At 34.2% G+C, this 130050-nt stretch overlaps 10 protein-coding genes, 1 long non-coding RNA gene, 1 other non-coding gene and 1 pseudogene across 16 annotated transcripts; 4 read left to right on the forward strand and 9 right to left on the reverse strand.

The window, feature by feature from the left end:
* The first annotated feature begins 1093 nt into the window (after positions 1–1093).
* On the forward strand, positions 1094–1167 carry TRNAV-AAC (transfer RNA valine (anticodon AAC)). Its single transcript has one exon. It is a non-coding gene; the product is annotated as a tRNA-Val (tRNA).
* Positions 1168–3880: 2713 nt separating this feature from the next.
* Positions 3881–6127, forward strand: LOC132604942 (uncharacterized). Its single transcript, XR_009568937.1, has 2 exons — positions 3881–4088; positions 5705–6127. It is a non-coding gene; the product is annotated as an uncharacterized LOC132604942 (long non-coding RNA).
* Positions 6128–10337: 4210 nt separating this feature from the next.
* On the reverse strand, positions 10338–13514 carry LOC132605703 (probable indole-3-pyruvate monooxygenase YUCCA8). The gene is made up of 3 exons (XM_060318886.1): positions 12487–13514; positions 11606–11977; positions 10338–11007 (listed from the first exon to the last, which is right to left on the reverse strand). The coding sequence occupies exons 1-3, from the start codon at positions 13135–13137 to the stop codon at positions 10792–10794; spliced, it is 1239 nt and encodes a 412-aa protein (XP_060174869.1). The 5' UTR covers positions 13138–13514; the 3' UTR covers positions 10338–10791.
* A 17922-nt stretch (positions 13515–31436) lies between these two features.
* On the reverse strand, positions 31437–36947 carry LOC132605704 (cullin-1-like). Of its 2 annotated transcripts, none has more exons than XM_060318888.1 (13): positions 36822–36947; positions 35433–35596; positions 34717–34816; positions 34200–34388; positions 34064–34111; positions 33762–33965; positions 33584–33661; positions 32849–32938; positions 32661–32741; positions 32489–32548; positions 32171–32197; positions 31998–32084; positions 31437–31906 (listed from the first exon to the last, which is right to left on the reverse strand). In XM_060318888.1, exons 2-13 carry the CDS (start codon positions 35561–35563, stop codon positions 31778–31780), a joined length of 1224 nt encoding a protein of 407 aa, XP_060174871.1. In that variant the 5' UTR covers positions 35564–35596; positions 36822–36947; the 3' UTR covers positions 31437–31777. The 2 variants fall into 2 exon arrangements, with proteins under 2 accessions (XP_060174871.1, XP_060174870.1); XM_060318887.1 differs by lacking the exon at positions 36822–36947 and adding an exon at positions 36103–36473.
* Positions 36948–44276: 7329 nt separating this feature from the next.
* Positions 44277–46306, forward strand: LOC132606080 (E3 ubiquitin-protein ligase CCNB1IP1 homolog). The gene is made up of 6 exons (XM_060319412.1): positions 44277–44457; positions 44810–44855; positions 44982–45012; positions 45253–45502; positions 45618–45778; positions 46026–46306. The coding sequence occupies exons 1-6, from the start codon at positions 44333–44335 to the stop codon at positions 46304–46306; spliced, it is 894 nt and encodes a 297-aa protein (XP_060175395.1). The 5' UTR covers positions 44277–44332.
* A 906-nt stretch (positions 46307–47212) lies between these two features.
* Positions 47213–49087, reverse strand: LOC132605705 (OVARIAN TUMOR DOMAIN-containing deubiquitinating enzyme 9-like). The gene has a single exon (XM_060318889.1). The coding sequence runs from the start codon at positions 48581–48583 to the stop codon at positions 47441–47443; it is 1143 nt and encodes a 380-aa protein (XP_060174872.1). The 5' UTR covers positions 48584–49087; the 3' UTR covers positions 47213–47440.
* A 3228-nt stretch (positions 49088–52315) lies between these two features.
* LOC132605708 (cullin-1-like) lies at positions 52316–56728 on the reverse strand. 2 transcript variants are annotated; one of them, XM_060318891.1, is made up of 7 exons: positions 56666–56719; positions 54178–54267; positions 53726–53806; positions 53565–53624; positions 53013–53039; positions 52837–52923; positions 52316–52662 (listed from the first exon to the last, which is right to left on the reverse strand). In XM_060318891.1, exons 3-7 carry the CDS (start codon positions 53786–53788, stop codon positions 52525–52527), a joined length of 375 nt encoding a protein of 124 aa, XP_060174874.1. In that variant the 5' UTR covers positions 53789–53806; positions 54178–54267; positions 56666–56719; the 3' UTR covers positions 52316–52524. The 2 variants fall into 2 exon arrangements, with proteins under 2 accessions (XP_060174874.1, XP_060174873.1); XM_060318890.1 differs by lacking the exon at positions 54178–54267 and having other exon boundaries at positions 56666–56728.
* LOC132605706 (cullin-1-like) lies at positions 56437–62456 on the reverse strand (annotated as a pseudogene).
* Positions 62457–63984: 1528 nt separating this feature from the next.
* On the reverse strand, positions 63985–85157 carry LOC132605709 (myosin-6-like). Of its 3 annotated transcripts, XM_060318892.1 has the most exons (38): positions 84847–85157; positions 82319–82447; positions 81971–82114; positions 81723–81868; positions 81095–81251; positions 80708–80766; positions 80464–80623; positions 79035–79184; positions 78796–78932; positions 78358–78504; positions 78106–78207; positions 77151–77208; positions 76959–77060; positions 76196–76233; positions 75914–76040; positions 75412–75819; positions 75219–75328; positions 75086–75146; positions 74096–74273; positions 73811–74016; positions 73517–73636; positions 72573–72671; positions 71719–71931; positions 71472–71611; positions 71264–71372; positions 71124–71168; positions 70497–70577; positions 70230–70400; positions 68908–69063; positions 68289–68468; positions 66897–67025; positions 66714–66784; positions 66535–66634; positions 66387–66443; positions 65435–65491; positions 65255–65335; positions 65079–65161; positions 63985–64483 (listed from the first exon to the last, which is right to left on the reverse strand). In XM_060318892.1, exons 1-38 carry the CDS (start codon positions 84847–84849, stop codon positions 64369–64371), a joined length of 4629 nt encoding a protein of 1542 aa, XP_060174875.1. In that variant the 5' UTR covers positions 84850–85157; the 3' UTR covers positions 63985–64368. The 3 variants fall into 3 exon arrangements, with proteins under 3 accessions (XP_060174875.1, XP_060174876.1, XP_060174878.1); XM_060318893.1 differs by lacking the exon at positions 71124–71168; XM_060318895.1 differs by lacking the exons at positions 82319–82447; positions 84847–85157 and having other exon boundaries at positions 81723–81881; positions 81971–82108.
* Positions 85158–98940: 13783 nt separating this feature from the next.
* Positions 98941–99657, reverse strand: LOC132606082 (uncharacterized mitochondrial protein AtMg00810-like). Its single transcript, XM_060319414.1, has one exon. The coding sequence runs from the start codon at positions 99655–99657 to the stop codon at positions 98941–98943; it is 717 nt and encodes a 238-aa protein (XP_060175397.1).
* A 106-nt stretch (positions 99658–99763) lies between these two features.
* LOC132606083 (uncharacterized) lies at positions 99764–107595 on the reverse strand. The gene is made up of 3 exons (XM_060319416.1): positions 106678–107595; positions 99874–99969; positions 99764–99772 (listed from the first exon to the last, which is right to left on the reverse strand). The coding sequence occupies exons 1-3, from the start codon at positions 107593–107595 to the stop codon at positions 99764–99766; spliced, it is 1023 nt and encodes a 340-aa protein (XP_060175399.1).
* Positions 107596–120166: 12571 nt separating this feature from the next.
* Positions 120167–120813, forward strand: LOC132606085 (uncharacterized mitochondrial protein AtMg00810-like). Its single transcript, XM_060319419.1, has 2 exons — positions 120167–120561; positions 120663–120813. The coding sequence occupies exons 1-2, from the start codon at positions 120167–120169 to the stop codon at positions 120811–120813; spliced, it is 546 nt and encodes a 181-aa protein (XP_060175402.1).
* A 1930-nt stretch (positions 120814–122743) lies between these two features.
* On the reverse strand, positions 122744–124138 carry LOC132605710 (uncharacterized). Its single transcript, XM_060318896.1, has 2 exons — positions 123819–124138; positions 122744–123117 (listed from the first exon to the last, which is right to left on the reverse strand). Exons 1-2 carry the CDS (start codon positions 123917–123919, stop codon positions 122901–122903), a joined length of 318 nt encoding a protein of 105 aa, XP_060174879.1. The 5' UTR covers positions 123920–124138; the 3' UTR covers positions 122744–122900.
* Positions 124139–130050: the final 5912 nt, after the last annotated feature.

Genomic DNA, 130050 nt, shown 5'->3' on the forward strand with positions numbered 1-130050 from the left:
GTAATACACTCTCCTAATTTTACTGATTATTGTGAAAAAGGTACCCAATAGGATCGAATTTGGACTTGTCTAGGTACTCAATAGGTACAACCCTCGGTTCAGGTATCTTAGAGGAAAATGTGGTAAAGTTTAGGGGGCTATCTATGACTTTTGCCATATATATAAGAAAATATCAATGATTGTCAATAGCGTTTTAAAAGGGCGGGGGCGTGAGGCGGAGCGTTTTACTCAGTACAGTATGAGGTGTAAGCCCTGTGGATCTTTAAATTTTTAATTAATAATGTAGTAAAATAGTACAATAATCCAAAATTATAAAATATACATTAATAGTTTTAAAAAATTAAAAACAGAAGAAACTCATAGAAAACAAAACTTCTCACATGATTTTATAGTATAAATGATGAAATGTTATAAAAACTATTCTGAGATGCAAATCAACTCTAACATCTTAACTTTCAAACAATAAAAGAATCACAATTTCTTAAAATATATTACTATCATACTATGCATGCAATTTACCTCCCTAAAGGAAAATAATCAATAAACTTTATCAGTGTATAATTAAAACATCAATCTTTCATGAATAAAAACAAAATTACTTTCAAATAGCAAAATAATAAAGTATGATAATTTTGAGACATGGGACAAAAACATGAAGCCAATGACAAGTGAAGATGTAAAATTCGGTGTGAAGATGTAAAATTCGGCTATGTATTTGAAAATAAATGTTAAGTGCTATTTACCCTCTATTTACCCTAGTTCTATCAAATAGTGAATATGCAATACCACAGCTTGTTGTTTGAGTTATTTCTCAATCTTCTAATTTCTACAGATGATAAAACTACTAAGCATAATTCATTTAATAAAGAATTACGAGGATCAAAGCTGTTAATTAAGAAATTTGACACATTATTTTGTGTAAGAACTGTTAGGCGACCCCGAGCGTTGGGCGTGTTTAGGATGTATTGTCAGGCACTTAGGGCATAAGCCTCATAAAACAAGCCCCACATGTAGGCCTCGAGGCGTTTACTAGTGCCCCGCCCCAGGTCGAGTCTTAAAACTACCTTTTAAAATACTGATCAATTAGCAAGTAGGTGTTGTGGTGTAGTTGGTTATCACGTCAGTCTAACACACTGAAGGTCTCCGGTTCGAGTCCGGGCGACGGCACATTATTCTGTACTTGTGACTTTTTAACAACAATTTGAGTGATTGTTATGTTTCATATTATATGTTGTACTTGTTATCTACATAAATGTTTGTTGTTTTCTGATGTGATGTAAAGAGAGAATTAAACGGTAAAATGTTACTTATTGTTTCATACCATATTGTGTATCTGTTCTTTTTAGTTAATTATTCAAGAAGATTACTTGCTTCAAAATACTATACTCGTAACAACTTGTTTGGATGATTGTTACATATTATATTGTACTATATTATTTTGATGAATATAACGTGTGGATAAGTTGTATCAGATGAATATAACGTGTGGTTAGATGTATAATTTTTCGTTGTTTTGATTTAGCGATACGATATGGTAATAAAATTAAAGTAACAATGAAATAATCAAACATTATATTTAAAGTAACAATACCATACAATATAATAGGTAACAGCCATTCAAACAAGCTGTAAGTGTATATATCTACCGGAATATATATTGTTCTTGTAAAATGTTTCTAAATTAATTAAAACACCAAGGATATGGTAGGTAGGTTGGGGGAGCTCTTTTCTGTTAACTAGTTATCATGGATTTGAGTTCTAGGAGTGAAGAACTTCTTGTATAATTGGGATTCCTTCTCTGTCAATTGGAGACTACGAGTTCGAGTTCCGGGAACGAAAGACTTCTTGTTAGGAGCTTTTTACCTCCAACATGAATTTAAATTAGTTGAGCTAGTAAGTTGCGGAACCGATACTTAAATATATGTGCGACAAAACTAAGAGTCAGATCCTATTTTATTAGTATTAGTATATGTTTTAAGTCAAAATCTAGTAAATGATATTGTGATCATGCTTCTCTCTCATCTGGAATTGTCAAATGGAAATGACTAACAATAATGTTTATAGCAGCAAAATAAAAATAGTAGCTTTGAAATGTTAGATAAACGATGAGTTTCATGAAGAAACCCTATCCACTTATTTTCAAATACATTTTTATTGTATTTTTCATAATATATACTGGCAAGTTGGTTTACCAATCAATATTCTTGGACCACTTACTTTCAATTATTCTTAGCAAAGAACGAATTGATGAGTTCATCTTCAAAGGTCTTTATCTTGATTGCTTTATTGGCATGCCACTCTCTAGTCATAACTATTTCGGCTACAGGTACAATTCGAGAGAATTGGAGAAATTTGATGAGTTTACTCTTTTCTTTTTGAAGTAACTCTGATCAACTACCTCCATAGTTGTAAGTTCTTGTCACGATTTCGTTACATCATTTTGGATATGCCGTGATTCATTCGGAAGTAACTTTTGAAAAGAAAAAAAATACAATTACACCAACAAACCCGTGTAATTCCATGAGTAGGGTCTGACAGAGTAGTGTGTACGCAGATCTTATCACTATCTTGTGAAAGTAGTGAGGTTGTTTTCGATAGACTCTCGGCTCAAATAAAGAAAGGGAATTTTTGAAAAAAATTATATATCCATTCATGTTGTAGAAAACATGATCGTGTCACTTAATAACTTTTGATGTATTATTTGTTTCATCATCTTACATCGATGCCATTGTTCTTGGTTCATAACTATTTCGACTATAAGTACAATTCGATTGATGTGGAGAATTTGATGAGTTTACTCTTTTCTTTTCGAAGTAACTCCGATCAGCTAGCTGCTTATAAGTTTGTTCTTGTCACGATTTTGTCATATCATTTTGATATATATGTCATGATCCATACAGAAGTAATTTTAAAAAGAGATTAGTATACTGAGTTTTATTTATTGATGATGTAGAAAACAAGATCGCCTCACTTAACAACTTTTGATTTATTCATTGTCATTTTCTTACAATTCAACAACATATTACGACGACACCATTGCTTTTGGTTCAAAGATAAATATTTCAATTATGGGTACAATTCGATATAATTAGAGCAATTTGATGATGACTTTACTCTTTTCTTTTCAAAGTAGCTCTTATAAGCTATCCCTTTATAAGTTATTTTCATGATTTCAGCATATCATTTTGGATATGCCATGATCCATGAGGAAGTTATTTTCGAAAAACGTATTAAGTATTATCCATTGATGATGTAGAAAATATCGTGTCACTTAATAATCAATTGCAGACAAGTGTTTAAACTAGATATGTGTTAAATTGAGAAAAAGATAGGTAACTTATCAGAACCAATAAAATTAAATTGAGCATATAAATGTTTTTGCACCGTCATTTGTTAAATTAACTCATACGAAAATTTTCTAATCTATATATAATATAAAGCTAGGAATAGAAAATGTGATGTGACACCTCTCTATGGCCTAGAAACCCATTTATCTTTTTTTCTCCTTTTTTTGAATTTTTCTTCATTTAAAATTACTATGTTGTATATTAAAAAGTCAAAAAAATCACTCTCTTAATGATAATCCATTAATTACACATCTTAATTCTCTTAATATCTAATACTAATCAAATGACAATTCATTGTATATGTTACAATATTTTGATTGCAACATTTTGGTAACTCAAGAGCCACGAGTAAGCAGTATGGGCTTTTTCCATGATAGTTGGAGATGTGATGATTCATTTCCGTTATACAATTATTTTTCCTCCTATTTTTTTTTAGTTTTTCCTTCATTCTTTTCATTCATTAATTTGTTTTATATAATTTTTTAAATCATATTTATGGAGTACATCTAATTATATCTCATGAGTTACAAAAAACCTCCATATATTTGCATTCTCTACTGAAATAAGATGTCTCCTCAACTCCCTTCTACCTAATTCTTATGGTTTAACCAATCTATAAATAACAATCACATATGGAGTTGTTGGACGCTCATTTTCGTTTTCTCCTCCTTCGTTTTTACCTTAGTTGAAAATTTTGTTTGAGGCTTTCTGCAATGTCTAAACACAGTGAATGAATTTTTGGTAAGTGATGTTGCTAATCTCCGTTGTTTTGTTCTTTTATTCTTTCATATATATATATATATATATGTTAATCTCTATTATTTTGTTCCATAAGAATTCTAAATATATTTTTCTCCTTTTTTGGTTTTTTTTTCCTTCGTTTAATTCATTGACCGATTTATTTAATAACTAACATTATTACTTCTATCCTGTTTATTGCATCTAATTACGTCTAAGTTATAAAAAAACCTTCATCTATTAGCATTTCACTTAAATAATATGTTTCATCAACTTCCTTATTGTACCTAAATTTTCATGGCTTAACCAATTTGTAAATTAACAATCATAAATGGAGTTGTTGATGCTCTTTTAGATTTTTTTCCAATTTTCTTTGACCTTAGTTGATTGTTTTTTTTTTTTTTTTTTTTTAAGGTTGTTCACCTTCAATTTCGTAGTTATTTTTACTTTTTGTGTTGTAGTTTTTCACATTTTATTAATTTTGTTGTTGTCTTCTCCTCTAGCATCTTATTTACTTGAAATCCGTCACTTTAATTATCTTCCGTTCTCAACAAGTAATTAGAGATGTCTATACTTGAAAAATGTAGCAGACAATAATTAAATTAAACAAAGCAAGACTATACTTCTTACTATTTCTTTTACACGTATTCGATGTTTTTCACTTTTATTATTTACAAGCTATTTATAATTATTTTGTAAAAATACCTAGGAAAAAAACGTAAGATGTTAAACTTTTAGTTTTAAACACCTTACATATCCAAGAATGGATTATTATAACAGGTATTTTTAGTTATTTTATCTTTCCATTTAAGTTTTGTACTCAATAAGGGTCAGCATTAATTGAGAGGTGCGTCAAACATTTCACAACCACCCATAACCATTATCCTCAAAACGTCAACTTAAAAGATAGCGATAAGCCAATAAGGTGAATAATGGTCACTTACTTTTTTTTCTCGATTTATTCTCCTCATACTTAGTGGTTCAGCTTTCCATAATTGATAGTTTTCTCAACATTCATATCTATGTATAATGCTAAATAATTATATGCATTGGCTATTTACACCAAATCTGTTATTATAGTTAAGTGTTTTAATAGTGTGAATATTCATTAACTAACATTATCATATACTATAATTTATTTTAATGACCGCGCGAAGCGCAGATAAATTTTCTAGTCTATATATAATATAAAGCTAGGCATAGACAAGGTGATGCGACACCTCTCTATGGCCTAGAATTGCATTTATCGTTTTTGTGATTTTTCTGCCTTTTTATCCTAATTTTCTGTTCAACAATTTTTCTTAAAAATATATAAATGGCTAAATAAATATTTAATTAATGAGAAAGACGTTTTAAAGGTGACAAATGAAAGAATTTAGTCCTTTAGGTTTCTTCCCATAAATTGTAACAGTATACTTCATGAAATAATTTGCAATAATGATCTCATCAATTACTTAAGTAACTGAAGTGACGTTTAGAAAATGCAAGATGATAAGATTTTAGTCCTCTCCATTCTCTTTCCCGAAATTGTAATGGCAGAAAGCTATTATTTATATCATGATATACTTTTCCAAAAATATCTCATCATATCCAATGACTTGATGAAGCAATTGTTTTAGGGGAATAAGGCGTTGTCAACCCAAGATCATGCTTATGGCAGTGGAAAAAGACAAGATAGGATCTAAGGAATTTCATTCTACTTGGTATGCATTTGGGCTCTCTATCATTTTCATGTGCTTGCCAATTGCCACTCATATCTATCGATTCTTTTAGCTCACTGATTTTGTTGTTTAAGCTTCATTATTTACATTGTTATTCTAGACTCTATTGAAAAGATTGTCTACAATTTAACTCACCAACGGGTAGCTCTCTATTGTAGACAAAAGAGTACGTATTTCATGAAGGTTGTAGACAAATGACGGACCGGAAGTATTAGGGATATGATAATAGCGTGCAAATATTTAATGGTTTTTGATGCCGCTCAGCCAAAAGCATGTTATGAACCGATGAAAATCTATCTATAATATAAAGTTAGGCATTAAGGAAGTGATGTGGAACCTATTTTTGGCTAAGGATCCTATTTATCTTTATTTTTTTTCATTGTTTTGGCTTTTTCCTTTTTTTGTTTTATTAGTCTCTAAACATTTTTGTTAAAACTTTCTCCTTTCCCAATAATAAAGGTGGTTTATTTGTATTAAATTTATTAGTAATAGCGAATAAGTTTTCCTCACGTCTAAGATCAGTAGATCACTAACTCTTCTTTTGTCCTTCTCTTTTAATGTGATTAATTTCTAGTAAATTTATGAGCAAAAGTAAATAACACTCCCTCTCCCCCACGACTTTATCAATAAAAGCAAAGATCACTACTCATTCTTTTCATTAATTAAAAAAAATGAAAACTCAAAATTCATTATTAAAGGGAAACAATTCGCATACTGAAATACTACAACTATTACTGCAATTCATGATTAAACGATAAATCATAATGATTTAATAACATGGGTTTTCAGTTACTAAACTCTTTGAAAGAATCAAACTTACTTTGTGCATTTTCACATCTATATAAAGGTTTTCACATTATCATCAACCGATTAACAAGACTCGGTTTGAAATTTTTGTTGAGCTAAAACGGCCCAAAGATACTCTTAACATGATGTGATATTGTCTGCTTTGGGCCAAGCCCGCACGGTTTTTCCCAAAAAGGCCTCACATCATTAAGAGTATCCAACTCCTTATAAATAGCTCATTTTTCTTTTCAGCTACCAATGTAGTACTTTGTTCGCACACCCAACAATCTCCCCCTCGAACTAAGTTTCACGTGGCTCATTATCATACGACGGGTTAGAGATTCAACATATCTGTGTGCCATCCACATTGTCAGAGTATTTACGGTCACCCAAGCCCAAAGGTTGTGAATGCGTCTTCAAAGCTACGGGTAAAGGTCGTAAACCGGCCCATAGGGCACTAAGTCGGGCCCCACGCCACACTCTACCATCTTCATACTCGTCCCGCTAAACCATTGGCTCTAATACCAGTTGTTGAGCTAAAACGGTTCAAAGATACTCTTAACATGATGTGATATTGTCCGCTTTGTGCCAAGCCCGCACGGTTTTCCCCAAAAAGGCCTCACATCATTAAGAGTATCCAACTCCTTATAAATAGCTCCTTTTTCTTTTCAGCTACCAATGTGGTACTTTGTTCGCACACTCAACAATTTTTTGGCAGAAAAATGATTGATAATGGAATAAAAAGAAAGTTTTGCAAGGTTTGATGAAATGAAACATGAAATAAAGAAGGTTACAAAGGCGTTGGGCGATGGTGGAGAGGACTTTGGACAACTGAGGTGACGAAGAGCCATTAGTTTGAATCTATTGAGGTTTTTATAATTGAAGAAAAAACTATTCAAGAAAGAATGGAAACTGCAAAAAAAAGTAAATAGAGAATCGAAATCAGATGAGGAATAAATAATGAAAAAGTGAAACCCGGATCAGAATCGAAGTGGAGTATCTGAAGAAATTTTCAAAAATGAATAGTATGTATTGAGGCTCGGACAAAGTTTTTCCTTCCTTATCAAAGTTTGTTACTTTTTTTTACAAAGAAGTGATTCACTTTTTATAATATTCAAAATCATAGCAATAATTTTAAAAGTTATAAGTCGACTGATATTTCATGCTAACTTGGATGTGCTTAATCTGCTCATACAAATATTATATGTACAAGACTACTTAATTCCCAAAAAAATGGTTTTGTGTGGCTTATAACTTTTACTTTCAAATAACTATAAAAAGACAAAAAAAAAAAAAAAAAAAAAAAAAGAAAGGAAAAGGCGTACCAAGTCGCTAAAACACATGATTAAAGAGGGAAAAATAGAAAACCAAAAAACTAAAGAAACTAAGGGCTTGTTTGGAAAGCCACCTGGTAATTGGAATTGGTGTAATTACTAGGGTAGTAATTACACAGCCTAATAATTACACAGTAGTGTAATTACAACGACCTGTTTGTTTGTCATAACGTACTTACAGTGTAATTACAAGCGTGTTGTTTGGTTGCACAAGTGTAATTACACAGTCAGTTTAATTTAAAAATAAAATTTAATTATAAAAAATTTAAAATTAATATTTAAAAAATATTGTGTTTATAAATGATATTAAATTAGTTATTTAATAACACATTGTTTCTTGAAAATATATTAATTAATAATCATATATTTGTAACTAATATTGTAACAAAAATAATTGATATATATTTTTCAAATTAATATTTAATTTTAATTAATTATAAAACTTAAAAGAAGACTTTTTTTTGTGAGAACGTCATGGATTGGATGTTTGACAAAAAAATAATATTAATAAATATAATATCATAACATTATTCAAATGTTTGACATAAAAAATCCATCAAATGTAAGTGAAAAATAAACAACATGCAATGTGAAAGCAAATAACTTAAAATTGAAAATATAACCTAAATTCAAAATCCAAAAGAAAAAGTTCAACATAATACTCTTATGTCAAATTCCAACATTACATAAGTAAGTTCCAACGTAACTTAAGTAAATAATTCAAAAGAAAGGAAAAATATAAGTCTATAACCCCATTCACAATGAAATTCTACTTTAATAACGTCACCCGTTATATGTCAAGTTTGTTAATAACTCATTCTTTCCAATATTAAGAGGTGTAGTTTCAAATATTAGAATAATAACACGGTTATGCTAAATGAATAAAATAAAAACATAAAAAAATACGAGCAATTATATGGAATCACAAGAAGTAAAGGTTGGGAATGAAAAGAAAGAAAATGAAAAATAAATAATATAAAAAGAAAAATACATTTTAAAAAATAAAAATAAAAATAAAAGTAAAAATAAAAAATAAATTAAAATAATAGAAATAAAAAAATATTAAAAATCAAAAAAATTAAAATAATAGAAATAAAATAAATTAAAAATAAAAATAAATTAAAGTAAAAAAATAAACAAACTAAAAAGTAACCCTGTAATTACACCCAATTCTCAGCCCCCCTTGAGAATTGGAGAGTGTAATTACACCCAATTCCCACCTAACTGTGTAATTAATTGGTCAAACAAACAGGCCAAACTGTGTAATTACACCCAATTCCAATTACCTGGGTGGCTTTCCAAACAGGCCCTAAAGAAAACCAAAAAAAAAAAAAAACAAGGAAAAGGCGTACCAAGTCGCTAAAACACATGATTAAAGAGGGAAAAATAGAAAGGAAAAAAATGAAAAATATACTTAAAAAAGTAAAATGCAAATATGCATATATAATTTTTATAGATACATATAAAAAGATGTAGTTTATCTTTCCTATTTGCAAAATCTTTTCTATCTAAAGATTTTTCTTATAACTGCATGAAGCGTGAACAAGTTTACTAGTTCGAAATAAAGAAATGAAAATCTCAAGAGCACCAAAGAAAATAATGAAAGTTAAGGAAGTCATTTACATGATTCATTAGAATAAGGGGCTGATATTGCACATTATGTGCAGATAGTGTACCTCCTACTTTCTACTTGAACTATATATAGGTAAAACTGTAAAATAGACGTTAAATTTATGTATACTTATTTAATATATAAACTCCGCACTTATTTATTTCAAATGAGTAGTGTATTCGTGTTTTTTTTTTTGGCTGACCGACTTAAAATTCTAAATCTTCTTTTATAAATGCGTATATGTGTACACTGTGTTGAAATGATGACTAGTTGCTATCACAACATCATAACTGTACTGATTATTACTAATTGAAAAGAACTTGAAATAAGACATTCCTTTTGTAATACTTCATGTTCTATTTATTGCCTTGAAAAAATGCATAGAAAGGTGAGCAAGAAGTCATTTTCTCATTCAATTTTTTTTCTCATTTTCATTCAAAGCTTCACCAGTATTACTCGAAAATGGTTTGTTTTTGTATTTATTTGAAGTTTATCTAGTATATCTCCCCATCTTTGTGGTCTACGTTAGTGTTTACTTAATTTTTTTTTTTTTTAATCAAGAAATTCCCAAGGATCAGTGCCACATATTTTGACACTCGTGGATGGTTATAAGCTCTTCCCTTCCACTTTTCTTAACTATAATACCAGAATTTTGTTTGCAATAGAGTTCAGACATATGGCATACGATCTAATCCATATATCATGTGGTACACTCCTATCATTAGATCAAAGCTTTGGGGCCATTGCTTAATCAAAGATAAACATGAAGTTTGGAACAATCAAATCATACCAAGGCTGCTTTTAACAGTAAACGAATATCTTTGTCACTTTCATTAATTCAGTAGATATTGTACAAATATGTACAAAAAGATCAATATCAGTAAACACTAAAGTCAAAGTTGGAAAGTGGTAAAGGGAAAAAAAAACGCCTCGTCATCATTAGGAAACTTGACATGAACAACGTGTTCCCAGTAGATCTTTTTTTCTTTTTGAAGGATCTGACAACTTATGCTGATACTTTCCAATTAACTTTTTTTGAGGATCCGACAACTCATGCAAGAACTTTTCTAACGGACTGGATGCTGCTTCAACTAAAAAAATTCCCAAAACTGTAGCAAAACTTGGCCTTTCGGAGAGGGCTAATCTCTATGTTATCTTGTGCTTTCCTTTTTGTACATATCTATATTTTTTCACAAAATTAATTTACACCTGTTTTTTTTTTTTTTTGGGGTCTTCTATATGATTCTATTGAATCAAAAGGTTGAGATGCATCTTATATGTGTAGAATTTTTTTGCTTAAGATCTTCTTGGTAAATTTTGCCAATATCTTGTGCAATTTTAATAGCATCAGCAGAAGCACCAGATAGCCCTCTCCTTGCGAAACCAACTGCATATAACCCAGATTTTCCTTTCCAGCTATTTGGCAATGGTGCTTTTGGGAACCCTTCGTTGGAAAAGAATTCACTTTCCTGTATAAAAAATAACAAAACAAAATTAGGCCACTATTCAAGAATCTTCAATAAATCTTTTACATTAGTCAATTTGATCCTCGTACTTGCACAACTTTCTAGTGCTGACCCCTCAACTCGACGGGTTCTCAAACAGACACCATAACTCGGTCTTACCGAGGAAAATGTGTGTTTTGACCAAGCTAAGTGTTTGAGAATCCATCGAGTTAAGAGGTTAGCATCCCTGCAAGTACGGTGTTAATTTAGGTACTAATAGCATGTTTGACTAAGTTTTTGGAGTCTAAAAGTGCTCTTTTTTAAGTTTTTATTTTATAAAGTTGAGGCGTTTGACCAAACTTTTAGGAAAAACATAAAAAAAATTCCCAGAAATACTTTTGGAACCATGAACAACCACAAATTGCTGCTCTAATATTGACAAAAGTGATTTTCAATTTGATTAGTCAAACTCAAATTGTTATTCTTCAAAAGATTTTTTGAAAAGCACTTCTGACAAAAACACTTTTCAAGATAAACAGATAATTGAAAGCTTGGCCAAAGAAGCTTTTAGCCTAAATAAAAGAAGTTATAACAATTTGACAAGAATAGAACATTTTCTCACCTGTAGCCAATAAGGGACATTGCTGCAATAACCAGTAGCAAGAACAACAGAATCAATTTCAAGTTTTTCACCATCGACAAGTTCAACAGTGCCACATGAAAATTTCTTGATTCCAGGGACAACATTAATTTTTCTTGATCTAATTTTTTCCAATGCACCAATGTCCAAAACAGGAGTTTTCCCTTGTGTGTTCTTGAGTTCCAATGGTCCAAGTTTTGGCCTTTTTAGTCCATATTTCTCAATGTTACCAAGAATGAACCATGTCAAAATGAGTAGAATTTTGTCAACTAGCCAAAGTGGTAGCCATTTCATCATAAACATAGCCAACTCGAATATTGATTTTCCAAAGATTTCTCTGGGCAGTACATGAACCTGAAGAAGAAAAACAGAACAAGACACTATCAGAATCCAAATTTCATCGTTTCTTTTTCAGGGAAGTTACACAGTTAGCCGCTCGACCAAAAATATTAACAACCCTAGCGTGTATATATCCACACACACACTAATTATACACCGCTGCACACATATTATATATCTGCCGTATTCTGTGCAAAAGCTGCCCCCCCCCCCCCCCCCTCCCTCTCCCCCAACACCAAAACTTACTACTTTCACTTTTTATGAACAGTTATTTGTAGCTACTATCGTTTATATGACCTAATAGTGTACAAATTCTTTTACATTGTCGGTTAGAAGAGTTTGACTTACACATATCGACACTGTAAATAAATTTTTACACTATTAAGGTACCAAAAGATAACTACAAATAAATCATCCACAATAAGTGAGATTACTACTCTGAAGAGTATGAGAGGTAACCTGCTACAACAGGTTAAAGTACCGTAATATATTGTAAATTTACGTTGTCAGTGCATATAACTTACCGAGCTACGACAAACCAATGATGGTTGAGCATTATGATTGCAAAGATCAAGAGATATTTCCATGCCGGAATTCCTACAACCAACAACAAGAACTTTCTTCCCACTAAACTTTTCACCAGACTTGTAATCACAAGCATGAATAACTTCACCTCCAAATTCTTTTAATCCTTCAATATTAGGCACAACTTTCTCAGCATTTTCACCTGTAGCCACAACAAGCCACTGGCAAATATATTCAACTTCTGAGCCACTTGGAGAAATAGTTTTCACCCTCCACAACTTGCAAGATTGGTCATATTTTGCAAATTGGACACGCTCATTGAACATTGGGTTGATGTCAAATTTTCTAGCATATGATTCAAGATAATCAATGAATTGTTTCTTTGTGGGGTACTCAGGGTAGAGTTGTGGAAATGGGAAATTGGGTAATTGGCAGAATTGTTTAGGGAGGTGTAATTTTAATCTATCATAAGTGTTTTTCTGCCATAATGATGCAATGCAATCTGATTTTTCCAAGATTACAAATGAGACTCCTTGTTCTTTTAAGCAAGCTCCCACAGCTAGTCCTGATGGACCTGCACCTACAATAACAGGGCCATTTACCCATACACATCTACTAGAAAAGAAATCTTGATCGTTGAAGCTAACCATATTTTCTTTCTTGTGAAAAAGTCGACTACTTACTTTGGAAGTAGAACACAAACCTAATTCCGCTATTCTGAATTTTTATTGAGCAGAATGGTGGTGTTTGAAGACTTGAAAGTAGAGGAAATTGGTTTAAGTTCGTCTTTGAAGTGGTTTTTTTTTTAGTGAAAAAGTTGATGACTGACTTTGAAAACAGAACACGAGCCTATTTATGCTATTCGAGATTTTTCCTGAGCAATTGTAGTGTCTGAATACTTGAATATGAAGTAATAAATAGTTGAATCTCAGTGAATTGTGGCAGCAAAAACACTCCGTGGATGTGTACTTAAAGGTGTGAATGTTATAAAGAGAGAGAGAGTTGAAGATGTGTTTTGAAGGGAATTGGAGGAGGTGGAAGGTGTTTAAATAGATACAAGTGAGATGAATCCGCGACTTAAGTAGCACAAAAAAAAAAAGTTGAACCAAACTAGTACAAAAAAAAAACACATTAATAGGTTTCACACACGAATTTCGTGCGTGAAAAGACCAAGCTGCAAAAATGCATTTTGGGCCTTTCACGCACGAAATTCGTGCGTGAAGCAGGTGACCATAAAACCGACCCCTCCTTCCCCACCACAGATCCCGACTGTTCACCCCCACCACACCCCCACCCGCCATCAACGACCATTTCAGGTGGTCCCTAACCCCCAAAACGCTATTTTGTTGCTATTTTTCAATCCAAAACTCAATATTCTTGGTATATTGAAGTGTAAGAACAGGTTTCTAAGGTTAGATTTTGGAATATAGCGGTGCAGAGCTCATTTTGAAAACTCAAAAAACACCTTCATTCTAGGTATTTTACTACGAATTTTTTATTACATTGCTAAATATATTATTACCTTAGGACGGATCTGTGGTGGATTGCGCTTTTTTTTTGCGCGTTGTTGGGCAATGGGCGCGGGAACTGCCCAGTGGGTGCGGACTGCCCCCTTTAAATTTTTTATTTTTTTAATTTGTTTATCTATTATTATTTAGTTAATTATTTATTGCTTGTTTATTTAGTATTTGTTAATTGTTCGATTAGCGACTTAAATATTATTAATTGTTAGACTAGCTATTTCAATTGTTAGATTGGCTAATTATTTATTTAGTTTTTGCTAAGGCAATTGTTTATTTGTTAATAATTTCTTAATTGTTTCATTAGTTAATTAATTGTTTATTTGTTAAATATATGATAATAATTTATTAATTTTTTGATTAGTTACTTAATTGTTTATTTATTAAATATATGATAATAACTTGTTAATTATTTGATTAGTTAGTTAATTGTTTATTTATTAATTATTTATACTAATTGTATGCTAACTAATTGTTAATTATTTGACTTATTAATTTTTAATCTTTATATTTTAGGATTGAAAACCCTTAGTTTAGGATTCATAACCCGTAGCTTAGGATTGAAAACCCTTAATATAATTTTCGATAAAATATTACATAACTAATATTACTTGTTAATGATTTATTTAAAATACGTAAAATAGATGGGTCACCACAATCCTTAATAAAATTTTCCATAAAAGATTACATAACTAATATTACTTGTTAATGATTGATTTAAAATACGTAAAACAGATGGGTCACCACAATCCCTAATAAATTTTTTGATAAATTACATAACTAATACTACTTGTTAATGATTGATTTAAAATGCATAAAACAGATGGATCACCACCCTCTCGATCCGGGGCCCTTCGACCGAGAGTTATTGTATCTTCAGCCCGAGCATAGGTCGCAACATATATGGACATCTGACCTGCAGCCTGAGTCTCAGGTCCGTACCCGGTTAGGGGACTCAACATGGGAGATCTTAGTTGCTCGCCCCCCCCCCCCCCCCCCCCCACATCCTCGTGTCATATACTACGTCGGGGCGGTATTTACCGGTGCGTCGAAGTTGGTCGGGTACAGCACGATAGGTCGCTAGTGACGACATTGATTGAGAGGTGGTAGGGCTGGCAGAGGTGACGGGGCTTCGTTGACTTCAGAGATCCCGCCGAGTTCTTACCAGCCTGCGACTACAGATATCCCATCGACTTCTCATTCCAGGCCGTCGACTTCACAGACGCCTCTGTATACGCCGGACCCTTTTTCAGATTATGTGACCTGGCCTTCATTTTCACATCCAGTAGTTCGTGATCCACAGGGTGAGCGGCCGGTTTGTGATCTACAGGGTGGCCTACATCTGCACTTCGATGACTCCATGTTGAGGACTTCGTGTTTTCAATTTCTGCCAAGGTATATGGCAGCTCTACAACATTTTAATAATGGTACTGTGGTAGAGTGGCGGCTTATAGAGGGTAAAATCTTCAACTTCGTATTTTGGACATTCAAACCATGCATTGATGGTTTTGCTCACTGCCGACCAGTGATATCCATAGATGGTACGCATGTATATGGTGCCTACGACATCAAGTACCAAATTACAATAGGAATGGATGCCAATGGGTCAATATTTCCTCTTGCTTTCGCAATTGCCGCTAACGAGAGCAACGACACATGGGGGATCTTTTTGACCCATTTGAAAACTCATGTTATTAAGGATCGTACAGGCATATGCGTGTTGTCTGATCGTCATAAAGGCATATTGCACAATATGGCTAATTTACCGGGGTGGCAGCCTCCCTTTGTTTACCGTCGCTATTATTTAAGGCACTTGAAGGCAAATTTGCAATCAACATTTCACAATGGCACTCTAAACAAATTGATGTGGGGGCTGCGATGGAGCATCAACAACGAAAATGGGCTGCAAAAATGGATCTGATCAGGGCAGTGAGTGAACCCACATATGTTTGGTTGATGAAGCTTGAAGTTGAAAAATGGACGCTTCATGTTGATGGAGGCAAAAGAAGGGGCATGCTCACAACAAACAGCTCAGAGTCTTTCAATGGCTTGCTGAAATCTGCTCGAGAACTACCTGTCACCGCAATGGTGATAATGACTTTCAAGCATGTTGTGGAGCGATTTGTTGTTAGGACAAGGCAGGCTAGAGCGATATTAGCCGATGGCGGGACATGGATGCCAAAACCCTTCAAAAATATGGAGCATTATAGAAAAAAATGTGAGCATCACCAAATGACCGAGTATGACCCAATTCAACATGTGTATGAAGTTAGGACGGGTTATCACAACAGTAAGGGTGGAAACGTGCATACTGTTTATGAGGCAACAAGAACATGCACTTGCGGTAAGTGGCAAACGTACCACATGCCGTGTTCTCATGCTGTCAAGTTCTTCGAGAGAATGAGAAAAACGGTAACAAGTTATGTGGCGGGGGAATACAAGGCCCACAGTTATCTTAGAGCATATTCCGGCCAATTCCACCCACTTGGTAATGAAGCTTATTGGCCAAACGAGCCGTTTTTTATGGTTGCTAACAAGGGTTACATCAGGAAATTGGGCATTAACTCACGGAGTCGTAGACCCAATCAAATGGATGTTAGTGAAAGAACTTATTCTCGCAAGTGCTGTACATGTAAGCAATATGGCCATGACAAGCGTTCGTGTGGGCAACAAGGCCGTGGTAGTACAAGCACGTCTCGAAGTAATAGAGCCTTTAGAACTTGAAGATTGTATTATTATTGTAATTTATTATTGTATTGCTTTGAATTAGTATTGTAATTAGATGGAATGAATTAATTTTTAATTAGTATAAACCTCTCGTATTGGATGAATTATTATTAAATCAAATATTTATATTTGTACATTCAAATATAATAAAACACTTAAATCAAAACCCTATAAATATGACAAGTTTCAAAACTTACTTCGGGGCACTTTAGAACCCCTAAAACGACGATCCAAACGTTTAGGTGGACTTGATGTAATGAGCCGACATTATTGTACGCAAAAAAAGATATTAAGTTTTATATAAAATATTGATATTTTGGGATTTTGAAACATGACTAATCTTTGCCCAAAGTATGGAAAAAAATGTGATTTGAAAGGTAACACCAAAAAAAAAAAAAAAAACAGAGGCGCTGCTTCACGCACGAATTTCGTGCGTGAAAGGCCCAAAGTGTATTTTTGCAGTTTGGTCCTTTCACGCACTAAATTCGTGCGTGAAATCTATTAATGTGTTTTGTTTTGTGATACTTAAGTCGCGGATTTCAAGTGAGATATATGAAAGGGGCATGTGATAGAAGGTGGGAAGTTTATGACTTTTAAAAGGGGTCATTCTCAAATCATAAGTTAAAAGTCTGCCAACTATTATTTTATTTAAAAAGTTAATTAAATTAATAAACTATTTGTATCATACTAAAATAGTGGACTAAAATAATACCGCGGTCCATTTTATATTCAAGGAAACTGGTAAGTCAATAGAAGGTGAAGTTGAGCTGGCATAGAAGGAAGACTGGGATATAGCAAGGATGTACACGTGTACAGGTGGGGGATTTCTAAGTCGGATTAACTTTGATGCACTTGTAAAAAAAAAAGACAGAGTTCGGTGTACGAAACATGTTCTATTGACACATAGTTTAGAAAAAGACGTACTCTAAAGGAGTGTCACCTCGATGCGTGAAACATATAGTATTCACACAATCTAGGAAAAATAGAATCCCTAAAGGATGTAATATAGGCAGCATACGCACAAACATCTTTGAATGTTCCATGACCGGAAGAGGTGACTTATAGATCATACAAATATAACTTTATCGCTACTCCCAATACTTCTGTCATGAGCTTATATTCGCGTAAGTAATTTACTTATATTTTATGTCCCACGTCTTATTTTCAAGATAACTAGTTCTGCTCATTAAATTGCCTCGATATGTAAAAGTTAGACTGTCTATTACCTAGTGGACACATCCTCACACTAGGACAGGGGCCTAAAGGGGTTAGTCATAACTTACTGCTGAGGCTGTTTTTAGCCACAAGTATGCCCATTCCTGCCAGCTGAAAACTCATGGCTTGCACCACCTTGATGCGATGTATATTGACCCCACTTTATTTCTTTATATCCATTCTACTTCCTTGCATTTTCTTTAAACAAACACCAAAAATCTCTTTACATTGATAAGTACAGTTTGTGGCTGATTTGTATGAAAGGGATATTATTGTCTTGGTATTTAAATTTTGTTCACCCTTTTGATATTTATGCGTTAATGGCTTTTTTAAGTTTAGTGAAAAATTTAGACTGCAATATTAATGTCGTACATGACAAACCCATAAGATCAAATTAGTTTCTACTTGATATGCATGACTTTATGCTTGTTCAATTGTTCATCAAATCTCGTCAGACTGACATGACTCTGTATTATCCCCATTTAACCTATCTTGTTAAACTGTTCAAAAGTCCTATCGGATTGACATGATTTGTTTTCTGTTATTTAACAAGGTATTCTTCGAAATTTCAATTAAACAACAAGTTGCTCAAAATGATCTCAAATTTGAAATAAAGAGTCCAAACACCAACTCAAACGGTCACTGATCGCCAATCTCGTCAAATAGCACCAAATCAAGAAATCCACTTTGTATTCATCAACACTTTCTGAGGACCAAGAATGAAGTTTTGAGATTTTAAAGCAAATTACTAAGTCAGTCTTTGAACCAAGAATGAAGTTTTGAGATTTTAAAGCAATTACTAAGTCAGTCTTTGAACTAAAAAGGCAGAAATAATCAACACTCAAACACAATTTTAACAATAATTAAATTCGAATTTTCATCCCTAAACAAGGAGTAGAGATTCAATTCCCTTCCTAGATTATATATACAATGTTAACACTTCCCTTCCTCGATTATGTATAGCAATATTATTTCCAAAATTATATAAATATATGTGTTGTACACCCAAAAGTTCTATATGATATCAATCTGGTATCCATACCTCTATAACTAGGTTTAGAGTTCAATTCTCACGACTATCTTGTATTTTATTTAAGTACTCTTTTTGTCTTTCTTTCTTTGTACATTGAAATTTCTATTCTCTTTTTGTAATCGTAATATTTTATGTAAACAAACCAATGTCTATATTAAATAGTAGCAGTAGATGATATTGTAGCATATCGCCAGTAGGTTTAACTCATTTCAATATTTTTGACATGGAGTATAAATACACATGTTAAAATCACCAAAATTTCAACAACAAAAAAAATAATCAAATGTGTAATGGGTTCAATTGTAAGAATCTAAAGCTAAGATTGAACATGTCAAAACTTTAAATCCTAAATCTACGTATTCATGACAGTGCAGGTTCAAGTTTAAATCCTAGAATTCGTCTATTCATAATAATACACCCATCTTCTTAAAATTTTGGATCCACCCCTCTCATGTACCCACCACGTACTAGTTGGCCCTCTCAAGTGCAAATTCATTGAAAAGAAGAAGGGGTTGCATGTGCATAAGCTTGGTTTTATGGAGCTTTCTCTGCTTTTCATGAAAGGATTTGGGAGCTAGCTTGGGTTTTGGCCTTTCTTATTAGGTTTTATTAAACATTACAAAATAACACTAATGGCTTTGGAATGAGCAAGTACCTTATCAAGTGGCCAGACCTTAATAGCCAAAAAAGTACATAAATAAAATAACATAGACATCCAAGGAATTATAGAAGATCGAAAAGAAGATTTGATATCAAAATCATACTGATATTTATGCAAGATTTGGTGGGGATGCATACAGGAAGATTCGGGATTGAAGCTCGGTAAATTTAACCATTAAGGTTCTTATCATTGAATTTTTAAAATTATCGACTCAAATATACTATTTATTACATACAATTTTAATGATTTTTTAAGCATAAATTGATACTTCGAATAAAAAATATTGAATCAGATAAATTCGATGCCACAACGTTACGTCTGCCTCTGGGGTTATGTGTTTTTGTTTATCCCTATTCTGGATCCCCACCCACCATCTTTGGCCAGCTTGTTGATCATTTGGAGGCCAGGGTTACTACTTTTAGCATTCTTATTTTCTTCTCTTTTGAAAAAAACAATTAAATAAAGAATTTATGATCTATTACCCTATAGTATGGAGATATTTTACAATATTAAGATATTTTTACAATTTTTTACTTTTGTATTTATCAGATTTGTGTTGAAATCACTTTTCTTAAGCTGAGGATCTATCAGAAACAACATCTCTACCTCGCAAAGATACGGGTAAAGTCTATGTATATTCACCCTCCTCAAATTCCACTTGTGGATAACACTGGATATGTTCACTTGCAGATAAAGTTATATATGTTATAATGTAATGATTTTTAACACTAGTTATGTAACTTAATCTATTATAAAAGGTTACTTATCATTTATTCTGGGTTACCCATCAATGCTATTAACTAGAGTTATTTTCAATTACTTTTTGAATGATATGATTATGCAAACCATTTTTATACAGTCGGTGTCAGGTCCACTTAAGTTGATGTAAATAACTCGTGGTAGCAAATTATTTCCTCTATTAATTCACTCATCATCCACGGTTATATATAGTTATCTTTTAAGCAATTGGTTTAAGTTATTGGCGACCCCTTAAAGTTATCCACATAATTAATTTACTTAGAGACCTCAACCTAAATTTGTACCTATTGAACACCTATAACATTTTAAACGTGTTCGTATTAGACACTTTTTATTGATTTGTCATAATGGTGTGATACACTTCAAGTAAGCGCTGGGAGGCATTAAATTAGCCTATTTTTTTTTTTAAAGGAGATATTTTCTTCGTCATCTCTCTTTGCTACCATCCGCCACCAACCCCCGTTGCCGGCCTGCAACCACTGCCATTCACCTATTTTCTCCAGCCGCTTCAATAGGTGGTACAAGTCTACGTTGAGGTGTCTCAGTGAATTATGTGGACAACTTTACGGGGCCGTCGATGACTTAAGCCTAAGTAATTTGATCGTAAAATGGTAACATAGTAGTAGCAAGTGCGTAGGAGCTTCGTTTTAATCCCATAATAATAAAATCTGTGGGTCGGCTGTATGAAGCAAGCGCGTACGTAATTGGGAAGAATATATTTAGTGGCCTTTTTTAGGTAACTTAAATAAATTAAGAAGCTAATAATATACTAATGAAAAAGGGATTAATAATTAAATAGGGAAAAAGTGTTGGTTTTGATGAAATATATAGGGTGCATTATGAGTTTGTTCACGCGTAGAGTAAAGTTGGAGAAAGATAAATTCACACTAATAAACAAATGACTAAACTAAAAATCTATTTGACCAAGATTCTATTTGACCAAGATTTTTAATTAGAAGTTACAAGTATTTATTTTTAAACCAGTGCTTTTGAGTACTAGGAGCAATTGTATTTTAATAGCCGAAAAAACCCATAAACAAGTTTAAACTCCTGGTCAAGCACAAAATTGCTTCTCGATTTGACAAAAGTATTTTTTTAATTGATTAACCAAATATAAATTGTTGCTTTTCAAAAGTATCTTAATTTAAAAAACACTTTTAACAAAAAAGTACTTTTTAAAAATAAATAAATTTTGAAAGTTTAACAAAACATGCTATAAGTCCAAAGGACTGATTGACTTATTCTTTTCTTTTAATGAATTTATATTTTGTGCATTAATAGTGTAAAATTCTTTTTTATCAAATTAAACCGATCGATAACAACAGACAACTTTTTATATCTAAGTCTCAAAAAGTAACTTTAACAAAACAATAAAATAGTAAGTAATAAACTTGCTATAATAAGTTAAATTGTATTCATAGTATAAAGGCTTTTATACTGTCAATTTATATTAAACTTTTTCTTTGTAATTTAGTACACTGTACTTCCTAGAAGCTTAGTTGCCAACTCTGACATTCTCCATTCCGCAGAAAGTTGAATTATTAATTAATCAAATACTATTTCCAGGTATCTAATAATTAGCTAAAACCAAAAAAACTTTTTAAAGTTCTACTTGATCATAGTACCATGTTCTATTTAAAGTACCACTTTTTTGGAATTTTGCACGACATACATTCCCTCACTAACTGCAAAAGAAATTCTATATAGGTGTATACTTCCTCTTGTAGTTTTGTTGGTGTGAAGGTTCTGAGTAAACGCTTATGGTGAAGATAAGATATGTATTTGTTATTTTTGTGTGTACAAAGCAGTAATTTAGTGTTAAACTAGTTTCTATTTTGAGAATTCAAATAACAAAAAAATAAAAAAATATTAAGGACAAAAATGTAGAAGAATCAGAATATTTCCAAGCCTCCCAGGATAGAACAGAAAACTATTCTACAATAACAGCAATGCAAATTGCAGAACTTCAGCGAACTCAAATGGCGACAATAAATCACATTAGACACTTACGTTTTGCATGCAGAATGCAAGAGTGAAAGGAGATTAAAATCGATAATTTTTCAGTGTCTAAAATCTGAGGCAAGACCTATTAATTTATAAGAAGTAAAAAAGTGAGATGAAGATGTTCAATCAAAAGGTGCCTGTTTCATTCACATTCACGCCTTTAAAATAAACCAACAATGTTGCCGTTAAAGTTATAGAGAAACAAGTGACAAATTTAACAATAGATCATGAATATCCCCATGAAACTCTTCTAGTCTGAAATACTAGTTGTTTAAAACATTAAGAAGTCATTTATTATTAAAAAATATACTCCTATATTTTACTGTTTAATTAGTGGAGTGTTAGTTAAATGACACATTTGAGAAGATATTTTAAAGAAATACTAGTTGTTTAAAACATTAAGAAGTCATTTATTATTAAAAAATATAATCCTATATTTTACTTTTTAACTAGTAGAGTGTTAGTTAAATGACACATTTGAGAAGATATAAATCATAGTTTAGGGGAATATTCTTATGATTAAGATTATTAAATGTTTTTCTTAAGGGATGTATAAATTTTTTAAAAGACAAATAATATGACGGGAGGCAGAGGCGAAAACAAAATTTGAAGTTCCTGCGTTCTGAATTTTAATTCTTTAAAGTTACTGGTTCTAAATTTATAATTTAATTTATACATATTAAATAAAAATTTTAAAAAATATTGGGTGAAGCTACAAATATTGACGAACTTGTACTGTAAATAGTACATTCGCCCCCGACAAATGTAGTACTTTCTTGCATAAACAATTATCTAGTTGAATGTTTGATCTAAATTTACGAAATTGTTCATTATATATACTATCAAGAAATTACTAATTTCCGGTGAACGTTCCATCAGAATTTAGCTCGTCGATATAGGATTTTTGACAAAAATATCCATCGGAAAAGTTACCAATGAGCCATCCGATGCATTCCTTTGACAATTAGCAGTTGTTTTTATTTTTTTTTTATTTTTTTATTTATAGTGATAGGAGTAGAAGAGAAAAGGGAAAGGAAAAGGAAAAGGAAAACGAATTACAAGACGAGAAATCAATAGGTGAAAATTTACATAATCAACTAACCGCATTACTGAAATTCAGTTCAGATAGCTAATCAACTATGTTACTAAGGTTTCCCCATACAAATTACTCATAATGTACTAAGGATCTATTTAGAATTTAAAACTGGTGGAAGGAATTGTTCAGCTTCCAAAAATGTGGTGCTACCCAGAAATGGGTCATACGCAGCGCGAATCCAGATATAGTCGAGCTCCAATGTAGGTACCGAACACCGAGTGGGAAACCAAAAAAAAAAAGGTGGTGCCACCTCTTAATAAGTAGAAGATCCACTTGCACAACAAAATTAATTGTCCTAAATAATTATTCATACAATCAATTTGTAGGTAAACCCTACAAATCAAGATCTTCTTTATTGGTCTTGCAACTTTTTTCTTGGTGTCAATATATCACAGGCTGAACATATCTCTCAAAAATAGAAATTTGCATTGCATATTTACTATGGAATTAGGTTAAGTTCATGGTTACAGATTCTCTCTCTCTCTCTCTCCAATTTAAATAAATAATTTTTGGTTGATGATTTCTAACTATAATTACAACTCATCATTGCCAACACAAATTCCAGAATCATCCAACCTTTGTATTTTAGAGGGAAAAAGTTTACAAAATTATCTTCTTCTTAAAAAAGACATTTAATAATCTTAATCATAAATTATTTATCTAAGCTATTCTTTATTTTTCAAAAACATCTTAATCAATATATACTCAATTAATTGGGGAAGTAAACTTGAGCTGAGAGTCTATTGAAAATAACCTCTCTACCTCCCAAAGTAGGGGTAAGTTCTGCATACACACTACTCTCTTTAGACCCCGATTGTGGGATATACTGAGCATGTTGTTGTTATCGTAACTAGGGAAGTAAGGGTAAATCTGGAGGAAAAAAATTAAAGCACCAATTTTTGATACAAAAATTACCAAAGCGATTACTCCCTCGGGTCCATATAAAGTGGTGGCTTATTATATATCTTCATATTTTGGTTCAAAATAAGAGGTGTTTCACATAATCTAGAAGATATTAATTATTTTATTTCAAATTTACCTCTATTCAGATAAGCGAGTTTTTATGTATCAAGAAACAATATTACATAGATACTATATATTCAATTAAGGTCGGTTAGTAAGTACACTTTTTACTTTTTACATTTTAGGAGTGAGTAGATTTTTTATAAGATGTGTGTCAAAGCTAAAAGCACCACTTATTATGGGCCGAAAGGATTAATATTTAGGACCATATTGAGTAAATTGAGATAATTAGATAAATATTTGGCTTAAATAATACATGGGAATTGAGAGCTCTTGAAAAATAATAAAAATTAGAAAGAAAAAAAAAAGAAATCTAGTATATCTAGATTATGGACACAATCATTATCAATCGTCCTGGATTTGCTATTATAGGATGGAATGTTTCTGCAGGCTAGTATTCTTTTCCTCCTAGTTTAAGACAGTTAAATCCATCATATTCGACCCACACTAAATCCATCTAATTAATGTATATATCTATCTTTTCGGCTAACTAATTGTTCTCTGGACCTGCAATAATCAACTGCCAATTATATCATAACTTACTAGAAGGTAAGGTTAAGTGTTGCAATCCCCTCGTAGTTAATGCAGTGGCCATCAATGGATCCATTTCTATTTCTTGGCTAAGCAAGAATGTAATGAATAGAGTATACTGCAATTTCTTCTGTTCTTAAAACAAATCTTCACTAATTTCCTCCCAACAAACAAACTAATAGACCACTGATATTGAGTACACGGTAACATAAGGCAATTTTGCTTTGGAAAGAGACCTGTCTTTTTTTCCCCCCACTTTTTTGAGTTTTTTTTTTTTTTAAATTTTATGCAATTTCTTTTGGTTTTTTATTTGTATTTTTCCTAATTTACCCTCCTGAAAATTTATAAAAGAGTGGTTTTATTGTTTTGCAAGGAAATAAGGAGGTTAGGGTGCAAATTATTAAACAAAAAAATAGGATAGGGTGCAAATCATACAAGAAGGTAGACGTTAAGGGTGCAAAACGCAACGGACTCTAAAATATGCTTATAAGTTATATCTATTGAGGATCGAGGACAGATTTGGTAAATATAATTTTTTTGGTACCGTATTTATGTTCTGAATAAATTAATTTTCTTCTTCTGCTTCAAAAGAGAAGTTACAAATTAATTTCAGCTTCTTCACTGTAACAACAAGTCTTCTTTTCTTTATTATTATTGTTCAAAAACACTTTTGTTCTCCTCAAAATGTTCGTAAGCCTCTATAATAAACACTTCTTCGAATTTTTTCCTTCTAGAAGTTTGGCTAAATATGTTATTAATATGATATCTGAATAGGGGACGATATACCTCCACGTTTTGATTGTAAAAAGAATCAATTAACTCGCACGTAAAATGACTTATAGAATTAAAAAATAAATAAATAAAAATATTAATCTTGACAATTTAAACTTTTAGATGAAGCAGTCATCCAGTTCTAATAAAATCTATTTCTATTCTAATTTCTTAGTATGATTTCTAAATAACTACAATCAAATCTCTTTATACCATCATTTGACTGTAATAGCAAGTAAAATAATATTATAGAGAACATATAATAAAGTTAACATGAAAATCGATTCTAACAAAAGTTTATAATAAAAGATTATTATAGAAAATGACTATTATAAAAAAGGTGTGAATACATTCCTGAGGAAATAGTTGTAAGAGATCATGATTCATGATTAGTCAAATGGTGATCCCATGTTAATTAGAAGCATGCTACTTGCCATAATATAAGCTGCCTTGCATGTAACACTAATGCTATACTTAATCCACTAAGTAATGGAGTAATATATGATTTTCATTTGAACTTTAGTTTGTTGATCTAATTATTGTTCTCTAAGACCTAGGTGCCGCCCTCCTCTACTCATTCCATGTTTTAGCACTTAAATCGTTGCATTAATTAATATTAGTTTTGGCTTCCCAAGTGGAAATTAATTAATGAAAGAGGGTTAAAACAAAACCAAAAAAGGAGGCATAGCATGTGGTAAACTGGTAATTCGAGAATATCTCTTTATCTCTGAAAAGAAAATCTTAATATTGGCAAGGAGAATTTCGCAATTTCGAGTACGTAGCACAAATGCCAACCAATTTTTATTATATTTCTCTATGTAGATTTTTTATTTCTTTATTTATTTATTTCCAAATGCATGATGTAATTCCAGAAGTAATTCAAATTATGAGCAAGTTTTGCATTGATAATGTAAAGGACAGAGCATAGACGTGAAAAATTACTAAAATTTTGACGAATACTGTATTCTGAATTCATAATTTTAAAAGTCATCCAATAAATTCAGTAGTAAGAACTTTAAAAGTCACACACATCAAATTTTAGTCTTTAGTGTGCCTCTGATTGGTAATCTCTACTTCATATTTTGATGTTTGTATTGCCCAACTTCAAACTTATTAGTGTTTGTATATTGCACTTTCCTTCACACTTCTAAATCTCCTTTCAATAGTAATAGGGCCATACATTATTCTTTTCCTCTGATTAATTAATTTAAATCAATTGATTAGCTCTTATTTTAACCAAAAAGTGCTGTTTGGACTGTTGCGCCGAATCGAATTCTGCAAAAAAAAAAAAAAGATAGAACATTTTAGTTTACACGTATTTTTGGCTGGCTGGCGGATTTGTTAAAGTCAACTAATTGAGTTTTTAATATAGACCTTTAAAAGACCATTGGAAATTTAGGCAACTTTTGACAATTATCAATTTTTACTCGTTTGAAATTGAGATTTAGTTAGTAACTCATATATAAAATTACGAACGAAGTGGTACTCTATGATAAATTCAAATCCTAAATTCCTTTCTGGACCATTTATACTAAGAAATAAAACCCAATCTTAATAAAATCAACATCCTCTAATCCAGCACATGTTTCGTGAACAAGGTAGCAGATAAGCTAGCAAGATACAAGAGTTCCCTAGATATTCAAACAACAACAAAGGCAGAAACAATTTTTTGGAATGTTCCTCCCCCGTTTATCATTCCCCTAGTAAACAATGACTCTTAGAGATAACATCGTTACGATCTATTTCAAACTTTGACAAAAAAGAAAAAACCACAGGTGGATGACTGGATGTAGTGCATTCAGGCTAACAGGCTTGATGTTATCGCATATATGAACTTAGCCTTAAAAAAAAATCTTTTTATTGTCAGTACACAGAATATAAATTCTTAGTTTAATCATGCAGTCGTGGTCAATCTTAATCGAACAGATAGGGTGAATCTTTCTCCTAAAATTATTGAGTTTTTGATGGTCCATTCCTTCATTGGCGGATCCAGGATTTTCACTCAGGGTGTTCGGAAAAATAACTGGACCTAAATATACATTGTAATATATGTTCAGGGTGTTCAAAAGTTAATATATGTACATGAACATAGAAAATTTACCCTAAATATATACTATAATTTTTTGCTGAACACCCTGGCCTCTTACAGCATCCGCCCCTGCATTCCTTAAGGAAAATGTCAAGTATTAGCCACATACATTGAGCGTGATAATTTTGCATGTATACAAACTGTCATACCATGTCTAAAAATAGATAGGTTTTATAGGTTTTTGGACATTTTGTGCAGCAGTCCAATGCCATAATTACTCATGGAAACCGACTAACTTAGGCTTCTATGTGATTTGAGTCTTATCATCTAAATTGTCATCCCTTAGCTACCAAAATCTAAGACTAATACTTTTCTTTAAAAAAAAAATATTATGCTTTGGAAGTATATGCAATAAATGTATATTGATGTAACATACTTGACTATGATGGGGCCAAATTTTTTGTTGTTTGCTAGTTGGGATTCTTGAAGATCAAATGACGACAAGCACGTGTCTACAACATTATAAATTCAAGTCGAGTTTAACTCATATATGGCCGACCGAGTGTACGGATATCCGATTTTGGGACTCCATTTAAGTCATATTTGTTGTGAGTAAAATTTCTAAATCTGCTCACTTTGGGCGATCTTATATATATTGTGTCTGAAATTTCATATGATTGAAGTTCAGACACATGTGGCTGAAGTTCACCACTTTTGCCTGAACTTTTATCATATGTGATCGAATTCAGTCATTTTTACCTGAAGTATATCTGAACTTCAGTTATTTTTAACTTAAGACATTTTTATCTAAGTTAGACACCACATGTCTTAAATTATTTCATATATACAAAAGAATTTAAAAAGTAACATGTTAAATAGCATCGTCAAAATAAGTTACCTTGTGAAATTTTTACCTGATATACATAAAGAAACTTTTACTATCTGATCCTATCAGGTCCACCGTGGGGGATAAGATACATATGTGTCCACTCTTGCATTTTTAATTATCTTTTTCTTGCTTCTTTGATTTATTCTTTCAAAATCCTTGAGCTTGAAAATTGAAATTCCAATTCTCCTTGTCACTGCCAAATTTTATATAATTAAACAAAATGTCTATATTATAACTCGTAGAAATTTAAAATGTAGCATATATTCAGCAGATTCAACTTAACTCGGTAATTTCAAAACGGTCTATAAATATATAGGTGAAAAGTTACTACAATTCTTAAAAAAAAAATAAAAAAAAATTGAACCCATAATTCAAAGTGCAATAGGTTCAATGGTAAAAATCTAAAAATTGAACCCGTCAAGTTTAAATTCAGAATTCACCTCTCATTAATAGTAAGTCCGTCTTCTCGAAATTCTGGATAGTACTCCTGCATGAAAAGAAAGTGAATGCAGTGTACTCACACAAAAATTTCACATTTGACTCGGAATGGCATATTGACAAAAATTCACTTAAAAAGTCAATGATGATGGGGGTGGAACTTGGTTTATGAAAGAACGTATGAATCTTCTATTGTCATCAAATGAAAACAATAAATACAAAACCTTGTGAAAATATGTATCTAGGAGATGGGAGGGGACCTTCTTCAAACTAAGAGCAGGACCAGTTACAGGGTGGTATAATGACTTTGTCAGGTGAAATTCACAAGCTTTAGCCCGTTTGGGACCATAAATAAGTGCCAAACCCTAGCCTCTTCTGGATTGGTTGATATTGTCCCCAACATGGCCACTAGCTAGCTATTTCCCTTCGATGCTGTAAATCTAAGTAAAGGTTGATTTACACTATATGTGTCAACAATAGCCTACTTAACTATATTTACCTATTTGGTTTACTTGTTATTTTTCTAATATGGACAAGGGAAGTTCCAAAACAAAAATAAATTGGCAAGTGGTGTGATTCATCAAATGAATATTGAACTCGACTAGTTTGGATTCACTGTTTATTTTTGTTAATTGGCATACATATATTATACATGTCTATACACATATTATGCATCAATTATACATATATTATACATCCGCTGGCTATTTTCAATCCGCCGGCTATTTTCAATCTAAGCAGTGTGGGGGTCCATTTCAGTTAATTCTTCAATAAAATAATTGTCTGGACAAGCTTGCATGCACGATGATTAATTCCATGGAATAGCCAAACATAGGGGAGTATTTAATTTGTACACTGGGCCAGTAATCCTAAAGTCCTGGTGTGAAATAGGGGAGTCTTTAGTGGTCCAGCAATGGACCAAATAGAAGGAATGATTGGTCCCAAAGTTTGTATGCGCATGAGAAGAGTTATGGCAAATTCATTGGTTATTCAAGCAAGCCATTTTTTCAAGGCTGGCATGTGAAATCCTCATGGGCTGGCTCAAATTGTGGCATCTGCAAGACTGCAACAATTACATTTTTTCAAAGATTACAGCTTACAACTATGGAGTAGCAAAATATCGATTACAACTTGATATATATGTCTAGCATGACTTCTTTTTCCTTTTTTGTCTTTATACCAAGTTGTCCTGTGAATTTTGGGGCTGACATTCAGGCAGTTCAGATTGAATATTACAAAATCGGTTAGAATTTCGATCTTTATATTGAAGAAATTACAATTCAAATCCAATTCAGCTAAGCTTGGATTGGATTTATAAGTTAATATTCAAATTTATTGGCCTGGATGTTTTGGATTTTCTATTCTAAGACTATAACTTGAGCTTAATTACAGTCAAATGTCTTAGTAGTTCCTCACTACCACCACAATCATCCAAATGAAGTATTCGAGTTAGACATGCAAGCAATGATACCATATTATCAAGGAAATGCAACAAAAAAAGCATTAATAAAGCGTTAAAAAAATAATTAGTACAACATAGTAAAATCATGTCGAATTGAAAGTATTCTGACAGCGACTTAGTAATTAATATTGAATATATTAGGCTAAAGAGAGTAAAGTTCACTGAAATTTTTGGCAACTGTGAAATAAAATCTTTCAAAAGTTTGCATACATTTCCCTAGTTTAGTATTTTGGTTTGCTTCTAGCCCTTCGATGGAAAAAGCAGTAATTCAACCATGATTATGTGATCAACTTATACTAATCTGACCTCTCATTTTGAGCGTTTGAGTTCCAAATTACGTTTTGAACACGTAGATAAGTTGTTTTCACTATTTATGACTAATTGGTATAGTTGAGATTGAAACTTGAGGTCTTCAATAATAACAACGAAGGAAATAAATTTTAAAAACCTTGATCCACATCTAAACAGTTTGCTAAAATGGATAACAAAAGAGATCTTAATGAATAATTAACCTAAATAGCCGTTCACTTAACCGCTTAAACTAAAAATAGTTGACGGATGTATAATATATTATAATCCATGTATAATACGTATGTAACTATGTATAATCAATGTACAATATATGTACACCGGCTAGTAGTATAGATATCCCTAAAAGAATTAATTAATCAGATGCATTATATAATCAACCAGTTTATCATTGTATATTTATGAACTACAAATATCTACCGAAAAAATTGAATTGGAGAACCAGTGGTTTGGACAACAACAAGACTATCAGAATTTCAATAGGAAATGTAAAACTGGGCAGACTTAAGTAAATTTTACCATGTCAATGTTACTGTTGAAGAAAATAACAAAGGGAGTAAAATGCAGAATCTGCCTGTGTTATGCGTCTATTTAGTTTTAAACCCTACAGACAAATGACACTTTTTGGGCTGCTATAGCGAACTATTATTATAGAAAAATATATAACATAATGAAAAGTCAGTTCCAAAGAACATTCGGCCATCATAGTGGAATGTTGATATAGAGCATGGCGGTTATAAAGAGTTCTGATTGTATTATGGTATCATCTGACTTTCCAAAGAGTGCAGTTCATGCTATAGCTTATCCAATCTCCTCAATAGCGTCACGAGTCACGACTGATCTTTTCACTCTCACCTTTCTTAAGAATATTATCACAACCATAAAGGAGCTCTGCACTTGAATTTCCGGATACAATCTTACTGCGGAAGATTTCAAATGCCGCGACAAGAGCCTATAATAGTCAAAGCATTAGATATAAGAAACATTGACAAATGATTAAAGGTAAAAGGGATCAGCAGACAACTGTTAACTGTCGAACATACCTTATGAAAGAGAGAGTTATTAGCAAAACAGCCTGTAACATGAGCCATATACTTGTCGTGGAGCTCAATCAACTTCCTAACAAAGACCTGAGGAGAAGGACGAGTCCCCGGTTAATGAATAAGCACTTAATTTACATAAAAGTGAAATCAAAATGTAGGAACTATGCCTCTACCTGCTCCCCTGAGCCCGAACTTTCAGCCTGTGCAAGAACACACATATCAGCACTTTAACACTACTATAAAATTATTATTCGGTACAAAAAACTCTTGAAACCATAGGGACAACTTCATATAATTGTGCAAAAGAATTTGTTCTCGAAATGGTATTTCATGCATTCTACCTCCCTCTCGCTGTTTTTTCCTATTAATAATTTAATTAGAAGGACTTGGACTCGCTTACAATTAACAGACCCCTTGAATAATTAAGATAAATATCGTTCTTAAGTGTAAAACCACCTAAAAAATATGTAACAGGAACATGGATAATTCACCTTGGTACTTGCCGTATCTTCAGCCTGTTGCACCAAGTCCATGCCCTCAGCAGTTACATGCTGCGGAATATGTACAATCAGCATATGGTAAGCCAAAGCAATAAAACTAAATAACTAATCCTTTTGTCAGTTAGTAATTGGCATAGAAAACTGGCATAGAAAACAAACATACCTGTTTGAACATATTTGCAACAGGTTCCAGTCCATTAGAAATTCTGCTGAATAGCCTATACATTCGAGATAAATCCTCTACCTGCGTGAACAAAGAGAGTGGGGCAGTAAGGCCAGAAGAGAGAGCATCAAATAACAGTAAAATCAAAACTACCAGAAACTAATAGAAGCAAAAAAGGGAACCAATACCTTATCATCTCTAAGCAAAGCCCGGAATCCGGAACGCTCCTTCTCAAGTAACTGATTGGTATATACAACCAGTAATTCGTTTTGCACTTTCTGCATCACAAATTTGGTCTCGGCATTGAAAACAAATCCAACTAAAGGAAAATTTTCATCATGAAGAAGGTCTGAATTTTCAGCATTCTAAGTCTAGTATCTATCAGGCGAATACTTTAGAGCAAAGACATAAACAATAAGTGCGTTGTAGAACTTTTCATGATTTTATTTCCTTGAAAAAAATTAAAAATATCACTGACCGACCACCACCTCGCACCAACGAAGAAGATGTGCTTTAAGTAATATAACACCAAGTACGTTGTTTGGTTGCTGGTTAGAAAGTGAATTATTCATTAAAACCAGCATAACTAGTACTGTGTTTGGTAGCATTTTAGTTGCTATGTATAAAATCCAGCACACCAAGTATGTTGTTTGGTTACCAATTTATAATCCTGCATAACTAATACATACATAAGTTATGAGGGAATCTATGTATTATTTTATGCAGGGTAGAAGATGAAATAACTAATACATGAATAACTAAACTCTGCATAACTAAATCCTGCATTACTAATACCTGCATAACTCTAACTAACAACCAAACAACCCCTTTAGATTTGTCTCGAGCTGACATAATATCACAAAAACAAGAAGCACCATCTTCTCTGCTCCAAAATGAAAAGCAGGGTAAATTTCAATGCTGACCTCCAGAAGTTTTGTCTCAGTACTAACGTGGAGATAATGAGACACTCTATCCTTCTCTTTCTTCAAGCACTCCTCTGCCTGTGTTCGCAAAGCAAAGCACGGGTATCACAATTTACTCCGGCAACTTAAAGCAATAGCCAACCATTTTACAGAGAAAATTATAAATTATGAGTTGTACCTTCAACATATAATCCGGACAAGAATCTTCCACGATCCAGCATGAAGTTTTTCGAGAATAATAAGCTGCAGTATCTCTAAGCATCGCATCTTCAAAGTCATTCACATAATACTCCATTTTCTCCCTTCCAATTCCAACAAATATATCAAGCACGTTCTTCAATAAAGCTCTATCAATCTGCTCACCCTCACGTTCTTTTTCAATCTGATACAAGCAAATAGTATCAAAAGACTTGGGGTCAATGAGATTGTTGGGGGTGGGGGTGGGGGTAAGAGAAAAAGAACAAGAGATATGATACTTGCCAACACAATAACTCCATTTACAGCTTTACCGCTCAACTCCTGATAAACCTATTGTCAACAATAACAGAAATAAGTTGCCCACACAACAAAGATATGACAAATGCTTATCCAAAATTAGGAATGCCAAGAAGCAAACCAAATTGTGGAAGCACGTAAGACCAACTTCGTTCAGTGAAGGTAGCGACCTTATGGTAAGAAATTTCACGTCGAGACAATGGAAGAATCGTGAGAGCAACCTGACCATAAGCTTATGATCCACCCATCTCTTCACAAGTTCCCTCAACATAAACTCAGCATCTTGCTTCTCTCTTAAAGCAGGCAGAACCTAATCAAGAATACAAACACAAATTTGCAAAATTGAACAGCAATTAGCAAAGCAACTACAAGAGCACCAATATTGTCAGATCAAACTCAAGTCCTATTCGTTAATTGCCTAATTAAAAGTATAACTCGAACAAAAAGTCCGCTAATTTGCATGAATATGTTGGCCTAATTATCATAAGCTACGTTGCTCGGACTCTAGAAAAATACTGACGCACTCGTGTCGGATCCTCCAGAAATGCACTACTTTGGAGGATCCGACTTGCATCCGATGGAATTTTTGAAGAATCCGAGCAACATAGATTATAAGATAGAAAGTTGATGCTTCTTACAGTAGAATTGATGTATTTATCAAGTGCTTCCTTGTACTTATCATACAGCTGCTGAGAGTAATTGTGAGGAGCTCTCTGTGTACACATGTAATATACATATCTATGCTTCAAATTACGGAGAAGCTTCCTCCCATGGCAAGCGTACATGTTTGGCACATTGCAAATATAATACAATCTATATATACTAAAGAAATAATTATTCATATATAAACACAAGAGTGAGTAGGTTAAAAAAAACCGTTAGACTATTACCGTTTTGCAAGTTTCATACCTAAACTATTGGGTGTTCACAGAACCCCTAAACTACCATGAACTCGTATTTACATGTTATGTGAACATCACCCTCCAAAAGCTCCTCCAAATAGTTTCAAGTGGCAGTATATGTAGAAGAAAGATTGAGTGAATAAGTTAAAATCCCCCTAAACTATCACCGTTTTGCCAATTTCACACCTGAACTATTGGGTGTTCATAGAATCCCCCTGAACAACTCATTGTTCAATGTGAACTCATTCCTAAGACTTTTTTCATCTCCCACACGCCTCTCACCATGTTATCAGAAACATTGTGCCACCTATTCAACTTTAATCTAAAGGAAGTAGGGTAATAGGAACACCTAATAATTTTGGCATGAAACTCGCAAAAAAGTGATAGTTAGGGGTTTTGTAAATCTATCCACTCAAGAGACAAACTTCAAGAAGAAAGAATGTTAAGGATACGTGTATAACATCATGTATTCTTCACTGCTGAATGATTCTTGCTGTCCTTCCAGAATTCTCTTCAATTTTTTGATTCCCTCCTGTATAACATCCCATCCTTCCTCAAACTCAATTATGTGCACCAGGCTCATTTTCAATCTCAGAAGCACGCTATTTATCGTCACCTGAATATGACAAAGAGAAAACCACACATATAATCACAACACTACACCATATTACAAGCATCATAAGGTAAAAAAGCCAATCCCATGCCAACTAATAAACAATGCGAATTCAAAACTTTCAAGAAAAATATCATCAATGTACACAGGTGAAAGCAACTAATCAGCACCCAAGAGAGAGTGAGGCTTCATGATCCATAAAGTGGGTTGAGGATCAATGGGTCTCAGGTTCAAATTCCAACGAAGGCAAAAACACTAGGCAATTTCTTCCCTTCCGTCCAAGCCTTGGCGGAAAACACATTTACAAAAAAAACAAGCAGCAGCTTCTCAATTAATAATCATTTGAACATACAATGTCAATTTAACTCTCAACAATAAAGAGGAAAACAATTCACACAGTTGACGGCAACAAGCTGAAATATTTTATTACAATGTCAACTCCTGCATATACAAAAGAGTGAATTGGTTAAAAAAAACCCTAAACTATCGTTGTTTCGCGAGTTTCATACCTAAAATATCGGGTGTTCACAAAATCCCCTTGAACTACCATGAACTCATATGAAAATACACCCTGGAGAGTCTATCAGAAACAACCTCTCTACCCCACAAAAGTAGGGTAAGGTCTGCATAAATCTTATCCTCCCAAACCCTACTTGCGAGATTATACTGGGTATGTTATTATTTTGTTGTTCAGAAAACCCCCCAAACTACCAAGAACTCGTGGTGTCAGGTGAACTCATATTTAAGACTTTTTACATCTCTCACGCGCCTCTCAATTATCTCAAACATTTTGAAACATATTCCATCAAGGGCTTTTAATATAAAGGGATTGTAGTTCAGGGTAACAGGAACATAATAATTTAGGTATGAAACTCGCAAAATTGGTGATAGTTTAGGGGTTTTTTAACCTATTAACTCTAAACGAAAAGACCTAGAATCACATGCACTTTTTTTTTCTTTTAAGCCCCAGCTATCCGTTGCGAAAAATAGTTGTTCCCTTTTTTGCATTTGAACTGTATTTATTTTAATACATAGATGATGATAGTTAGAATTTTTTAACCTATTAACTCTATACAAAAAGACCAAGAATCACATACACTTTTCTTTCTCTTTTTGCAAAATTCCAATTCAATTCAATGTTACAAGAATTTTAGCACGATATTAAACCCTAGCAACAATATGAAGCATAAGAATCCACTAATCAAAGCTTAAATCCTAATTTACTAACCGAGATCTGTGGGAAATTTTGGCTCTCCTAAAGAATCGGGTAAGCACTCTCAAATTATCTCTCGTGTTTACACACCCTTTAAAGAAAAATTGGACTTCTTTCTATTCAAATATCCCTCAAACTTTACAATTTAAATTAAGTATACCTTATTATAAAATAGTGTGTGTATATATATATATATATATCGTTATAAAATTGTGTAAATATACTTATGTTGTTACAAAATGGTGCAATATACCCCTGCTATTATAAAATGATGCAAATATATTCTTTTCGCTGACGGTTTTTTTTTTTAAAAAATATTTAGGTTATTTTTTAATTAAAAAAATGTCAAGTTACTTTATAAAAAAGTTTTTGAGTAGACATACTTTTCTAAAGCTATATAGTAATTTTTTTCTGGTGGGTCGGGTCTAGTTCATTTAAAAAAATAAGTAGACTTATTTTTTTAAAGTCACGAAGATATTTTTTTAAACGAACCATACCCGACACACCAGAAAAAAAGTATCATGTGGCTTTAAAAAAATATGTCTACTAAAAAAATAGGTAGACTTTTTTTTTAAAGTCTCGTGACATTTTTCTAATTAAAAAATAAACTAAATGATTTAAAAAAAAAAACTTCATCAGCGAAAAGGGTATATTTGTATCATTTTGTACCGGCGGGGTATACATTTTGTAACGATAGAGGTATATATTCACCACTTCTAACGAGAGGTATATTTGCTCTAAATCGCAAAGTTGAGGGGTATACTTGCATCTTTTCCCTTTTACTTATTTATGTATAAAGATATATTCCCTCCGGTTTTGCCTTTTATACACCCTTTAAGAAAATATTAATTTCTAGAAAAAAATAGATTTTTTTGACTGAACTACATACCAGACAAAATGTAGTTTCTTAATTGCATAAAAACACACTTATCTAAATAGGGATAAATTTGAAAGAAAACAATTAATTACTTCTTGATTATGTAAAAGTGGATATTTCAAATTTTCAATTTTGAACCTATAAGTTGAGCTTAATTCAAGTCAGGTCTCATTTCCTCGTTTCGGGAGAAATGGTTTTTTAGTCCATTACAAACTATTTTTAGTTTTATGATTTTTTTACAAGAGATTTCACTTTTTATATATAAGAGATTTGAAAAAAATACATAAGAGATCTGAAAAGTCATTTTCTTCTATTCAAATTGTAAGGGGGCAAGAGATCTCATTCCTAATTTCTTATTCAAACCAGAATCATCTAAATAAATATTCATGCTACCGTACAAGCAACGAGATCTCTTGCCCTCTTACAATTTGGGTAGAAAAAAATGATCTTTTCATATCTCTTCTGTGTAAAAAATGAAGATCTCTTATAAAGAGAGGTCATAAAACTTTAAAAAAGTTTGTAATGAGCTAAAACGCCATTTCTCCCACATAATATCAAGGAAATGTAACAAAAAAGGGGACAAATGGTTTTTTATCCTTGTACAAACTTTTTTTTTTAAAATTTTATGACCTTCTCACAAGATATCTTCATTTTTTATACATAAGAGATCTGAAAATAACACAAAAGAGATCTCAAAAGTCTATTTTTTCTATTCAAATTGTAAGAGGGCAAGTGTCACGCCCCGAACCATGGCCTGGACGTAACACGGCACTCGGTGCCTGACTGCATGTGACCGAGCGAACCACATGGCTTGCTGAATCATCATGATACATAACATAAGCGGAATATAACGTAAATGCATGATGAGCCTTTACAAAACGTGATAAGTCATAATACTTAATAAAAATACTTGTTTAAACATGAGTGCGGAAATAACATGAATGAGCCAAAAATGGCTATACGACTCTGAATGTCTGACATAATATAACTGACTTGTCTAGTCTATGAAACCTCTATCATGATCTGACTAGAAAACATACTTACTGGGACAAGGCCCCCAGCATACCTTAGATGCATAACTAAGCATAAAACAAAAGTTGACTAAACCCCGAATGAGATGGGGCTCACCAATAAGCTGATACGAATGTTGTCTTACTGAGCAGATGTGTCGTCCTGTATATCAGTACCTGCATCGTGAAATGCAGGCCCCCAGGCAATAAAAAGGGGACGTCAGCACATTGAATGTACTGATATGTAAAACAACTAAAAGAAATAACATGAGACATGGAATAACATGATAAGAACTGAAACTGAAAACCTGGACATGAACATGAGCATGAGCATGAGTATATATATATATATATATATATATATATCATAAGTAAAACATGATAAGTAAGGAGAGTATTTCATAAACCGACATATGATATCACCACGTGGATACGTGGAGTCCGGTACCTCGCCGGACCAGCAGAGCCCCTATACCTTGCCAGGGTATAAGGTGGTAACGTGCCTGATGGATCCATTCAGTGTAAAATTAAGGTATCGTCCTAACTGGGCGGAGCAATCCTTGTCCTATGGTGGCTACATAGTTTCAGGCTATCTGAGCCTTCTCGGTAATTCATGCAACTCCCAAAAACATGAACATGATATAGTTGGCTAAGAAGCCCATGTTTTTCGTGAATTAACTTGTAATCATGATTCCACGAAATAACTTGTAACATGGTTTCGTGAATTAACTTGTACTTGTCTTGTAATCATGATTTCACGAAATAACTTGTAAACATGATTTCATGAAATAACTTGTAAACATGGTTTGATGAAATAACTTGTGAACATGGTTTCATGAAATAACTCGTAAAATAGTTTCATAAGATAACTTGTCATAGTCTTGCAAACATGTTCTTGATTCATGAGTACTAAGAATAGTTTGTAATCATATATATATATATATATATATATATATATATAATTGACTTGAAAACATGCTTGTAACTTACTAGATAAAATCATAAAGTTTCATATAAACATAATGAGAACACATGAGGAAGAATTCATGATTCATGGATTAAGCTGAGGTTCCTAATAACCGTAATGGAAGATTAGGAATAAAATAACGAATACATATACAAGATTCATGTACATAAATACATAAATACGGGCTACCAATATGTTGGGTTTAATGCCCTAGGATTTGAACTTCATGGATTTTAAGAAACGAATCATGGGGAAGAACGTAGAGATTCCCACATGTGAATGAAAGTTCTACATACCTTAATTGCTTCAAAACTTGAATTAAAGACTTGGATTTTGGAGAAGATTTCCTAAATCTTGATTCTTGAATCTTGAGATGGGTTTTCTTGAAAACCCTAGATTAGGAATGATGATTTCTTGTTTAGATTACAAGGATATATGTTAGAATTGAGTTGGAATAATTAGGATGGACTTACCTTGGTGTTCTTGATGTTGGAGGAGAGTAGGAGGTCGTTCTAGGGTTTGAAGGAATGAAAAATAATGAGTTGAATTGATATGGATGAATATATACTGTCCTGTGAAATTGAATTTACGACCTGAACAGTGCTGGTCGTATTTTCAGTTTACGGGTCGTAAACTGCAATAAGGGTCGTATTTTGCAATACGGACTGCACTGCGTCTCTTCAGTAAAATGACCATAACTCTTTGCACAGATGTCCGTTTGACCCCCGTAAGATACCATTGGAAAGGTATTTCAATGATCTACAACTTTCATCAAGTAAGTTTTTCGAAATTCCAAATACATTTTGAAATAAGGGCCATAAAGTAAATACGGTCCGTATTTAACCATATGACCTCAATGTCAAATTCCAGAATGTTCAAAAATTCTTGGTTTCAGTTTACGAGCACTGTTCATGGGCGTAAATTGAAATACGACCACTGTTCATGGGCGTAAACCACCATATCACGACTGAACAGGAAAATTTCAATTCCCACATTCTTTATCTGATTTTCTAAGTCTAGGATCGTGGTCAAAACTTTCGTTAAAGGTACGGGGTGTTACAGCAAGAGATCTCATTTCCTCAACAAAAAAGAAAAACATGAGTAAAGCGTTCACCAGCGTTTTGCCTTCAGGCATTCAGGGATTTTTTTTTTGTTGCTTAGTTGAAATTTTACAAACCTCTGTCTTAAAGCCTAACTTTTGTCCGAATAGGCCTAATTTTTTGCGAAAGTTAGGCCTATTAAGGCAAACTTCCGCCTGAATAGGCCTAACTTTGCTACAAACTTCCGCCTTGCGATTTTTTTTAAAAAAATACTTGATTGAGTGGGGAGTCAAATCCAGAACTGTCATTCCGCCAAAAAAAAAAAAAGATGATTTTGATTTTGCTTCTAGCCTTTGGCCCAAACAAAAAAGTAATTCAACTATGAATATGTGATTAATTGACAACAAGTCGGCATCTCGATATGAGCATTTGAGTTCCAAATTACGTTTTGAACAGATACACAAGTTGTTTTCACTATTTATGAGTTGTTAGTATGGTTGAGACCGGGGCATAAGGGCTTCAATAATAATAGTGAATGAAATAACTTTTAAAAAAGCCTTGATTGACATCTAAACATTGTTTCTCCAAAATGGATAACAAAAGAACTAGAATAAAAGAATGAACAACTAAGCTAAATATATATATATATATATATATATATATATATATCGGAAAAGACTCATAAATACCCTTCACCTATGGAAAAAGGCTCATAAATACCCTCCTTCCACCTTTGGATCTAAAAATATCCTTAAGGTTTGCTTTTGGCTCAAAAATACCCTTTAAACTAACAGAAAAAAATTGGCTGATTAAAAAGACACGAGTCATTTTTTAATTGGTGCCATATTTTAACTCAAAAATAATTAAAACCCACCCAAGTTTTTAAACCCAAACCCGTTTTCACCTCAACATTAAACAATATGTTCTTTTTCTCCATGGTTCTTCTTTTTCTCTTTCTTCTTCCTCTTCTTTCTTCCAAACTTGTTTATCAAAATCTACTGTTATCTTTGCATAAAGTTTGTTTCTTTTATGCGAAAATGTCTCTTTTCATTGTTTTTGTTGCTGCTTAAGTGATGTAATGGTGATTAGTAACCATTTTTTATGTAAAATTTCAGATTTGAAAGTAACCATTTTTTATGTAAAATTTCAGATTTGAAGTTATGCAGTTAGTATTTCAATGGTGATATGTTAAAATGGAGGTTGACTATATCCATTTGGTTTTTGAAATTGTAAAATTTGGTTTATATTGAAGGCTATTTTGTTGCTGCAAAATAAGACTTTACATAGTCATTTGATGTATAATGCTAATGAGTTATAAGGCTTGATGCAAAATAAGCTAGTACTGGCATATTCTCAAGCTAGTTTCTATACCGCCAATTGGGTTATAAAGGTTGATACTCAAGCTAATTTCTACCTGCTCTCATTTTTTTTAGCACCAGTTCTTTTTAGCCAATGCAGCTAGTGATTTTTTTTGCGGCCATTGTGTGGAGATTACCAAATATTATTGTGAGTCCAATCACCTCCATTTCAGGGGAATGAAGTGTCACAAATATTACTATTGCATCAGTGAATTGAAAAGCGCATCAAATTGAATGTTGAAGTACTCTTTCCAGAAGGTGGAAAATACATGGGACAAAATAACAATTGTAAAAGGACATTTGTGAACATGTCTAACCAAACTTCAGGAGAGCACCACAACATAAACTGATAATATTTATCAAACTTCAGGACAGCACCACAACATAAACCAAATAAAAACCAGAATAGTAATCAAAATCAACACCAGAACAGAAATTAAAACAGCACCAGTATAGTCATTCACCTCAAAAGTAGTAATTGCATAACTGATGCAACACAAAAACATCAAAAACATCAATTTACTTGTCTATTGACATTACATAACACCATAGTAACCCAAAAAAAAAAGTTTAAGTTTGAATTGCCCTAAAGTCTACCCCTTCTAGCCTTCATTTTGCCAAGTCTTTTTTCCTTTTCTTCTACCAGCTGCTTTGAGGAAGAAGAAAGAGAAAAAGAAGAACCATGGACAAAAAGAACATATTGTTTAATGTTGAGGTGAAAACGGGTTTGGGTTTAAAAACTTGGGTGGGTTTTAATTATTTTTGAGTTAAAATATGGCACCAATTAAAAAATGACACGTGTCTTTTTAATCAGCCAATTTTTTTCTATTAGTTTAAAGGGTATTTTTGAGCCAAAAACAAACCTTAAGGGTATTTTTAGACCCAAAGGTGGAAGGAGGGTATTTATGAGCCTTTTTCCATAGGTGAAGGGTATTTATGAGCCTTTTCCGTATATATATATATATATAAGCTAGAAAAGGTAAACAATGAATTCAACATTATAAACTGTCATAGCCTGTTTGGCCAAGCTTTTGGGAGGCCAAAAGTTCTTAGTATTTAAAAAAAAAAACGAGGTGTTTGACCAAACTTTTGGGAGAAAATAAGTGCTTCTGAGGAGTAGGAGTAGCATAAGCAGAAGTTGTTTTTCAGAAACTAAAAAAAAGTAATAATTTCCCCCCAAAGCAGTTTTTTGAAAAGCAGTTTTGAGGAAATATACTTAGAAACACTTTTTAAAAGCTTGGCCAAACATTAATTGCTGCTCAAAAGTGTTTTTCAAATTAATTGGCCAAATAGGCTATGAGTATTGTATACTATCAATGTAGTAGCTGATAGCTGGTTTGTTAAATTTGCTGATACTTCTGTTTACCTAAATTCTTAGTTATCTCGGTTCATGCATATGAATGATGTTTTTCTTTATAGAAAGTTGAGTATTCATCAACTTGTAAAACTCTGATTTTCGACACATAAGCAGCAAGCAATTTCACATGATAGTTAACTTTCTTTTCTAGGCTAGTTATCAAAACGTGTTTTGTGTGTTTCCAGTTAGTTTCCTTTAGCTATCCAAGTATGAACCCTGATATTTCAACATTTTGTAAGGAGCTAAAGGTTTCAGCTATGGATATTGATATTCTAGCTGCCATTAGGCATTTCTTTCACACCAAGCACGTTTGAAATTGGATTAGCCAGCTACAACTGGCTGTTAAGTGGATTGTCTCTGTGTAATTAGAGATGCAAACTTTGTTCGGAGATCTTGTCGACTGTTTTAGGGATAATTAGTCATTTCTTATTGACTATTCCTGTGTCGATGGCTATAGAGTGCATGGGATCAGAAACGTTATGCTCAGAACTTTGAATGATTCCACAACTTTGTATAACGTGCTATGAAATTGACAATCATCTTTGAAGGTTGAGATGAGATGCAATGATTGCTGGCGAGAACTGGAACGAAAGGCCATCACCACCACTTGTGGCCACGGCTTCTGTATCCTATTTTTGAATGTGTTCCATATAGACATGCATCTGTTTTGTGTGTTCCAGCCCCCAGGGAATGTCTTTAGTGGTCGAAAACTAGAATTACAATCTTGGGAATCAGGGTTTGAATCTAACAGAGGCTACACTAAGTCCCATCTGCCAAAGTCTTGGTGCAAAGAGTTATCCGCTATACTGGTGGCGGATAGCTGGTACTTGATGGCTCAATTGATGTGCATGGATACCACCATTATCCAAAAACAGATTACGTTCCCATAGAGACATGTATGTTTGCGCAGTTTTCTCATGGAGATGATTTTGGTGTACAACTGCTATGATTCCTTAACAATGTTAATAGGTCAGAATGATGCTAGCAAGATTCTCAGCAATGATGCCGCTTGTCCTATCTGTGATCAAGTTCTGTCTAAAAGGTTAGTTCTATCTAATATCGCTTTCATCTTTTTGGTCAAATGTTGTTAGTTCACCAAAAAATGATTTGATTTTGCAATAGATATATCTAAATTTGCACTTCCTATAACTTCTTGTCCCTTTCTCCTTTTGATTTGCTTTTCATTTTTTTTTTATATTTTGCTTTTTGTTTTTTTGGGGGTGGGGGGGGGGGGGGGGGGGGGTGATGACACTTCAGGAACAGAATTTTGTGTTTCATTGCTAAAGTTTATTAATTGGTCTTTTTCTTCTACTAGCATTAATTAAACATTCTAAGTAATGTTTGGCATCTTATTGAGTCTGTATGACCGAGCGTTTGAAATATTTGTTTCTCAGTCTCATGAAACCTGTGGACATCAATCCAGGCGATGAATGGATAAATGTAAGCATCCATTCATGAAAGGACTGCTCCCTTATCACCTTCTACATTTGATGTGATTTAATCATATTTGTTTCACTCATTTCTTAATCAGCGTCCTATTTAAAATTTGTTCACACCCTCATGCAGATGGTCATGGCTGGAATTACACCACAGATATGTATCCTTCATCGTCTGTCCTGTGTTGAAACATCTGTACTCTTCAGTTTTACTTTTAAAACACAGTAAAGGTGGCTTAGTTTAAACTAACGTATATTGAAGTTGGCTTAGTTTACATTAATGTATAGTGAAGTTGGCTTAGTTCAAATTAACGTACTACTTCCCAAATTTGATGTAGGCTAACAACATCCAGAAATGGTATTTACGTTAGCTTAAATACTTTCTCCTTAATCATATCCAGTAATGAAGAGTGCCTACAGAAGTGTGATGTTCTACATTGGGCAAAAGGAATTGGAAATGCAGTTCAAGATGAACAAGATAGTAGCTCAATGCCGTCAGAAATGTGAGATGATGCAGGAAAAATTCTCTGAAAAGTTGGAGCAAGTACATACTGCATACCAGAAGGCGGCTAAAAAGTGCCAAATGATGGAACAAGAGATTGAGAGCTTATCTAAAGACAAGCAGGAAGAAAAGTTTGCTGAAAAATCCAGGTTCTTCTTACCGTCTTTAACGCAGATTCTAGTTGCAAAGTGTGCTGTGATTTACTACTAAAATCTGCAATCTTTGGTACGTACTCTCAGAAATAACATAGGTTTCTACTGTCAGGCAAAAAAGAAAACTTGATGAAATGTTTGATCAGTTGAGAAATGAATATGATTCAGTAAAGCGCACAGCCATTCAGCCAAGTAATTTCTTTTCAAGACCAGAGCCTGATTTGTTCGCAGATCCTGCTAATATGATGGATAACAGAGATAATATGGGAAAAGGTAACTCATTTTGTACTTAGAATAATCACATGGCACATGTGAGGCTGGTGTAGTTTGAAAAATATGATTTGTTCGTCTCAGAGTATGAATACTCATGGTCAAAATTCTTTGCATTTAAATGATGAATTCTGCTTAGGTATTTGATTACTCATTGTCAAAATTCTTAGAATTCTTTGAAATTTGAGTATTTTGCTGTCAAAACTGCATTAACCTTTTAGCAAAACATTAGTCGACTCATTTGTCGCAGATTGGTCGGTTCTCACTCCTGAAACTCCAGGACCAAGAGAAGACGCATGGCCTCCAGCGAGACAGAATAATTCCAACTCTGGGCCTTTCAATGTCTCGAGTGGCTCCCCTGTAAGACAGTCAGCGATACCAGTGGATGCTGGAAATAGACGAGCAGGTGGACGTCCTATGCTTGGCGTTGCAACTGGAGCAAGCAATCCCTCAATGACCCTTAGGAATCTCATCCTATCACCAATTAAGAAACCTCAACTCTCCCGCAACAGACCACAGATGTTCACGTAAGATACAAAATTTATATCCAATAAGCTAAAATATGTGAAAGCTGAATTTGTACAAATATTTGGTTTTCCAGGGTTTAAGTGGGAGATCTGTCAATTGCAATAGTGTGGAGAAAAATATACTTGAGATGCAACGATGGATCAGGTTTCCTTGACATTTTCATTGGGAAATTTTTCTGTGAATTAAAGTGCCAGATGTGGTGAGAAAAGTAAAGATGATGTAAGTAATGTTTCATAGTTTACGTACAAATAGATGATGTGATATGCAGTTTAATACTTGCAACTTCTCTTGCACTACTTAAGTGTAGCATATGCCTCTTTCTTACTTGAGGATTCAGAAGTTAATAGTCTGGAAAATGGAAACACCACATTCCTTGTGCTGTAAATTACCATTACTCTTTAGATTACATGCTGCTAACCTACAAAAACATTTCTTTTGGTATTTATGTGATCTCATGATATCACGTGGGAAGACAAGACAACATTCGAAATTGGAGCTTTTGGGAGTGATTGGCAAAAACTTACCCATACCTGCACCAAATGTTTGCACCAAATTGTATTAATTTATCACAATTAAGTGATAAATTGAGGTCATAGTATGCATTGATTAATTACAATTTAGTGATGGTAGTGTATGTAAAATACATGTTATGTAGCATTCATTGGATTGGTGTAAATATCGGGTGTGGTTAAGTTTTCTCAGGACGAGATATTACCATGTTGAACAGAGTATATACAGTAAGAATCATCAAACCTCTTCAAGATACCTCACAATCTCAAATCCTCAAGTTTCATACATTCATGTATTTAGCTTCTGTTAACTCAAGGAAGCTAATTGCAAATCCTCTGATAAATTGGCATCTCAATTCTTTTTTTTTTTCTTTGGAAAATAAAAATAGCAACAAATACAAGCACAAAAGCATTGCATATAAATAAATCAATAATTGAAGAGCTAACTACAAAAATTAAATGAAAATGATATATACACAGAATGAAAGCCGTAAAATATGCAAAATTGTTGTATACTTCATAGAAAGATAAAGAGAATAATATATACAATGAGTTGTTATCACAAAGCCCCTAATTCTCGTGATAAGGTGCGCTGTTCCAAAAGAAGGTGGTAAGTGCTACTCAAGGCTCAACCTAGCCACCGCCATTTTTTTCTTTTTCTTGTTTCTCCAGCAGGATATTCTCCTTGTGGATAGATTGAATTGTAGTGCACTTCAGCCCAAAAGCTCAAAAATATGGTTCTGTTTGACTTCTGACATTGTGGAATAATCTCAATGTAGCAAGTGTCCTTAAATGATGTAATGACAAATATCTTAACACCATATGAATCTGCAGCAGCCTGCAAAGTTACATGATCACCCCATTCGCCAGCTTTACTCATTTTCTTCAAATATTCATCATAGACCATAGGAACATAACCCTCATACAACTCCCTATGGGAATTTAGCTGTTTAACAACTTGTTCCCTCACAAATTTGTGATGTTCAGTACTGCGATATATTTGGTCTGACAATGAGCGGAATAGACAGTTGCCATCTCCAGAAACTTTTAACTCAACTAGATCATATACTTCCAACCTGTCCATCAGCCTTTGATGATCTGATTTGGCTTCATCTACTGAGGGTATATCTCCATTAATCTTGGGAACATGAGGGATGGCAGCCAACTGATTCAAACGTTTCCCAACTTCACCATCAAGAAGAGACTCATCCTCTATCTCTGGCGAAATTTCTTGATGATCCCAATTGGATGATGTAACTGCAAGAGGGCAAAAAGTAATCATTCCATTACTATCTGTGTCTTCCTCTTTTTCCGCACTGTTTTGATATGCTTTTCCTTGAGCCGAAGATCTATACGAAATAAACTCTCTACCTCCCAAGATAGGGATAAGGTCTGTGTGTACACTACTCTTCCCAGACCCTACTTGTGAGACTACACTGGTTATGTTGTTGTTGTTACTATTTGTGTCTTCCTGATTGCCATCAAGAACTGACGCTTTCCGATGTTCTTGGTGAGTGTGTGAAGATCCTATGGATTCCTCGAATGAAAGGCTCGATAGTTCCTCCTGAAGAGCATGGGCAATTACCTCATCATTCTCCACGTTTGTATGTGTAGGCTCAGAATAACCTTCCATAACAACATACCCAAGTTGAGAAAAATCCCTGTCATACTGAGTAATAGTTCCGACAGAACCACCGTTGTTTATACCACAAACATCTATAAGGTGGAGATTCCACCTTACTACATCAGGATCTGGCTCATAAACAGTCATTTTATGTGTACAAGTTCCTTTGAATTCGAGAAAGAAAAAAGGCAAGATCAAAAACTTTAAACTTGGGAGAGAAATTTTTTAACGTAGAAAGGGAAAAAGTATTCTTAAAACAATCGAATCATAAAAAAATCAGCAGATGAACGGTGTATTTGGATATGCCGTGGTGGAGTAGTTAAAGAAAGATTGGATCAATCAGATGCCGTGGCGGAGTAGTTAAAGAAAGATTGTATCAAAAACATTCATTGAGTGGGAAAAGGAAAAAGGAACAAACGGCCGAATTTCCAGCATGAAATTGATCCCCCAGTCCTAAGTAAAGAGCGAAGGGGCTTGGTCTTACTTTTTTTTTTTTTTTTTTTTTTTTTTTTTGAAACCGACTTTTGGCAGAAATCGAAGACCGCCGCCAACCACATGTGGCCACGTCGGTGGCACGGGAAGATGCTCAAAATCCATCTGATGTTTTTTGTTTTTTAAAGAATAGTTAGTGCTGAGCAAGCAGCTATTGGGATGAGGTCTAAATCTTTTTGGCTTAATGCATATGCGGACCTCTAAATTTATCCCATTTTTTCATTTTGGCACCTCAACTAAGTGGTATTTCTATTGAACCCCTGAACTCGTCCTCAAGTGTATCTATCAAACACAATCAGACTTACATAATATTATTCCATCTTCAATGTAGCAACATGCTAATATGTGTGTGTGTGTGTCATTTTTTAGCTAAGATTAACAGCAATTGAGAGGAAAAAAAGAATAACGCTTAATTAAGATGTAAGTGGAAGAACAGAATCAATCGCCACATCTATGACCTAAAGAGTCTTCCCAATTTGATGTGTCAATAATCATAGTGAGTATAATAAATATATTAGTACAGTCTGTAATAATAGGACCAGGACCCTAACAATGTCATAAAATTAAATGCATAGGATAATTAGGGTACAGAGGACCACAAAATGGTTCTTTTTCCATTTTAAACCGAATTCCCACGCTAATTTGGGGCACTAATTATAGCAACCAGTGATATTTGAGCATATTGTACTAATTGTATACGGTAAAAATCGATATATGCTAAACCGGTAAGACCGGAGACCGAGGGAAGAAAGGAACAAGCACGAGCACGAAGACTTTCTTTCGGGACCAGAGGAGTGCTTCAACCAAAGAAAAAGCAAACATCGTTTGGTCCGGTTTTCACCATAGCCGAGTTGGCCGTGGCCATTGGCCCGATTGATCGTGGCCGTTGGCCCGGGTGATCGTGGCCGTTGGTCCGGGTGATCGTGGCCGTTGGTCCGGGTGATCCGGGCCGTTGGTCCGGGTGATCCGTTACACAATTGTCATGCGTCAAGACCGTTCTACCACATTGTACTGTCAATCGTATGGGTGTCAGATCGTACGACCAACTTTATCATTTTTAGTGTTTTTCTTTATTCAAAAGGGTTTTATGTTGTATGAGGCCCATAAGGCATAAACTATAAATAGGGGCTATTACCCTACTTTTAAGGGTTGGCTTCTTCAGATCTAAAACAGGCTATTGTTTCCTGGGGGGGAGGGGGGGGGGGGGGGGGGGGGGAGTCAGAGTTATACTGCTGGTTCGGTGAAGATTATGCCACAGTAGGCTTGAATCTCCTTAAAGAGAGCGAGATATCTGCACCTTAGCCTGAATATTTACTTATTCATTTTCTGTTCATTTTATTGTAAATTTCAACTGTAATTTATCGGTACATTCACCAACCATTCCTACAAACAACCATCTATATTACTCAATAATAAGCTTCAATGTAATATAATTATGTAATTTTTTAATATAACTTAAGTGCATTTCTAAGAGACAAAGAAATACTCCCTCCGTCTCAAATTATTTGTCTTTTTTTTTTTTTTTTTTTTTGTGTTGCTTTACACGTCCCTTAAGAAATATTAATTAGGAGGAGTATTTGACTAACTTAACCCTACAATCTTTCTCCATTAATGTTTACTCTATTTGTGTGTCATATCCATTAATGACCAAATTCTACTAAAGATAAAATGGAAAAAAATAATTAATTATATCTTGAATTTGTAAAACGATAAATAATTTAAGACAACTATTTTTAATAACCACAACAGATTTTGAACCATTAGTTGAGGTAAAAAGAGGATTTTTATGTCAATGAATGCTCTTCTCTTGTTTCATTAAACAGTAAAATGCGTTTTCTTTTCTCACACGGTAAATAATAAAACTAATAAAAGAAAGGGAAAAGGGTCAAAAATACCCCTCTACTTTGAAAAAAGAACTAAAAATATCCTCCGAACTTATTTTGGTTAAAAATACCCCTCCCATTCTTAAAGTTTTCAAATATATCCCTGTCTTGACGGAAATTATCCCCCAATATAAGCCGAAATCATTTTTTAAACCCGCTCCATCATTTAAACCCAACTCAGCTAAATAATAACCCATAAGATCTCCTTATTCTCTCAGTTCCCTCAAACTTCAAACCTACGTATTGGGGGAATAAGGGAATCTTATGGGTTATTATTTAGTTGGGTCAAATGATGGAGCGGGTTTAAAAAAAATGATTTCGGGTTATTTTGGAGGATGATTTCCGTCAAGATAGGGGTATATTTGAAAACTTTAAAGATGAGAGGGGTATTTTTGACCCAAAATAAGTTCGGACGATATTTTTATCTCTTTTTCCAAAGTAGAGAGGTATTTTTGACCCTTTTTCCTTTCTTTTATTAGTTTTATTATTTACCGTGTGAGAAAAGAAAACGCATTTTACTGTTTAATGAAACAAGAGAAGAGCATTCATTGACATAAAAATCCTCTTTTTACCTCAACTAATGGTTCAAAATCTGTCGTGGTTACTAAAAATAGTTGTCTTAAATTATTTATCGTTTTACAAATTCAAGATATAATTAATTATTTTTTTCCATTTTATCTTTAGTAGAATTTGGTCATTAATGGATATGGCACACAAATAGAGTAAACATTAATGGAGTAAACATTATAAGCCAATCCAAACGGGCTCTAATTCATATTCTCAAAAGAAATAAAATATAAAACTGATAAATTGAAATTAAAATCAAACAAACAGGATACACAAGAACAGAAAACTATAATCATGACATAGGATTACTAGGTGTTATATACATACGGTAAGAATAATTAAGAAAACACATAAAGGACATACATTAATCCTAAAGAGATATCCTAGTTACCTTTCTTTGTTAAGGATATTTGATTTTTTCAATTGAAGTGAAAAATTAGGGATACAAATGCAAAAGAGGACTTATTACAATTGAGTTTTTTTGCTTTAAACTTAATGGGCCTAGACTATTTTAATTTTTTTGGGTAATGTATTAAATTTCGGTGCGCGTTTGGTTTTTCAGTTCGGTTTTATCAAACTTCAATTCGGCTCTTTCGGTTTCGTTTTTTTGACGATGGACACCAAACACCGAACCAAACTAGTTCAGTTCGGTTCGGTTTGTTGAAGTTTCGGTTCGATTTTTTTATTTTCGGTATTTATGCCAGCCCTAATTCAACCAACTATTTGTATAAATATCCTTCAAAGAATTAATCGGGATTTGGAAGCATTATGTAATCAACCTGTTTATCATTCTTCATTTATGAACTACAAATATCTACCAAAGAAATATTGAAGTGGAGAGCCAGAGGTGTAGACAACAAGAACACTATCAGAATCTCAAAAGGAATGTAAAACTGGGAAGATTAATAACGAAGGGAATAACGCAGACATCGGCATGTGTTATGCGTCAAAAAAGTTTTAAACCCAAACAACAATTACTTAGTTGTTACAGCGAAATACTATTATAGAGAACATATAACATAGCATAACATGAAAAAAATTAGTTCCAAAGAGCATTTGGCCGGCGCCATAATTGCGAAATGTCATGGTGGTTATATAGAGAGGCCTGACTGTATTATAGTATCATCCGTTAATTCATTGTATAACTTATCCAATCTCCCCAATAGCGTCACAATGGAGCTTCACTCTCACCTTTCTTAGGAATATTATGACAACAAGGAGCTCCGCACTTGGATTTCCCGATACAATCTTGCTGCGGAAGACTTCAAATGCCACCACAAGAGCCTATAAAGATCAAAATTTTGGATATTAGAAACAACAACATACCCAGTGTAATCCCATGAATGGGGTCTGGGGAGGGTAGAGTGTACTCAGACCTTACCCCTACCTTGAGAGGTAGAGAGGCTGTTTCCGATATCAGAAACATTGACAAATAATTCAAGGTAAAAGTGAATATACCTTATGAAAGAGAGAGTTATTAGCAAAACAATACGTAACACGAGCCGTATTCTTATCGTGAAGCTCAATCAACTTTTGAACAAAGACCTGAGGAAAAGGATGAGTCCCTGGTTAATGAATAATTGTACTTTCCACTACATAAAAGTGAAATCAAAATATAGGAATTATTGTTCTACCTGCTCCCCTGAGCCCGAACTTTCAGCCTGTGCAAGAACACACACTTCAGCACCTCAACACTATAAACTTATTATAAGGAACCAAAATTTCTGGAAACCATAGGGACAACAAGACTACAAAGAAACTTCATATCATTGCACACTTCTTTTTACCAATGCTTTCAACTCCACGTTAAAAAATCTGTTCTCTAAATGGTGTTTCATGCATTCTACCTCCCTCCCGCTGTTTTTTCTTATTACTTCCTCTGTACCAATTTATGTGACACTTTTCGCTTTTCGAGATTCAAACTTTTTAATTTTGACCGTACATTTGGACATAGAATCTTTTAGTTTTTTCGAAATAAAATTTACATATTTGAAAAAATTGTGGTCATAGAATAAATCATCTGACTCTCAAATTCGAACATCAGCACATAAATGTGGGACGGAAGGAGTAATAATTTAGAAGGACTTGGACTCGCTTACAATTATCAGACCCTTGCAAAATTCAGGTGAACAACGTTATTAAGTGTAAAACCATTAAAATATGTAACGTGCACATGGAAAATTCACCATGTTACTTGCCGTATCTTCAGCCTGTTGCACCAGGTCCATGCCTTCAGCAATGACATGCTGCGGAATATGTACAGTCGGCATATGTTAAGACAGAAGCAACAACACAAAATAACCAATCCTTTTGTGCAGTTAATAATTGGCATAGAAAAGTAAAATACCTGTTTAAACATATTTGCAACAGGTTCCAATCCATTAGGAATTCCATGGAATAGCCTATACATTCAAGATAAATCCTCTACCTGAGCGAACAGAAGAGAATGGAGCCATAAGAGCAGAAGAGAGAGCATCAAATGACATTAAAATCAAAACTATCAGAAAACTAATACTCCCTCGGTCCCATTTTATCAGTCACTTTAGCTTAAAAAAATAGTCGAAATAACTGTCACTTTAGCAACTCAAGACTAAAGTAGGCTATTATTTCCAACAATACCCTTGATAAGAAGAATGCACGGTATTTAAGAGGAAACAATCAATCTACTTTAATTGAAAAGGATGGCTTAGTAAACTATACCTTGTGTCTATTATTTTCTTACTGAGCATGAAATGAGCTAAAGCGACAGTTAAAATGAAATGGAGGGAGTAGTGGAAAAGCAAAACAAGGAATCAATACTTTATCATCTCTAAGCAAAGCTCGAAATCCAGAATGCTCATTCTCAAGTAATTGATTGGTATATACAGCGAATAATACGTTTTGCACTTTCTACAACACAAATGTTGTCTCAGAATTGGAAGAAAATCCAACTAAAGGAAGATTTTCAACATAAAGAAGGTCTGAATTTTCAGCATTCAAAATCAAGTATCTATCAAGCGAATACTTTAAAGCTATGCTGCTCGGACTCTTCAAAAATGTCAACGGGTGCGTGTCGGATCCTCCAAAGTAGTGTATTTTTTGGAGGATCCGACACGGATGCGGCAACATTTTTGAAGAGTCCGAGCAACATAGACTTAAAGCAAAGTCATAAAAAATAAGTGCACTGTAGAAATATGAGATTGTTAACTTTGCTTTTCATGTTTTATTTCCTTGAACAAAATTAAAAATATCACCGATCTACCAACCACCACCTCGCACCAACGAAGAACATGAACCTATTTAATTGCCATTTTTTATACATATTACCTATTAATTACTTAAACTACCTATGGGACGCATGCATTGACTTCACCGTTTGTCGGTGCTTTGGTTATGTGTGGCTGCTGTTGCTCAGTTTAGCATTACATTTAGATCCAATCCAAATAAGCTTGAATTCGTTCGGATTCTTTCAATTCGATTTTGATTAATTGACTAGGATCTTTCAAATTTCCATTTGTCAGCCTATAAGTACAGCTTAATTCCACTCAAATGTCTTAATTGTTCCTCATTCCCACCACAATCATCCAAATAAAGTTTCTGGCTAGTCATGCAAGCAATGATACCATATTATCAAAGAAATCAACAGAAAAGCATTAACGAAGGGTTAAAAAATAATAGGTACAACATTCTAAAATCATGTCGAAATAGAATTGACAGCACGCAGTCATTAGTAGTATTGAATATATGAGTTAATGTCTAATGAGTAGGATATTGGACTTCTTAGTAAACGACATATGTATAATAGGCTAACGTTTAATGGGTAGAGCTATATATAAGGTATAAAAAAGATTCAGATTTTCAAATATAAATCTGAAACTCCAATCTGCAATCCGAAAATTCAAAGCAAAATTCCAAGAAATTTGAATTGCGGATTTGCCCAAACTATGCCAACCCCAACCTATGATATGCCTGATTTGTTTTTAAAATAAAGCTCACTTGGTCAACTGTAAGTAAACTTTCTTAAGAACCGGAGCTCTACACACACTGCTACTCTTTCAAAATAGGAAATCTCCAAAACATAATATGACACAGAATAAAGACCTAAACAACAGCACGAGTCACGACACCTAAATGAGTGTTCTAAGAAGAGTAAATAAATAAACATTAAGTAGCTTCTAAATTTTGGGCGATTGGGAAGTAAAACCTTTCAAAAGTTCGCATATATTTCCCAATTTATGTGATACAATTTCCTTTTTAGTTCGCCCTAAAAAGAATGATACATTTCCTTATTTGACAATAATTTAACTTTAAACTTTACATTTTACGCTCAACGAGATGATTTATAACCACACATACATTTGGTTTGTTTTAGACCACAAGATTCAAATGCTTTCCTTTATTTCTTAAACTCCGTGCCCCATTCAAACTATATCACATTAATTGGGACGGAGGGAGCATTTTGGTTTTGCATTTAGCCCTTTGACGAAAAAAAGAAGTAAATCAACCATGATTATGTGATTGATTTACAACAATCCTACCTCTCATTTGAGCGCTTGAGTTCCAAATTACGTTTTGAAGATGTACATAAGTTGTTTTCATTATTAATGACTTGTTGGTATGGTCGGGGCCAAGACACGAGGGCTTCAACAACAACATCAAAGAAAAAAAAAAAAAAAAAAAACGTTGATCCACATCTAAACATGGTTTATCCAAAACAGATAACGAAATAGACCTAATAATAAAAGAATGAAGAATTAACTTAAATACCCGTCCACCCAACCACTTAAATTAAAAATAGCCGATGAGTGTATGATATATGTATAGTCATTGTGAAATAAGTGTATAACTGTGTATAATCAGTGTATAATATATGCATATCAGCTAGAAAAAGTAATAAGGAATTCCACCAGCTATTTGAATATATATCCCTAAAAGAATTAATTGGATGCATTATGCAATCAACCTGTTTATCATTCTATATTTATGAACTACAGATATCTACCAAAAAAGTTGAATTGGAGAGCCAGAGGTTTAGCCAACAAGAAGACTATCAGACACTCAATAGGACATGTGAAAATGGGAAGATTGAGTAAATTTTAATAACAAAGGGAGTACTGCAGAGATCTCCCTGTGTTATGTGTCTAAAAAGTTTTAGACCCATTACAGTCAAACAACATTTTTTGGCTGCTATAGGGTAATGTTGTTATAAAGAACATATAACATAATATAACATGAAAAATCGGCTCCAAAGATGACCGTCATAGAGAAATGCTAATACAGGGGATGACAGTTATAGAGAGGTCTTTACTGTATTATGGTGGTTATCTGGCAGAAAGAGGGACTTTCCAGGAAGTAAACAGTGCAGTCCATGCTACAGCTTATCCAATCTCCTCAATAGCGTCATGCCTGAGCTTCACTCTCTCCTTTCTTAAGAATATTATCACAACCAGCAAGGAGCTCTGCACTTGAATTTCCAGATGCAATCTTGTTGAGGAAGATTTCAAATGCCACCTTAAGAGCCTATAAAGGTCAAAGCTTTAGACATCAGAAACATTGACAAATAATTCAAGGTTAAAGGGATCAACAGACAATTGTTAACCGTCGAACATACCTTATGAAAGAGAGAGTTATTAGCGAAACAGTTTGTAACATGAGCCATATACTTGTCGTGAAGCTCAATCAACTTCTGAACAAAGACCTAAGAAAAAAGATGAGTCCAGGTTAATGAATAAGTACTTTTATACTACATAAAAGTGAAACAAAATATAGGCACTATGGTTCTACCTGCTTCCTTGTGCCCGAACTTTCAGCCTGTGCAAGAACACGCATATGAGCACTTCAACACTGTAAAATTATTATACGGAACCAAAATTTCTCGAGACCATAGGGGCAGTAGTGCTGCAAAGAATCTTCATATAATTGCGCACTTATTTAACAAATGCTTTCCGCTCCACGAAAAAAGAAATTGTTCTCTAAATGGTGTTTCATGCATTCTACTTCCCTCCCGCTGTTTTTTCCTATTACACCCCCGTCCAAATTTATGCGTCACTTTCTGCTTCCCAAGAGTCAGTTTGACTAATATTTAAAGCAAAATTTGATTAGATCAACTCAATATTTTTAAACTTCAACTTAGGTATTCAAAAATTATTTGAAAAGTATATAAGATACAAATCTTCTCATATAAATATGATAAAAAATACATTTTAAAATGTTAGTCAAAGTTCATATAATTTGAATTTCAAGAAGCAAAAAGTGCCACCTAAATTGATACTGAGGGAGTAATGATTTAGGAGTTGGACTCGCTTACAATTACAGACCCTTGCATAATTAAGATAAACATCGCTCTTAAGTGTAAAACCATTAAAAATATGTAACAGGAACATGGATAATTCACCTTGTTACTTGCCTTATCTTCAGCCTGTTTCACCAATTCCATGCCTTCAGCAGTGACATGCTGCAGAATACGTATAGTCAGCATATGTTAAGCCAAAGCAACAAAACAAACTAACTAATCCTTTTGTCAGTTAGTAATTGGCATAGAAAACAAAATTACCTGTTCAAACATATTTGCAACAGGTTCCAATCCATTAGAAATTCCGCAGAATAGCCTATACATTAGAGATAAATCATCTACCTGAGCGAACAAAAGAGAGTGGGCCCGTAAGGGCAGAAGAGAGAGCATCAAATAACATGTAAATCGAAACTACTAAAAAACCAATAGTGAAAAAGCAAAACAAGGAATCAATACCTTATCATCTCTAAGCAAAGCTAGGAATCCAGAATGCTCCTTCTCAAGTAACTGATTGGTGTATACAGCCAGTAATTCCTTTTGCACTTTCTGCATCACAAATTTGGTCTCAGCATTGGGAAAAAAATCCAATGAAAGGAAGATTTTCAACATGAAGAAGGTCTGAATTTTCAGCCTTCCAAATCAGTATCTATCAAGCGAATACTTTAAAGCAAAGATATAAATATAAGTGCGCTGTAGAAATATGAGATTGTTAACTTTGCTTTTCACATTTTATTTCCTCAAACAAAATTAAAAAAATATCACCAACCAACCACCTCATATTAATTGGTGGTAGTTACTGTTCCTTTCTTCAGATTGCCTTATCATGCTTTTATAATATTTTGCCATGACTTTTTCTCTTCCATTATCTCTTTTTCATATTGCTTTGAATTGCTTGTCCTTGAGACGAGGGTCTGCCGGAAACATCCTCTCTACCTCCCAAGGTAGGGGTAAGGTCTGCGTACACTCTATCCTCCCCAGGCCCCACTTTGTGGGATTTCACTGTGTATGTTGTTGTTGTTGTATCACCAGCCAACCACCACCTCGCACAAACGAAGAACATGTGCTTTAAGTAATACTCCCTCCATTTCAACTTGTTTGCCTTAACTTTTTAGTTTGTTTAAAAAGGAATCTCACTTTCTATATTTAATAACTCTTTACACCCAACATCCTCCATGCATATTTAAGACCACAAGATTATATTCAACGGGCATTTCGGTACATACACGCATCTTTAGTTTAGGACCACAAGATTCATATGTCCTCTTTATTTTTTTAAACTTCATACCGAGTCAAACTATGACAAGCAAATTGAAATGGAGGGAGTATAACACTTAAGGTTTGGCTGGGGCTGACAAATATCACAAAACAAGAAAAGAGGAAAATTTCAATGCTGACCTCCAGAAGTTTTGGCTCAGTACTAACGTGGAGATAATGAGACACTCTATCCTTCTCTTTCTCCAAGCACTCCTCTGCCTGTGTTAGCGAAGCACAAGTATCACAATTTCCTCAAAGCAATAAACAACCATTTACCGAGAAAATTATATAAGCATGAATTGTACCTTCAACATATAATCCGGACAAGAATCTTCCACAATCCAACTTGAAGCTTTACGAGAATAATAAGTTGCTGTATCTCTGAGCATTGCATCTTCGAAGTCATTCACATAATACACCATTGTCCCACTTCCAATTTCAACAAATATATCAAGCACGTTCTTCAATAAAACTCTATCAATCTGCTCGCCCTCACGTTCTTTTTCAATCTGATACAAGCTAACTCTTAATCAGACCGTCATAACTAGCAAATAGTATCACAAGACTTGGGGTCAATGGGGGTGGGTAAACAAGAAACAAAAATAAGAGATATGATACTTGCCAACAAGATAACTGCATTTATAGCTATACCGCTCAACTCCTGATAAACCTATTGTCAGCAAAAACAGAAATAAGTTGTCCACACAACAAAGATACGACGAATGCATATGCTGCCCATAATTAAATAGGATTGGCAAGAAACAAACCAAATCGTGGAAGCACGTCAGACCAACTTCGTTTAGTGAAGGTAGCTCCCTTCGGGTAAGAAAACACACGTCGAGAAAATTGAAGAACCGTGAGAGCCACTTGACCATAACTTTATGATTGTCCCATCTCTGTACAAGTTCCATTAACATAAACTCAGCATCATGCTTCTCCCTTAAAGCAGGCAGAACCTGGTAAAAAATACAAATTGAACAGCAATCAGCAAAGCAGGGCAGCCCGGTGCACAAAGCATCGCGTGTTAGCAGGGTCTGGGGAAGGGCCGCACCCTAAGGGGTGTAATATAGACTAGAATAAATTCATAATGTGGCATGTATCCTTTTCAAATTAGATGAAGTAATGTTGACTAGCACATGTGTCAGTTATACCAATACAATAGCACCAAAATTGTCCAGACCAAACTAAGTTCTTCGATAGTTGCCTAAATAAAAGTACAACTCGACCAAAGTGTCTGCTAATTTGAATGAATATGTTGGCCTATATTATAAGCTATGTTGCTCGGACTCTCTGAAAATACTGTCGAACTCGTGTCGGATCATCCAGAAATGCATTTTTTTTTAAGGATCTTACACATACCCGATGGTAATTTTTGAAGAACCCGAGCAAAATAGATCATAAGAGAGAAAATTAACGCTTCTTACAGTAGAATTGATGTACTCATCAAGTGCTTCCTTGTACTTATCATACAGCTGTTGTGAGTAACTGTGAGGAGGCTTTTGTGTACACATGTTATATATAGTTCTACGCTTCAAATTAAGGAGAAGCTTCCTCCCATGGCAAGAGTACAGGTTTACCACAAAAGATTACAAATATAATACAGTGTATATATACTAACTTGTTTTGATGGTCATCACATATCATTTCATAACATATCTTATTTGCACTGTGTTGTATTGTTTTGATGAATATAACATTCAGATAGCTTGTATCATTTCTTATTGTTTCATAATGTCACACATCACCAATCCGAAGAATATACTTACAATATTATAAAGAAAAGTAAGGTACAAGGTAGAGTTGTAATAAAAAAGAGTAGGGTAAATTATAAAATATGATTATTTAACAATAAGCATAGGCAAAATGAGAAAGAAAAAAAAGGGTAAAGACGCGATGACACCAAACAGGTCGTTACATAAAATGGGATGAAATGGACTTTACATAATGATGGGTTTAACGATACATACAATAAAGTTCAAGTAACAACCAAAACAAACATTGTATTTAAAGTAACAATACAATAGGTAACAACCATCCAAACAAGCTGTTAGTGTATATATATATATATATATATATACACACACAGTATTATGCCAAAAATATTTCATGTATAAAGACAAACTTCAAGAACAAAAAATGTTAAGGATACGTGTATAACATCATTAGTTCTTCACTGCTGAATGATTCTTGCCGTTCTTCCACAATTCTCTTCACTTTTTTGATCCCCTTCTGTATAAAGTTCCATCCTTCCTCCAACTCAATTATGCACGGGAACGCTTGCCTCATTTCAAACTTAGAAGCACACGTTTTATCGCCACCTGAATATGCCAAATAGAAAACCACACATATAATCACAACACTACACCATATTAGAAGCATTATAAGGGGAAAAAAAAAAACCAATCACATGCAAACTAATAAACAATCAATTCAACTTCCAAGAAAAAGATCATCTATGACAGCAACAAGCAACAACTTCCTAGCACCCAGTGTTATCAAAAGCGAAAAGCGCAAAAAAAAAAAAAAAACTCTCTAATGTTCATTAGGGCTTTAAGCGTAAAGCTCAAATAAAGCGTGGACTTTAAGTAAAAGAATGTGCAAAAGGAGAAAAAAATATAATATTGATATGTTTAGTCCGAGATTAATAATTATAAGCATGAATAACAAATTGAAATTCTTTTACTAAAGTGAAATATCAATTGTTTAGTATCGCCTCTTCAAGAGAGGCTCATTGGTAAGGAAAAGTATGTCATATGGCCTTAATGTTAACACTGAAGCGCACATTAAGCAAGACGTAACACTCCAACAGGTTTTGAGCCTCGCTTCAGGGATTAAATGCACCTTTAACAACACTGCCAGCCCCCAAGAGTGTAGCCTCATGGTCAATAAAGTGGGTTGAGGTCTCAAGTTCAAATCCCAACGAATGAAAAAAAAAAAAAAAAAAAAAAAAAAACCTAGGTGATTTCGTCGATTTAGTTTTTTTTTTTTTTTTTTTGGGGGGGGGCTAGGTGATTTCTTCGATTATGCAAAAAAAATAAAAAAAATCTAGGTGATTTCTTCGATTTATGCAACAACCAAAAAAAAAAAAAAAAAAAACCTTAAGTGATTTCTTCGATTTATGCAAAATAAAAAACTAGGTGATTTCTTCGATTTATGCAACAACAAAAAAAAACCCTTAAGTGATTTCTTCGATTTATGCAAAAAAAAAAAAGGTGATTTCTTCGATTATGCCCAAGCCTGGGTGGATAGAGTTACAGATAGTCTGTGCAAGTCGAGTCTTGGTGGACAGAGTTATTCGGTAATTCTAAGAGATAGCAACAACTTCTCAATTAATAATTCTAGTTCAATTCAGTGTTAAAGAATTATAGCAAGATATTAAACCCTAGCAACATTAAAAAGCACAAAAATTTACTCACCGAGATCTTTGGATATTTTTGGCTCTCTTCCAAGTTTTTTTTTTTAGTTGTTTTACCAAGGGAAAACTACACAAGCTAACAATTTGAACCTATTTAATTATCATTTCTTACATATACCTATTAACTAGTTAGGTGTATATGCGCTTTGCGCGTGACAAAAGCGCGTCTTTTGATAACAAACCCTACAGAAAAGAATTAAACTAAACTACGAACTTAGTCGTCAATCCGTCTGTAAACAGAATCTGCGACGAATATTCTAAATAATAACAATTCATTTAGAATATATATTTTATTTTCTACTACATCTATCCGTCTGTAATAGAATCAGCAACGAATATTCTAAATAATAACAATTCATATAGAAAATATATTTTATTTTCTACTTTTTGAACATTGTTATTATTAATTTTCATTTTACCAATTTGACATTTAATATTATACTATAATCAATTTTGCTTTATTTTTTACTTTCTTTCACCACTAATTTTTTTTTCTTATTTAAAAAATTTATATACTTAAGAATTTTGCCAATTTGTACGATAAATTTAGTAATATTTAATTTAAAATAGTCATATCAACTAAAACTTTAAAATTTAATACTAAATATATATTTATTCAATAAAGAGAATTGAAGTGCTAACAGTTGCTTTTTCGTCCAATTATGTGACAATGTTCAGAATGGAAGCGCCAAATTTCTTAATTTTGTTTCGTGTGAATTGAGATATAAAATTTTAATTGGTTACGTAAAATAATATTGTGTGTGATGGTAGATAACTTAAGTATGGAAATAATTAATCTTAGTTGGGTTTAAGTACCTAAAAATTAGACTTTCCTACGTAATTTAAATAAGAAAGGATTTAATAACCAAAATTTTAGTTAGATTTTAAAGTCTTGAATATTAGAAATATTATTAAATAATACCTCATTTGACAACAAATACTACAGAAAAAAATGAATTTAGCTACGAATTTCGTCGTTAATCTGTGGCTAAATTGCTCGTTGCTAAGATATTTGTTACTAATCCATCGCTAAATAGAATTGATTATTAAATAAAAGTAATAACAAGGTATTAGAGCATCAATTAGTGTTTTGTCGAGGTTCCAAAAGTGCTTGTCCAAAATGAAACTATGTTTTCGGTTTTTGAAGTCACAACAAAAGTAAAAATACAAAAAATTATGATAACTTAGCAAAGCAAAGACTACTTTGATTAATCAATAAGATAGATAATATTAGCAGCAAGAACGAAGAATTCATTACATAATGAATTTTCTTGCTTTATGACATCAAGATTGTTGTGTCTTACCAGTAACTTTTAATTTAAATTGTACAAAATGGCACATTAAGTTATTTTAAAATGACTCATAATGTGACGCCTTAAATTCGTGAGAAAATTCACTACAATTTATCCAAATTGCTTCATAAATGCAACTTCATAGGTTGTTACATAAATGCAGTTAGAAACTAATTAAGTTGGACCAAATATGCCCTTAAAGTATGCGTTTAGGTCCAAATATGCCCTTATTAGTCTTTTGTTAATGTTTTATGTGAAATAAGGGCATTTTTGGCTCAATTAGGTAACGACAGGGGCATTTTCGACTAAACTATTAACGGGGAAAAAGGGGGGAGGGGGGGGGGGGGGGGGGGGTGTATGTAGGCTTCCAAAAAAACCACAAAGTTTTTCAAAAATCTTGAAAACACTACCCTATTTCAGGCTACTCTTTCATTACAAGGTAAATTGGATAGGATACAAAACGTTTACACCATTCAATATAATCAATATGCTTTGCTCCCAATTTTTTTAAAAAAAAATAAAAAATTGTGTTGTTCTTTGGCCCACCAAAAGAAATACAAAGCTCAACTGCTCACACACTGCACCTTTTGCTATGAACAATTACAACTATAAACCAAAAAAGTACTACATTAAATCAAGCTATATTGGGGGAAAGATCGAACAAGGAAAATTGAATTTACAAGAAATCGAGGATGTCTGTCGAGGATGGTACAATAAACTATCGCGCAAACACGAGAGAATCTTGGTGTTCCTAGGCCTCACTCATGTAAAAATTGGAAGGCTTGATTCTCAAGAAGTTCAGTAGCAGGTTTGACATCTGCGAAATCCTTGAGTTGAAGTGAATCTGAAACCTCATCAATTGAGAATGGGATGCTGCACTTGCAAATATGCATTGGTTAGCACTAGCTTCTCAAATTAAAATTTTTGATCGCCAGTTTAACAGAAGTTTGAACAGAAGTTTAGTAGGTGGAAGAGATGGTAGTTGTTAAACTGAGAAATTAGCTTTCAAAAATATCCATGCCGTCTAAGCATAAACACATACTTTGTGTCCTTGTTTTGTATCACTACAGCAAGGGGGGGCAAAGGGGTACCCCCTTGGTCGAAAAGTTACATTGTATGTACAAGGTTAAAGTTATTTTTGATGTACACATAATAGATGTTGAATCCCCTTGAGGATGTCTCAAGGCAATAGAAAAGAATTAAGGAAAATGAAGAGTTCCTTTTCCTTTCGCTTATGCTTTTAGTGTAAAGAAATTAAGGAAAACAAGAACACAGTTTTGTAAGATAGATAGGTTGGCTTATTTAGAAGAATAGCCTAGTACTCATCCACATTGTACATAAAGAAAGCTTCCTGGATCAATTTATAATGGCACACTTCCTAAGGACATGTCATTAGAAGCATCCAGGACCAATTTGTTCTGCCAAATTTGCAGAGGATTTGCTTTTCTAAACACTGATAGTTTCTTACCTCGAGTTATCATCCAATAGAAAAGAGTTCGTCTCGTCGTTGTTTGATTCCTCTGTCATAAGTACCCTCATGCTAGATATAACCTGTCAGGAAGAAAGGGAAACTCCCTCATTCAACTATTACTGATATGAACATGCACTTTAATCGCAAAACACCATCGGCAACTCATAACTTACATCTGGGGACACACTTCGTGTATTGTATTTGTCATCCCAATAAAGAGTACAGATTCTGTAAAGTTGCTGGACACTGAGAACCTGTAACACCCGAATTTCACATTTTTAAGTCTTCTACATATGCATTACATAACAATGGGCTCGCAGGAAAGCTAATTTTGATAGAGAAAAAGGACTTACAGGACACAAATCATTAGTGATATCATCATACGAAATTCTGTACTTCTGATGTATAACCTGCAAAAGAGTAACAGTAAACAGAAAGCTCCATATCAACGGTGGATTGCGTTGCATAAGTAAAATTCTAGACATAAGCAAATTCTCGTAATTAGGAAAAAAAAAGGAAAAGCAACAATTATCTTGCAACAGCCTAGTCATAATAGCCACAATTCTACGCTGAAGCATACGAAGTTAGTGAGTAACCAAAATACCTCAAGGAAAACTTCAGCTATTTAGCTGACCACAAATTCATTTCCAGACACGATGTCTCATAACTTTTTCCTTACACAGTAAATAATATCTACTTGCTCAAACACTTTCATCTGGATTAAATGAAGTACTTCACAATAATAAAAAGGGATAAGAGGAAATACAGATGTCACATTTAAATAGATAGATGGAACCAGAGGAGCTTAGACTACCAAAATCAAATAACAGTATTAAAGATAAATTAATAAGTGAAAGTTTCTTAAAATCTGGCATTAAATAACCTTGCAGCGCGGATATGCAAATTAAGCCCACGTCTGACTCTTTCAACACACTATTATAAACAGGGGCTTTTCCCACCGAAAATCAGTGGGAAATTTGAGTTATAAAACATGATTTTCCCACCTCATTCTCACCGAACTAGCTCATTGGGAAAACGCATGGTGGGAAACCGGTTCCCATTGAAACGCTGGGAAACTCTTAATTTTTCCGTGTGAAAACACTACTATTTTTTCTTCTCTCACTGATTCAATCAATATATATGTGGGAATAGCCACTGAAATTTAGTGGGAAAATAGCGATTTTTTGGTGGTGACATAGGCCTAGCCTTAAAAACTTGACTTATGCTAAGTTAATTACTACAACTAACCAATGATACAAGAAGAAAAATGTTAAAAAGGAAAAATTGAAATATATATTAACGTACCAAGAATCCAACAGCTTGTCTTATATGTCTGAGTTCATCCCAGGATGAGCCAGCATACTGCAAGCCAGGAATACACGAAACAAAAAGGGAATTAGATTTTTTTTTTTAAAATAAATCATTTAGGTGATAATAGTGAACCATAAATTACCTCTTCCTTTGCTTGGCAGCACCACAACTCTAGCTCAGCCAAACCAGATTTAACATATTCCGCGTTACTGAACGTACAACACTCCCGACGAAGAAGAAAACTACAATTGCATAATTTATCTGAGATTAGTTAAGTTGACAAATAACTAAAGACAACTTAGGCAAGAAAACCCCGGTCACCTGTTAAAAAGCTGTACATTAATGTACGAAAAGGCTTGACTAAATATCTTCTGAACAAGAATTGGAGGCATCTGAGAATGAAAGGCAGCAAACATTAGCTTTCCTTATGACTAAAAAAGATAGAGAAAGACGTAAAGGTCTGAAAAAAGATAGAGAAAGAGATAAAGGTCTGTGAGTCCATACAAAGTTTTCTTTCATTGTACAGAGAAGAGAATCGAGACATTCAATTATTCCCCGCCAGTGATTTATTGAATAATCTTTGCCAAAGGATCGACCAGACTTTAGCACACTTCCTTTGGAGGTCCTGGGTGCCTGAAATTCAACATATCACACATCATGCGGAAAATTGAAGGGTTTAATAGACAAAATAATGTTCACCTTCGCTCCACAATACAAATAATTGACAAGGAAAATAAATTACGGTGATAAATTTGAATATATCCGAGACAAGGTTGGGGTAGCCTCAGTGGAAGACAAGATGCGGGAAGCGAGGCTGAGATGGTTTGGGCATGTGATGCGGAGAGATGCAAATGCCCCAGTGTGGAGGTGCGAGAGGTTGGCCAGTGACGGTTTCAGAAGAGGTAGAGGTAGGCCGAAGAAGTATTGGAGGAAGTGATTAGACAGGACATGACGCATTTCCTGCTTACTGAGGACATGACCTTAGATAGGAGGGTATGGAGGACTCATATTAGGGTAGAAGGCTAGTAAGTAGTCGCGTTTATCCTTTCTTACGAGTAGCTATGTTGCTCTATAGTTTCTTGTCTCTTGATTTCTGCGAGTATCTGTTGGTTTATAATGGCTTATTTACTTTCCTTGTTTTCATTTTCATAACTGCTTTGATTTGTTTGCCCGTATCTGACCTTTCTTATGCTTTCTCTTGAGCCGAGGGTCTTCCAGAAACAGCCTCCCTACTTAAGGTGGGGGTAAGGTCTGCGTACACTCTACCCTCCCCAGACCCCACGTTGTGGGATTCACTGGGTATGTTGTTGTTGTTGTTGTTGTTGATAAATTTGAATATATCACAAGAAAACATTTGAAAACAGGTGAAAGAAAGATAGAAGTGAAGAAAAATTACAGAAATGTCAACAAATGTTTGTCACCATCCCATTTTAATATAACTTTCATAATTTTCACAATTTCAAATTCATTATATTATTCAAATTTTACACTTCTATGCTTTGTCCTATCGGAATTTATGTGGACTTAGTGAAAAATAGAACAAAATGGAAACAAACATCCATATAGGTGATACCAAACATGTTATTATGCGAATAAACTAAATGATAAAATTGAAGATGTATCTCTTCCTTCGAAGAGTGCATATATTTTACTTCATGTAATAATTGTTAAATTACCATGGTTCTGCTTACAGGATAACACTGATGATCGTCTAAAAAGAATTTAATTAAGAAGTAAAATCATTAAGTCGAAAATATTTACAGATTTCTATTGTGCAGTATCATCTTAGAAGCATCCTGAAGATTTGGAAGCATAAGGCAAAAAGGAACATGCATAAATAGAGAAAGACTATTTTAATTGAAGACCGTGGATTGCAGTTTGTAAGATTCAACATACCTGGATGCATAAGGAAAGAAGGGACCCTAACTCCTTCTTCAAGTTATCACGAATAATTCCATAAATTTTCTCTACATATGCTGTAAGCTGCTGCTTGAAAAGCAGAGCTGGGTATTTGGCTTCAACCTGGTGCACTGCACCACCAGCAAGATTGACATCAGAAGTGGACGAGCGAAATCCCTGAAAACAAGAACAGCACAATCAGTTAATACATACATGGGAGCATAACTGCTACAGCTAAGCTCTTAGTACCTAATAGCTTGTTTGGCCAAGCTTCTAAAATCAGCTTATTTCGAAAAGTTCTTTTCAGAAAAGTACTTTTGGTGAAAGGCAGTTTGTGTTTGACTAATCAATTTGAAAAGCACTTTTGAGCAGCAATTATTGTTTGACCAAAAGTGCTTCTAAGTGTATATTCTGGAAAAAAGAAAAACCTTTCAGGAGGAACTACTTTTTTTTGGCTACTACTCAAAAGCACTTTTTTTTTCTCCTAAAAGCTTGGCCAAACACCTCAACTTTGAAAGAAAAAAAAAAGGCACTTTTGGCCTTGGAGAAGCTTGGCCAAACAGGCCATAAATCAGTTTCAAAGCAAGAATTAACTCAAAATGGAAAGTTTTCGTACCATTGTCATTCTCCCAAACAGGGATGTTGCAGGCTGTAGTTTACGGGTAGGAGTTGCACCAACTGCACTGTCTGGCTTCAAGCTTTTTTGGATTAACAATAACAATGTCGAGGTATTCGACAGCCAGTATGCCATGTGGTCATTGCTATCTTGATTCTGCAATTAGTAGAGACTTTTCATCATGTTTCTGGTTTGCATTAAGTCTACTGAAACATGAACCTCCAAAATTTAAGAAATTAATCGCCTTCCTGTCTTCTTATCGCCTTAGGAGTCATTTTTGAAGATTATAAGAATTCATCACAATGCAGCAGAGTGACACAGATAACAGTCCTTATACATGCTTCAATAATAATGCAAGTTATAATGGTATTCACGGGGATTAACGTAAGAGCTGAAATACTCACACTCTTAATTATTTTAATGTAGGCAGCATAATTCTGTCAAATCAAACTTCACCTTCATTCTTCCTATGGGGGGCTACAATTGCAGCGAGATATACTTTGTTTTAGTTCTACTTATCCTAAACCCTTACTAAGTAATTCTCCATAATTCTAACTTCTGGTTGACTTTCTCGCTGGTTTTGCCAGTTAACAGCTTATCAATAGCAATTAGTATGCATCAAGGTCCTTGGTGTAAACCCATTTTTATTGGAATACTCCTCTATATCACCCACTATTTAGACTCTGGCGAATGCTCCTTTGTACATATCCTTCATATAGTTGATATGAATTTTTTGCTTCTCGAGCACCCACCAAATGATTTTTCTTGACACGTTATCATATGATTTTCCATCACACAAATAAATATCCACACCAATGAAATATCCATTACATCAAAAAATTTATCGGAATGCTCTATTTAACTAAAACTAAACCAAATGTTTTGGTGCAAATAATATGACTCATGAGATTACAACACTGATAAACATTTTTTCTTCGGAATAAGTTATGATGCTACTAGCCTTGTTGATGAATATCATAGTCACACTCTCCCAATGATGATTTAAATAAACGCTATGCGACAACCAACGGTGGAAGTAGGTTGATTATTTGACTTTTTATCAAACGCTGCTAAGGACAGCAGGTAGTTGCGTGAAATCAGGAGTAGCTTATAATGAAATCCTGTTGAAGCTTTGCGCTATTTTCCAACTTAGTGTCAATAAAACCAGGTAAAAACATTTTACTGTATTGTTTCTATCGTTGTTTTACCCCAATATCCAGGAGACGTGATATTAAAGTCAAATGCTCGCAATTCTCCATCTAGTTACCTCAATGGCAAAAAAAAAAAATAATAATAATAATAATAATTAAAACTAAATTTACCTCAATGGCAGAACCAATCATCTGCACCAAACGATCAAACACGCTAGTCTTTTCTGCTTCAAAAGATTTCCAGTGAAGAAGGCATTTGTAGATGGTAAAAGCTGCAACAGGTTTGCTTTGACTGAATCCGACATCCTTCATCACACATTCAATGAGTGCACCAATGTCTTCCTGCAGCATGGTCCACCAACATATCAGTTAACAAAAAAATTCTTTGCCAAAACTTTAAAAAATATGACATGAAAGGTTCCCCAGGGGAGTACATACACGTTGTCGGTCAATAGGAGGTCTCCTTAACTTGCTATTAGGGGTTTCAACTTTTTTAGCAGGTGTTGAACTTGGTGGGTCCTGCAAAAGTCAATCCTCTCATTAGCATGGAGCACAAATTGGAGTTTGACAGCTTTCTGGTCGTTAGTGTGATCAATCCATTTTTTAGTAATCCACTCAACCCACCCTATTGCAAACGTGTTGGATTATGATCCCTTTTTTTATTTGAGCCAACAGGTTGAATCCGAAATGATCCTTCGAACTATTGGGTCAAATGGGTCAAAATGCAATACAAACCCAAACATACAAAATCAAGTGTGGAGATTGGGAATTAACAATTAAGTAAATTTGGAAGACATGAGCTAATAATTTAAGAAAAACATATTAGATTTCACATATTTTTCCCGAAAGCCAAAATATAAAGGAGGGAAGGTTTGGTCATGTTCGGATGGATGGATTATGACTCATTATTTGACCCATCTTGACCCAACCAACTTTCGGGTTGGTTGGATCATGATCTATTTATTGATTTGAACCGTTTTGACTCACCCAAGTTTGACAAAACCTGCCTATTTTTTACCTGTACTTGATATGATGTTGCAGGGTGACAAGAAAAGAGTATCTTACAGTGGTTCTATTTTCTTCTTTGAGATGGTAGCCATTTTCTACTATCTGCATTTACATATTGTCAACGTAATCGGTGGTATTTGTCAAAGGGAAAGAGTGAAGGGAAGGAAAGGAAACTAATGAATTTTAAAGGCAAATACCTTGGAAGCCAAACTAGGCGAATGATCTGACACCTGCTTGGCAGGGGTTAACAAGGCTTGCTGAAGAATCTGGTTCTCGGATTCCAAGTCAAAATTCTTTTCCTGGAACCTATAAGCAGAAAACGCAATGACGAATAGAAAAAAAAATTACATTGAGTTGTATTCACGAGCCTGTCGGTATAAAAAACTTGACAGAAGTTCATTAAACCTTTGCATAGTAGTCTTCAACTGAACAATTGTAGATTCTGCATCCATCACCTGCCTCAACCTCTCCTCACTAAGTTTGCTTGTCTCTTCATATTTTTTTTCTGTCTCATCAATCTTCTTTTCTAGAGAGCTTACCAAAGCCTAATATCGGAAAAAAAGGGAAGGGATTATCAAAATCTGGATGCAAGTAGCTCCAGTGAATACAAGCAAGTCGTTTACACTTAACTCCCTAGTTTCAACAAACCTACCTTTAGCTTCTCATTCTCAACACTAAGTTTATCGATCATTTCATGGTCAACAACTGGAACTTCCTGCATAATAGGGGTTTTCTCTGCCGCCTTTTTTGCAGTCTCACGTTCTTTGACAAGCATTTCTTTTGTTTCCTTGAACTGAAGTTGGACTTCTTCCAAAACAGATTGCAGTTTCGCATTTTGCTGTGTTTTTGCTTCTTCCATGTCAGCCTACAAGAACATAATTAAAATGTTTAAACCAGAAGGCAGACACTTAAAAGCATATAGCGGTAGAGATGGAATCAGCTTATTTTCTTATTACCAGTGTCTTATATTCCTATTCCACTTTGACAGAAGCAAATACTTCTAGTCAACTAAGCCCATCTATAATTATGGTCCATTTTTCTTCATACTTTAACCAGTTCGACTAAATAGGGAGTCTGTATGTGCTTCCAATCTCACAGAGGTCGTGTTGACAATGATGCAGCTTGTGAGACACAAACCAGAAGAAAGTCACCCTATTCCTCAATCAGCAGTGGTTTTGTTTGTGTTTCCTTCATCAAATACGGTTATACAATTGCATGTATGATGTAACTATTCCTGCTCTAAGATACATCGTGAAAAACTTTACCCTAGTTAACAAGTTTGTTTTTCCTTCCACAGCTTAACAGATCAACATGGATACATATGAGGATTTACAGTACTAGACTTACACTCTACCAATTAAAAAGCTTTCAACAAGTCCATCATACAGCATTATTTCAAGATCGAGTTCCTCTAGGACAGTATGTGCTCTAGCTGATTGAATATAAAAATTGGTTGAAGAATAGCGCACAGTAGCATCTTAAGATAAATAATTTTGATCTACTCACCCTCATGCGTTTCTCCAGCTGTAGTCTCCAAGTTAATTCTTCAACTTGCTTCTCTAATTTGTTCTTTGCAGCTTGGAGTGCACCAGTCTCCCGTGCAGCCTATGCAGAAATAAGTTAGAATCAAACTCCGAATATAAATGAAACTGTTTAAGAGCAAAAATAGATATTAAATCAACAGAACAGTAATAGGAAAAGAATGACTTTTGCACGCAGGCCAACTATCATGTTGCTTGTTTAAACAGAGCACGACGTATGAAATGCAAAAACTTGCCTTTGTTTTGATAAATTTAACATGGGGGATTTCCCTAGAAGATATTAACTATTGAATGTTAAATGAGTTGGCACTGAAATGTGAAATAAATCAAATCTGGATGAATATATAAAAATATCGTCGAAAACTGTCTCGCACAACAATTAGTGGATCTGAAAAAGCAAAGCTGACTTGGCCGTAGGGGAACTCAACAAGATGCAACCCTCCGAGCATGGCATGATGACTTCTGAACTCCAAGACTAATGGCTGCAAAAATAAGTCCCTAATTTTTATTAAGAGCCGCATCTCCAGTTGTGTACTATAGCTTGCAAGTTCTTGAAGGTAGTCCAGTTATCTTAAATGCTTATTTTAGAAGTTAATGCCGATTCCCTTCAAAGTATTCCCTCCAAGTCCGAATGGCCAAAAGCAGAAAAGAAAATTTAGAGCTCTAAATTTGATGCAAGCATGAAGTGAGAAGCATAACTGCAGTTAGTTTCCACAGGATTTAAGCATACAGTAATCTAACACTTATTTATTTTTGAAACCGAGCATACAGTAATCTAATATATTAACATATCCGAGAAATTTAAGCTGTGTATAAACTCAGAATACAGACTCTAACAGATGGCTGCAGCAGTTAAAAACCTTGGGATCGACAAAGAAGATAAAGAGGAGATGAAGAATGAGATATCACCATCTTAAGTTTCCGTAATTCCCCACGCGCCACTCTAGCTCTCCAAGCACATTGAGTGGTAATAGCAGCTTTCTTGAGCTTCTTGTACTTCAACCTGGCCATGAATGCGCGAGAATGACTCTGCACATATAGCATGAGGACCATTACGAATTGAGTCACAGCTTCCAGGGCATTGAGTTAATACATAGGTAGAGCAATAGCAGCAAGGAGAACTATACCAAATAGTCTATTGATTCTTAATTAGAAATTTATCTCAAAATTTCCAAAGGATTATTCTTCATTACTAAAAGTCACCTGAATGATAATGGCAGCTTTTGTCTGCCTTCTGAATCGTACTTCATTGCGTGCAGCCATCCCACGCATTCCAGTCTGAATCGAAATGGCAGCAGAGCACAATTCTTTGTAACCCTTCCTAGCAAGATGCATGCGCACGTCTGTCTGGATCTTCAGACAAGCTGCTTCTCTCCGCAAGCTCTCGTATACACGCCGAGTAAGTTCTCCTGTAACAACGAGAGATAAAAACATTGACGGATTTATAATCTAGTAACCAGAAAACCAAGCATTTAGCAAATGAACTACCTCTGCACATCGATTGTATCCTTATTGCCAACTGACGTAAAAACGTAAAACTTTTTCGAGCCATGTGCGAACGAACTTTCCTCTGAATGATGCTCGCAGATCTCCCCAACACCTCTGTCCTGCGAGTGTCTAGCTCTGCCATCTGACCAGCCCTTAGAAACACTTTTGTTTTACCAATCTGCAAAGGCAAAACGGACCAATGATTGGCTTTCCTGAAGCCTTTATTTTTCGTCCTTTTTAGATCAATAAAAGAATGAAATATGCTACACATGATCTAAGTAAAAAGACAAAAAAAAAAGGTATTAAATATGTGCCAGACATTAAGTTAATGCTTGTGGCTATAAAAGTCAACGATCTTCTGCAAATGCATATGATTATAAAACAAGAACCAAAAGAACTCTGGGAAGAAGATGATGAACAAAATACTAGACTTATGAAAAGAGATATGCACTTATCATGATCAGTAAAGACTCAAAACTAGAAAATTTCAAAAACTAAAGAAGGTCACAGTGCATCCATGAGGAATTTACAAGAAAAAACAAGAAAGAGGAGCGTATAATACAACTGAACAATCTGACCAACTAAGAATACCTAAAATAAGGAACTGCTACAAAGGAAGAAAGCACGAGGCCACCAGAAAGGCAAAAGAATTTACAGATTTATTATTCACCAAACATCTGCATTCTACTTTCTTTTAACCTACCAAAAGCCTGATAGGATTCAGGTGTGCAACAAATGCAAAATGGAACGACTGAAATTCTTTAAACATTACTTTTTATCCAAAAAAAAAATGTTTAAAGAATTTCAGTCGTTCCATTTTAAACATTTTACCGGATGAAGAATGTGCTAAAATGTGCTAGGTAGATGTCAGTTAATAGAATAAAAGCACACTTTCTGTCCATTGATGCTACAGCCTGAAATTAATAAGAGACTCCAAAATTACGGAAATGAACTGGGAAAATTATAACTTTAAATAAAGTGATGTATTACCTGATAACCTTGAAGACCGACTTTCTCTAAAAGGCGTGTGCATGCAGTGACCTCGTCCGTACTGTCATGAGTTAGTCAGACAAAATCAGAACCCATGGTCAATCTGATCAAATATTACAAGGTAAATTGGTACCTTCCGTCTAAAACTTCAGGTGAAAGGATGCCAAATCGATCTAAAAATTCATAAAAGGGTCTCCGAGTAGGATATCCAGCACAGCTTATTCTTATTGCTTCCATCACTCCCTACGGAAGAAAAAAACAGTGAGCAGAAACATTCGATTCACAGTTATGACACCAATGTGAAAAGATTCAACACATTTCCTTACCCCACAGCACAGCTGTTGCAGAACATTGTGATTCTCGAAGATAGATGGCTTTAGAAGATTATTTGGCTTCACACATCGAATATAATGGGGTTCAGTTGCATTCAGAGTTTCAAGCAAAGACTGCAGTTGTTGCTGCAAAGTATATAATAGAACAAATGATGATTCAATATGCTCTCTGTAATTGCATAGATGAAAAAGAAAAGAGAAAAATTCGTTAGAAAAAAGATGCAAACATGCCTTGAAGCTAGAGCCAATAGAAGAGAACTTCGACTGTTTTGAGGATTCTTCCACTGATTTTGGAAACAAACGAGATGCAAAAGAACACTTTGAAGCTCTCAGGAGTGCCTGGTGTTCAGCAACAACATAATCTTTGTTTTTATCCAGAAACAATTCCGTTTGATATGTGACCTGTAAGAAAAGAGCATGTATAGTTATCCACGGCTTCAGAATAAAAATTGAAGATCTAAGCACGAAACTTTTTACGGTATATGAAAAGACTTACATCACCAGCGTAATGGCAAACAGTGAAGTCAGTACGAGCCAACTTGGGCTTGCTGAATCGTTTATTGTCTTTGAAAGTCTGATAGAGCTTCTGAGCAAATGTTTCATGAGTTGATCTTGGAAACATACTGCAAAAACAAAACAACAGCAGTCTGAATATACTACGCCCAAAGAAATGAGCATAAATAGGGACAAAAAGAAGGGATGTGGATCATCGAAACAATGAGAATGAAGAATAAGAAAAGCTACTGAAAAAAAAATAGTTCTTCATTCATCAGCTTACCAAGCTTCATCAAGGAGTGCTATGATACCTCCTGGTTTCTGAGCAAGAAAAAAAAACTGTTAAAATATGTTACTGGAGAAACAAAGGAAAGAATTAAATCTTGGTCCATCAATGAAAAATTATGCAAAATAAGAGAATGAAATCAACATCATCACAAAAGGGAGATTTATATGGAATATCTGTTGCAGATATTTTTGTCAAAAACAAGATTTCAGGCACTTAGCTCCCTTGAGTCGAGCCAACTTACAGAAAAGCGTGATTTCAGCCTTCAATGCTAAAACAAAGTTTCTGGCTTTTCTTGCTGAAATCGAAACATTTGCATATCTCAGCATGTTTTAACCTCTCTTTTATATGTTCTCTTCTTTGATTGCTAAGTCTTGCGGTAACTATTATTACTGTTATCAACAGAAAACACATCTATAAGCGAATCTCATCTAAACTTTATCAGCTGCAACTTCCAACTTTTTTGTTTAAATAGAGCTGCAACCTTCAACTTATAGTCAAGATCAAGCATATATAACTGAAATATAATTCTTGGAGAAGACAACATATTCTTAAGGAACCAATCTGATGTATGTAAATGTAAAGGATTTTACAAATGGAAATGGAGGAGAGTAAGGAAAGGATTGAGACTGGACATATTGCATCAAAGTGCACAAGGAACAGATTTTTTTTAATTGGGTCAGATACACTGAAAATAGATAATGTGAAGTCATTACAAGCAAACAAATGTAAGAAATAAGAACCAATCTTAACCACAAACCTTTTCTATGAGATCCAGAATATCTTGATTATCAATGAACTCAATGTAGCTCCAGTCAATTTCTTCTTTTGTATACTCTTCTTGTTCCATTTTGAAAACATGCTGACAAACCACATGCAGGTATGATAAAGATGCGTACAGTAGTAATGGTATCTCATTCAACAAACTCAAAGATGAGGAAATAACCAGAACCTGATTGAAGTGCTGCTGAAGTTTCTCATTTGTCAAATTGATACAGAATTGTTCAAAGCTGCATAAACAAAGAGCATCAGAAGTATGATTAATAGCTGCAGAAATAAACAGCATCATAAATATGAAACAATCTACAAAGCCAGGTCCATGACTAGTCATCTTTCGGAATAAAAAACTGATATTGTAGTCTGTTTTTGAAGCAAATAGTACAAAAAATTAGAAAGTGCATGCCATGAAGATGTCCAAAAATTTCAATATTGTTTCCCTCCAGAAAGAAAGCCACATTATTACCTAAACAGCATGACCCTAAGTCCCAATACAACATAGTTTGATTGATTTTATATCAGACTTAAAAGCAACTCCTAATGTGATTCAAAGCACTTTGACACTTGAAGGTCTGATGATAGAGCAACCCTAAACTCATTTGTCTAGTTTAACATTAAATTAAAATAGACGGAGCTCAAGAACCTTCAAAACAACACGAAAGAAATATTTTTCATTCAGCATGAAGTTAATAACAGCTTCCTATTTAAGATTATAGGAGCAATTTCATCCCTTTGAGCCCGGCCTATGGGTTGCATGCCTATCTAATTCAATGACAGAAAAAGAGAACCTCTGTGACAATATTTTATGAATTTGAAACTTCTCTTTAGGCGACAAGTAAACAAAGAGGCAGTAGGATGCATCAAACTGACTCATAACTCATGTATCAGGCACCAGAAAGCAAAGACTAGGTCATAGCAAATAAAGGGTTGTGAAATTGGCAATGTGGTGCTCATGGAAATTTTACTACGAGTCCTGTTTAGTGTGCTAAAGATGATAAAGACAAGACACCAAATAAGTCAAAGCTTAATAAAAATGGACTGCATGTGGATATGCTAAGGCAATTTACATAGTTCATTCGAGAAGAACACATGTCATACAATCCAAACAGACAGGCATACCAGTCAAGCACCTGTTAGTCTTGAAACTCTCAAATCCATAAATATCCAGCACGCCAATCAAAGACTTCGAATTTGGATCTTGACCGATTGAACTATTAATCTTATCCACCAGCCTGAAATTGAAATTAAAGAGCACAGGTTAAAAATTGGAGTCATTATTGAATATGCTTGATAAATTTTGTAAAAAAGTAGTAAATGCATCGGGTACATAGCAGATAACTGATGATCTGATTCACTGACTGCCCAGTAAAGTTAAAGCTAACCAATCAAACAATCTTGAGTATACTATTTTTGCCAAAGCATCTCTACTGATGGCTGCTGCTTCCGGATCCAGCCATTTGGTGATGGTTTCACCACGAGTTACAATAACACGTTTGCAAAGTGAATCCTCAAGAGCCTTCATGTCACACCTAGGAAATATTAAAGGGATAATTACAGTTTTTGAACCGCTCTAAAACATACTAGCCGGTAAATGTATATGTTTTGCATATTAAGTATAAATATACATATAATATACATAATCAGTGTATAGGTTTTGTATATTTGGCTAGTGCCTGTAATTAATTTTGCCCGACAGGCCAAAAATGAAAACATCCCAATATTAAAAGTTCAAAAGGGCTGCACTTTTTCTCTTTGAGAAAAGCTTCCAGCTAGTAATTCAGAATGCTAATTGACTTCGATGAGCCACTTTCATCGCTTACATGAACAGTTCAGCAGCAGTTCTTAGATGAAACCACGATTTTTCGTCTTTGGGAGCTGAGGAGTCCATCTCCTCCCCCTTTGTAAATTCAATGTTTCCAAGATGGAGAATTGCAGCCACTACTCGAAATATTGCGTCCTGGGGAATCGCAAGAGATAGTTAAGTTAAGTAACCACTTACGGTAATTCTACCCTTGAATATATTTTTCCGTCTCTGCAACTTTTCAAACGTACGGCATACCTGCTCTTCCGAACTTATTCCGACAACATCCATTGCCCTTCTTGTAGCTAGGTATTCTTTGGATTCATCAACCCCATCTAACTGATAGCAATTTGATTGATTTAGATAATGAAATGACCGAGGGTTATCCAACTTGTACCTTTGAGTATCCTGAGAGTTGAGAATAGAATAAGACTGGTAAAAATTTTAAGTCTATGTAACAGATCAGTACTAATTTTTAATTAAGGTATAGAACAACAAAAGGCTGGGAATGAGAACGCCCCACCCTTTGTACTGGTTGTTACAAGATGCTCCCTGGACCAATTTATTGTATTATATGTGAAGCTTCTCATACAGCTATTCTAATTGTTGAAATGTGACTATCTCATCTAAAAGCTTAAGCTGTTAGAGAGAGCACACTTGTTATTTACTTAATTATATTCTCAATACACCCCCTCACGTGCGGGCTTTATTTTTTTATTTTTTTATTTTAATGAGCCAAGCACGTGAAATTATTTTTGATAATGGGTGGCAGCGAGACTTGATCCTAGGACTTGTCTGCTCTGACACCATGTTGAAGTGTGTGACCATCTCATCTAAAAGCTTAAACTGTTAGAGAGAGTGAGGTGCATGTCCCAAATGAGCTAACAAAAACTAAAGCATGTTATTCCAGCAAGAGTTATTGTATTATCCTGTTACGGGCAACATGGATTTCCGATGGATTAAAGTATCCCGATGATGCTTGGATACGTTTTGTTCATTTTGGGGTTCTCATGGCTGCAGAAGGTGCATTGCAACATTGGATTGTGAGGTTTCTACATAGGTTTTCCTCGAGGTGCAGTAACCTCTATGCATTTCCACAATCAGAATTCTGTCAGTTGCATGAAATAGGAGCAGAAAGAATAATTGGCAGATTCAACCAGACTTGTGCTTGCAGATAACACAGATGATGGGTTCTCTATCGCAAAAAAATGAGCTCAAAGCGTCCGTTGCAACTTCCGGAACTTCTTCATAGTGGCTCCCTTGAAATCAATGAGATTGTTCTCCCAAGTCATTCAAGAGTTGACTCTAGTGGACCCCCTCCCCCTCCCTTTTCATGGAGACAGATTCCTATAGTCAAGGGATGAGAGACGAGTCTCGTATTGAATCAAGTGTATAGAATGAAGCATTTAGGTGTACAAGGCAGAGAATGTTGCCTAAAGTTTTTTTCTGATCTCAAACTTACCTTTGTGAGAGTTTCACTTGCAAAAGATAGATTTGGTTTCAACAATGATAAAAATCCACTTCTTACTGTATTCAGTTTTATTAGATAGTAGCATGAATTTTTTTCACTTTGAGAAACATATGTGCGTAGAAATGAATTTCCGATGGAGAAACAAAGATACACCGTGGTTTCAGAAGGCTCATCTTCAGCAAAAGCAATTTATTTAAGTAGATACTGCCGCATTACCTTTGGTGGTGCAGCACAAAGCATGTAGAAACAGTGATAATTTCTTTCTGGATCAGAAACTTGGCAAACACGAGATCTTTCCAGTAAATATGTTCTGATAGCAGCTCCTGAAATCCTTCCTTTCTGGTCAAACTGGATCTCCACAAACTTACCAAAGCGACTGCAATCTCGGTGTAAGATATATTACAACCATGTGTGATAATACAAGATGCTCTAAAAATGTTAGCTAATTACATCTGTCCACCTTGAGTTATTGTTTCTGACAGTCTTCGCATTACCAAATGCTTCCAGAACAGGATTTGACTGCAAAATGCACAAATATAGCTAAACGTTAAGCCTGAAACCTAGCATCAAATTGTGCAAGACACCCAACTGTCAGAGTTGCAAATCTTTTTTGCAAAAACCAACAAGGGATGTGGTGGGATGGATAGGATTGCTCCACCCTTAACAAGAGGTCTCAGGTTCGAGTCCTGGGTATGGGAAAATCCTGTTAGGGAGCGCTTCCCCCTTAATGGACCTTACACAGCGCGAACCCAGATTAGTCGGGGCCCCAATGCGGGTACCGACACCAGATGGGAAACCCAAAAAAGAAAAAGAACAAAACCTATGGTAAAAGATCTCGACATGTTACCTCCAGGACTTGCTGCTCAACTGTTCTACCCTCAACTGCAGCTCTGCCTCCCATGTAAGCAAGATAGCGCATTAATTGCTTTGTGCTTTCTGTTTTACCAGCTCCACTCTCCCCGCTAACCAATATTGATTGACTTACTCCTTCATTGATCATAAGTCTGCATCCATGGGGGATATTAGGAGTGGCAAACGTGGGGGTCGGATCGGATATGAGCTGGTCGAAAACGATTAAAAACGGATAAAACATCCGACCCGCCCATATTTAACACATAAAGAATGGGTTAACCAATGGATAATATGGACATCCATATTATCAATGGTTTCAGAGTGAGAACACAAGTTAAAAAGCCAAAATAAGCTTAGACTCCCAGAAAGCAAGAACTCGTGAGAAATAACAAGCAGATGAATGAGTATTGATAATATGAATATCCATATTATCCATCTCGATATCCATTTTTTAGTGGATAACATGGCTAATATCCATATTTCATCCATTTTTAAAAAGCCAGTCCTCCAACCCATGTCTAATGGGTCGGATTGGGAGGTTACTTTTTTTGTTAATCATTTTCCCAGCCCTACTGAAAATGCAAAATCAAGGGCTTGATCCATAAACATGGGGTAGCACAGACCTGTATGCTGCATCTGCAACAGCAAAAGGGTGAGGGCTCAGCTCACCAAACGCGGCACCTTTATATTGGGCCATCATATGGCTATCATATAGGTGAGGTAATCTTCTGAAAGGGTTGACAGCAATTAGTATATTGCCCGTATACGTCTGAAACAACCATCTACAAGGTTAGTTCAGTGAACATTAAGCTTCTCCAAATATTAAAAGGTAAATGAAAAGATAATAACGAAGTGACACCACATAACTCACATATATTTCATTAATATCATATCTAGTCTTTAAATTGTGCAGGACTCCTGGTTCGTGCAAATAAGCCAACTTTGTCATATCATCAACACCACTCGGCGGAGCTTCGGCATCTTTAGGGTAGACATTAGAAGACTTAACAACCACCTGAACAATAGATTAACAAGAAACAAGAGGAACGAGATTCAGTCCATCCCTAAATCTGCTTAGTTGATAACATTACAAAAATATGGAGGGATCAATACAATACAGGTCCTTGTCTAATTTCGAGCATCACTTAAAATAAGAAGCAAGTTATCATTTACTGACTACTTAGTGCAATCTGATGCCATAAGCGATGTAGAAGCGTACCGTTTTCCCGGAAGTACAAGAAACCTTGATGTCTCCACCATTGACCTCTAAAACCTCCCCATCTATCCAGGCTACATCAGGATCTTCCACCCAAACAAGTGATCCAACTGCTAAGCTAACGGAAACAGCCTGCAAATCCAACAATGTAATATTCTCCATTAAGTAATATGTGATCATGTCCATAATAGATACACCCTCAGCTCCAATTTATGTCAAGGTGTTTGACTTGGCATGGAGTTTAAGAATGAAACCAAAACTTTTAAAACTTGTGGTCTAAAATAAGCCATATATATACGTGTGGCTATAAATCATCTCATTAAGGGTAAAATGGGAAATTTAAAGTTAAATTGTCACTAAATATAGAAACGTGTCATTTTTTTTGGAAAAAATGAAAGAATGTTACGTATATTGGGACAAAACAGTGGGAGTACTTTGTATTCCTTTATTCTGGCCTTATGTATAAGCAAAATGGTTAAGAATTCAATTTGATGCTGCCAGACAGCTTCAAAAAAATAAGGCCTATCTGATATCAACAACCCAAGCAATAAGAATAAAATAAAGTCTTCCAAAGTATAGGCATAATGCTACATGACACTGAACTTATTGAAGACATGAAGAATGCAGAAAGTGCCAGCTACTTGAACTAGAAAATAGCCATGATTGCAAAGGCGGAGCTAGATTATTAGCTATGGGTTCGGACGAATCCAGTGACTTTTGCTTAGACCCTGTGTTTGAATAAGATATCCGTTAAATATGTATAGATATTTAGTTGCGAACCCAGTAACTAAGACAGGTTATGGGTTCAATAGCAAGTTCAGAAGCCATAAACTTGAAATTCTGGAACCCGCAAGGGTGGCTCAGTTGGTTGAGCATGGGGCTTCCATAATGGAGGTCTCAGGTTCGAAACCCCCTGCCTACGACAGCAGGGGATTTGCCTTCTGGATCAAACTATCAAAACTTTTAAGCTTTGCTATGATATTTTTCATATCAAACTAAATTTACAGCTAGTACTCTAATATTTTCTTTCACTATTAGTAATAAACTAACATATAGTTCAAAGTTAACATCTTATAAGCTCTATGACCAGTGAAAAACTATCACATAGAATTGGACGGACAGAGTACTTATACCAATTACTGTTTTTTAAAACAAAAGCTTGGATCCTGGAATAGTAACTTAGCAAAAGAACATATATTTGCCGCTACCCTTCGGGTGCGCACAGGGTAAACCCAGCTCCTGTGCAATAGCTCGCAAGGCAAGCCCCGTGCGACGAGCTCGACCCAGAAGGCAAATCCCCTGTTGTTGTAGGCAGGGGGTTTCGAACCTGAGACCTCCATTATGAAAGCCCCATGCTCAACCAACTGAGCCACCCTTGCGGGTACAAAAGAACATATATTTAACATTCCCAAATCAGTTACTAAAGCAAATGAGACCAGAATAATCAAAAAGTTAGGATTAAAAAAAATATCCATGATTAACAGACCAAATGACAATGTGAAAATGAAATACACACTAAATGAAACTCAACAAGACAATCTCTTAAATATATGAAAATCAACCAAATGTTGTATATCAATATGTTAAGGAGAAAATACGATTAATAGACAATAAGTAAGGACAAAATGAGAAAAATAAAATAAGGTAACTACGCGATAACACCAAATCGGTCGTTACGTAAAATGGGACTTTTGGTCGTTACGTAATGATGGATTTAACGATACGATACACTAAAATTAAAGTAACAATCAAAACAAACATTGTATCTAAACAAACAACACAACACAATACAATAGGTAACAACCATCCAAACAAGCTGTAAATGATAACAAAAAAAAATCAACCGAATACAGAACAAATAAACAATCAATTTCTTTCAAAAATTCAACCCAATTTCTGTTCAACTTCAAACTTTACTCTTAAGACAATGTGAAAATGAAACTCTAACAAGACAATAACCTTAAAGACATGAAAATCAACAAAATGCTTTATATCAATAACCAAAAACTAAAAAAATTATACTAATCAAATACCATTTTCTAAATAACTCAAATCAATTAAAATTCAACTCAGTTTCTTCTTGAAATAAACATTAAAATTAAACTCAATAACAATATTTTAAACACATGAAAAGCAACCAAATGCTGTATATCAATAACCAAACCAAAAAACAATAACAAAAAAACATTATAATCAAATACCATTTTCTAAATAATTCAATTCAATTTCATTCAAAAATTCAACCAAGTTTCTTCTTGAAATTCACATTAAAATTAAACTCAATAACAATATTTTAATGACATGATAATCAACCAAATGCTGTTTATCAATAACCAAAACAAAATATATATATATATATATATATATATATATATATACTAATCAAATACCATTTTCTAAATAACTCAAATCAATTAAAATTCAACTCCTTTTCTGCTTAAAATACACATTAAAATTAAACTCAATAACAATATTTTAAAGAAATGAAACAAATAACCAAAAAAATAAAGAAAAAGATGATAATTGAATACCATTATTGAAGCAGCTTCTTAATCATATATAGAATAAATAAAATCAATCAATTTTCTTCAAAAATTCAACTCAATTTCTGATCAACTTCAAACTTTACTCTTTAACTTCAACTTTCTTCTATTTCTTCAACTTTCTATAAATCAATTAAAAAAAATAAAGATTTGTGAGCTGTACTTCTTTCAATTTGGTTATATTTTAAACTTTTGGGGGTAAAAAGGAAAGATGTTTAAAGTTTAAGGTTTAAAGTTTGCTCTATTAAGAGCTGGAAAAAAATGGAGGCTTTTCGTTTTATTTGTTTTTTTTTTTGGTTTCCTTTGTTGGGGGGTTAGTGATCTAAGTTCATTAATTAATATTTTTTAATGTCCAAATTGTAATTAAAGAGTAGTAACTGAAGTATTGAAATACCAAGTCCCTAAAAGTCAATGGGGAAAAAAGATAATGGAATACCAAGTCCGCCATGGTAGCTACTCAAATTGTCATCTTAAAATCTTAATCTTATTTACTTTTATTAAGGTTAAAACGTCTTAATCTTAATACATGTTTAAATATTAAGATGTCTGAATTTAAATGATATTTGAATATTAATATATAGTAGAATTTAAAATATTAAATAATTAAAAGTATTTGTATTTTTAACATTTGAATTGTATAAAACTTATTTTTATTTAAAATTTAATAAGTATAATTTTCAAATAAAATACTAATGAAGCTAATACTATATCAACATGATATTTTTTGTAGTTGGCAATAGTGGTTAATGTTTATAGTTGCTGGTGGTCGTTGGTGATGACAGCTAATAAATTGCGGTGGGATGATAATGATAGCTAGTAGTGTTTGTGACTGGTAGCGATGACTGATGATATATAGCAGTGGTTGGTGATGGTAATCGTCTGCAGTGATTGATGGTTGTGTGACAGTGACAAATGTAAATGATGACTAGCGATGGTGACTGCAGATTGTAGTGATTAACGTGGTTGTGATTGTAATTGAGTATGGTGGGTTGTGAGTGGTGAATGGTGGTAATCCAAGTATTTGAAAAACCAAGTCAATGGGCAAAAAGTAATGGAATACCCAAGTTATTAAAGGCGAAGTATTTGAAAAACCAAGTCTTTCTTTTGTTTGCCTTTATTCTACTTGAATTGTAATTTTGGCCCCCAAAAGGAATTGTTATTTTGGATTGTTAGGAAATCTCTTTCTCAGTGTTAATTGATTATGACCCCAAAATCAAATTAAGTGAATAGTGAGTCCATCAAAATCATGAATGTAAACTCTGCATATAAATGTCTATGTTTCAAATCATCTTTGCAAGTGTAATACATGCTACGTTAGGGAAGCTTTATATGGAGGCAACATTCTGACTTTTTTACTTTGTGCTTTTGGAGTCAATATCTTTTTGCTTTATTAGATTTTCATGAGTCATGATGAAGTCAAGATAACAACTTTACCCTCCAAAAAAAAACAAGGATAGCAACTTTTTTAGTTTGTTTTTTGATGTTTCCTTTCTCTTGTGATTTGGATTTAGTGAAAAAGTATGTAAGCAAAATTCAAGCAGGACTTTTCTCGTGGGGAGCACCGTTTCACAGTATTATTGAAGATCACATGGATAAAATTTCGTATTTTTTCTCCCTTTTCTTTTTTTCCTTTTCCCCCTGTTTTCTACTTATTTTATTGTAAGATGAAAAATTATTCTAGTTTTTCCTTTTAGTTATAGTGAGAAGTTTAATAGTCTACTCCAATTTTTCATATTCCAAATTTGGTTGTTCAAGTACTGACCTTCTAATCAATAGTTATGTTATTCCCTTTGCCACATTTTTCCTCATTATTTTCATTCAACTTATGTTTAAAGTGTTCACGATTCTGGTAGAAGGTTAGTAGGTAGTTGAATGTTGTCCCGCTTATTCTTTTATACTAGTAGTCATATTACTCTTGTAGTTTCTTGTCCTTCGATTTTTGCTACTATCTATTGTTGCTTGTACTTCGTTTATCGTATAATTTGTGGTAGTTATTGTTCGTTTTTCAGACTGTTTTACCATGCTTTTATAGTATTTTGCCACGGCTTATTATTCAGTATCATTATCTTTTTTTTTTCTTCATACTGCTTTGCATTACTTGTCCTTGTGTCGAGGGTCTACCGGAAAAAATTTCTCTACCTTTCAAGATAGGAGTAAGGTCTGCGTACACTCTACCTTTCTCAAATCTCACTTTGTGGGATTTCACTAGTTATGTTGTTGTTATGTTTAAAGAGTTCAAAAATCACTATCAAAGAAACATAATTTCCGGGAGAATCCCTCGGAATCTCCTAGACCAAAGTATGAGCCCGTTTGGATAGGTCTATGGCTTTTGACTTATAAGCCAAAAGCTATAAGTTAGGAATTCTAACTTATGACTTTTGACTTATTTTTGTTAGTTTGGCTTAAAAATGAGTGCTTAAAAACACTCTTTTATTTTACCCAAACACTATAAAAATGCTTTAAAATAATTTTGGCTTAAAAGCACCTAAAATAAGCCAATGCAAATAGGCTTTATGTGTTGAAAGTAAATTATTTTCATTAAACTCTATTCTATATTTATTGTCTTTTGATAAAGAATGTTATTAGTGTAATTTGCATTAATTGTTGAAAATGGGAGCATTCGGGGTTATGGCTAATGGGCTATGCTAGGAAAGATCGATCAAATGTTGCTATCCCCTCAAGAAAGAAGTGCAAAATACTCTTTCAATAAGTAAATTCAATAAGGTTTTTCGCAGCAACTCTATGAGCAACATAAATATAAAAATATATTTGGAGTTGCGTGTTTTAAGTAATTGTTCAAATCTCACTAATTTTTAAACAAATTTCTTTAGAAAAATACAACTATCTTAATAAGTCAAAAGTTGAAACATGTCAGCCAAGAGCACAAAATGGCGCGGATGCAACCAGCCGAGGATTTAGGATTTTGAGAAAATGATAAAGATGGTCCTTTATGTTTGGTTTAGGTTCAAAATGGTCCCTTAAATATGTTGTTCAACAATTTTGATTTTTTAAATTTGTCAAAGTTGACCCTTTTTTTTGTTTACGTAATATTTAACAACTTTGGTTAATTGATTTAACGTGAACTGTGAAGGAAATGGATTTGACATGAACTCACATCGAGAAGTGTAGTTTTTGCAGTTCTGCTATTTATATTTATTTTTGGAGTCTAATGTAGCTATTTGAGGTGCGATTTCTGCTATTTTTCATCTAAGTCTGATGTCTAGTACCGTTTTTCATATTGTGATTTTCGGGAATTCACGGAATTTTCCTAATAGTTCTGGTCAAATATTGTTCTTGCAGTTTTCGTTATATCTAATAAATAGAATTTATTAGATATTTAACAGAGATCAAAAGTGTTCATTTTCGTCAAATTTAAAGAACCAAACGATTCATAGATCATTTCCTCGAACCCTTGTGTGGTACATCGTACTTCAAATATTTACCTATTATCTTATATAACACTGAATAACTTTATTTATCAATTAAAATTTAGGTAGATAACAGAGATAACGAATAATTATGTCCATGAGAATTAGTTGTGTGTTATCGGGGCAGCAATTCTAATTATAAAAAACGAGAAATGGTAGATTAGATTTTGGTCCTGTGCTGCTCTTGCTGATGTATCACAGACTTCTTGACTAAAAATAAAACTTTTCATAGGGGAATTGGTTAAGGTGGAAGCTTTCAGTTTTACAACAAACTCAAAAAGTATGTGCTTTTAGTTTCCAAGTTTGGTACTACTACTATTCTTATATCCTAAACAAAAATTTCTACAACTCATTACATTATGTTGATATTGTTCATGATTGCAAGCAGGGCGGCTCAACAAATTTAGTGGCCTAAAGCCAAACTACAATACGAGGCCTTAATTTATTTTGTGTCATTTAGTCCAATGATAAATGTAGATGACCCAAAAGCTTTATATTCAGAGGTAATGTAAAAATCTAAATGAGTTTTTTCTTCAACTAATATCAATCATATTTTTTTTATTTTTTATTTTTTTTTATACTCGTTCCATCCCAACATACTTGTGATATTTCGTTTTCTAAAGAGTCAAATAGTACACATTTTGATCAACATTTTAAAGATGCTCTTTTCATCATATTGATATGAGAAAAATTTCAACTTACAGTACTTTTTGTATAGTTTTTTAATATCTAACTTATAATATATTGAATTAATCAAATCTAATTTAGTTTCGAATATTAATTAAATTGACTCTCGAGAAGTGAAAGATGTCAATTATTTTCAAATGGAGGGAGTAAATATTTCATAGTTTCTACACTATACTTTTTAATAATTTTTTTCTTAAAAAATAATATATACACATAGTATAATTAGAAAATGGGCCCCCCAAAAGGCAATGGCCTTATCCTCTGGCCGGCCCTGGGCGTACGGAGGATTTTTCAGAAACGGTGTCACCATTTAAAGAATTGTGCCCACTACTACTTTAAGAGAAAAAAATGAGGCTGAGCAAGCTAGTTTGAACCACAACCTTTCTCTCAAGGCCGGAGAGCCTAACCACCAAGCCAATGTGCATCTTTGTTCACAAGCAGTGTCCTTTTATTGTTTTTAACTTCTATTTTCGTTTTATATATTATTTATATATGTATATCTAGTAAAAAAAATTGACGAAACAATGTCACGTGACACCCCTCGGATCAAGGTAAATCCGCCCCTGATTGCAGGTAGTTGATCACACAGCTAGGTGAATCACAAGTGACTAATACTTATAGGAAGAAAAAACAGCTAGCTGGCTTTCTTGTTAAACATGGTTGCAATACTTTCTGGACCAGCCTTGCAAATTTTTGTAAATCCACCCTCTTTTGCTGTTGTTATTTTGAATACCTATAAGGTTGGGACTACATACATGATACATGGTTGGAATACCTCTGGACCGGCCTTGCAAATATGAGGGCTTGGGCCCTTTTGGAATAAAAAGGATGGACCGAGTCAAGTAGTGGGTTGAATTTTAAATTGTTCTAGATTCGAAATTACTGTTTTAACTATTTAAAAAAAAAAAACATCAGTTTTTCACAACATTAATTCTCTCCAAATAATACAAATTCTAGCTAAGATAATCATTGAAGTAAATTAAGTAAAGTAAGATGACTTTTGGAAGAAAAAACAAAGATAGATAATTTTAATGTTTAATTATCACAAATTGAGTAACCATTCGGGTAATCGACTCCGAAATGAGACCTACAACAACAATAATAGAACTAATGTAATCGTAAAAGTGAGTTCTGGGGAGGGTAGGATGTACACATACCTTATCCTGTCTTTGTGGGGTAGAAAAGTTGTTTCCGATAGATCCTTGGCTCAAAGGAAATGTAATCAAAGCATGGTAGAAAGGAAAATAACGATAGTAAAATGGCAAGATAAACAAAGCAAATTAATAAAGCAACATGTAGTAATAAGAATTAAAGCATAAGATACTACGCAAATACTAAAGAGTACTACTAAAGAAGGAGGAGATGAGAAGTGTTACATCTCGAAAATTTCGAGTTGTTGCGTTATGAGTGGACTAACGTAAGCCTAAGGTGGACATGAAGTCCTTGTGATATTAAGGAGAGTATTTGATAACTTCAAGCGGGCACCATAAGATTTTGAAGTCATATGAATCGGTGGAATTAAGTTCGTCGAAGGAAGTAGAATGTGAGTCATGTTCGGGAAGATTTCGCAACAATTGAGTTATAATTTGTTTAGTAATGACTTGAGGAGGAGCTATAGGTCCCCTTAGATGGTCAATGAAGTATTACACAAGTGCTAAGAAGGTTCCATAAGGATTGAGAGTCAAACAAATCGAAGGGAGCAATTTATCGGAAAGGGGTAGTTTGACGGACCATTTGACGGACCGTTGGGTGTTTGACGGCTCATCAAATGGTGGATCCACCACCATGAAACCATCACAGTGAGGCATTGGCTGGGCTGATTGGCGGTCCATTTGACAGACCGTAGGAAGTTTGACGGTGTTACACCTTGGAAAATTTCGCGCTACCAAGGTCGTAGCCAGCTTAGTATGGGCCTGAGGAATAGCAAAGTTATGCGAGGATTAAGGAGAAAGGTTATATTATAAGAGTGTAATAATGGTATACATATGACATTTGGAGACCATATGGGTTGAATTGGTTCATATGTCACTTGCCGAAAAGCCCTCGTTGTTGTAAGCTAAGTGGGGCCCACACGCTGGAGTTTTATAAAGAACATATGAAGAGATATATGAGTAGTACATGGAAAGTTGAGAAAGTCCTAAGAAGGACCCATAAGCCAAATATGGGCATAAGCCATCCAAAAGGACGATTTAAGGAAACATTTTCAGATGATCTGAATTGGAGGGGCCAAAACGTCATTATAATTTTGGAATTTGGAAAAAAACTAAGAACGAAAGTTGTAGATAATTGAAAGAGCTTTCTAACCATAGGTTGTGGTCCCTCACACGATATCGGGATCAAGAGTTGTGACCTTTTTACTGAACGAAACGACGAGAACAACTTCGGAAGAAGCTGTGAGTTCCACGACCATGTTTCAAGGTCCGTGAAACTTTCCACGGGCCGTGTACTGGTCCGTGGAATACCCAGCAGAGTTGATGGTATTCTGGTGGTGAACCACGACCTGTTCCACGGACCGTGGAAGTATCCGTGGAAGTCCCGACGAGTTGAATAAGTTCTGATTCTATAAATGTGATCTCACTTCATTTATTTCATTTCCCACACACTTCTTCATCTCTCAAGACCTCTAGAAGGTTCCACAAACATCATATACAAGAAATCAAAGGAAATCCATGATCAATTACATCAAACCAAGTGAATCAAATGTAAGAAACTCATTAAAGTTCATCCAAGACAAGGAATCTAAGTGAAGGTGAAATTAGGGTTTTGCTCAAGTGAAGTGTTTGCACTCAAGATTCATTCCTACACTATCTAAGGTATGTTTTATGATCTTTCCATGATGATTAAGGAAATGAGAAGTTGAAACACTTGGATTGTAGAAGGGGTATAGGAAATGGGTCACAAAGATTAAAGCAATGAAGTTCTTGAGTTGTAGTTGAAATGAATCATGACTATTGAGATGTTGTAGTTATAAGTATGTTATAAATGACATGTAGAACATGGGTTAAGCATTAAACGTGAGAGAACATAATAGTGAACTATGACTATGATTATGGGGACATCTAAGTGAAATTGTGAAATATGGATAAGGCGGATGAATGATGATTGTTGCTTATAATATGGTGAATGTGATTATAGATGTTTGGGAATTGATATAGAGTATGGGAAAAGTTGTATAAACAAAGGAAATGCTGCCCAACTTTCATTAGCTTTAGTAAGCACGTTTAAGTAATCGATTAGCTAATGATAATGTGAACTCCATTGAAGGTAAGGACGCGAGCATTGAAGGAGAACGATCAAGCGGTAGAATAGCTAAAGAAAAAGGTATGTAAGGCTAGCCCTTTCTTTCCAAGGCATGAATCCTATGATATGATATCCCTTCCTTCTTCATGATTTTTCCTACATATCAATGACTATGAGTCGACGACTATAAAAAGCTTCATACAAGATAAAGAAAAGAGACACACTACGAGCATGATGATATTGATGACAAATCTAAGTCTAGGAGTCCTAAAGCTCATGAACGACATTCCTACGAAGATGGCAATCCTTATACGATTCCTATGATATTATTCCCCTACCTCTCCATGACTTTCTTACATTCCGGGAACTATGAGTCAACATTGATAGGAATTCTTCTTATAAGATGAAGATGAGGAATATGTCATGAATGAGATAATAATGATGGTAAGCTGAAGCATAGAGATTCTAAAGCAAGGAGCGATGTCTATGAAGCTAATGATCCTTACGTAACTTCTAGGATATTATGTTCCCTACATTTCCATGGCTTTCTTATATTCCGGAACTAAGAGCCTATGTTCATAAATAGCCACGTGAGATAAGGATAAGAGACATGTTATGAGCATGATAATGAAGATGATAAGCTTAAGTCTAAAGATTCTAGAGTTCATGGTATAATGTTTATACAAAGCTAACGACATTAACTACGACCTATTGATGTTGCTTGTTGTATACACTCACCTTATATGCTAATTCCTTCAAGGTGAGGCGGAATACCTATGAATGCTCCATAATGTAATCGGGGGTTCTCGACCTTATGTCACCCCGACATTGTTATAAATTGTCCATGAGCCTTAATGCATGTCCTATGACCAATGTTCCGCAAAGTTGCGAGTCTATGTTCATAGAGGATTTCATATGAGATAAAGGTAAGAGATATGCTATATAAACGATAGTGGTAATGTTGAGCTTAAGCCTAGAGATTATGAAGCCTATCCTACGATATTTATACGAAGTCCATGCTACCAATATGATGTGATTTTCATAGATTGTCTTTAAATTTAAATGTATGCATTAATGAAAAGTTACGATACGCTTATAAGATGTATGTGATGACAATGATGATGATGAGATATACTGATCCTTGTTATGATGTATGTGATATGGTCGAGCCACTACGTGGCCGAATACGGATACTGTCGAGCCACTACGTGGCCGAATACGGATATTTTCAAGCCCTTACGTGGCCGAATACGAATAATGTTTTATGTGTATGAGCAGATACGGTACTACGACGATGAATTATATGACATAATGATGTATACGCTATGATGATTCATGTACGACGATTATGTATATATGATATATGTATGAGATGTATTCATCCTTAAAGGTCGCGCAGGTTTTGCCTTCACCTTATGACTTATGATTTCTCTATCATGTTTACTTCATTCATGCCTTATATACTCAGTACAATATTCGTACTGACGTCCGTTTTCTTTGGACGTTGTGTTCATGCCCACAGTTAGACAGGGAGACGGCGCAGACCTTGAGGAGCTATCCACAGATTTGCAGGAGCACTCAATTATTCCGGAGGTGCTAATCGGGTTTATACTTTTGTGTATATATATATGTATATGTATTTTGGGCACGACGGGGTCTTGTCCCGTCCATATGTCTAGAACTCTAGTAGAGGCTCGTAGATACGTATGTGTGGGTAGTATGGTCTCACGATGCTACTATGGTGTATATGTTATTATTTTGATAGCTGAAGGGCGTATGTATATAAAATCAATTATGTTTTCAAAATGAAAAATGATTGTCTTATGATTATGAGTTTATGAATGGTAAAGAAGTGTATAATGACCATGACGAGTAAGGAAATGAGTGGTGCTCGGTGGGTAACCCCGGGTACCCGTCACGGCCCCTAGCTGGGTCGTGACAAACGGTCCGTCAAAATGGGCGTCAAAATGTCCTAAGGGATTTTAAGTGACGCTTTATATATTTTGTTTTACCTCATTTGGATTCATTATTTCCCCAAATCAGATCCTAGAGCTCTCCAAAACCCTCTCTCCAAGTCTATAAACTAATCCAAGCTAAATCCAAGAGAATCAAGAGATTCAAGTGCTAAAAACCTTTCTAGGGTTTGTGAAACTCAAGATTTCCTTTGGTGTTGATGTTGGAGACTTCACTTTAGTGGAGTAAGTTGATCCAAGGCTTGTTCTTGTGTGATTAAGGTAAGTTTTTACATCTCTTTCATATGGTTAAGGTTGCTTGATTGTTGTACCATAAATCAATTAAAAAAAAGATTTGTGAGCTGAACTTCTTTCAATTTGGTTTTATTTTAAACTTTTGGGGGTAAAAAGGAAAGAAGTTTAAAGTTTGCTCTATGAAGAGCTGGAAAAAAAAATGGAGACTTTACGGTGTTCTTTGTTTTTTGGTTTCCTTTGTTTGGGGGTTATGACCTAAGTTCATTAATTAATATTTTTTAATTTTCAAATTGTAATTAAAGAGTAGTAACTGAAGTATTGAAATACCAAGTCACCAAAAGTCAATGGGAAAAAAGATAATTGAATACCAAGTCAACCATGGCAGATTTGCTTTATTACATCAATTGGCTAGCTAACTGTCGACTTAAACATCTTAATCTTATTTATTTTTATTAAGATTAAAACGTCTTAATCTTAATACATATTTAAATATTAAGATGTCTGAATTTAAATGACATCTGAATATTAATATATATTAAAATTTAAATATTAAATAAAGTATTTGTATTTTTAACACTTGAATTAAAATACTAATAAATCTAATACTATATCAACATAATATTTTTTGTAGTTGGCGATAGTGGTTAATGTTTGTAGTCGTTGGTGATGACACCTAATAAATTGCGGTGGATGATAATGATAGCCAATGGTGCTTGTTACCAGTAGCGATGATTGATGATATATAGCAGTGGTTGATGATGGTGATCATCTGCAGTGATTGATGGTTGTGTGACAGTGATAAATGTAAATGATGACTAGTGATGGTGACTGCAGATCGTAGTGATTAACGTGGTTGTGATTGTGGTTGAGGATGGTGGTTGTGGGTGGTGAACGGTGGTAATCGAAGTATTTGAAAAACCAAGTCAATGGGCAAAAAGTAATGGAATGCCCAAGTAATTGAGGAGCAGTAATTGAAGTATTTGAAAACCAAGTCAATGGGCAAAAAGTAAAGGAATACCAAGTCTTATTTTTATTTGCCTTCATTCTAATTCTACTTGAATTATAATTTTGGCCCCCAAAAGGAATTGGTATTTTGGATTGTTAGGAAATCTCTTTCTCAGTGTTAACTGATTATGACCTCAAAACCAAATTGAATGAATAGCGAGTCAATCAAAATCATATTTATTATTGGATAATACGATCAATCCACTTTACTTGACAATTTTTCATCAAAATCAAACTAAAGAACGATTTTTTTTCCTAACTAATTTCTTTTTTAATAATTACTTTTAATTAACTAGTGTGTAAACTCATAAATAATGCATAGGAGCCTAATGCATATAAATGTCTACGTTTCATCATCTTTGCAAGTGTAATACATGCTACGTTAGGGAAGCTTAATATGGAGGCAGCATTCTGATCTATTTTACTTTGTTATTTTGGAGTCAATAATCTTTTTTATTTAGCTTTATAAGATTTTCATGAGTCATGATGAAGTCAAGAGAGCAACTTTATTTTGTTTTTTGGATGTTTCCTTTTTCTTTTGATTTGAATTTAGTGAAAAAGTATGTAAGCAAAATTAATTCAAGTAGGATTTTTCTCGTGGGGTGCACCGTTTCTTTCACTGCATGCATTATTGATTATTGAAGATCACATGGATAAAATTTCTCATTTTTTTTTGTCCTTTTTCTCTAGTTTTCTACTTATTTTTTATTGTAAGATTAAAAGTCATTACTCTAATTTTTCCTTTTAATTATAGTGAGAAGTTTAACATTCTACTCCAATTTTTCATATTCCAAATTTGGCTGTTCAAGTACTGGTCTTTTCCTCATTATTTTCATTCAATTTATGTTTAAAATTTTCAAAAGCCACTATTAAAGAATCATAATTCCCGCCGAAAACCTTCGAAATCTCCTAGAACAAAGTATGTGTTGAAAGTAAATTATTGTCATTATACTTTAAACTCTATTTGAAGTTATTGTCTTTTGATAAAGGATGTTATTAGCGTAATTTGCATTAATTGTTGAAAATGGGAGCATCTGGGGTTATGGCTAATTGTCTATACTAGGAAATATTGACCAAATGTTGTTATCCGCTGATGAAGGAAGTGTAAAGTACTATTAAAAATAACCTAATTGCAACAAGTTTATTCTTTTATTTACAGATTTTCATCAATTGGTCTTATTTAAGGATGCCCAACTTTGATTGCAAGTACAGATTATGATAATTTCTAATGGTATTTAAATATTATGTTCATGTGTATGGTCGTTAATAATGTCTTTGCATTCACTTCGAAATAGATGGTAATTCTTCTGTAAATTTCAATTGAGTTTCTTTTGAAGGTTGTTGTTTTTATTATTGTTGTCTCTCCTTTGTTTTAATGATAATATATTTTAATATTTGAGTATTAAAAAAAAAGATTAATATGTAAATTCAATAAGGTTTTTCGTAGCAATTCTACAAGCAAAATAAATATAAAAATATTTACAAATGTTCTTGGAGTTGTGTGTTTTAAGTAATTGTTCAAATCTCACTATTTTTTAAACAAATTTCTTATTTAGAAAAATACAACTGTCTTAATAAGTCAAACGTTGAAACATGTTAGCCAAGAGGACAAAATGGTGCGGATGCAACGAACCGAGGATTTAGGATTTTGAGAAAATGATAAAGATGGTCCTTCATGTTTGGAATAGGTTCAAAATGCTCCCTTTGTATAACAATTTTGATTTTTAAAATTTGTCAAAGTAGAGCATTTTTTGTTTGCGTAAAATGTTTAACAAACTTTGGTTAATTAATTAAACGTGAACAGTAAAGAAAAGGGATTTAACATGAACTCACATCTAGAAGTGTGATTTTTTTGCAGTTTCTACTATTTTTTATTTTAGTTTGGTGTCCAATGCAGTTTTTGATATTGCGATTTCCGGGAATTGTCGGAACTTTCCTACTGTTTCTGGTTAAAACATTTATTGCAGTTTTCGTTAGATAGAATTTATTCGGTATTTGACAGAGATCAAAATTGTTCACTTTCGTCAAACTTAATGAACCAAACGATTCAGAGATCATTTCCTTGAACCCTTGTGTGGTACATCGCACTTCAAATATTTACCTCTTATCTTATATCAGCTTAAATGCCGAATAACTTTGTCGATTAAAATTTAGGTAGATAACAGAGACAAATAATTATGTCCATGAAAATTAGTTGTGTGTTATCGGGGCAGCGATTCTAGTTATAAAAACGAGAAATGGCAGATTTAGATTTTAGTCCTGTGCTGCTCTTGCTGATGTAACGCAGACTTTTCTGAACTAAAAATAGAACTTATCATAGGGAAATTGGTTAAAGATGGAAGCTTTCAGTTTTTTGACAAACTCAAAAAGGTATTTGCATTTTGGTTCCTAGTTTGGTACTATACTCCTATTCTTATATCCTAAACAAAAAAAATCTAAAAACTCCTCTTGTTATAGGCATTGATGCCAAGAAGATTTTGTCCCTCCTATCCTCCCCAACTTTACATTATGCTGATATTGTTCATGATTGCAGGCAAGGGCGTGCGCAGGATTTTTCATAAGCGGTGTCACCATTTAAAGAATTGTGCCCACTACCACTGTAAGAGAAAAAAAATGAGGCTGAGCAAGCTAGTTTGAAACCACAACCTTTCTCTCAAGTCCGGAGGGCCTAACCACCTGGCCAATGCGCATCTTTATTTACAAGCAGTGTCCTTATATTGTTTTTAACTTCTATTTTCATTTTATATATTATTTATATATGTATATCTAGTAAAAAAAGTCGACGAAACAGTGTCACGTGACACCCCTCGGGCCAAGGTAAATCCGCCCCTGATTGCAAGTAATTGATCACACAGCTAGGTGAATCACAGGTGACTAATACGTATAGGAAGAAAAAATAGCTAGCTGACTTTATTGCTAAACATGGTTGCAATACTTTCTGGACCAGCCTTGCAATTTTTTGTAAATCCACCCTCTTTTGTTGTTGTTATTTTGAATACCTATAAGGTTGGGACTACGTACATGGTTGCATGCCTCTGGACCGGCCTTGCAAATATGAGTGCTTGGGCCCTTTTGGAATAAAAAGGATAGATCGAGTCGGGTAGTGAGTTGAATTTTAAATTGGTCTAGATTCTAAATTACTGTTTTTGTAGGAAATATTTTCCGTGTCCCCTTTCATTCCTTGACTTGGTTAATATACAAACTATACAACCGTAATGTTAGGCTAGAATTAAGGAGCTAACCTAAAATAGGAGATTACAAAATATTCTAACCTAAAATAGGAGATTACAAAATATTCTAACTAATATTTACATAATCTATCACACCCCCGCAGTCGAAACGGGAGGTTTACGAACGCTGAAACTGTCCCGAAAATCTTCAAATAAGACTTGTGGTAGTCCCTTGGTGAAAATATCGGCAATCTGATAACGGGATGGAACATGAAGGACACGAACCTGTCCTCGCGCAACCTTCTCACGAACAAAGTGGATGTCCATTTCAATGTGCTTGGTGCGCTAATGTTGCACTGGATTTCCCGAAAGATAAATGGTACTTACATTGTCACAATACACCATAGTAGCCTTATGAATAGGACAATGTAATTCCAACAGAAGATTGTGAATCCAGCATGACTCGGAGACAACAATAGCAACCCCCCTATACTCCGCCTCAGCACTCGAACGATAGAGGGTAGGTTGGCATTTCGAAGACCAAGATATCAAGTTATCTCCAAGGAAGACACAATAACCAGACGTCGATCGACGTGTGTCAGGGCAGCCCCCCCAATCCGCATCAGTGTAGGAAAGGAGGTCATTAACTGAGGATGGATAAAGATGCAAACCATAATCAAGTGTACCCTGAATGTAACGGATGATGCGCTTAAGAGCATGCATATGAACCTCTCGCGGAGCATGCATGTGTAAGCATACCTGTTGAACAGCATAAGAAATATCCGGCCTCATGAAAGTAAGATACTGAAGTGCACCTGCGAGACTGCGATGGTGAGTCGGGTCATCATATGGAGCACCCGATGTGCTGCTCACCCTCGGTTTAGTATCAACCGAAGTAGAAGTAGCCTTACAAGAAGACATTCCAGCTCGATCAATGATTTCTTCAGCATACTTACGTTGCGAAAGAAACATGCCATCCTTATGGCGAGTGACATGAATGCCAAGGAAATAATTCAAAGGACCCAGATCCTTCATAGCAAATTCCGAGGCAAGGAGAGCCATAATGGAGCACCGGAGAGAATATGAGGAAGCAGTAAGAATAATATCATCAACATAAAGTAAAATGTATGCCATATCGGACCCCTTTTTGTAGATGAACAAAGAATTGTCAGATCTGCTGTTGGAAAAACCAAGAGAAGAGACATAATCTGCAAAATGCTTATACCATGCCCTCGGGGCCTGCTTAAGCCCATATAAGGACTTACGGAGTAAACATACATAATCCGGATGAGTGGGATCTCTGAAACCCATAGGTTGATACATATACACTGTTTCCTTGAGCTCACCGTGTAAGAAAGCATTCTTGACATCTAGCTGATGAATGGGCCACTTCTTTGATAATGAAAAGCTGAGAACGGTACGGATCATAGCCGGCTTGACCACCAGACTGAAGGTCTCACCACAATCAATGCCAACCTGTTGAGTTTTTCCATCACCTACAAGACGGGCTTTATGCCTCTCAAAATCACCATTAGATTTTTCTTTATGAGTGAAAATCCACATAGAACGAATAACATTCATATTAGGTGGACGGGGCACCAACTCTCACGTCTTATTTTTAATAAGAGCATCAAATTCATCATCCATAGCCATTTTCCAATTCGGGTCACGAAGGGCGGTCACAGGGTTACGAGGGAGAGGGGATTTCGTAACCATGGTATTCAATTTAAACGTACGTTTTGGCTTAAAAATACCATTTTGACTCCGGGTCACCATTCGGGGCGGATTGGTAGATTGGGGCAGCTGGGGTGATGTTTGTGTGGGTGTGGGAGACGGAGCAGATGGTTGTTGGCCCAAGGCAGAGGTGAGAGGGGTAGGTGGGTTTGTTTGTGGAGTTATCAACGGAGGGGGTAGGGCGGTAGGGGAGGCGGCTGGCCCATACGCTGCCAATGGAGGGGAGGCGGCAGGACGAGCCACGGTGGGAGGGGGGATAGTCGACTGGGTCACAGGTGCAGCGTGGGGTGGTCTGGGCCGATTATCCAGATCAATAGCCATATGATGCAACCAAAATGGGGAAATCCCATCATCCAAAAAATCATAAGTAGTTGAAGTGGGAGAATGTAAATTGGAAAATGGGAAAACATTCTCATCAAAAATCACGTGACGAGAAATAATGATTTTGTTGGACGATAAATCATAACACTTATACCCTATATGATTCGTAGGATACCCCAAAAATACACACGGTGTAGACCGGGCTTGCAATTTGTGGATAGTCGTAGAAGGAAAGAGGGGATAGCATAAACACCCAAAAACCCGAAGATGAGAGTAAGATGGCTTTCTTTGGTATAGCACTTGAAGAGGAGAAACATGACCCAATAATTTGCTTGGTAAAATATTTAGAAGATATGTTGCCATTTGTAAGGCGTGATGCCAAAACGAAGGGGGAAGAGAAGCATGAGCAAGGAGAGTCCGAGTGATATTATTGATAGATCGGATTTTTCTTTCGGCTTTCCCATTTTGTGATGACGTATGTGGACAAGAAAGACGAAATGACATCCCATTAGACTCACAAAATTTCCCGAATTGACCATTATCATATTCCCTCCCAATATCACATTGGAGATTTTTAATATGATGTTCAAATTGGGTATGAATGTGGGCTTTTAAAGCTAAGAATTTCGCATAAACATCGGATTTCTTAGCTAAAGGAAAAGTCCATAAAAACTTTGAAAAATCATCCAAAAAAAGAACATAATATCGATAACCCAATGAACTTAACACGGGAGAGGTACACAAATCACTATGAATAATATCAAATGGCATCAAAGTTTCGGAAATAGAAGAATCAAACGGCAACTTAATGTGTTTACCAAGAACGCAAGAACGACAAATACTAGAATGACTAGATTTATTACATTCAATGCTTTTATTAAGCCTAAGACAATCCAAAATAGAATTTCCCGGATGACCCAAACGATCATGCCAAAAAGGAGAGGACAACGCTGCAAAGGTTGAAGGAGTGGTGGTTGGATATTATATGGTGGTGATTGGATAAAGATCTCCCCGACTATCACACTGCATTAGTGCCATCCCCGTCTGAAAATCCTTCACAGAAAACCCATATGGATCAAATTCAACAGTCACAGAATTATCAGTAGTAAACTTCCGTACTGAAATTAAATTCTTAATGAGTTTAGGAGCATGTAAGACATTCCGTAAGGATAAAGGGGGGTTTGGGGGAGGCAAACTAGTATGACCACAACCACGAATTGGAATCGAATGACCATTTCCCACAACAATACCATTATTTTGATTGGTCAAATTAAAATAAGACGAGAGATTACTGTCCGAGGATGTCATATGAGAAGTGGCTGTTGACACCCAATTTTGTCCCGCCTTTCTTCCAAAACATTTATTGACGCTTCTGATATTTTGATAGCTTAAGAATAGTCAATTATACTTTACCGCAATTTTAATTAGCTTTCTATTAATATCGCCATAGTCATGGCCTATTATTATTATTATTATTATTATTATTATTATTATTATTATTATTATTATTATTATTATTATTGTTATTATTATTATTATTATTATTATTATTATTATTATTATTATTTACCATTATTATGATTTGCATCACGATCACTTTTAACATTTTCTATTTACTGTCTTATACACACACGCATTGCATTTGTTTTACGCAATTAAGCAATAGTATTTACTTACCGTTAAACTTTAAAATATTATCGCACAGCTATTACGACGTCGTATAATTTTATAGTAAGTAATATTTTAGCACACATTAATATGTAATTAATTGAAAAGGTATTTTTATTTAAATTTAGAGGCCCAAAGCAATGTAAGAAAAAACAAGTATTTTTAGCCCAAGAAGGCCTTCCATCAGCCAAGTTTTTGGCCCATCCGTCCCAATCAATTTACAAGTGTTTCGGACCAATCCATTAATGATCATCCCACTACCCGTTGAATGACCCAGTCTGTTACCCTTTCAGTTGACCCGACTCGTATCTTTTTCTTTTCATTTCTAAACCTAATGACCCCGCCGCTTCCTCCTCTTTTCCCTTTCCCTTCCTCTTTCTCTCTCTACCCGACGCGAATGGAAATTCACAGAGCCTCTTTCGCGAACACAGGCCATGCATGGCCATTTCGGGGAAAGGAAATTAATGCTCGTCCTTTCCCCGTCAGTTTTCCACCGTGGTAAGTTGTCTTCTTCCTTCTTTTTCTGTTTTCAATCTGAAGCCATTTTAATGGTTTTCGTCCATTTGTGAGTTTGAATACTCACTCGCGATTGGTCGGTCAATATTGGAGGGATTTTTCCCTCCATTTCGGCTCGCCTCACAACTATAACGAAGAGGAAGTAGGGTTTTCGAGGTTCTATATAAAGAACCCCATCCTCAGTGTTGAGGGGTTTTGTTTTTTGGAATCGGGGTGCAGTATACTGAGTATCTCGATTAAAAGCTTTAAAAATCTAGCCTTATTTTAATTTAAAAATTCAGTTTCCAGTAGAATCGATACAGAGTCTGGTTTGATTTCCCTTCGTTTTAAATTCTCTTTTGTTTTCGTTGTGTTTGGGTGTTGAGGGTTGCACACGAAAAGGGTCCGAGTATCATTCGCGTTCAAGCGCAGACCTGAGATTTGAGCCCCTGTTCACTGCACCCAAGAAAGGTAATCTTTCTTCCTTTAAGCATTTTCAACATCTGTTTTGCTTTAGCAGTTTATTTGTTAGAAGTAGTATGATTTGTTTATGTCTTAAATGCTTCTAGTTGATTACGTGCTTAGCATAAGTAGTAAGTATTTGCTAATGGTGTTTAATATAGTATATGCTGTATTTGTTGATTAAAACCATGTGTTAGTTACAGTATTGTTAGTTTAAGTTAGGTTAGTATATGCTAATCGTTAATCTTGCTTAGTTTATTCTTTAGGTATCAGGTCTAATTATGCTTATAAATATTCAACTTCTGCTTGTATGTAGTGCAGTTCCCTGTTTGAGTTAGGATTATTGTTGGAATGAATGGTCAGTATTGTGCTTTGTTTAACACTTGTTTGGTCTGTTGTTAATTTTAGATCATGTTCAACTACATTTCTGTTGTGTTTCTAATGAATCAAGCCTCTATTATGCTGTTAAGTAAGATTAAAGCATCAGTTCATGTCTAGGCCATGTTTAGATCTTACTTGTCTTGCTTAAGCCCTGCTTATATTCTTAATCAATGTGTTGGTCTCTGTTATATGCCTATGTTCAAACCTATTAGTGCATTCCATGCAGACATGTTCATATAAGTAGGATAGGCAACTTGGTATTGAGTTTTGCAGTCTGTTTGTGACTAGTATAAGATCTGTCTGTGAATTGTTTGGTCTGATATGTTATAGTGTTGATTAATGGGAGATCTTTATTTAACTAATATTGGACTTAGGGCCTGCTAATTGATAGATGAGTATAGCATACCCACCTCATTGTTATTAGATTCATGTAAGGCTGTTCAAATATACCAGATTGCTTGCTATGGTGTGGTTAGCATCTTGTCATCCTATCATCTACAAGTTACATTAAATAAACATGTTTTTTTAATCCCTTAAGTCTGCATATGCTTGTGTATGGATTAGGAGCTGAGATTTAAATGTTAGGCCTATTGTAATGTCTTTGAATTTATCTCATATATGTGCTAAAGTGCATAATCACAATTAACTCATGGAAACCTTGCATCTTTGCTTCTCTATGGCTCTGTTGATGTCTATTTGAGCATCTATACTTAGTATGAATCAAGTTAAAGACCTGCATAGTGTAATACTTGAACAATGAGGTGATGTTGGGATTTACATGATATGTCGTCATTTGTTAGAATCGTATATATATTCCTCCATATAAATCTTATATCCTTCTTCCCGTTAAGATAGATAAGCATCCCTCTTTAGCATAAGGTTGAGTCTGATTCTGAATGATATGTGCAGGAACTGTTCAAGTGTTCCTTTCTCGTGTTTCTTTCTTAAAAATGGTCTCTGTATGAATGTTAGTGTGTATTTTACTTGAAAGTCCAGTGAACTGCTGAGTTTCTGTTGCTACAGTATGTTTGTAGTTGTTTTCCGAATACATTCACACTAAGTGTTGAATCCCCTGTTAGTCTCCTCATGTCTGCTTGCTGTATTCGAGTTTCCCTATTCCTCTGTTAACTTTGCTCAAGCATGCTCTTACATTACATTGCTAAAACATGTTATGTTTCTGCACTTGTCAAAAATTTTATATGCTCTTACATTGCAAGTATACCATGTCTGATTATGTTTATATGTGTATATTTAGAGTATGCTTTAGTCAATACATTTATGGGGAGATTCGTTGGTCATTATGGATTAAGCTTGAACCCTCCCCAGTGTTAGCCATGCCTGGGATTCTTGGAAATCCCTTGGAACTTGTGCAACATCGGGAAGACAGGGGCAAAAGCTTTCCAATATTAACCTTCTAAGTATCCTTATGAATGTATATATACGAGGTATACTTAAATATACATAATATATACATAAATCACTTGTTTGTCTTGAATGTTGAAAATTGCTCTATTAAGTTAGTATGTCAAAGTCCTGCTCTTGTTACTATTTACGTGATGTTTCTATTTTGTTTCGGCTGTTGCTCTTCCTTTTTTTATTTGAAGTATAGGTCTTGTAAATCCCCATTGTACTAATCCTTTTTTTTTTTTTTTTTTTTTTTTTTTTGCATGACCCTCTCGTATGAGTCCAAGGGACTCGTCTTCTTCCGCATTCGGTGTTGGGCTAAAGCCCAACGTGATATCCCTCTTGAGTCACTCCTATCCGCAGTATAGAAAAAAAAGATTCTGGGCTAAAGCCCAATGGCAGGAATAGATCGCAGCAATTGGCCTAAAAAATGGGTCGATCCATTCGATTATATTTTGTCCCCTCTACTTTATTTTCTGTTGTGTATTTTGATTTGTATTGTATGACTAACACTTTACTTTGTTTTGTTTTCTTAGCTTAGATGAATCCTAGCGGAATTAGTGGGGATAGTTTTAGTAATAATGGGTAGCTAGAATTCGAGTTTGCCTTAGAAATAATGTATTTAAAACAATTTATAAGTTATGATATTTGAATTTAGAATACCTTAAAGAATAACGTACTTATTTAAATAACGCATTTAAGGTAGTTAAATTTAGATAACGTACTTATTCTATGACATAATTTAAAACAATATCGTACTTAACGTATTTTTAAAACAATTTATGATATTTAAATTCGGAATACTTAAAAAATAGCGTACTTACTCTTTGTTTTGTTTTGTTTTTAAACAATTCTAAACGTATAAGATAAGATTGCCTATAATGCCTCATTCGTTTCATTTGAGACTTAATTAGTTAATCCCTTTGTTTAATTGTGATGGCCACTTATGTCTTTGTATTCATTAAATTCGGCTAGCATTAGGTATTAAACCCATTGTGTTATCCAATGCAAATCTTTTACTTAATCACTTAATTACTTAAGATGAAATACTTTTTCTTATATTACCCATAAAATATAAAAATATTATTTTTGTCAAAATGCCTTATATTCTCCATTTTTTGAAATCTTGATAATATTTACAAACTATTTTCCTAAACATTTAAAATGTTATATTTGTATTTTTTTTTTAGTCTTAATTAAATAACCTAAGTTTGACCGGTTAATCGTAGTTAGCAAATCTTAAAGGATGCCTAACTTCTTCCCTTTAGGATAACCAATAATCCTTACCTAGAATCACATTAGTTAAGCGGACCATTAACGGAGGTTTAGTTTAGCTTTGCCTTAGTTAATACTTAGGTGTCCTAATTCACCAATAAAATAATTAGGTGGCGACTCCTTAAAAAATAAACAAATAGGAATCACCAATATGTTGTACTCCGATTTGACCCGTTTAAAATGGGGTATAACAGCTTGCCCCGATATCCATGTACCAATTTTGATCAGGCGGGTTCAAGGTCACGGTGTGCATTGCGGACTCGATGTCGGTTGGAACATACGACCCATGAGGTGCCACTGCTGCCGTGTATAGCTGCTGGGCTGGAGGAGGGCCCAATATACCTTGCTGCCGTGGCGAGCCAGGCGGGGGACTAGCCCAAGAGGTGGTGGGTACGGACAGGGGGGAGGAGCAGCAACCCAGCGTGGCTGCAGTACCCACTGCCAGTGACCAAGCTGTCCGGCAGGCCACTGCGGCGAAAAGGATCCCGCTGGCTGCGGACCGCCGCTGCTACGGCCTGAACCACCGCGTCCGCCGGTGGTGTTTTTACCGCCGCATGAACCGCGGCCAGAACCACCTTTACGGCCATTCCCAGAATTGTGACGGTGGGAATTTTTGGTTTTCCATCGGCGTGAGCTTGTGTTTTCAGAGGGCAGCACAGCGTCGTCGACCGCGACTACCATAGCCGAACCAGACCCGTGAGACACCATTGCCGCAAGTTCACATTCTTCAAAAACAAGGGAAGACCGAGCCTCTATGAATGGGGGGAGAGGCTTAGCATAGAGAATTTGTGTCCCAACCCCTTTGTACGCTTCAGTGAGACCCGAAACCAGTTGAAGGACAAGGCGGCTATTCGTCACGGGAGCCCCGACATTTTTCAGTTGATCCGCAAGGCTCTTTAGACGTTGACAATAGGCGGAGGCATTGGGAAAATCCTTCATACGAGTCGTCGTGAATTCTTGTTCGAGAGTCACCGCACTAGAGTTTTGATGATCTTGGAATATATCACGCAAGCGAACCCAAGCGTCCATGGCAGTAGTGTCTGGTTCGATGATGGTGTTTAACAGATCATTCGAAATTGTCGAATATATCCATTGAAGCACGGTGGCATCAATGGTCGTCCATAATTCGACTTCCTCATCAGTTTTGGGAGTCGGCTTCTCCTTACCTGTGGGTGGAGGAATGATGCGATGAAGGACCCTGTGAGAATGAGCATGAATCTTGAAAAGCTCGGCCCATGTTCCGTATTGTGAGTTCTCCATCTCAAGAGTAACAGAGATGTGATTCTTGATATTTGAGACCGCGAGGGCCGGGTGGAACGAGGACTTAACCGGAGTGGGTGTTGCATCGCCCATGGCCAATGTATTAGAGAGTGAAGGTGACGGAAAGAGAAAGAAGAAAGAGGAACTAGGGCATAGCGGAAGGAGGAAGAAGAAAGAAACTCTAATCTGATACCATATAGGAAATATTTTTCGTGTCCCCTTTCATTTCTTGACTTGGTTAATATACAAACTATACAACTGTAATGTTAGGCTAGAATTAAGGAGCTAACCTAAAATAGGAGATTACAAAATATTCTAATCTAAAATAGGAGATTACAAAATATTCTAACTAATATTTACATAATCTATCAGTTTTAACTATTTTAAATAAATATCAGTTTGTGGCAACATTAATTCTCTCCAAATAATACAAATTCCAGCTAAGATAACCATTGAAGTAAATTAAGTAAAGTAAGATGACTTTTGGAAGAAAAAACAAAGATAGATAATTTTAATGGTTAATTATCACAAATTGAGTAACCAATAGGACAATCGACTCCGAAATGAGACCTACAACAACAATAACAGACCTAATGTAATGGCAAAAGTGGGGTCTATGGAAGGTAGGATGTACACATACCTGACCCTATCTTTGTGGGGTAGAAAAGTTGTTTTCGATATACCCTCGGCTCAAAAGAAGTGTAATCAAACCATGGTAGAATGGAAAATAACGATAGTGAAATGGCAAGGTAAACAAAGCAAATAAAGCAACATGTAGTAATAAGAATTAAAGCATAAGATACTACGCAAATACTAAATAGTACTACTAAAAAAGGAGGAGATGAGAAGAGAAGACTAGCCCCCGCCTCTCCCACAAAAAGTACGGCTACCTACTACCCTAATCCGCGACTGTCATGTCTTGTCTAATCACCGTCACCCAGTTCTTTTCCGGTAAATCTCTACCTCTTCTAAAATATGTTATAGTCAACCTCCCACACCTCCTCACTAGTGCATCCGCGCACCTCCTCTTCATGTGCCCGAACCATCTCAACCTCGTTTCCTCATCTTGTCCACCACAAAGATCACTCCAACCTTTCCCTATATAACTTTGTTCCTAATCATATCTCTCCTAATATGCCCACACTTCTATCTGAGCATCCTTATCTTCGCCACCTTCATCTTTAAAAAGTGTGCATTCTTGATTGGCCTGCACTCTGTCCCATATAATAGTGTAGGTCTAACCACCACTCTGTAGAACTTCCTTCCTGACACATTCTTATCACATAATACTCCGAACGTGAGCCTCCATTTCATCCACCCCGCGCCAATACGGTGTGCGGCATCATCGCCAATCTCTCTTTTTTCTTGGAACATAGTCCTAAGATATTGAAACTTCCCCGCTTGGGTATGACTTATGTATAGATCTTCACCTCCACCTCCGCCTCATGCGTAACATCACGAATGTGCACTCCAGGTACTTTGTTTTAGTCCTACTTAACCTGAAACCTTTTTAGATTCCAAGGCCTGCCTCCAAACTTTTAGCCTATCGTTAACTCTATCGCACGTTTCATCGATCAATACTATGTCATCTGCGAATAACATACACCACGACACCTTCCCCTAAATATGTCGAGTCAATTCGTCCATTACTAAGGCAAATAGAAATGGGTGAATGGTTGATCCTTGGTGCAACCCCATCATGACCGGGAAGTGTTCTGAGTCACCTCCCATTGTTCTTACCTAGTCTTGGCTCGATCATACAATGTCCTTAATTGCGCTAATGTAAGCCATCAGTGCACCTCTAGACTCCAAACATCTCCATAGAACCCCTGGAACCTTATCGTATGTCTTTTCTTGTGATCAATGAATACCACGTGTAAGTCTGTCTTTCTATCCCTATACTACTCCAACAATCTCCTCACGAGGTAAATGTCTTCTATAGTTGACCGGCCCCGCATGAATCCAAATTGATTCTCTAGATAGACACATCCGTCCTCATCTGCATCTCGATCACTCTCTCCCAAACTTTGATTATGTAACTCAATTAATAGCTTGATACTCCTATAGTTGTTCCGAAATGAGACCTGCTGTTAAAAAATAGTTACAGCAAAATTGAAACCTGCTGGCAACAAACTAGCTAGAACAAATATATGCGCCCATCTCCATTTCTCTTTCTTTTATCTCTATTCATTCTAAGGTTAAAAAAAAGGTGGGAGTACGTTTTATTGGATACTATGAAAAGTTGAAGATAGAAACTAAAAAATAAAAAATATTGTAGATAATTAACTGGCCTAATTTGGTAAGCGGACGATAAATTTTAATATGTATATTTGTGACATAATAAAAAAATGGAAACGAATATGCTATTACATTATTAAATTACATTCACAACGTAAAATTTTCTTGCATTATATATCAGTATACTTAAATCTTACATTTTAGGTGTTTATGTGTGTTTCTGCTCCTTTTTTAGATGAAAAATGGAAAAGCAAAGATCGACTAAACGATAGAAGTGAAACAATGCTAATGGGCATTTGAAAGAAAACATGATATATGAGAAATAAGTTATCTCTAAATTTAAGCTTCCAACCATTAATGAACAAGGAAGAACATGATATTGGAAACAGTGGATTCAAAGTGAATGTGACCTTTACTTTGAGCTGGAGTAGTATGTTTGCTTACACTCTCACCAACGACTAGATTTGTCAATGTAGAAGGTTCGATTTTCCAAGTTTCAAGCAAATGAAAAGAAATCACCGAATACTTTTGGTCTTTGTTGGAATGTGAACCTCGATTCTGCTATTTTCACCCATTTAGTAAGACCACTTCTCCGAACCCTGCTAACGCGGGATGCTTGGTGCACCGAATCACTGGCTAGGCTTTTTTCGTTAGGCCACATGCACCCTAAAATTCCCAAACTTCCCAAATATTATCAAGAAACACAGATAATAAAGGACAACTTGCACAAAACCTTTTTCTCAAAAAATATCAAACTTGTACTTTTGTTCACTGACTAGGTATAAATATAATCCTTGTTCAATGGCAGGGTATAATCCTTGTCCAATGACAGGGTGTGTGTGCGTATACATGTTCTAGTAATCTAGATTCCTAAAGCGTAGGGTTTATAAATGGGGAAGCACTTTGCATCATGAGTTTCTTCATTTTTAGAACTCAAACCCGAGACCTAATTTGATTAAAGGTGAAGGAATCTTACTCATCCTACCGTGCGCGCACCCTAAATGGTAAAGATTTCTGTCGAAATTAGTGATAGTTGCTCTTACTTGTACATTTTATAGAATATCTTAAACTAGTTGTACATGGTTAGTTACACAGTTAGAATAGTCAGTTACATAGTTGGCTTTAATTAATGAGGTGCATAAATATCTATAAAGTGATCAATGAAAAGTTGAGTCGGTTATTTCACAAACTCACAGTGCTTTTCCTCTCTTCTTCTACTTCTCTCAATCTCAGTTGATGTTTAACAGTTAGGCCACTCCTTTTAACATGGTATCAGAGCAAGGCTAACGATTGAAACATAGCTGATGAACTCAACAATGGAAGAACACATCGGAGAAGAAAAGTGAAGAAGAACTAGACACTAACTTCGAATCGCGATTTCTAAACTTCGCAAATCGGCGATTTTCGTGATCTGTAACTGCTTAATTTTGTGGTTTTCATCAACAATTGCTCTATTTCTCTGCAAAATTGAACAATTTTTTTGCATTCAATCACTCGATTCATTGAAAATTGAAGATGACGAATGGAACTCAAATCTTGCAATCATCGAACACTGAACAAACTCAACAATTCAAAGACATTCATCCCAGAAATCCTCTCTATCTTCATCCATCAGATAATCCAGGTATTGTGCTAATTCCTCAACAACTCACCGGAATTGAAATTACACAGGTTGGAGTAGTTCTATGAGGATTGCCTTACTAGCTAAGAACAAATTAGGGTTTATTGATGGAAAATTCCTTAAGGAACAGTACAAAGGAGATTTGGAACACGAATGAGAGAGATGTAATGCTTTTGTTCTGTCATGGTTAAGAAACTTAGTTTAAAAAAGAATTGGCCAATGGCCTTATGCTTTCATCAAATGCACACAATGTTTGGAAAGATTTGAAAGAGCGATTTGACAAACGTAACCTAACTCAAATATATCAACTGAATCGCGAAATATGCACTATGAGTCAGGGCACTCATACAGTTTCTGAGTACTTCTCTAAGCTGAAAAATCTTTGGGATGAATCTACTTTGTTGGTACCACTTCCTGTTTGCAATTGCTATAAATACAAAGAATATGCAAAACACATGGAAAGACAGAAGCTCGATGTTATATCCCGTATTTTATACATTTGGATATTTCAAGATGGTCGTGGTAGGTCAAGGGCAAGACTATGTTCCAAAATTATTTTAATATACAAGTTGTTTATTATCATGGAAATATTGAGAAAGGTTAAGGGTAAAAAGAGAAATTCACAAAATGGCCCATGGTAATATTGCAGAAGGCTAGGGGCAAAATGGGAATTTCACAAAATATTCGAGAAGGTTCTTGGAGGGGCCATGTTGTCCGTGTGGCACATGCCATATTTTATTAAATAGGGGCTAATTATAAATATATATGGACTAAGCTTACCTAGCAAGACAAGTTGGCATATTTGTTTATTTTTAAGAAACTTCAAGAACAATAGAGAAGGGGACATGTGGCCACCCTTGTGTGGATTATATATATATATATATATATATATATATATATATATATTCTAACTATTTAGAAGAGTGAGTTCAATTCACTTTTCGTCATCCGTTTTCCATTTAATAAAAAAAAAAATATGGGCCCCACCCATATATATATATTAAAAACAACAACTAATATAAAAAAAATGTGAGCCCCATAATTCTATGGCATATATATATATCCGTTCCAATTTAAAAAAAAAAAAGTCATGGGCCCCATATATATTAAACAACAACTAATATTAAAAAAATAGTGTAAATTAATAATGTCCAAAAAACGTGCACCCCGTATTAAAAAATCAAACAATATTCATGTAATTTCCAAAGTATCTCATTAAGTCAATAATGATGGATTCATTGCCACGTGCGTATTCGTAGCAAACACTAATATAATAAAGTTTTAAATACGGAGCACAAACTACAATATTATATTAATCGTGTTTTGAACATAGTATCCCATATTGACAAAATCAAACAATATATATAACAAAAAAAAAAAGTGAATGCCATATTAAAAAAAAAACAATGTCAAAAAAAAAGTGCACACTTTGTATTCGTAGCAAACACTAATAAAATAAAGATTTAGATACGGAGCACAAATTACAATGTTATATCAATTGTGTTTTGAACATAATATATATATATATATATATATATATATATATATATATATTATATGCATAAAAATAGTGTAAACTAATAATGTCCAAAAGGGTGGGCCCCATACTAAACAATACCAAGCAATATAAAAAGTAAAAATAAAAAACAATTAAAAAAAACTATATAAAGGATGGGTTTAGACCCATGCTTCGTCGTCCGTTGTCCCTTAAAAAAAATGGTGGCCCCCATACTAAATAACACCGAGCAATAAAAAAAAGGAAGAAAAAACGACGACTCGGTGACCTTTGACACGTTACACCTGGTTGCACGTAATCTTAACTTTCGCTGGAACTCGCCATCTCCAAACTCATGGGAAAAAAAAAAGTAAACCCTATATTATCAAAATCAAGCAATATAAAAATTAAAAAAAAAAAAAAGTGAACCCCATATTAAAAAAAAATATAAAGTTAAAAACAAAAAGTGTTGGCTTTGTATTTGTAGCAAACACTAATATAATAAAATTTTAGATACAGAGCACAAACTACAATGTTATATTAATCGTGTTTTGAACATAGTATGTGTATATATATTATATGCATAAAAACAGTACAAACTAATAATGTCCAAAAAAAAAGTGCACCCCATAAAGGGTGGACCTCATACTAAATAACATCAAGCAATATAAAAAAAAAAAAAAAAAAAAAGTAGAACCCACCATCTCCAAACTCACTGTAAAAAAAAAGTGGATCCCATATTAACAAAATCAAGCAATATCAAAAAAAAAAAAAGTGAACCCCATATTAAAAAAAAAAATTTAAAAAAAAAGTGCAGACTTTGTATTCGTAGTAAACACTAATATACTAAAGTTTTAGATACGGAGTACAAACTACAATATGAACCCCATATTAACAAAATCAAGCAATTTAAAAAAAAAAGTGAACCCCATATTAAAAAAAAAAAAAAAAAAAGTGCAGACTTTGTATTCGTAGTAAACATTAATATACTAAAGTTTTAGATACGGAGTACAAACTACAATGTTATATTAATCGTGTTTTGAACATAGTGTGTGTGTGTATATATATATATATATATATATATATATATATAGTGCAAATTAATAATGTCCAAAAAAAAAAGTGCACTCCATATCAAAAAATCAAACAATATTCATGTAATTTCCAAAGTATCTCATTAAGTCAATGATGATGGATTCATTGCCACGTGCGTATCAATCCATTAGTGGGAGCAAATCAAATTGCTTTTCTTCAAAAAGTTAAGTAGTCAAACCATACAGTTTTTTTTTATTTTTTATATTAGCCTGTATTAAACTGTTGTATTTACTATTCCACCATGTCATTTATTTGTTATGTTCACTAAAATAAATATACTTAAAATATTTATATTTTAAAATAAGATAGAATTTAATTACTTTTTTATTTTTATTCTTACTCTAATAAATGTGAAAAGAAATTAATGTTGTAAAAAAAAATCAAATGGAGATCAAATAATGAATAAGGTGAATAAGTCAAATTATAATTCTAACCGATGTTTCCTTAAAAAACCATGCGAAAAACAACATGACAAGTAAAATGAGCTAAACCGAGAATATTTACCAAAATTAAAAAATAGTATTTCTTCATTTAAATAGAAAATCAATTTCTACTTTGTTTCGTTTTAAACATGTAAAATTAATTAATAATTTGAATTAGAATTATCCAAATCAAAATTTGATAAAAAATAATAAGTATTTTACACCTTTAAATTAATCGAATTAAAATTGAAAGTATCAACTGATGCTTAAATATTGCTATTATTTTATCTCAAAGAGAGGAAAATAGCTTCCTTTTAAACAAATCTTCTCTTTTAAAAAATATTAATAAATTTTCCGATTTTGTATTCGGAGCAAACATTAATATAACAAAATTTTAGATACGGAGCACAACTATAATGTTATATTAATTGTGTTTTGAACATAATATCACTATTAAAAAATAATTACATACACATAGATGCATTATAATCTAAAGTGTTGGGCCCGTGCCCAGCACGGGCATAGGTCGTCTAGTATGTATATATATATATATATATATATATATATATATATGAAGAGAGATGACCAAGCAAGACAAATTCTTCATGAAATTTCAAGAAGAAAACTTGGAGAGCAAAAGATAGGGCCATTCAGCCAAGGCTCCAAAATTTGGTGCCATGGAAATTTATCAAGAAAAATTATTTTCTTCTAGTATTCCAACTAATTTGAAGGCCCTAATTAACATGGAGTGGTTGTTGGAACAAGCAAAGTATTCATGGTGCAAGATGGAAGCTTTAGCCGAATAGAGGAGTCAAAGAATAAAGGTAAGATTTAATCCCCTTTTCTATGTGTTAGAGATGATTTGTGAATGTTGAAGTGTGTAGAAATGGATGGAATTCATGGTACATGTGTATGTGGATTGTGGTCGTGTGGGTGTGTGATGTGTAGGAGTGATGAACTAATTTATTTAGTATTTTGATTGTTGTCGTTGTGGATTCTATGATGTAAAATGAGGATTTAATGGCTTGAAATGAAGTTGTAATCATTGTGGTGTCATTGTGGAAGTTAATGTGACACTAGCATGAATTCTTATATTTGTATGAATGAAGTTGCTAATGTAAAATGTTGGTGGAATTCATGAATTTGAGAGATGTCGGGTGAAGTGGTATGTTGGTTGGGTTGTTTGAACATTATGTGAATTGTTTGAAAGTTCTTGAACCATGTTAGAATATATTTTGGATTGATTGTTGAAGTTGGAGATATGATTGTTGGTATTGTTGTGATAATTTGGCCGAGTTGAATTCTCGGATTGTTGTTGATAAATTGGTCGAGTTAGATTCTTGGGGATGGTGTATTTACAGGGGAGATGCTGCCGAAATTTCGGCAGATAATAAATAAATCCATTTGAAGGATTAAGACAAGTATATGGTGATGAATCTAATGATTGTGTAAATCTTCTTGAATGTAGACTAGCGATAGCGAGCTTGGACAATTAAGCGTAGCCTATAGGACGTGGAGCAGGTATGTTAAGGCTCGTCCCTTTCTTTCAAAAGCATGATTCCGATGTTATGATTTCATAATTGTTTACATATCTTCCTTATTTCCAAAAGTTAGATGTTATGATACCAAAGAACGATTTATTTTCCCGATAACCCGTAAATGTTTTCCAAAGTGTCCATATTCTACCAAAATAGAGGTTTATGATTTTGTAAGCTCTTATGACAATAACGATGAATATGTTTCACAATGACAAGGATGATGTCAAGGATGAGAATATTTCTATGATGACTATGATAAGAATGATTTTTCAAAAATGGCTTCTGAGATGTTCGCAGAAGGTTTTGTACTTCAAACGCTCATAACTTTTTCATACTAACTCGGATTGACTCGAAACGTGGTTATGATCTTATTCTACGTTCTCTTAATGCCATCCTTCGTCGATAGTCTCATCTTATAATAGTTGTTCCTTCAAGGTGAGACGAGGCCACGATGATTATTCCATAATATAATCGGAGGTTACCGACCTTACGTCACTCCGATAGATACATGACTTTCTTTGGGCTCTCCTGCATGCTGCTATATGATATATGTATATGTAGTATGTCAGTCTCGAAAGCGGCTTCACCAGCCGATGTGTCTTTATATTTTATGTTACAGAATCCACATGACCACAGATTTTGTTTGACTTGAGAACAACGAAAGAAAGATTCTGGAGGCTTAACTATGTTTTTCATTTCTTATTGATATAAGAATCTAAAGAGGTTAAGTATGTAATAAGGGTTAGCGGGTTCGCTCGGCTCCGAATATGAGGTCGGGTGCCCATCACACCCTAGTAAGGTTGGTGTGTGACACTCATGCAGTTTCTAATGGGATTAAATGAAACATTTGCACAGTCTAGGAGTCAAATTCTCATGACAGTGCCTAGCCCTAACCTCAATTAGGCTTACAACATGATTATGCAGGATGAGAATCAACGAGTACAGGCAAACTTGATTTCTAACTCTGTTATGTCATTACAGTAATTAGATATCCCTGATTCTACTGCCTTGACATCCATACAAAACAATAGATACAAGAAAACCACTGACTTGTATTGTGACAACTATCACTTGAGGAATCATACTAGAAAATCCTGTTATAAATTGATTGGATATCCTCCGGATCACAAGTATGCAAAAAAAAAGGGTGATGATAGGAATGATAGAGGACATAATTTTGGAGAAGACAAGAATAATAGAGGACAAAGATTTGGAGGAAACAGAAAACCTCAAGCTAACAATGTGACTTATATTGATGGATTGAAAGTGTGAGAATCAAGTTCACCACATGGAGCTGCTTCTCCACTAATTGTTCCAACTGTTCCAACATTTACTCTTGAGCAATACCAGTATTTTCTGAAGATGATTGATAAAGACAATCTTCCACAACAAGCAGTTGCATACATGGCAGGTATATGTCCTAGTTCCTCTCCTGCTTCAAATAGTTGTTTATCTTCAGGTTTAGATACAAAACCTTGGGTGGTTGACACTAGAGCTTCCAATCACCTGGTTTCTAGTCTGGATTCATTACTTAAACCAACCTTAGTTCCTCCATACTCTAGTCTTGTTCATCTTCCAAATGGTCAAACTACTGAAGTTAAGCACATTGGTACAGTAACACTATTTGGCAGTAATGACATACACAATGTGCTTCATGTCCCTCATTTTGAATACAATTGGCTCTCTGTATCCAAACTCACTAAAGAATTAGATTGTTGTGCTTTTTTTTATCCTTTTTTTGTCTCTTTCAGAACCTTTGCACTGGCAAGGTGTTGGGGATTGGTAAGGAAAAGAAAGGACTTTACTTGCTTCCATCTACCAAGACACCTGAACTTGTCAATACATTGGGTTCAACCTCACCTCAATGCTTCTCCTCTTCCAGTCAAGTTGATCCTTCTATCTGGCATCTAAGATTTGGCCATGCCCCAATTGCAGTACTACAAAAGATTATCACATTGCAACCTCATTTACAGAATAAAAAAATTCCCCTTGTACAGTTTGTCCACTTGCAAGGCAGACTAGATTCCCTTTCCCCAATAACACAAATAAAACTGCTCGTACTTTTGAACTTCTTAACATAGATGTTTGGGGCCTATATAAGCAATGTACATACAATGGTCACAAGTATTTTCTTACAATAGTTGATGACTACTCTAGAATGACTTGGTTATATCTTCTGAGATTAAAAAGTGATGTCATTATTTGTATTACACATTTTCTAAATCTCATTAAAACTCAGTTTCTACATGTGTCAAAACAATTAGATCAAATAATGTTCTTGAATTTTTCAAGAACTCTTTTTTTTATTCCCTTGGTATAATCCACCAAAGTTCTTGTGTACACACACCTCAACAAAATGGTATTGCTGAAAGAAAACATAAACACCTCTTTGAAATGGCTAGGGCCCTAAGATTTCAAGCTCACATCCCCCTCAAACTCTGGGGTGAGTGTGTGCTTACGGCTTGTTTTCTCATTAATAGACTGCCTTCCTCCCCTTTATCAGACAAATCCCCTTATAAAGTTTTTCATGGAGTTTCTCTTTCTTTTGATCATAAAGGTGCTTGGTTGCCTTTGTTATGCAACCAAACCTCAATTTTCTGACAAATTTTCCTCCACAACAATTCCTTCCATTTTCATGGGATACTCATATACACAAAAAGGCTATAAGCTTTACTGCATCTCATCTGGTGTTTTCTTTGTTAGTAGGGATGTTTCCTTTAGAGAAACTGTTTTCCCTTTCAAATATCCTAGACATACTTTCTTAGCACCAGATCATTCTCAGACTACATTTCCTATTATTCCTTTTTCTTATCCATATCTTGCAGATATTGTTTTCCTTACATCAACAATCCCTTCTTCTCCTGATTGCTCATCACCTGCTCTTTCTCCTGATGCTTCTGCACCAACTGGTGCTCCACCAAATGACTCTGCATTACCTCTTGACTCTGCCCCTAATATTTCATTTCCTATTGATCCTACTTTTTCTTCATCTTTCTCTTCTTCATCATTTCCTCCTTCCAATTCTCCTGCTCAACCTATCCAATCTGCTCCAAGAAAATCTACAAGAATTTCTAAGCCTCCTATTTGGCACACTGATTATATCACCAAATCTTCTACTCCACATCCTATCTCTAGTTCTCCATCCTATTCATCTATCTCACCTTCCTATAAGTCTTACCTTATTGCCTTTTATGCTTCAGTCTCTGAACCCTCTTTTTTCACTTAAGCCGCTCAAGATAGTAGTTAGGTCTAGGCTATGGAACAAGAGATTGCTGCCCTTAATGACAGCCATACTCGGGAGATTGTTGATTTGCCTGCAGGTAAAACTCCGACTGGTTGCAAATGGGTTTTTAAAATCAAGTATAAGGCTAATGGTACTATAGAAAGGTACAAGGCAAGGTTGGTTACCAAAGGGTACACTCAACAAGAAGGATTGGATTATCATGACACCTTTTCCCCTATTGTCAAGATGGTAATTGTGAGGTGTGTCATTTCCTTAGTTGCTCAGTCTAATTGGCCCTTATTACAAATGGATGTCTATAATGCTTTCCTTCAAAGTGATTTACTTGAAGAGTTTTACATGACCTTGCCTCGTGGTTTTACTAGCCAGGGGGAGCATAAAGCATGTAGTCTACTTAAATCCCTATATGGCTTGAAACAAGCCAGAAGGCAATAGAACCTTAAGCTCACCACAGTTTTGATAGAATTAGGCTTTTCTCAAAGTAAACTGGATTATTCACTATTCACTAAGACTAATAGAACTGGTACAGTCACCATACTTGTGTATGTTGATGATTTATTGATTACATGCAGTGATCCAACACTAATTCAGGAAGCTAAATCAATTTTGCATCATAACTTCAAAATGAAGGACTTAGGTGAGTTGAGATATTTTCTTGGGATTGAATTTGCTAGATCTGGCAAAGGAATATTGATGAATCAAAGAAAGTATGCTTTGGAATTGATAGCAGAATGTGGTTTAGGGGGAGGAAAACCAACTGCAACTCCTCTTGAACATAATCAAAAGCTTTCTAGTTTGGAGTATGATGATATGTTTAAATCAGTTGATGATGATGATAAATCTAAACCAACCAATGATGATGCAGAGCTGGAAGACAGGAGAATATATTAAAGACTAATAGGGAGACTATTATATCTTGCCATGACAAGGCCAAACATTTCTTTTGATGTACAACACCTGAGCCAGTTTATGCATGCCCCTAAGAAGTCGCACTATGATGCAGCCTTACATGTGGTCAGGTATATCAAGAAGCAGCCTGGACTAGGACTCTTAATGAGCAGCAGAACTTCTGGCAAGATTACTACATTTTGTGATGCTGATTGGGCATTTTGCTTATTGTCTAGGAAGTCAGTAACAGGTTTTGGTATAAAGTTCGATGATTCCTTAGTCTCATGGAAGTCTAAGAAGCAAAGCACAATGTCAAAAAGCTCAGCAGAAGCTGAGTATAGAAGCATGGCAACAACAGTTGCTGAACTGGTTTGGCTGCAAGGTTTGTTACAAGAATTGGGTGCCACAGTTGAGTTGCCAATGGACATGTATTGTGACAACAAGGCAACATTACAAATTGCCTCAAATCCCATATATCATGAAAGAACAAAAGACATCGAAATATATTGTCACTTTCTCTATTTATTAGAGAAAGGATATTTGAAGGACTGATAAGAACTGAGTATGTTGCAAGCAAGGAACAAATGGCAGATATATTCACCAAGGCTTTAGGGAAGCAGCTCCACAATGACATGTTATTCAAGTTGGGATTAGTTGACATTTTCAAGGATCCAACTTGAGGGGGAGTGTAGAATTAGTGATAGCTGCTCTTACTTGTACATTTTATAGAATTGCTTAAACTAGTTGTACATGGTTAGTTACACAGTTATAATAGTTAGTTACACAGCTGGCTTTAATTAATGAGGTGTATAAATATCTGTAAAGTGATCAATGAAAAGTTGAGTCGGTTATTTCACAAACGCACAGTGCTCTTCCTCACTTCTTCTCCATCTCTCAATCTCCATTGATGTTGTCACTCCTTTTAACAATTTCATTTAGTCTACTATAATTCAATCTGTCTAATTAACTTGTTCACAAACTTTAACCTAACTCATGCACAATTACCCCATTTTATTTTAGAGTTGGAATTGTAGTAAAATAGAGAGGAGGCGGGATAAAAAATGCATGAACTGATTTCACAAATCCATTAATCAATTGAATCTACTATGTTTTTATTAGTAATAAAATGGGCTAGCTACATGTGAAATCATTTCGGGCATTAAATCTAAGTTAGGTTACACTGAATATGTTGTTGTTGTAGTTGTCGCAATCCTTTAATCATTGTTAATTACTCATTTTAAGGAAGAGATAAGCGCGTAACTCGGTCAAATATCCCTTATGACTTATGCAATTAAATGACTTCAAATGAACACGTTAAAACCTTAAAGAACAAATAAAATTAATTCAGATTCGTGGTGAGTATATCCACTGAACAAGGGAGAAAGCATTGTCGTCAAACAATATTTTCATTTTCAACTATCACACTACACACTTTGGTGGTAAATATACCATATTAGAATATACTCCTTCCATTCCGTAATAAGTGGTGTTTTAGGCTTTTCATTTTGTTTCAAAATAAGTGGTGTTTTAGGATTTCAAGAAGAAAATGATCTTATTCGTCCAAACTTACCTTATTTATAATCAAGAATCATTAAATAGTCTCTTTTTTTCTTGACATTAATTAGGAGTAAGTTAGTAAAAATACTAAAAACACTCATAATTTTTTAGAAATAAGCAATTTCTTAAGAAGTGTGCATAAGCTAAAAACACCACAATGGAGGGAGTATTAAAAATTACTCACGAGAGACAAGTATGAAAGATTAAACATTCCACATGAGAATTTATAAATGTCCGACCATAACATTTATGGGTATGTGCAGAAAATTCATCACTGCTGACTCAAAAGGAGATATGGTTTTCATGATAAAAATATGATGCGCTGACCAGTCAAAAGGGCACTTAAAGCTTTTTAGAAAGGGGGATACTTTTATACTCAATGTAGTTGAGTTTGAAAGTGACATTCATTGACTAATTGCTCTTCTTTGACTAACTTTTAAACTATAAACATTAATTAATTACCAAAGAATCAAAAACAAGAAAAGCACAAGAGACAAACAACAGTAATATAGTAATTAATCAACACTTAATGAAAAAGGAGTAATTAACATGGTGGAGAACTCTCTTGCAATAATCAATCAGGTAGTCTATCCTGATTTATCTAATGTAACTTCCTTCAGATTATCTTAAATTTTATTTATTTTTAGAAATAATTTAAATTTATATTTTACCATTAATGAGATGATCACAAATACCTATAACTTATTTTAGACCATAAATTTTTTTAAAAGCATATTCAATCAAAATGCATCACATAAAATAGAACGGAGGGACTAACAATCAACTATATTTATGGATCTCCTTTGATCATCATGATTCAGAAAAATAATAACACTACAAAATAACAATTAGATGCATTCAACTGAACTCAATATTTTTAGCACGAAACATCTATATATGTAAATGAATCACTAAAAGTTCAACAAATATCAAATTCTAAAATTCATAATTTCAAAAGTACACCATGTTCAATTCTAAAAACCTTAAATACTAAATCTATCAAGTTTAAATGCCGGATCCACCTCTACTAATCAACACTTGATGCAAAAAGAATTATACGAACATATGAAGGATATATATCTATATCATGGAGACTAAAGGAAAATGTTACAATCATGAGATGTTCATCATAAACTGCAGTTGATTAAGTAATTAATGAAGAAAACAATTAATGATATAGTTAACTAAGTTTAATTAGGATTAAGAAGAATTAAGGAGAAGATGAATCAAACTTATAGTGTTTATCAACAGCAACTGATACATCCCAAGTGCAACTCAATCCTTTGGGAATAATCACAAGATCTCCAGCTCCAAATTCCACTGTTTCATTTGAGTTCTTTGTTGAAACTTTCACTTTCCCTCTAAGCAAATAACATGTCTCTTGTGCATCAAATTTTAATTGGTATTTTCCTGGAGAACAACCCCATCTGAAAATTTTACACCAAAAAAAGAAAAAAAATATCTAGGCATTAATAACACACACACATATAATTTAACAACATATTATGTATCGTGAAGATTCATCATAAATTAACAAATTTTATGTCGGTTGTTAGCCTATTACAATCGTTCTTCATCTGAGCTAGTCAGGAGCCGACAATTTGAGCAAGTTTACATAGTCGAAGAACACATACAAATATTATAATTATGTATTATGAAGATTCGTCGTAAACTGCTATTTTTTATGGCTATCAGTCTATCATAACCCGACTCTTTCATCTAAACTACCTAGAAGATGACAATTTGAGCAAGCTGACACAAGCAGAAAACCCAAATATATAATATAAAAATATATTGTACTGTGAAGATTCATCATAAATTGACTAATTTTACGCTGGCAATCAGTTTTTCACAAAACTCCTCTTTCATCTGAGCTAACTAGGAGCCGACAATTTGAGCAAGTTTACTTAGGTGGAGAACACATATTATAATACACCAACATGTTATGTACTATGAAGATTCATCATAAATTAACTAATTTTATGTTAGTTGTTAACCTATCACAATTAACCATACTTCTTTCATCAAAGCTAATTTGAGCAAGCTCACACATGTGGAGAAGACAAATATATAATAAAGAAAGAAAAAAAGTAATAGCAAGAAAGTCATAAGTTTGTGTTGTACTTACTTAGGCCAAGATTTGATGCCCAATTCATTGAGTTGAGATTCTGAGGGGTTCTTTTGAACAACTATCCTTAGATTCGATGATGATGAAGAAGAAGCAGCCATCAAGAAAGAAAATTAAAGAGAGAAAAAGAGATATTTATGTATGCATCCACCCTTTGTTTTCTTCTTTTTTATATAGTAAGGTTATTTATTAGGGGACAGAAGAATCTTTTCTTCTACGAGGAATGGAGAAAACATTAGAGAGAAAGAAAAAAGAAAAAAAAAAAGAAAAAAAAAGAGGACATATGATATAAAGAATAATTGCAAAATGGAGAAGAAGATAAGCAAAAGAGGGGGTTTTGTTTCTTTTTCTAGACAAATAGGTTTGTTTGTATGTATACTTTTTCAACATATCCTTTGACCTATCACATCTTATTATGTCGTGTTCATAAAATAATTGGTAATTATTTATTATTATCTTATTATTATTATTATGATTGGTAAGAAAAGTGAGGAAGTATTATTGTACATTTTTTAAATGTTAGATTAGTTAGTTGTTGCAGTACAACTTGTAGAAGTTCTTTAAGATATTCAATCACGTTTCATTTTATTTTATTTACCTTTTTTATAAAAGATTTAACACAGTATAAAAATATATTTACATAATTAAATCATATACAAGGTACTTATAAGTAAACGTTTAAAACAAATATTACTTGATAATTTGATAAACATGATACTTAACCCGCGTGCTATCACAAGTTTTATTATACTCATAGTTTAAAAATCATTTATAATGCTGGGGTATATAATTTAAATCCTTTATAAAATATGATACTCAGACTATATATGCTTTTGTCTTTTAAAATGTTTTATTATGTGGTTAGAGCATAATTATTATAACCATTTCTTTTTTAATGTTTTCCATTCTTATCTAGTTGCTAGTGCATGAACCTTTAAGAAAGAACTTAATCTGAATTATCAAAAGGACCTTATAAAACATGTTTGTTTTAGAGACAAACAATTGCTTCATTGTTCTTCTTATCATTTTAATATCAATAAATTAAATTTAGTGAATTGACAAAGTATATATAATTATCCCATCAAGTTAAATTGACGTACAATAATAAATAAATTTTCATAACGGCAAATATAATATAACAATCTGAAAAATAGGATAATCCGATTGTTGTTGAATAATGTAAATATTATTTACATGGTCAGTATATGTAAGTTAAATTTATAAAATTATTTTTATTTAATAGACGACCTTCCCCAATGTTACTCCAGATTGCAATATTGCAATTTTGGCAAATCCTAATAAATAAGGAATAAAAATTAATTGATAAAATTGTGGATAGGAATCTCCAGTCAAAGTGTTGACCAAATTTATCTTTGCCCGACAGAGAAAAGTGGGAAGACAGTATTAAGATAATTAGGTATTGCTGTCTTGACACGTTATCCTCCCCACTTTTTTCTATTTTTTGTGTTGCTATTGTATATTCATTTATTCATATTCTCATCCTTTTCAAGCTTTTATTTTTCTTTTTCATTTTTTAATAATTGTGGCGTTCGGATCAACATTCTCTTATACATTTTTTAGTTTTATCATTTTTCGCAACTCTTATGATCATTAATTTGCTTGCTCACATTGTTAATTTATCTAATTAGACAGGTAGCAGTACATTGATAGATATAGTAAAATTAATTTGTATATATTAAATCCACGCAATGCAAATCTTGGAGCCATTCGATCAATAAACATTTATGCAATCAACTCTAACTTGCTTGGAATTGAAGCATTATTATTGTTGCAATTACAATTATCATTGGATTGTCTTCTCTCACTAACACTACTAATAATGTGGTGAGATGGTTGAAATCATTTCATTCTTAATTAATGATGTGGTAACCCTAAATTGATGCCTAATCCTTTGAAAGCTTAACGTCCGCTAATCTTGCTTGCTCGCATTGCTTATCTCATGTCCAAATAATAAGGATACCAACAAATTAACATGCAACGTAAAATTAGTATGTCACAACACATAATATTGGAGCGACATGGTCGGTGGAAATTCATATTATTTACCTAACTTGCTTTGGGTTGAGGCGTTGTTGTTATTGCAATTACAACGGCCATTTGATCATCTTCTGTCGGCAACGGGTCATTTGCACTTTTGCACCTATTTTGTGTTGGTCTTTAATTTTTATTCCTCAAGACAAACAATTTCTCGAGGGGTATAAATTTATATTTTCACACCATAATATCACACAAGTTATTATTTCTTACACACTGTTACATTGATACGTGAGGGAATATATACACAATAGAGACTACCAAGTCTAGGACTCTTACATACAACATAAAGACTACAAACAGTTAACCAATTGCTATAGGATTAGGAGTTATCTTCGCACTAGGATTCAGACTACTTGACTTGAACATTAACTGTCTAATACATTGGATCATCTTCTGTCGGCAACGGGTCATTTGCACTTTTGCAGACAAATAACTTCTCGGAGGGTATAAATTTATATTTTCACATCATAATATCACACAAGTCATACTTGCGTTCTGAACAACTTTGAAGGGTTGACATAAGTTCAATTTTGAAAGGCAAAAATAAAAGACCAACCAATTGAAGTTAAACCCTTGAGAACAGCCCGTTTGAAGGCAAACTGTGCAATTTCTTCGTCGGTAACAACACCAATAATGTTGTGAGATGATTGAAATTCCTTTATTTTTAATTAAAGATCTTAGATCTAAGTTTCGAAATAGAAAGATTTCTTTTTACCTCTTAATAAGGTTACTTAGTGAAATTTAGATTACTCGGACCAGTCAAGTATCAGATGGTCCAATCGAAAAATATCTTCTCATAGTAGATAAGGAAAGAAAAAGACGTCACGTGCAAATAAATGTGCAACTAAAGTCTGACAAGTGTCCTATAATTCCTCGTTTGCATGAATGTGGACTGTGGTAGTTTGAAGAGGTCGACCTGAACATTATATTGTAGTATTCAAGGAACAGATAAGTTTATGCTACCATCCAAAAGTTGTGATAGGTAGATAGTTACATTCTCATAGTTAAATAGAGGTTTCGGATTTGAATCTTAAAAATAAAGTCGGCTTATAATAGGATGGATCTGCGATGTCATCGACAAAAAAAAAAAATAGCTTCGTATCATGCATTAAAAATCTATAAAATATCTATAAATATCTGATTGTAAACTCAATTATTATTGTATATTAAATTAAAGTTGTTGTGAAAATTCATACACTTTAAATCTTGAATCCGTCTCTAACATCTAATAAGGAACATTTCATTTCGAAGTAGATTTTATGCAACAAATTAATCCGCTCTACAATAAATACTAAACAGGAAAATCAAAAAACAAAGAGATAAGGGTCAAAAACACACCCTAACTATCACTTTTTTTTTTTAGTTTCATACCTAAACTATCATAAGGTTGAGAAAACTACCTAAACTATTACTATCTAGTTTGCAAAACACACCTGAACTAAATGTGTGAACTCACTCTCCAAAAGGCAAGTAAAGCTGAAATTTTCTCAAAAAAATTATCCACATGGCATAAGTAATGCTATGGTGGCAACTACATAGAAATTGGAAAATAATTTTTTTTTATATAAAAAAAAAACCTGTACATTTTTTTTAAAGAAACTGCATTATTTTTTAAAAAAAAATCAGCATTTTCAAAAACAAAAAAATCTGGATTTTTAAAAAATATATGAAAAGTTATTTTTTTTTTAAATGGAAAAGTTGTTATTATTATTTTTTTAAAAGAAAACTAATTATTTAGTTTTCACATTTTTAAAAAAAAAAATCAACTTTTCCATTTTTTAAATCATTTTTTTCTGATTTTCTAAATTTTTTGATATTTTTTTACAAAAATTATTATTTTTCAGTTTGTTTTTAAAACAAATAGTTTTTTTTTTTTAATTTCCATGTAGACGCCATTGTGACATTATTTATCCACGTGGACAACACTTGGCAACATTTTTATATAAAATGGAGTGTAGATCACATGTTATTCAAGAATAATTTGAGGTGTGTTTTACAAATTAGATAGTGATAATTTAGATAATTTTCTCAACCTTCTGATAGTTTAGGTATGAAACTAAAAAAAAATGATAGATTGAGTGTGTTTTTAACTAGTATCTCAAAAACAAAAAGAATAGTTGATGCTGACGAAGATCAAACATCAAGTCAAAGTTTTAAGCGAAAAAGTGAAGTATCATTACACTCATAATAATAAAAGGTCTGAGTTCAAGATAAATATATATACTTCTTTCCATATAATTTTATGTATTTTATTTTCCTTTTTCATATAAAAACATCCTCTTAGTGGAAAAACTCAACGAAACTATGCGGCTTTCCCATCTCTGGCCAAAGTGTAAAACAAACACAAACATCCTCCCTTAGGCTCCCTGGCGTTTGTAGTCAAAGGCGGATCCAGAATTTTAAGAGGATGGATTCACCATTATAAATAAAATTAAAAAAATAAATGGAAGTGCATTTAGTGGGTTCGATCCCACAATCTTAAGGGATTAAACCCAACACTTAACTAGTGTTCCACCTAGTCTAGTTTGACCATGTATTCCTTCAGTTAATATTAGATATATTTTAGGAATTATATACATAATATACCGAATTTAGTCGGGTGACCATGTGTTCACGTGACCCATTTTTAATTCATAATTTCGCCCCTGCTTATTATATCAAAGTTTAGCGTGCAACTCTTTGAAAACTTATTAATTATGCTAAGTTATTAGTAAAGTAGTAATATAAAGTATAAACTTCAAAACTGGAAGACACAAAAATAGATTTAGAACGAAAACAACACAAACTCAACAAAAAATAGAAATAAAGGTACTACAAGCGAGACTTGAACCTATGTGTCATATAAGGACCTAAGGGGCACAACAACCAAATGCACCAAAGCAATAGATATCTCTCAAGGGTCCTTTTAAATACATTTACATTCTTTAAGTTATATACACCCTATATGTACAGAATATTTCCGAGGTTAGGGGGACACGTAACCCCCCTCCTAATAGGGTGGGTCCGCCCCTATTTGTAGTATAGGTCAGATGAGTTCGGTAGAACCTACTAACTTTCAGTTCCAGTATATTATATTATATTATATATGTGTATAGAAGAATATATACATAGAATTCGATACTCTTTAGAGCCAACACTTTTTTAACTCATTACGTCTAAATCCTGAACTATCAAATGGAAATCTCAGAAATTCTTATAGCTTTATTAACTAAGGTACTGTTCACCATTACAATCGGGATTTCAATTTTGGATTTGATTCTGGTAAATCTGATACTGTCTTGAAGAAAGTAACTTACAACTTCTGGTACAGTCAAACCTCTGTGTAATTGTCATTCGTTATAAAAACATTTCAGTAAAACGACCTGATTTTCTTCGAAACCGATTTTTCATGTTATATTTTACTTTTCTATAACAGCATTCTACCTATAACAACAGTGGCATTCATTATAGGTACACTCTTTGTAAAATTACCTCCTCTCTGTAACGGTCATACTCAAATACTGTGTCATAATATTTTATAAGAATGTATTATGTATACAAGATATTAAAATATTATGCTAATAATCATTAATGTAGTAAATTCCAAGTATGAATATCTAAAAGAAAAAAATTATAGCCCAAATCACATCTCATAAAATCAATCAAGCAAAGGATGCTACCACTTATATGGAGTTTGACGCAACACTTCCAATCCTTGAAACTTACAGTGATGAAGAGATTATTGCACGAGTCATTGGAGTGAAAGAACAAGAGATACAGATGCAAAAAGCGACAATGGAAGTGTTGATGAAGAACATCAACCTACGGATACTTGGGATGAGATAGAAGAGTCAATGGTTAAGCTCTTAGACAAAAGTTAACACTATATGTATATTTTTGTTTCTGCTTTCAGAAAAATCTATTTGGATATATTTTAGTACTATTATTGTTTAATAATAAAAAAAGTTTTTAGACAACCTTCAATGGAAAGCTATTGAATTTCCTTTTACTGAAAGTTTGAACAAAAATCTAAATCAGTTCAAGCATTATATTATCACACAGAGACCTAAAATTACGAAACAACCTACAATTGTAGAATTCTTACATCAAACTTTTAATTAATTTCAAATGCATGTGTTCCTTAGATTATAATCTTTTATCGGCATGGTATGACTAGTTATGAATTTATGAGTAA

Source organism: Lycium barbarum, chromosome 8 (genome assembly GCF_019175385.1).
Source record: "Lycium barbarum isolate Lr01 chromosome 8, ASM1917538v2, whole genome shotgun sequence".
Classification (NCBI taxonomy): Eukaryota; Viridiplantae; Streptophyta; class Magnoliopsida; order Solanales; family Solanaceae; genus Lycium; species Lycium barbarum.

What these genes read in the sequence shown, in the direction of transcription:
- LOC132605703 (XM_060318886.1), bottom strand. Translation starts at nt 13,137, where the DNA reads ATGGTTAGCTTCAACGATCAAGATTTCTTTTCTAGTAGATGTGTATGG. An exon ending in CATTGGTTTGTCGTAGCTCG is followed by an intron (nt 11,978 to 12,486) that starts GTAAGTTATATG and finishes TTTCTTCTTCAG; the next exon opens with GTTCATGTACTGCCCAGAGA. An exon ending in ATGTCCCTTATTGGCTACAG is followed by an intron (nt 11,008 to 11,605) that starts GTGAGAAAATGT and finishes TTTTTTATACAG; the next exon opens with GAAAGTGAATTCTTTTCCAA.
- LOC132605704 (XM_060318888.1), bottom strand. Translation starts at nt 35,563, where the DNA reads ATGAGCCTGGTGCACATAATTGAGTTTGAGGAAGGATGGGATGTTATA. An exon ending in TTACGTGCTTCCACAATTTG is followed by an intron (nt 34,112 to 34,199) that starts GTTTGCTTCTTG and finishes TGTTGACAATAG; the next exon opens with GTTTATCAGGAGTTGAGCGG. An exon ending in ATAACTCTCTCTTTCATAAG is followed by an intron (nt 31,907 to 31,997) that starts GTATGTTCGACA and finishes TGACTATTATAG; the next exon opens with GCTCTTGTCGCGGCATTTGA.
- LOC132606080 (XM_060319412.1), top strand. Translation starts at nt 44,333, where the DNA reads ATGGAGATGATTTTGGTGTACAACTGCTATGATTCCTTAACAATGTTA. An exon ending in CAGGCGATGAATGGATAAAT is followed by an intron (nt 44,856 to 44,981) that starts GTAAGCATCCAT and finishes ACCCTCATGCAG; the next exon opens with ATGGTCATGGCTGGAATTAC. An exon ending in CAGAGATAATATGGGAAAAG is followed by an intron (nt 45,779 to 46,025) that starts GTAACTCATTTT and finishes CATTTGTCGCAG; the next exon opens with ATTGGTCGGTTCTCACTCCT.
- LOC132605705 (XM_060318889.1), bottom strand. Translation starts at nt 48,583, where the DNA reads ATGACTGTTTATGAGCCAGATCCTGATGTAGTAAGGTGGAATCTCCAC.
- LOC132605708 (XM_060318890.1), bottom strand. Translation starts at nt 53,788, where the DNA reads ATGTATAGGCTATTCCATGGAATTCCTAATGGATTGGAACCTGTTGCA. An exon ending in AAGATACGGCAAGTAACATG is followed by an intron (nt 53,040 to 53,564) that starts GTGAATTTTCCA and finishes GTTCTTGCACAG; the next exon opens with GCTGAAAGTTCGGGCTCAGG. An exon ending in GTTCGGGCTCAGGGGAGCAG is followed by an intron (nt 52,924 to 53,012) that starts GTAGAACAATAA and finishes CCTTTTCCTCAG; the next exon opens with GTCTTTGTTCAAAAGTTGAT.
- LOC132605709 (XM_060318892.1), bottom strand. An exon ending in TGCAACAGCTGTGCTGTGGG is followed by an intron (nt 75,329 to 75,411) that starts GTAAGGAAATGT and finishes TTTCTTCCGTAG; the next exon opens with GGAGTGATGGAAGCAATAAG. An exon ending in AAGAAGAAAATAGAACCACT is followed by an intron (nt 70,578 to 71,123) that starts GTAAGATACTCT and finishes TGACTTTTGCAG; the next exon opens with GACCCACCAAGTTCAACACC.
- LOC132606082 (XM_060319414.1), bottom strand. Translation starts at nt 99,657, where the DNA reads ATGGCTCTCCTTGCCTCGGAATTTGCTATGAAGGATCTGGGTCCTTTG.
- LOC132606083 (XM_060319416.1), bottom strand. Translation starts at nt 107,595, where the DNA reads ATGGAGAACTCACAATACGGAACATGGGCCGAGCTTTTCAAGATTCAT. An exon ending in TGGCTCGCCACGGCAGCAAG is followed by an intron (nt 99,970 to 106,677) that starts GTATATTGGGCC and finishes CCCATTCATCAG; the next exon opens with CTAGATGTCAAGAATGCTTT.
- LOC132606085 (XM_060319419.1), top strand. Translation starts at nt 120,167, where the DNA reads ATGACAAGGCCAAACATTTCTTTTGATGTACAACACCTGAGCCAGTTT. An exon ending in GTTGAGTTGCCAATGGACAT is followed by an intron (nt 120,562 to 120,662) that starts GTATTGTGACAA and finishes TCTATTTATTAG; the next exon opens with AGAAAGGATATTTGAAGGAC.
- LOC132605710 (XM_060318896.1), bottom strand. Translation starts at nt 123,919, where the DNA reads ATGGCTGCTTCTTCTTCATCATCATCGAATCTAAGGATAGTTGTTCAA. An exon ending in GGCATCAAATCTTGGCCTAA is followed by an intron (nt 123,118 to 123,818) that starts GTAAGTACAACA and finishes TAAAATTTTCAG; the next exon opens with ATGGGGTTGTTCTCCAGGAA.